The 144179-nt window shown below is 36.7% G+C and overlaps 2 protein-coding genes across 5 annotated transcripts; both read right to left on the reverse strand.

The window, feature by feature from the left end:
• Positions 1–1978: 1978 nt before the first annotated feature.
• Positions 1979–45147, reverse strand: Nadk2 (NAD kinase 2, mitochondrial). 3 transcript variants are annotated; one of them, XM_070041033.1, is made up of 13 exons: positions 44626–45145; positions 33925–34013; positions 32809–32897; positions 31955–32036; positions 26487–26570; positions 24253–24389; positions 16769–16847; positions 14574–14639; positions 13308–13403; positions 9525–9580; positions 9378–9431; positions 6236–6359; positions 1979–4131 (listed from the first exon to the last, which is right to left on the reverse strand). In XM_070041033.1, the coding sequence occupies exons 1-13, from the start codon at positions 44917–44919 to the stop codon at positions 3993–3995; spliced, it is 1389 nt and encodes a 462-aa protein (XP_069897134.1). In that variant the 5' UTR covers positions 44920–45145; the 3' UTR covers positions 1979–3992. The 3 variants fall into 3 exon arrangements, with proteins under 3 accessions (XP_069897134.1, XP_069897135.1, XP_069897136.1); XM_070041034.1 differs by lacking the exon at positions 14574–14639 and having other exon boundaries at positions 44626–45144; XM_070041035.1 differs by lacking the exons at positions 1979–4131; positions 14574–14639 and having other exon boundaries at positions 6232–6359; positions 44626–45147.
• A 4893-nt stretch (positions 45148–50040) lies between these two features.
• On the reverse strand, positions 50041–93628 carry Ranbp3l (RAN binding protein 3 like). 2 transcript variants are annotated; one of them, XM_070041036.1, is made up of 15 exons: positions 93046–93628; positions 74858–74916; positions 73957–73996; positions 73421–73498; positions 72814–72888; positions 71139–71210; positions 67943–68088; positions 64746–64849; positions 62644–62728; positions 60947–61049; positions 60497–60627; positions 58625–58745; positions 56702–56844; positions 53502–53691; positions 50041–51543 (listed from the first exon to the last, which is right to left on the reverse strand). In XM_070041036.1, the coding sequence occupies exons 1-15, from the start codon at positions 93134–93136 to the stop codon at positions 51500–51502; spliced, it is 1482 nt and encodes a 493-aa protein (XP_069897137.1). In that variant the 5' UTR covers positions 93137–93628; the 3' UTR covers positions 50041–51499. The 2 variants fall into 2 exon arrangements, with proteins under 2 accessions (XP_069897137.1, XP_069897138.1); XM_070041037.1 differs by lacking the exon at positions 93046–93628 and adding an exon at positions 88817–89289 and having other exon boundaries at positions 50042–51543; positions 73473–73498.
• Positions 93629–144179: the final 50551 nt, after the last annotated feature.

Consider the following 144179-nt stretch of genomic DNA (forward strand, 5'->3'; position numbering starts at 1 on the left):
TTACTAAATATAATTACCACCTTTTAAAGTGCTTCCAAAAATTATACTCATTTGTTTTTAATCAGGTTCCTAATGTGGTCCACATATGTGTAAGGGATTTACAGATCCCTGACAGTTGTAAATCTTCACTTTTGGTTTCCCTTTTCATTCTCTGCAATCCATTTATTGGTTATTGGTCTTGTATTCCATAGTCTGGGTTTTGCTGGTCTGATTGCTAGACAATGCTTAATGTGTTAATCTGTCACCTCAGGTCATAAACTAGCAGTTAGATAGAACATCCAAAAGCTCTTGGCTGAGGGTAATTTTTGTCCCCCAGCAGAACTTGTAACATTTGAAAAGATCAATAGCATCAGTCTCCTTTCTAGTTTCACTGGTATCATTTTACTGCCTTTGTTCCCTTGATTCTTCACCCTCCTCTATCCTACTTAACAAGTTCCAGAGATGGGATGGACACTAGCCAAATGCCAAACTCTTTTGTTTCTGGATAAGTTCATGGGATTAAGTCTCTTCCATTCCTGTGAGCTGAACTTACTGTCAAACTACTATGATGGGGAAGATACTAACTGAATAATAGCACAGAGCAAGATGGAGATGAGGAAAGCCAAGCAGTCTGGGACTGGGCAAACAAAGAAACCTGTTGTCACTGCGTACCCTAACCCCAGAAAAAGTGGAAAATCAACCTCTTCTCTTACCATTCTCTCCTCCCCATCTAAGTTACACATCCCCAGAAGTCAACGAAGAGACAAACTCCCTCCCTCCCAAGATACAGGTCAGGTCTAGACTAAACTTATTTAGATTCTGTGTCACTTTAATAATTGAGTTTTTCTATTTCACTGAATCCAAATATTAAAATGCTGGTTAATTTTGTATTTCCAAAAATGAATAGCAAAGTATCTTTATAATTTTTAGAATTAAAAAGATCCAAATTAACAAAATATTTTCTATTTATGTTTTGTTTCTTGTCTAGGCAATTGTTTCCTTAATTGCTTAAAACTAGTAACATGAAAATGTGCTAAACTTAATCATCTTTCTGATTTAGGCCCTTTTGACCCTTATAAGTATGTTTAAAATTAAAAAAAAAAACTGCCTTTGAAAAATTAATTGAACATTTTCTGCTGTTTTGAGATAGGATCTCATTACATAGCCTAGACTGCTCTCAAACTCAAGGGCTAGGAGTATAGTGAATTCATACTCTTCAGTTCAGCAGTACATATGCTCTTATCCTTACCACTGTTGTGTCTATATTTCATCATATGATGTCATTCTTGGGATACTTTGCACAACTGTCTTGTTATCTCTGAGGATGGAGATAAATACATATACTTCATATACACACATGTATACATATATGTATGTGCATAGAACAGTGAAGTTCTAAATTTGCATCAACATCTCAGCTGAGCACTATGTATCCTTCAGTTTGTATTTAACACATTCAATAAAGTAAATATTTTACAAGTACTGTCAAAGATTAAAAATGGAATCAATATAATTTGATAATACATTTAGAAAAATAGGAAATATGATTAAATGTACTGAATCCACAAATATATTTAATATGTAACATCAAAGATATAAAACCAGTATTACCTGGAAACATTTTCAGATAAATACTTTTGATCTTTGATAAAATAACAAATCATCAGTCAATGTCAAATATCAGTGACTGGCTGCTGATGGGTCATACTTGACATCCTTGCTACTTAGGAGGCTGAGATCAGAAGGTTTAGAGTTTAGGCCAGCCCAGTCAGAAAAGGCCTTATCGCTAGCAAAAAAAAAAAAAAAAAAAAAATGTTGGAGGCACCAGCCAAGCAAACATGAGGTCTTGATTTCAAACTCCAGTACACACAATGATATCTATAGGGAACAACACATAAATAACCATGGGGAAAAGAATTTCTGAGACACGCATTTCTTAAAAAAAAAAAAAAAAAGATTATCAAACAACGATCCCATAAGAGTTAAGGAAATAAAAATATGTAGTTAAAAAAAGCAATCGTTTAATTTTATTCACAGTTGTCATTGAGGTTAACCCATTCATAAAAGACATTTTTTCTATTGTAACATCCTTTTTGTCTCATCTCTTACAAACAAATCTATACCAGGGAGCAGAAGTTATGTCACAAATAGAGCGTAAGTATTTGTAATACCTTTAAGAATATGGCTTATAACCAATTTCACACAGCAAGCTACCTATTAATAACTTACATATTAACAGATCTATGGTAGCATATGGATAGATTTCCTTAAGATACTGGGGATAGTGTGTAATTTAACTTTTTCACAAAATGATATTATACATCATTTCTTTTAAATCAAGCTACAAATTAAATCCAACCCCGGAAGAAACACTTAATTTTTATTTCCATCTAATGTATAAAAAATTATTTGTTCTGTCTAATGTTAATACTTGTAAGATTCTTCTGGGTAATCTTACATGTATTATTTTTCAAAAACTACAGCAGAAATTAGATCCAGCCCTAGGAAATTAGATCCAGCCCTAGAAAAACACTAATTTTTATTTTGTTTTCATTTCATGCATCATGTAAATTATTTGCTTTAAGGGTCTATGCAAGTACTTAAGAAAAACATTCTTCCAGATATCCATCAAAATCTAGAATACCTTTTCAAATTAATATTTTTTAAATAGTGGTAAGAGAAACATGTTAATGATGAAAAAACTAAGAACACTCAATTTGACTGTGCATCCTAGCGTCACAAAATTTGATTTCTGAGCTCTTTGGCTCACATTCTATGAGGATAGTGTCATTCATTGGTGTACCGAGCACCTGACACAATGATGTATGGCACAGGGTGAGTGTTCAATAAATACTTGTCATGAAAACTAAAACACTCACCAAAAAGTGAATAAACAACTGAATAAATGGCATAAAAATATACAGTTTCATTACTCAGAAATAGAAACTTTTCCTGAAAACTCTAGTTACTTATTGTAAGTCAAGAATTAAATAAAAATAATATCCTCCAAAATCAAAGTTCTCATAATGGAAAAAGAAAAAAAGACAAGCCATGACATTTTATCCTACAAAGCTACTGTGCAAATTTTGGAATATGAGAACTACATTACTGAATAAATCAATTCCAAAATTAATGTTTCATGCATTCCCTAAGAATCCATTCTTTTTGACAGTACTCCTAATAGTAGTGAGAATACTTCTTAAAGATTTTACCACATTCCTAATAGAAAACATTTCATCAATTCATCCTTTTAGTACCTAAATCAATGTTACAGTTGCAAAGATGGAAGGGGCCTCTTAAGTAATTTCTCAAAAAATTGTTCTAAAATAGCTAAGGGATAATACATTTATAAAAGCATCATGATTTGACTCAATAGATGTATTTCATACAGCGTTATTGAAATTAGCCAGAATCAAAGTCTTCATCTATAAATAATTTCAAAAATGATTAAAATGTTTTAATCAATAGTCATCATTATGTCCTGGTATTAGAAAATTTTAGCACATACAAAAACATTTTCCTACTTTAATTAGGTCAATGTCAGAATTTATCAAAACTTGTCATGATAATCAAAAACTTTAAAAACTTTACTTTTAGGTATTATAAAAAATAATGCACTAATCAAATGATAGGTATGTCCCATTCCACTGTCTAGGAAGACAAAAACACTCTTATAGTTAAATCTCAAGTCCTAAACATTTAATCCTTTATTTAAACTCACCTCTCAAAATTTAAAGATATCAATATTCTTGGTTACCAATTACAAATAATACAGAATTTCTCTGACATCAATTCCACTCCATTTAGTCCATCCCATGTTCTCACACAATGAACATCTTTCATCTATCAGAATCCAACAAAAGAGTAATGAAAATCCCACCTTCATCATTGTGAGCCCAGAGGGCAACCAGTCTCAATAATAAAATAATGTAGGCTTAATGACTGGCCTCACGACTATTTCTGCAGTAAAAATCAGTTTCCAATAATCCAAGTTTGTCACTTGAGGAAATCTTTCACTGTTCTAGAAGTACAGTTCGAAGCTCATCTTCTTTGTTGATCATCATGGAAGCAATTGCTCCATCATTGAACTCAAAAGAAGTTCCTCCATCCACAACCATGCAGGCATCCCAACAACGAGAACGAACACAAACCCTAAGCAGAGGAAAATATCTCATTAAATATCAGCAGTTTTCACTGTTCTGAGTGATTACTCCTGCTAGCTCCTTCTGAAGCACACCTGCTATACTAATTTCTAACATCTTAGCATAACTGTATCTACTCTTAAACTTCATACAAATAGGGTTTAGCTTTGCAAGAAGGTATATAGGATAATACAGTTATAGTCTTAATTTTCATTCCACAGATGGCCTATTATATATCCCCTTTGGTAAAGTGTCTAAGACTTTTGGCTTTTATTATGTCAATTGTCTTTTTATTGACATGCAAGATTTTATTTTTTAATTAGCATCTCACTATGTAGTCCAGGCTGACATTCATCTTTCATTCCTCTTACCTCAGCCTCTTTGAGTGCCTAAATTATAGGTGTGCACCACTATAACTGGCTTGCAGGAATTTTTATATACAAGTTAAGAATCCCTCCAAAATGCTTGGTATCAGTAATGTCTTAGACGTCAGATTTTAGAATATTTACATATAAGCAATAAGGTATTGTGGGGGATGGAACAGTCTAAACCCAAAATTAATATGCTAACATATTCATTAGATATATAGCCTGAAAGTAACTTCATAGAATATTTCCTCTGTACCTACATACTGATTGTGACCTATCATATGCATTCACATGTCAAATTTTACCCTTCTGGCATGATACCCATCCTCAAATACCCGGGGATACTGTAAGCATTACAGATTTCATCCAACCTCGCTTATCTCAACTATCTCTCACAGTATCTTTCTTGCTTTGTATCTTGTCTTTTTGTTGTCTTAACATTTTTTTATTACTGGACGTTCTTGATTCTACCAATCTTCTGTTGTTCCTGTTTTAAACATGTTTTGTTTTTTTAAAAAAAAGTCTTTTCAACCACCCAACCATGAAGCCTTTCTATTTCACTTATTAGCAAAAGTTTAAATGTAAGATATACGTATCTTAGAAGGAGTCTTTGTAGTCTTAGTATACATTTATTGATTAATTAAAACTCAAGTAAATTTTAGATAGGTCTCTTTTTTAGTGTCTTAACTGGAAAAAAATCAAATGTATACTTATTTTTTTTAAAAAAATCAATCCTACAGATAGCATTTAATAAGTAAACTATTCTTTGCTGCAAGATACAGGAAATGTTCTCATTATTTTGTAAATTTTCTTCTTAGTTTGGAAAGTTGGCCAGCCTTTATATAAGAAGTCATTTTCAAAGCAAAAGCTGAAGCAAATTAATTCACTTAGAGGGAGAGCAGGCTGCTTTCAGGGAAAAGCTGAAAGAAGTAAACCCTACTCTAACTTAGCTTTCATATGAACATCCTGCATTTAGTCTACATTATGACAAAGAATTTGCTTTCTAATCAATAATTTGCTTTAACAGTAATTAATCTGCTCTTACTGTCACAGGTCCTACTGTTGCAACCAGATTCAGTTTAAATGAATGCATCTAAGCTAGGTGCTGGTAGTTCAAGCCTGTAATCCTAGTCAGGAGGCTGAGATCTGAGGATTACAGTTCAAAGACAGCCTGGGCAGGAATGTCCGTGAGACTCTTAATCTACTCAAAAGAAAAGCTGCAAGTGGCACTATGGCTCAAGTGGAAGAGCACTAGCCTTCAGCACAAAGAAGCTCAGGGACAGGGGCCCAGGCCCCAGATTTCAAGCCCCAAGACCAGAAGAAAAAAAATGCATCTAGTGAAACTAAGTACTCTTAAACCAAGTATGTTCCAGCACTCAGTAGGCTGAGGCAGGAGAGCTATGAGTTCCACATGCCAGCCTGCGCTGCATAGAAAATTTACCTCAACAGCAGTAAAGCTACATAGTAAAAATGTGTCTGTTTTTTAGATTGAAAATTTAAAAAAAAAAAAGCTTGACTAGTAGGGCATATCTGTAATCCCAGCATTCAGGAAGTTGAGGCAGGAGGATCCCAAATTCAAGACCAGCCTGGCTACACAGAGTGTAGCCAGCTAAACTACAGAGTATACACACCTAGACTACAGAGCGAGACCCTATCAGGAAATCCAAAGCTGAATAAGCTAACAAGTGTGGCTTATACTGAGTGAAAGAAATTAAAAACAGTGACAAGTTAGTCCCAGATGCTTACTTGGAAGAGAAACAACGCTGACGACTACTTGAGAAAACTCTGTTTGCTATTGGTTCTCGAATACTGAAAAGTATTTTTGGTTCTTCTGGACTGTAGAGCAGTGATTCATTATATTCATTTGTTACTGTAAGGAAAAAATAGTAATATTGGTACATTCAATATCTCAGAAATACAAATTAAAGACTAACTGCTACCTCCATCATAAAAGCAATCTGTTGCAAAGATCTGCTTGAGAGCGGGTTTCCTGGAACTCTCCATACACAGTCCATTAAAAAAAGTCTTACAAATGAGTATCAGGTTCCACTATTAGCCCACAAAAGCATACATCATCCACAATAGAGCAAAGTACAGTTAGGAAAAGGGGTCAAGGGAGCTTATTATGAAGATGGTCATTAAAAACTACAAGAGCAAGTTAGACAAACAAAAACAGAACTAGAGCTGCCACAGTGTCAAGTGCTTTCCAGAGTATCATGGAAGTGTTCACAAATAGTCTTAATGCAAATGAAGTCTCAAACAGTGTCAGGTAAAATGCTTTATCCCTTGAGTCCATCATTACTCAAGATATTTAGAAATCTTCTCTCATTAAATTAAATTAAAAAAAAAAAGAAATCTCTCAACCAACAGGCATGAACTTTGACATACAAATTATCTTTAACAAAAATTAGTTAAAGACAATTGTGTAAGCTGGACAGGACATGTGCCTGTAGTCCAGCTATTTAGCCTAAGGCAGAAAAAAAATGACATGAGCCTAAAAGTTTGAGCCCAGCATAGTAAACAAAATGAGGTATGTTCTCTTTAAAAATAAGCGGCAGAAATAGTGGCTGTACCTGTAATTCCAGTAGTTGGTGGCAGAGCCTGGAATGATTACAGTTTTAAGGCCAGCACTAATAAAAATCTAGCAAGACCTCATCTCAATCAACAAGTTGGATGTGGTGGTATGTGAACTGTGATACTTACTACCCATACATGAGGCTAAGAAAGTAGGTTGCAGTCCAAGGATGGCCTGGGAAAATTAGCTCAGGTGGTAGAGTACTGATCTAGCAAGCATGGCCCTGAGTTTAAACCATACCAATGAATGAAGAGATGGATGAATGATGAAAAATATTAAAAATTAAATTTAAAAAAAATGACAATTGTACAAAGAAATTCAAAGGTTTAGTTGAGCATCACATGTTTTTAATAACAAGGCTCAGATAATCTGCCATATTACAAAGTATCATTTGAATTATAGATGCTCTGTTTTATGAACTCATCACAAGTTGAAAATATTGTAAGCTGAAAATGTTCCTAATTCACCTAAGTTACTAAACATTATCGCAACACAGAATACAAGAGAGTATCTGTGTTTATGGTTTTAACCTGTGGCTGGCTTAACCTGTGGCTTGCTTACTGCCCCGGTCGTGAGAGAGCACTGTGATGTCATTAGCCCAGAAAAAGACAGTCAGAATCTTACCAGAAGCATATCACTTTTGTACCATCATAAAGTTGTCTTTTTAAAAAATCTAACTTATTTGCAAATATGAAACTTTGCCTCCTTGGGGTATTTTATAAAAAAATATGCTAGCTCTGAAAGACAACTTCAAAGGAGTTTTTTTCTAGAAATGTCTATAATAGTAATTATGCCATTGACTATTGCTTCTGAAAATAGCCAAAGCATCAAGGCAGTATATTCATTACTGTATGTTTCTTAAGATATAAGCCTATTTGTATGATACTAAGAGTTGATTATATAAAGCAGATTTGATACATTTGTAAAAGTCAATCACTATTCTTTATTATTATTATTATTTCTTTTTAGTGCCAGGACTGGCACTGGAACGCAGGAACTCAGGGCCTTGCATTATCCCTTAGCTTTTTCTTTTTTTTTGTTTTTTTTTTTGGTCAGTCGTGGGGCCTGAACTCTGGGCTTGGGTGCTGTCCCTGAGCATTTCAGCTCAAGGCTAGCACTCTACCACTTGAGCCATACCGCCACTTCCGGCTTTTTTCTTTTTGCTTATGTTGTGCTGAGGAATCAAACCCAGGGCCTCATGCATGCAAGGCAAGGGCTCTACTGAGCCACCTTCCCAGCCCCTCCCTTAGCTTTTTCATTCAAGGCTGGTGCTCTACCAGTTAAGCATGCCTCCAATTCCCAATCAGTATATCCTTTTAACATATCTAACATTATCTTATATGTATCAGTTACCTTATATGTATCATGTTTGCCTTTTAATTGATATATATACATATATACACATGTTTATGAAGTACAAAGTAATATTTTAATCATCATATTTTAGACAATAATCACCTTGGTGTAATAGCATATCTACCATCTTAAACCTTTTTTTTTTCCTTTTTAATTGACAGTACTGGGGTTTGAACTCAGGATGTCTAGTTCCCTAAGCAGGCCCTTTACCACTTAAGCTACTAGCCCTTGTTGCTTTGGTTATTTTTGAGATAGGGTCTCACTTTTCTTGCCTGCACCAGCCTGTATTGCAGTTTTCCTCTATGCTTCCTACATAGCAAAGATAGCAAGCATGTATGTGGCCAGCTTTTTCTGTTGAGATGAGGGAGAGTGTCATGAATTATTTGTCTGGGCTGGCCTCAAACCATGATCTTTTCAGTCTCAGCATCCTAAGTAACTAGAATGGTAGATATCAGTCACTATGCCTGGAAACTTAACCATTTCCTATGGTTATGTTTTTTAAGTGAATTTATATAATAAAGAACTGATTATTGCATGGGCCTAATTTTCCTTTTTGATACAATGTAATGCTAATACTAATAATCCAAGACTAATATAACCTTCATCTCAAATTAAAAGAAGAATATCTTAGAAAGCTAAAATGATAAAAGTGAAACCCCAGGTAAGCAGAGACATACTACAATGGCATGCCTTTCTTATCTTCTTTGCAAAATAGCGATTTTTGCAACACAGTCCTATTTCTACGGACATGTTTAAAGTTATAGATGGATTATAATCCATATCAAAATTCACAGTATGACTTCAGCTTTGCTCTTTATATTGCTTACAGTTCAAAACATACAGTATCAAGAACATGTATATGTCCAAAAAAGTTATTTGCTAGTTAAACAACTATAATTGTCAAATTAATATAGAAATAAATTAAACTGTTAATAATTAATATCATTAGTCACTAACCTTTCTCTACCAATTCTTTGTTCAATGGAAGATTCAGATTTCCTTGTCGCTTTGCTATTAAGGAGAAAAGGGAGAAATATCTCCATTAAATATTTTGCTTTGTATAAGTTAATATACAATAACAAATATACATTATATATTACTCACCAATATTTAAAACATCTTCCACAGCCTGAGTTGCAACCCTATTGATATTGAAAGACCTAAAAAAAAAAACACACACACACACAATTTGTTCTTGTTTTAATTCTAAAAACATGCTAAAAATGAAAAATAATCTAAATAGATAAATAGAAAGTAAGAAATTAAGACAGCTACAAATAAATACTGTTAATATCTGATTAATAACACAGAAGCATGAGTAAGGGAAAAGCACAACTTCCTATACTGTTATGAATCTAGAAACTATACTTGGAAAACAATCATATACTAGCAAATTTTTAAATGAATATATTCTCAACCTAGCAATTTATCTTAAAACATACCACTTCCACATAAAATATACAAAGATATAAACAAGAACCTTTATGGAAGCACTGCTGGTAACTGCAGAACAATTCAACTGTAGCCAGAGCAGGCTGGTAATGAAAATACAGCGGGGCACGGGTGGCTCACGCCTGTAATGCTAGCTACTCAGGAGGCTGAGATCTGAGGCTCCAGGTTCAAAGACAGCTCAGGAAGGAAAATCCATGAGACACTTATCTCCAGTAAACCTCTCAGAAAAAGCCAGAAGTGGCACTATAGCTCAAGAGATAGAATGCTAGCCTTGAGTAAAAGAGGCTCAGGGCCTGAGTTCAAGCCCCAGGACTGGCAATAAATGAATGAATGAATAAATAAATAAATAAAATATATTATATATACTATGTATCTAACCATTATAAATGTTTATTATATATTATAAATATAACTATTATACATATTATATATGGCTATTATACACTATGTGTATATAACTATATATATATATCACTATATAACTATATATCACATATGTAATTATATTATGGTGATATATAATATATAACCAAAATGTTAACCTAAAATCAAAAACACATTAATACTATAGATAGGAAATGAAAGGAACACCACTTTTCACTGCCTTTTTTTTTTTTTTTTTTTTTTGGGTCCGGTTGTGGGGCCTGGGGCGCTGTCCCTCAGCTCTTCAGCTCAAGGCTAGCACTCTACCACTTGAGCCACAGCGCCACTTCCGGCTTTTTTCTTTTCGCTTATGTGGTGCTGAGGAATCGAACCCAGGGCCTCAGGCATGCATGGCAAACACTCTACCACTGAGCCACCTTCCCAGCCCTTTACTGCCTTTTTAATATATACATTTCTTTAAATTAAAAAAGTTTCCTTGAAGGTGAAAAATGTAGATATCTGCTACCTCATTCAACTACCTACGAACATTATCCAACCCTAGATTCTTTTCTAGTATTTCAGTTATTGGGTCTATAGTTAACCTAAGAAAAGGTTTAAAAAACAAAAACACAGAATGTGTATTGTTCTCATAAAGTTCACAGTGGGCACTCCTAACTGGGAGGTGGCTCTCCTCCATGTTACATGTTCAGAGAGTTCGGCTCCTCCCATCTTATAAGCCTTCTGTCTTAAACAGAGCTTGTAAGGCTGCTGTGCTCATCTGCATCAAGCTACAGGATGAAAGACCATGGGAGTACCCATGGTAGACTCGTGAGCCAGCCTTGGAAGGCGTGACCATCATGTCCACTCGCATCCCTTCAGCTAGAATTCAATCACCTGGTTCTAACATAAGAGGTACTAGAAAATAAAACCCAACCTGTGGCCAGGGAAAAATGTGCTTAGACAAATCCCGTCTTCACATTTCTAAAAATTGTTCCACAGTAACAGAATATGGGGTTTCACCACATAGCAAGTGTCTCTGAACTGTCTCATTTCTATCTTCTGCCACTGTGAAACAAGGTTTTGCTCCATAAACTGAGAGGTAAGGTTAGTACAAAGAAGAAACAAGAAGGGCCTGATTCGATAACCACTGCTGCGGGTAATGAGTACATGGGAGTCAGTACACTGCTTGGTCTGCTCCTAGAAGTTAAAATTTTTCTACTGTAAAAACCTAAAGAAGCCATGCTGAAAAGGGAGGATATAAAAGTAAACTAACACAGTCAATATCAGTTTGGGGATTTTTGTTTTTCTGAATTCAGGGTTTTGATACATAGTCCAGTCTGGTCTTGAACTTGTCATCTTCCTGCCTCAGCCTCTAAAATGCTGAAATTATAGGTGTGGACCAACATATGCAAATAAAAATACTTCCATAGCAAAGATTTTGCTATTTTTGTGTGCGCACGTGCTCATTTAAGAAAAACATATTAATGGATAGATATTAGGTATTATGTTCTGCACACAAAAAATTAAGCTTGAAAAATATACACTAGTCATAACTTCAAGTTGCTCAAAACTAGTAGGTATCTGCATATTGATAGTTAATAACAGGATGTGTGCTATAATAATATAAGGAAAAATGTTCTGAGGAAAGACAAAAGGAGGGTTAGTTTATTGTATTTATGAAAAAATTGAATGTTAATGACTTTCTAAAGAAAACAACATTTGAAAACTGTTCAGTTTAGTGGGTAGAAAGTATAAAGTGCTCAGACATTCAATGCAGGAAGAAGTTACATTGGAAAAAAAAAAAACAAAAAACAAAAAGCTAGGAGAGACCAGGGATGTGCTTAGAATTGTAAGTAGCCTGTGGTGTTGCTAGAGTGCTGATGGGTAGGGCAAAGGTAGGGAAGGCATAATGCCAGTAAGATATCCACAGCCATAGTTACAGGGCTTTGCATGGTGGACAAAGTTAAACGATCACAGTCAGAGGTCAATGAAAGTTTTAAGGCAGAGGACAGACATAGTCAGATTTATATATACTTTAAGAAGTATTACTCTGTTGGCATGACAAATAATGACAACCAGAATAAAAAGTGAGGCACAAAAAGATTCTAAATATTTAGGGCCTGGACCAAAGCAATAGCAGTAGAAACTCAGAAAGATGGACAAGGAATTGAGAACAATGCACAGAGTTGAGGGACTGAGTTATATGGAAGGAAAATGAAATTGAAAGGTAAGAACAAGGTTTTGAAAAATTGTGTTTTCCCTCTAAAACTTGGAGTAAACAGTGGCAGTGTTAAACAGTTTAGGGAACACAGAAAACAAACAAAAAAACAGTAAATTGAGTTTCAAATGTTTGAATATGATATGCTGTTAATATCCTACTTAGTAGGTAACTTTAGAATGAGTGAGCACTCAGGAAAGAAGATAACTGCAGATCCATCTGGTAGGCATCTGCATTAGATGTCTGTCCTGTGAATCAGAAGAGATTACGTTCAGGGAGGCTACAAGGTATTGTACACAGGATGCCTGCTTGTCTCCATGTGGACATTTAACATGCAAACATCTAATCTCTTTTTTGTATGGTACCTTGTACTTTTTATTTCGTTACTATTTAAAAGATCCCTGTCTGCCTTTCTTTCTTTTTGTGCAAGTACTGGGGCTTGTTTGCTCAAAGCTGAAGCTCTGCAACTTAAATCACAGCTCTACTTCTGATTTCTGCTGATTAATTGGAAATAAGAGTCTTTTGGATTTGTCTGCCCAGGATGGCTTCAAACCAAGATCCTCAGATCTCATTCTCTTGAGTATCTAGGATTACAGGCATGAGCCGACAGTACCCCACTTAAAAATATTCTTAAATTTTAAAGTATATAATCCTCCAAGCCACTTCTTTCCTTTTATTTCTTCGTAAATCTAGTGCAATTGGTTCAATAATGATGAAATAATGTAGACTGAGGCAGAACCTAAGCCACCTATGTAACATCAGAGTGTGGATGCATGCATGAGTATTAGGTATCAAATAGACTGTTATTTAAACTACTTCACAAACTTTAATAAGCACCAACCCAAGTTACTTACCAGGCCTTTGATCCTGTGCCAGTACACAAATTGAGCCCTGAACTCTTCTGTTTTTCCCATGGTCCATCATCAAGTGAAATTTCATAGTAGGATGCCCTATAATTGAGAATATAAAACTCTTATTTGCTAAGCTTATGGTTCATAGTAAATAAAACAGTCTTTTTGCAACAGATTAAATCTAAGTAAGTCAACTTGACCAAGAAATATCTAACTTAGTAGGCACACATATCATGGTGCTATTCTAATGCTGATTAAGTGAAAAAGGAAGAAATATACATTCATGTTTCTGCATGCCTTTTTTGATCTATATGTTCCTTTCTATCTGTACTGGAGTATTTCAAATGCTAACTTGTATATACTTTGCTAGCACTAGTGACTATTCTCTACTTCAGCTTCATTTCAGAATTCAAAAGGAGAAATAACATAATTAGATTAGTTTTATGGTGGGTAGTCCTTCATATATCTAAATCTATAATTCTTTGTAACTAATAGTTTCTTCTAAACTCTTTTTTTAAGTGATAAACTAATCTTTTGAATTGATATTAATAGCAATAAAGTTGTAAAGAATACTTCACAAACATGAAATCAAATGGGTTTTCTGACACTAGCAAAAAAAGATATTATTTTTTAACTCAATGCTTGTAATAAACTATTCAAAGAAGTCTGAAATATGTAAATCTACTTTGTTAATTGTTACTTTACCTTCTTTGTAAAATAGTGTCATTGATCAACACTGGATTTTTTTATCCAGCATATAAAAGGTAACAGTAAAATTTTATTAAAATACAGGTTTTCAAAACAATGATAATTACTTAACATACTTATAAACCTTAACAGTTTGTGGATAATTTATCCTTTTATTCTAGCCCATTTTTCTCTTGAAAGCTCTTAATTTGTCAAGGATTTTTACATGATAAACTCCTTTTCACGTTCTTACAAAAATAAAAGATAGCCTGCCTGATATTCACATTTAATCTATTTCACAGCTTACTAATAGCTTCCTGGGAAATGCATGCGGAGAACCTATCATATACAGACACAGAAATGGTTACTACTCTGCCAAAATCAAGCAAAAAAATAGATTAAAGTTGTGGGGGTAAGAAGAAAACAGAGTGGAAAAGAAGAAAAGTATAATCAAGTGAGAGATATTGAGCCCAAAACTATGAGAAAATTTAGTGTTAATCTCACATGCAGGTTTATTGAGATTAGTCAATTTACAGAATTTTATTTGGGGAAATTATTTTTTAAGGCAGCAATAAAACTCACAGTCCCTTTAGAGTGGGTATACTTCTTCTTAAATTGTCCACTGCTACAGCCCAAGAATAAGACATTCTAGGTTAGAATAAGAGAAAAGAAAAAAATGGGCTTTTAAAAATGTTCTTAAATCTAAGAACATTGTAAGTGAGGTAGGACTAGTATTGCTGCGCTTCATATTTTTTTGAGGAAAGCACTTAAGTTTTTGGAGCATAGTGAAGCCTCACTATACAGTTTAGAATCAGAAATGATAAGCTTTATACAGTTCTGGTGCAACCAAATCAGATGACCTGGGAAAGTTATCTGAACCTTCCAAATACCAATCATTTCACTGGTAAGTACTACTTTTCTCACAGGCTTACTCATTTACAATAACCTGATATACACAGGCATCAATAAATGTTCCCTTTCCTTTCTGCCTAGGATCTTATATCATAAAGTCTTTAAAAAATAACTGACTACTTCCCACATAGTTATATTCAACAGCACCAGAAGCCAACCTATTGCTGGCCATATCTGGTAAAGACACACTGAGACATCAAAGAACAAAAAAGGAAGCAGTATCAGGTATCAACCTCTGGGATCTCAATGGGTCCCCAAAATTTATCCTAGTTTCCCTCTTTTTATGAGTTATTTAATCTTTTAGTACATACAAAGTATAAAGCAATGATAGTAGAAGCTCTCAGCAGTCACAATACCACCCTTGTGATAGGCAAACAGAGTAAAAGAAACCATAAAACGGCTTGCCTAGGATAAACATGAACTCAAAGGGAATTTACTTTTGTCATCTCTTTAATGAACTTTCTCCAAACTCATTTAAAGTTGTTGCTCTCTTGTCTGTCTTATGTCACTGGCAGTAATTATTAGACTCTATCTCTAATTGGTTACATTTTCTCCTCTTCTAATACTTAATAGAACCAATTATTGCTTCAAACTTGATATGCAATAAAACAAAAATGTTTACATATAGCAAAGAAGTCTTACTATGTTAAATACATTTTTCAACAGTAATGTATGTATGAGTTGCCTTTAAAGATTTTATTTCTTTGAGGAACATTTAGTTTTAACCCATTTAAATTATGTATTCCTCTCCAAAATGTGTATCTTACTCATCTTTGCATTTCTAGGGATTCACATTTGTACATAATAGGCACACAATATATTTTACTGAATGAATTTAATATTATATATTTGTTTACTATTAGCTGGTAGTTAAAATGTGAATTATCTTTCAATTATGACAACTTTTTCTCATACAAAGTCCTTATAAAAAAGCCAGGCATTGGTTACACACACCTGTAATCCTAGCTACTCAAGAGGCTGAGTCCTGAGGATTGTGGTTCAAAGCCAGCCTGGACAAGAAAGTCTGTGAGACTCTTATCTCCAATAGACCACCCAAAAACTGGAAGTGATGCTGTGGCTCTAAGTGGTAGAGCACTAGCCTTGAGCAAAAGAGCTCAGGGACAGCACCCAAGCCCTAAGTTCAAGCCCTACAACTGACAAAAAGAAAAAAAGAAACAGAAACAGAAACAGATGCAACAAACAGAATTATTAAGTTTCACAAATTCAAAAACCTAGGGAATCATCTACATGGTTTACAAAGAGCTACAGAGTTCTAGTAGTAGCAGGAAAGTGGGACATAAAACTTAATTCTGAGCTTCTACCTCTACTTTAATTATAATGTAAAGTAGAGGTTCTAAAGCACTACAAAGAATTAAATTAACTTTACCTTATTTTAGTCATTTCATACCTAGTAATTACATCACAAACAGTTTTCCAAGTCAGGTATAGTACTAACTATGCTTGCAATCTTAGCTACTCAAGAGGCTGAGATCTGAAGGGCTGTGGTATGGGGCCAGCCAGGGCAGAAGAGTTCACTAGACTCCATCCCCAAAAACCAGCAAAAGGCTTTTTTGTGTGGCTCAAATGGTAGAATGCCAGCCAAGCAAACACAAGGACCTGACATCAAACTCCCTTAAGAAAAAAAAAAATTGTAGGGTTTCACAAAGTGTTTTTATTACAGAACATTCTTTTCCCTTAATAAGTATTAGCATGTATGATAGCTTAGAAAATATTGCATTAAATAATATCTGCTAATTATACATTATTATTATGCATTTTAGCTAGCAGATTTGTAGAAATTAAATAAATAACTTAAGAATACTAAATCCCATACACAAGACTGTAGACTTAAAAAAAAATAATACCTGGATGATAAACTCTCCCCAATGAAGACTTCATTTAGTGCTCTCACGGGCAAAAGTTGGGGTCCTGAAGCCTCAGACCCTGCAGTAATAGGGGAGGGAGAAATCCAAGACAGCTCCTTGAATTTTGGAAATATTACAATAAAAACTTATTTGACATTAAAGCTTTTATTTTTAATCATATTCCTTAATATAGTTAACATACAAATATCCCTTAACATGCCAACAATATAGCCTTAAAAGTCACCTAGCCTTATCCCATGACACTTGAATCTTTACAAAATAAAACTTAATTCTTTTTGAAACCAATTTTTTCAAGAGTGATACAACAAATGTAACCAATTCACAATATCCTTATCACTAACAACTTAGTTTCTCTGCGAAAGATTCAAAAGTGGACCTGGTCAATTGCTTCTGAAAAAGTGCAATCCTGGTATTAGACAGCAAATGACTTGCATGGCTCATGTTAGGAACCAGCCTAGATACGTTGAAGGATTAAGATTTTTTTCTCAATAGAAAGTTTATGTTTTAGCCATAATAGTGTGATAGAAATGGTCACATTTCCCTTCAATATTTATAACATATGCAACCTTTTCTTTTTATAATCTATAAGATATATATACAGTATAAGTACTTTTCCTTGATGAGTTAAAATCATTTCTACTAAGGCCAGGAATAACATAAGGATTTCCATTCTCCCCATTCCTCAATGGCACCAGTAGCTGATTTATTGCATTCAAACGTCTCCAGTAGGCAAGTATTACATGGAAGTTCACTTGTCTGATTCTTCCACAACTTTTCCTACATCAATATTTAAAAGTCCATCTCACTTGGGACAGGCAGCATATTCATACCCTTATGCGTATATACTCTCCATGCCAGGATTGATGGGTAGATTCCCCCCTTATTTTTTCATTGGCCTACTAATTATTCAAGAGTGTTATTTCTTCCCAGTATCTGCATATGTTCTGAGATTTTTTTTTACTATTGTGGTTAAACAGAATACATAATATTCCTATGATTTCCTACAATATTTTGAAGACTATAGTCCTTACATTAAGATTTTTTAATATATTTGGAGTTGTATTTTTACACATCAAAAGAAACCATTATCAGAACCAAAAGACAACTCACAGAATTGGAGAAAATCCTTACCAGTGCTATAATAGATAAAGGATTAATTCCCATAATATACAAACAGCTCAAAATGAAGTAGAAGTGTGGCTCAAGTGATACAGTCCCAAACAAGAGTAAAAAAGCCAAGCAAGAGTACAAGGCCCATAGCCGGGTGCTGATGGCTCATGCCTGTAATCCTAGAGATTCAGGAAGCTGAGATCTGAGGATGGCGGTTCAAAGCCCGGGCAGGAAAGTCCATGAAACTCTTATCTCCAATAGACCACCAGAAAACTGGAAATGGCGCTATAGCTCAAGTGGTAGAGAGCTAGCCTTGAGCTGAAGAGCTGAGGACAGCACTCAGGCCCAAAGTTCAAGCCCCATGACTGAAAAAAAAAAAAAAAAAAGAGTACAAGGCCCTGAGCTCAAGCCCCAATACTGGCATATACAAAAACATCAAACTGAAAAAAACAACCAACCTAATAAATGAACAAACTGAACAGTTTCAGAAAAAGAATGAAAAGGCTAACAAGTACATCAAGAAATGTTCACATTCCTTATCCATAAAGGAAATGTAAATCAAAACTGCACAATGATTCCATCTCATCCCTGTCAAAATGGTCATCATCAAAACAATAACAAATGCTGATGAGGGAGTAGGGAAAAGGAATCCTTGTATGTCAGTGAGAATAAAAATCATTACAGCTTCTCTGATTCAAAACTTTGGCAAAGTAGCAGGTTATAAAATTAACCCCCCAAAATCAATGGCTTTTCTGTATGCCAACAATGAGAAAAGTTTGGCTGAAATTAGGAAAGCAACTCCATTTGTAATAGCCCCACAAAAAATAAAATACCTAGGAATTAACTTAACTAAAGAAGTGAAGGACCTCTATGATGAAAACTTTAAAATCTTGAAAAAGGAAATCAACACAGAACTAAAAAGATGGCAAAGCCTCCCATGCTCCTGGATTGGAAAGATTAACATCGTGAAAATGGCAATACTTCCCAAGGCTATCTACAAATTCAACGCAATACCTATCAAAATTCCAACCTCATTCTTCAAGGAAATAGAAGAGGCAATCCAAAAATTCATATGGAACAATAAAAGACCCCGAATAGCAAAAACGCTCCTCAACGGAAAGAACACTGCTGGAGGAATATCAATACCAAATTTCAAACTCTACTATAAAGCCATAGTAATCAAAACAGCTTGGTATTGGCATAAGAACAGACCTCAGGACCAATGGAATAGAATTGAAAACCCAGAAATGAACCTACAGACCTATAGCCATCTAATCTTCGATAAGGGAGCTAAAACAATAGAATGGAAGAAAGACAGCCTCTTCAGTAAATGGTGCTGGCAAAATTGGTTAACTACATGTAGAAAACTAAAGCTAGATCCTTATATATCACCCTGCACCAGAATCAACTCCAAATGGATCAAAGACCTTGCTTGAAGTCAAAGCAGACACTCTGAAAACATTACAGGATGGAATAGGAGAAACCCTAGGTCTCCTTGGCTCAGGCCGAAATTTTTTGAATAGAGACCCGGAAACACAACAAATCAAAGAAAGGTTGGACAAATGGGATTGCATAAAGTTGCAGAGCTTCTGCAGAGCAAATGACATAGCTAGCAAGATCAATAGAAAGCCCACGGATTGGGAGAAGATCTTTACTAGCCATACAATGGACAAGGGTCTCATATCTAAAATATACTTGGAACTCAAAAAATTAAACCCCCCAACAACAAATCCTCAAAGAAACAACTGCCCAATAAATAAGTGGGCGAAAGACTTAAAGAGAAACTTCTCTGAAGAAGAAAGAAGGATGGCCAATAGACACATGAAGAAATGTTCAACATCCCTAGCCATAAAAGAAATGCAAATCAAAACAACATTGAGATATCACCTCACTCCAGTTAGAACGGCAAAAATCAAGAACTCTAACAACAACAGATGCTGGAGGGGATGTGGACAGAAAGGAACCTTACTTCATTGTTGGTGGGAATGTAAACTTGTTCAACCACTTTGGAAAGCAGTATGGAGGTTCCTCAAAAGACTTCACATAGAACTCCCCTATGACCCAGCAATCCCACTTTTGGGCATTTACCCAAATGTCTACAAACAAGACCACACTAAAGCTACCAGCACAACTATGTTTATTGCAGCATTATTTACCATAGCTAAGATATGGAACCAACCCAGATGCCCCTCAGTAGATGAATGGATCAAGAAAATGTGGTATATATACACAATGGAATTCTATGCCTCCATCAGAAAGAATGACATTGCCCCATTTGTTAGGAAATGGAAAAACTTGGAAAAAATTATATTAAGTGAAGTTTAAGTGAAGTAAGCCAGGCCCAAAGAAACATAGGTCCCATGGTTTCCCTTATTTGCAATATCTAGTATATGTCTGAGTCAAGCGGAAAAGGTCAGATAATGTGATGTCAGGAAAATGAACGCTTAGATATGTATTTTAATGTTTTTTTATTTCATGCATGTGTTTCTAACGCATTTATAAGATTATCTCTTTGTTGCTCTGTATGTCCCTCCCCCACAGTATAACCCCTGCTTTCACTATATTTGATGTCAGTATAACTTGAGGAGGAAATGGGGAAAAACCAGTTGTTTAAGGATACAGGCGGACCTGTTGCAACAATGAGAAGTACAAGTTGTCATGTCCAAAACGAGCTTTACAACGTCGGTGTGGGGGGGGGGGGAAGGAGAAGGATTGGGATTGGGGGGGGAGGGGGGAGGCTGGGAAGGGATGTGAAGGGTAAACAAAAGGAGGAGGCTGCAATGCTTGGTAAGAAATGTACACATTATCCTGCCCATGTAATTGTAACCCCTCTGTACAGTATGTTCACAAATAAAATTAAAATAAATAAATAAATAAATAAAAATCATTACAGCTTCTATGGAAATCAGTATGGTGGCTACTGAAAAAAACTAAAAATCATCTCACCTAATGACTTCAACATACCACCCTCACACATATATCCAAAGGAGAACAAATCAGTGACACCTATGTTTAATGCAGCTATGTTCACAACAGCTTCACTGTAGAATCAGTCACAGTACAGCCAACAACTGAAGAATGATGGATAAAGAAAATATGGTACTGTATATGCCAATTACTCAGCCACAAAGAAAAATTAACATATATCCCATGAATGAAAATGGGCAGATCTGAAGATCATCATGTTGAATGAAAATATGTTAAACACCAAAGGCCAATTACCACATCTTGTTGTGCATTTGTAGAACACAGACATAAAATGATGATGATATGTTAATGATGATAGTTATGGTAATTGAACATGAATGTAAAATAACTTTAAAATAGGATCAGCAGGATCCTATTTTATCAGCAGGATCCTATTTATATATGAGGAAAAGATCTACTTTAAATCTCATTAATCAACTCAATCCTCTTCTTTCATACTAATTGACTACCAAACCTTATCTAATCACAAAACTGTCAATTTATAACTTGTTTCATCTAATAGAATATGAAATCATAGATTCGATATAAATTAACAGTTTTCTATTCAAGAGAATGGATTACACAACTATTATTTGTAATTTTAGACACAGAACACTTAAACCAGTAAAAGAGACTGCTCCATTATAAAATTCTTGCACATCTTCATATTGCTAGGCATTTTCAGGTCATGTGACTGGTAATGAAAAGTAATGAAAAGGCCTGGCTCCTAGCACAGCTTTAGGACCCTCCATGCTCTGTATTTTTCTCCCAGCAAGGTAGAAAGATCAACCTAAGCCTCAAAGGCCTTAAAATATGATAGGAGCCACTATTTAGAAGAAACCTGGGCTGCTTGAACAGTGAGATAATTAAAATAATTTTTTAATTAAAAAATAAAAATAAACTCCCCTTCCCTTTATAGGGATACTGAGAACACAAATGAATTCTTCATTGTAACATGTACACAAATACAACCTAGGTAAGTATAAGTTACATTATGTAAGAGATGTGATTTCACTTGTTCCATCCCTTTTATAAATTGAAAAGTTTTTAATAATTTTTTTCTTCTTTCTTTATTCTAAATTGAAAGTTAAAGCAGGAAAAAAACTTCAGTAGTTTATGATATGTATTTATAGTTTGAATTTTGAACCCATTTTTGGAAGCTTCCTAGGAAATGTTTCCTGCCAACTTGAAGAAAATTTAAATAGAAAATGTAAGTTGTCATAGTTTACTTACAGACTTATTACATGCAGTTCTGATCAAGCACACTCAGGAACAAAAACAAAACAACATCCTTAACATATACAGCTCCAATTATGCAGAAAGGCTCTCAGTCAGTCCTGAATTATCAGTTTTATTTAAACTCTGCATCCTGAGCATTCACAGTGCCCTCAGTGGTGGGCTCTCTAAAACCTTATACCAATGGATACCATAGGTCTACTGTACCTTGAAATGTCTGTAAATTTTTCCTAAGAAAATGAAGCTATAAAACCTAGTAAGAAGAAGTGAATTGGTTTGATAGCCTTCTAACAAACAAAAAGAAAAAAAAGGTAAATGCAAGAAATGGTAAAACACCATGCAATTATTTATAGCAACAATAATAGCAATATAATCAGTTATAACAGTAATAATGTTCAGTGTTGTTATTATGATCCGAAACTACTCTGGTTCCAGAACCTGGTCCTTCTACTCCCTTCTCTGTGTTTCATCAAAACATACTTTGTTTTGAAACCTGCTACCACTAATTACACTAAACATGAATTCAGTTCATTGCCTAAATTTTGAGAAATATTCTTATTTTGCTTTAATTTGAACATTTTTTTCTAGAACTACCATTAATCAGACTGAACATCTTGCATGTAGTGCCAAGATTAAGAATATATCTTTTGTTTCTTTTATGACTATATCAATATATTTATGACTATACTCTATATAACAATCTCTGCTTTCTAAAATTATATAATATTGATACAAACAACAATTTGGGGTTTTTTTGACACAAATTCTTGCTGTGCAACCCAAGCTGGCTTGAACTCTGGATCCTCCTGCTCAGCCTCCCACATGCTGGGATTTTAGGCACCACTATTCCTGGCAATTCATCATCTTTTCAAGGTAGTAGTAAGTCCTTTCAAGTGTAAGAGAAAATAAAATTTCCAGCTATGATTTTTAAACTAACAAAACATTTATTTCCAAAAACAATAGAAATTAATATGTATATGTAATTCTTTAGTTTTATCTTTTTAAATTACTTTTAAGTGGAAGAGAATCTTTAAAACATGATATACAGATATACTTGATATATTCTATATAAAACTATAAATCGTCATTTAAAAAAGTCCTGGAAAAATGGATGTAAACATCAGGTACCATACCACCGCAGAGATAAAAAGCAGGCATGTAAAAGAGCTTTTCCTGATAAGTTTACTCAGAAAAATGAAGCATCAGGAAAAAATAAAATCTTTTATAGTCCACAAATACCATTCATGGAAAATTTTTGCACCATGAGTCTTAGACTTACTAGAAAAAGTGGTAAAATAGAATTAGTTAATAACCCATAAATTAGATTATAGCTGATTAAAATTCATCTTAAAAGAAGCTACAAACTGCCATTTGCTAATATTATCCCCAAAACACTTTAAACACATCTTAGGACCAGGATACAAAATTTCACAACAAAAACTAAAAAAAAATCTCACAAAGCTTTAATCAGAAATTATAACTCAATATAAGTATATGAAATGTACTATTATCAGATCTTCAAGATTATATCATATTATCTTTACTGCTTTTTTTCTTTTTCTGATTTTATTTTGCAGGGAGGCAGGGGGCGGTTCTTAGAGAAAAGGAAGGTGCCAGTATTATGGATTGAACTCAAGGCTTCATGCTCTGGTTCAGATTCCTTGCTCATGGCTGGAGATCTACCGCTTGAGCCACACCTCCAGTCTGACATTTTACTTGTTAATTGGAGAATAAAGATGGAGTGTTGCAAACTTTCCTGCCCAGGCTAGTTTTGAACCATGATCTTCAGGACTTAAGCTCATAAGTAGCTAGGATTATAGCTGTGAGCTACCAACACCCAATGTTTGTTTTTTGACATTTCAAAGATTAAAATCAAGAATTCTGACCATTAACTACCCTGTCAGGCCTTTATAATCCCTAGCTAATTAACTATTTTCAAAATCCATCCTAGAAAACATATGCAGTATTTCTTACTTTGAATTCTACCAAATTTTACAAAAAAAAAAAAAGCGGTATACTATGCATTCTTAAATGTTGTTAGTGGCATCAAAAATAAATTAACTATTAATTACTGCCTCAAAAAATCAGAGGTCAAAGACACTAGAAGTTAAATATTACCCTCAACTAGTTCTAATTCCCAGTCCACCTACTTTCATCATCAACTCTTTCGATGTTGAAGGCTCTACTATGCTGATTCAAACTTAGTTGCTGTTCATGAAGGTCCACAGGTACAGGGTTTATGCCAGTCCCTTCAAGGTATAACCTGATACGCTGCCTCCACAACCACCTTAGAAAAGTGAAGGAAAAAAAGGTAATGTCAAAACAGAATACACTAAAGATAATACATTATCATAACTTCATCAAATAAAAAGCACATATTACAAAGCTAGTTGTTCTACAAATAATTATATCAGAAAAACTTTAAATCCACAGGTTCTTGCTAAAGACAGATTGGGATATTTCTTCTTCTTTCAGCTATAATGGATATATCCCGTGTTTGTACAAAACTTCCAAAGACACCTGCATGTAAGTTAAACTTTTCATCAATAACCCTTTGTAGTCCAAGATACTGAGCTAGATCTAAGCTTATGTTTTACTCACCAAAAAAATATTATACAAAAAGTATCATGAAAATACAATCATGTTAAGGTGAGTGCATTAAACAAAAATCTCCACAATATTTTATAAAGATGGTGCCTTTAAAATTAATAAAGATATTAAGAAAAAAACATTTTATTATACCTAAATATCTAATTGGTATTTTTATAAAAGTAAATAAAAAGAAGTTGTGTGTAGGTTTAAAAGTAATATCAATAAATCAAAAACTCATGAAACAAATATGCAAAAATATAATCCTACTTAGTGATCATGTTAGTCATTTCTAAAAATGACAAACTTCTGAGGTGAAACTGAAGACACTGGCAGTAAAGTGATTAAAGAAAAGTCAAAATTTTGGAGATCCAACTACAAAGGAAGAAAAACATGTAGTTCTACACTACAGTAAGATAACCATACTGATCAAGATTAAATGAATGTTCCAAAATAGAAGATTTTTGAACATTTCCAAGTGCAAAAACCAGATAAATGTCTGAGACAATAAACACATTAAATTTCCTGAAATGATCATTATACATTGTATACATGTTCTGAAATGTAACACTGTATAAGCATAATTACTATGTATCAAAATAAAACTAAATCCTTAAAATGATGTAATATACTTTCACAAATATCTGGCAAAGGCCTCCTCAAGCTATAAAAAGTAGCTAAATTTGGCTTTCATATTGGCCCAGCTATATCTCACCTTTTGCCTCTACTTTCTCCATTTATGATGAGCTGAAAACAGTGAATCATACCTGTAACTTGGGAGGCAGAAATCAGGAGACCATAGTTCAAGGCCAGCCTAGGCATTAAGAGAGACTCTACCTCAAAAATAACAAAAGCAAAAAGGAATAAGGATCAAGTGGTAGAGCACTTTGCTAGGCAAGTCTGAGGACCTGAATTTATTCTCAATACCACAAAAATAATAATAGTAGTAGTAGTAGTAATAATAATAAATTTTAAAGAATAAACAATCCCATCCATACTGCTTTAGAAAGACTTTATAAGTGCCATGTGCTGGTGGCTCATGCCTGTAATCCTAGCTACTCAGGAGGCTGAGATCTGAGGATCACAGTTCAAAGCCAGACTATCTCCAATAAACTAAGAAAAAGCTAGAAGTGGAGCTCTGGCTCAAGTGGTAGAATGCTAGCCTTGAACACAGACAGGCTCAGGGACAGAGCCCAGGACCCAAAACCAGAAAAAAAAAAAAGACTTTATATATAAGACAGATACCTATCAACCATACTCCTAGTATTGACTTACAGATGTAGGCTATCTTAAGCAGTGGGGATAGAGTGAACAGAGGGTTAGATATAAGAGCCAAGTGTGACTACTTTTTATAGTTTGAAGAGGTTTTTAACCCAGAAATCTGTGAAATTGAATTAAATCTTTTAAAAGATATGTTTTTATTTTTACTATTCTTCCTTCATTAATTACTAGATAAGGGATTGTGTATAAAAGTTATAAGACCTCAGAATATGAACTAGCAACTTTCTACTAAACAGCTAAGGACATACTCCGAAGTTAAGAGAGTAACTCACTGAAGAAAAATCTGTTTGAAACCATAACTCAAATAACATTTGTCCAGGTTTTTTTACCTTATTCCAACTGTACTAGGTGAAGGTAAGGCAGATGGGTTTGGGCCTCAGCTAATGTATCAAATTTTATTGCTTCTGTTGTAACTAAGGAGTAATCCAAATGTCTAGTCATTCTGGCTTTAGCAGCATTAGTGGCAAATGCTTATTAAAAGTATAATTCTTTTTAAATTGCAAGAAATTCCTACCTGAACTCACCACGATAGAACTTCTGTAAGGCTTCTGGGAAGGAATGTGTATACCGAACAGGAAGACACAAATGACCTTCAGACCTTTATTGTAAGAGAAATTTTGGGGTGATGAAAGGAAAAAGGGTACAGGGATATAATATCATTAAAAACTTATCTCTAAATTATAAAAATCAGAGGAAATTTCAAATTTTCTACTCTATACTTCATTTTTTGCCATAAATTTTCTGGGTTTTTCAGTAAGAACAAAAAACAACCGAAGAGAAATAATAGTTTACTTCCAACTGTAATAAGCAATATAAAATAATACTGTTTCCACATTATAGTAAAACTAAAAATAACAATAAGCCTACAGATTATACTGTAAATTTATCTCATTATTAATAACTGGATATAATCTAGTTATAAATTAATTAGCTGTTACCTTTGGACAAGTCCTTTTATTATCAATTTTCTTATTTCTGATTAAATCACCAACCATGAATGGTTATTCTAAGGAATAAAACTATTTATGTGAAGGTATAAGCCCTTCTTACAAGCCCTTTAAGATACCCTTAAATGAAACATGCCATTAAAGGACAAATTAGAATAAATCATTGCAAATTGTAAGATGGTAAGATTCCCTACTTCTATAGGAAGAAAAAACATACTTAATGATATCTAGAAAAGTTAATCATTATAATTTATATAATGCTCTGGTACAAAAGGAAAAATGAGGGTAGATAATAAATGTAGTTACCAGAAACAAAACTTTTACAAAGTTATAACAACTACATTTATCTACAACTTCTACACTATGTGGTCCAGGATGGCCTCAAGCTCTTGATTCACCTGCCTCAGCCTTCTAAGTGCTGGAATTAGAGAAGTGAATCACCATCTCAACCTATTAGGGTTTTGTTGTTTTGTTTTGTTTTTAATATTAACTGTTAGTATTTTACAACAGTAAGACTATGTGGTATCAACAGTCATTTGATAAAAATAGTATCTTCTGAGGCCACTGCAAGTCTAATACACTGTAGAAAATGGTCCCTCATGAAGTTTCTATTGGCTTGAGCTGCAGCAGGCTTCTGAAGGCTTAGCTTGGCTAACAAGGTTGCTCAAGGATGGCAATCTAATGCTGCCTATTGGCAGGAGGCCTCCATTCCTCTCCATGTGAGCCTCTTCAATTGCTGCTTCAGTGACCTCATATCATGTGACAGACAGTCCTTAGAATGAGTAATCCAAAAGGAAAATTCAGAAGCTGCATTATATCATTATGACCTGGCCTTGGAATCTTCACATTGTCACATCACATGTGGTCACACTATGTCCCATGGGGACAGGGGAGGAGCACAGAGCCACATCCATGGATAAATACTACAGGTGACCTTGGAGGCTGGCTTCCACAGAGCTCTATCCAATAATATTGAACAGTAAGCATTCAAATGTCAATTTACCAGCCTCAACAGAGGAGGCATGCAATAGAGAAGAAAAGGACATACAGTGAAATGGCATATTCATTTGGATGAGCCTGTGTGAGTGAGCCATCTGGAAATAGAGGCTCCAGTCCAAGGGAAATCTTCAGATGCCTGCAGCCCAGCTGACTCCTGATGGAAGTTCATGACAGATTCCAAGCCAAAACCATACAGATAAGCTACTACTCAATTCCTGACACAAAGAAATCACAAGAAAGAAATCAGCATTACTATTATTTGAATCCTCAATGTTTTAGAATGGTTCATTACATAACATTTGATAACACTACAGAAGAGGAGGAACCACAGGACTGCTTAAGGAAACACAAAGCACCCTACTAGGAGGCCTAACACACTTAGCTGGATGGAAGAAAGCAAAGAACTTCCAAAATGCTGCTATTCTATGTGGAAAACAGGAAAGATAGAACTGTATCAAGTCTGCTCACCAATTTCTAAATCCCCATAAGTTTGTGAACATGAAGCTGGTTTTTTGTTTTTTTGTTTTTTGTTTTTTTTTTGGGTCCAGTTGTGGGGCCTGAACTCTGGGCCTGGACGCTGTCCCTCAGCTCTTCAGCTCAAGGCTAGCACTCTACCACTTGAGCCACAGCGCCACTTCCGGCTTTTTTCTTTTTGCTTATGTGGTGCTGAGGAATCAAACCCAGGGCCTCAGGCATGCAAGGCAAGCACTCTATCACTGAGCCACCTTCCCAGCCCCTGAAGCTGGTTTTTTAAGGAAAAATATAGCCCAATAAATTATCAAGTATGATCAAAAAAGGATCTCTTCTCTTAATGATATATAGTCTATTAAATTCTAAACTCCAAATTTTGAAGGCAACCAAAAGTTAATTACTGAACCAATGATTGAACAGAATATTTAGCTAAGTCAAAGTCCTAGGCCTGCTCTCTAAAATCATTTAACATTTTTCAAATATTTATTGTCTACCAACTGTATGTAAAACTATGCTAGGGATAGAGAAACTCATATATAAGGTTAGAGCTCAAAACAGAGTTCAACAAGAACACAAAGAAGCAGAAAGGCATAAGAGCTCTGTGCACAGGTAGGTACAGTCAGAGCCCAGGACAGGCAGAGAGGCTCAAATGAACAAGAATTTCTACAGTAAAATTTTACATTCCATCTTAAAGGACCACTGACAGTAGGCTTGGCAGAAGCACATTTTAAAAGCATGCAACAAACATGGGTCTTCTAGAACACTCTCTCTAAACCATGCACTATCTTACATGTCAACAAATCTTCTTGGGGCTGGGAAGATGGCTCAGTGGTAGAGCGCTTGCCTTGCATGCATGAGGCCTTGGGTTCGATTCCTCAGCACCATATAAACAAAAATAAAAGTGGCACTGTGGCTCAAGTGATAGAGTGCTAGCCTTGAGCTGAAGAGCTGAGGGATAGAGCCCAGACCTAGAGTTCAGGCCCCATGACCGGACCCAAAAAAAAAAAAAAAAAATCTTCTCATCAGAGCAAGAGCATCCCCCAGTGCATCTCCAACTATGGTATTAGTAGCCAGCAGATGTTCATACAGTGCAATTCTGCACAAAGCAGAATCCTAGGAAGGATTCTAGGCTACTCTTAAAAGGAAGTGTCTGTGTGTGTATGTGTGCATGCATGCACATGTAGGTATGTGTGTGTGTTCTAGTACAAGGGTAATTTTTCCTGAAGAATGTACAAGACCTGAAGACTCCATGGAAACCAGAAGAACAGATAAGCAGTACATGGTGAAAGATCACATATATTAACTAAGGATTTGCACTGGATTCTAAAGATCTTGGATGAATCATAAAAGACTGTATAGTGCAAATACTTCCTAGAGTACAGATTTATGGAAAGATAAGAATAAAAGATGCGGAGATACTGGGAGGTATGGCAGTAATTCAACCACTAACATTTGTAAAAGCCTTAGCTACATTTATTGACAATGAAGATGGCAAGCAGTGGACTGCATGCAGGTAGAATTCCTGGAACACAGAACTAGTTTCATAACAAGGTGAGGGAAGGAAAGTCACATCAGCAGCACAGGTGAATCATGAAGAATGAGGTGGGTAAAAAAAAAAAGACCAAAAAAGATCATTTATAGGTACGTTGAAATTTCAAGATGTCATGAATGCCAAGGCAGTACAGATACAATAAGGGAGATGTTATCATTAAAAGATTCCCAGAAATCAAGTAATGCAAGAACTACAATGTCCAAACTAAAATGTGGTAACTAAGATAGCACTGGTCTCTAAGGCCACTGAACAGTTCGGTGGAAAATCTTGAAGATACCAAGTGGCAGTAAATGGAAAAAGAGAAAACAGAAATACCAAGTTTGGAGTCAGGAAAAGGGTCAGTAACAGACACAGGGTAAGGCATTAATAAAATATTCTAAAAAGATTACTGTCTTAAAGACTTTACACCAAAAGGAATCACATGTAAAGAAGGTGGAAAGGTAACAAATAATAGAAAAGGAGGTTTTTACCGTGTGGGAAAAGTTAAAGCAAGTTCTAATCGGCTGATTTTCATTTTTTCTGTGAGAAGCAGCCTTATTGAAGGAAGGAGGATAAGGGTGCTAACAGTACTCAAAAGTTGAAGATATACTTAAAAGCAGCAACCACAAGGAATGGAAAAGAGAGATAACCAGGGCTACCAGTATAAGAGCTACTCTAAAGAAATTGTTGCAATTGCTGGAGACTACAAATTAGAAATGCTATCAAACCCAAAATTTCTACTCTATGTTTCCTCAGATGACTTTTTCAAAGCTAATATAATAGTAGAAATCATGACAGACTGATCTGGGATTGACCATATGATATGATTTTGAATATTTAAAAATCAAGGAAGTAAATAAAGGGAAAGAAAGAAGAATTAAGTGAATGCACTCACTCAATTGGCAGACCTACTGGGATGAAAGGAGTAAGACTGCTGTTAAAGTAGGAGGATGTCAGTAAAATTAAGACTGTAGAGATAGAAAAATTCCAGGTGACTATATGGTCCAGATAAAAGTTGTAGCTGTGAATGGCTGGAAAAAAAAAGTAAGGGTAATTATCAACAAATCAAGGAAAGAAACAGTATTTCACTAAGTCTACTCATTAAGTCAATGATGTCATTCTGAAAAACCAGTACAGGTCCAACCAGGCTTTCCTTCTTATGGCAGCCATAAGAATGATCATCATTATTTCTTCCCTCTTCAACGACACCAAAGAGCCCAATACTCATGTGGTTAGGGACTCATCTAGTCTGCCTCAGATCCTATTCCTAAAATGCTTAGACAGCTAAGTGTGAGGGCTGCTCCACACCATGACATAATTTTCTCCCATTGATGCCAGTAGAGGGATGTATATTTTTATGCTTGAACTGGTAAAGTCAAGCTGTCTGTAAAACAATCACGTTGAAGAAAATCCTATTATAGGTAGTGATTAATAATACCTACCAAATTTCCATCACTGAATGGCTTTTGGAACATTCACAACATTCCTGAAACAATAGTGCCTCCACTCAAATGTCATGTACCACAGTTAAAACCCTGTAGCAACAAGTGCCCAGCAATGTACTACTATAGACAAAATAAAAAAATAACTTCCAAATTTTAGGATTTATCATAGATATCATACAAAGCAAAACAGAAATGCCTATATAAATACACACAAATAGAAAATCCAAAACTAGCCAGGCACAGGTGGCTCACACCTGTAATACTAACTGTTCTAAAGACTGAGATCTGAGGGTCACAGTTTGAAGCCAGCCATGAGAGGAAAGTCCATGAGACTCTTATCTCCAATTAACCACAAAAGAGAGCTATCCTCAAGTAGTAGAACCTTAGCCTTGAGCAAAAAAGCTCAGGAACAGTCCGAGTTCTAGCCCAGGACCAGCACAGACACAGACACAGACACACAGACACACAGACACAGACATACAGACACACACACACACACACACACACACACACACACACACACACACACACACACACACACACACACAATATCCACAAATAAAACACAAAATAAGAACAAGCTTCTCACCGATCTGGATCCGTATTTACTCCTATAACTGGTTTAAGTCTGTCCAAGACTTTACTTGCGGCCAGAAGCATAGTGCCATCACCTACAGGACACAGGACAAGAATAACACATAATCAGCCCACTATTATAAAATTAGATTAAACATCATTTTAAAAACTCGTCCTTTTATTTCAACAATCACACTACTTCCTGCTGACTGCCATAGCCTCCGCTCATCTTTTCTATTAACATCATATTATCTCATTATCAGTGTCACTGTTTCACAGAAAAGTATCTTTGTTATGGGGGCTGTTCTGTGAATTGTAGAATGTTTGGCAATCTCTGAACTCTACCCACTAGATGTCAGTAATGCCACCTAATTTAGATCTGATTTTGTAAAGATGAGAACCAATGCGTTAATCCTAAAACCTCTTTCCTTTTTCTATAATATCAGACCAAATCCATAAGCTATTTTAGTAAGAACATATCCAACCACGTCCAGCTTCAGACTGTTCTCCCCAAAAACTAGTTAAAGCTTTACGAAGAAGGGTAACTAACAATAATATAATTCAAAAAAGATACTGGAGATAGACTATATTTATCCAATCATATTAAACTATTATCTTCAGTATGTTTTTCATCCTTTTGTAATTACAACTAATCTCTTGAATTATATTTGAATTTAAAAGCATAGCTTAAATATATACAGACACAGACACATGGAACCTTAACATTTCATTCATTATAAACAAATCTGTTTGAAAACTAATCCTATTTGAAAGCCTCAAAATAGCTAGACACCAGCATAGATGGAAAGACCATGTAATGAACCACATTTCAACATCCCAACATCTTTATCTCTATAAAACAATTACCTCCTGCAGCTATGACAGCATCTGCCCATCGAACAGTCTCTTCATCATAGTCTCTCCTTTTTACTAGACGAACCTCAATTCCTTCATTCCTAAAACAAAAGTTTATATAAAATTTCCACTGAAAACATACATAATAAGGTTATGTTTACTGAAAGATTAGTACAATAGAAATGTAAATCAGATAAAAATGTCAAACAAATTTAAGTATAGCTTTGTAAAGTTAGCTTCATTTTCATTTAATTACAACTGTCAATTAACTGTGACAGGTCAGGAGGCATATGAATAAATGAAAATAAATATCCAAATTTTCATGTGCTTTAAAACAATTTTATAACCACTAACAGCAAAATTGATTGGCTAAAATTTCACTTTTTTCTACTCCTTCTGATTGTAAAATGTATTAACACAAAATGGTTCAGATTAGCACTATATAATTTATATTATAAAATCAAATAGCAGTTATTTCTAACCCAACAAATATTGAGTGGCAGACAATGAACCAGTGAGTTCAACACTTAGTAATTTGTAAATTCTTTTATTGTCTTGAATATACATGTACAATTTATTTGATGACTGCACTTAGTCACAAATCAACTAAAATTTCTTAATAATTCATGTATACTCGATTATAATGGAAATCAATATAATTTTCTATTGTTTTAAAAAATAAGCATAACAAAATAATTAATGAGGGATGGGGTAACAAGTTCAACAAGAAATGTACTCACTACTTTACTTATGTAACTGTAATCCCTATGTATATCACCTTAACAATAAAATTAAAAATTAAAATTAAAAAATACTTTGCACAATAAAATAAATAAATAAAAAGAACAAAAAAAAAGAAAAAAGAAACATACACATACAGTTGAAGGCTGCTGTGTACTGAATTCACTGTTTGCAGAAAAGGTACTTCTATGGTAGACAAAAAATACCGTGAAATTTCCAGAGCACAGTAAAAATTTCCTTAGAAAGTTGTAAAACTAGTCAATTAATTCTGAAAATGATTTAATAATGACAATCTTACTAAACACTAGCTACTAAAACTAAATAAAGTGGAAAGTCTTGAATATGAAAGCCCACCCAAGACACTATCTCACTGTCCCTCAGACTTACCGTAAACTATCTATAATATGTTCCACATTTTTGGTGTGAATATGATGTCGTTCCAGTAGTCCACTGTAGCTAGAACCTTTTAATGCAAGCTAAGGCAAGAAAAGAAACATTGTTTTACTATGTGAAATATATTGTTATACTATGTCATTATAAAAGCTTTATGTATGAAGTAAATTCTAGTGACTACTGGTGATACCTAGAAGTTCATATTAAACTATAAAGTCTGACTTTAGAAAATCGTATTTTAGTTATAATATCAAAGATAGCATTAAGTCTTGAGTCCTGAGTCAGTGGGATATGACTGTTTAAACCTTAATGTTTTAAAGCTTAAAGGTTTGAACCTTTTTCAATTTTTCATGATTTTTTTTTTATACATTGCTACTTCAAAGCTGAAGATCAACTCATAACTAGTATCATTAGCGACAGTTAGATAACCTTTGTTCCACTTGCATTTGCTGTGCTCTGTTTGGAATTTACCTAGGCAATCTAAACAAAGTGCTGGTAAGCTCTCTGAAAAAGGATAACTTTAGATATATAGTCCATGCTATATGAGACTATGATATATATTTTCTTTCAAGAATTATTTTGCCTAATTGATTACAATTACATTATTATCTGACCATGAATATTCTCCTTTTATAAACTATATGCCTTCTAAACTATCCATAAAGTAAAATGTTGAGAGTGAAACTCTGATACAGTATCAGTGAACATTTAATTGCAGGGAATTTATCCACTAGAAGGAAATGTTAGGAGAATTGAAAAAGAAGTTATTTACTTCTTTTCCAAATTTTTTATTTTCCATTTTATGATATGAATCAATTTTTCAAGTACTTGTCCAATATAAAATATTAAATACATTTTTATTTTCAATCACTACTTCTTGAAGTAAAATTAACTTCTAATTTGAATTTTTAATCTGTATTTTACTCCTTACAGGTTAGATAGATAACAAGATAAAAATTTAAAATTAAAATCAAATATAATCAATCTAAGATAGTTAATATTTAAAACCTACCTTCCTAGCCTTTTTTTTTTCCTATGACTAATGGTATAGAAAATCACGTTAGCCTCACTCCAGTCAAGAGCTGAGGAAACATTAAACCACTGTAAAAATTAATAAGGATGTAAAAGTAGATCAGATGGCCCATATAATTTCTTCTTTAAGCCTCATTATATTTAGAGCAAATGTCAAGAATTGTTTAAAAGGAAAGCAGTGACCACTGAATAAGCCTTCATTTATTTTCATCAATGTAACTCAAGTTTGAAAAAGTATTCTTACAGCAGAATTTCTGATTATGAATACATATACCTTTAACATTCAGGTTATTACTATCACTGCTCAGACCCAGTTTAACGGAGGCAGCCCTAACCACCTCTCAAAGAATGTGGGCCATAGAACATCTCTACTCTTCCCCTCTATGATATCTAGCTTCCAAGATTTAAAAGAGCTCTATGAGCAAATGCTGATGATTCCCCAACAACATCCCAGCCCTCTAAGGACTCAGAATGAATTTACCCAACTATCTATTTGATATCTTTCTTTGGATGTCTAGCAAGCTTCTCAAATTAACATCTTAAATATCAAGCTCTTAATTTGCTACTCCAGGACTTCCCCTCATCTATGGCTTAAGCCAAGTCATCTGGACTTAATGCCTACTTTTCCCTTATTCCTACACCTAGTCTCTAAGTCCCGGATCAGAGCTACAAGTGTCTTTCCTTCACAACCACTACATATGACCTCACATTTGGACTACTGCACAAGGTTGTAAATCAGGGATCCCCATTTTTACTCTTGTTCCCTACAAGTGTAACCCCACACAGGGATCCAGAGTATGTTTCTCTCACTTTATCACAGACCTTTCCACCAATTCTCCAGAGGCCTGACTTCAGCTCCCTCTTCCTACACGTCATGTTTAGTCTCGATCCTTACCTCTAGTCTCAAAGTTCTCTTTTCACCAAGCTTCTTCCTGTGCCCTTGCTGGAATGCATCCCCTCTCTCTGCACAACCCTGACTCTTCTCAGCCTTGGGGCAGGATGACCTGACCATGGTAACAGCGCTGGTGATGGACTGGGGCTGTCAAGGTTGCTACAGTCACCACCACCACCACCACTCTACCCCAAATATTGTTCATTTCCTTCATTGCATTTATCATGCCTGAAAACTATCCGTTTTACTTTTTTTTTTAATCTATTTGTGTCACCTAACTAGAATATGAGTACCTAGAGAGCAGTGATCTCACTTTGTTCACCAAGTACTCTCAAGGCCTAGGTACTAGGTAAGTATTTGTTCAAGGAATCCATTCACACAGGGTTCAGTTGTTCTTTTTTTAAGGGTGTTGCTGTGCTAGGGATGTTTCAGAAAAGCAATAACAGTGAATAAGCAGGTTCCAGAGAAGATAACCCAGCTAAGTGACAGTGACAAGCCATCCCTGCCTGATCAAAACTGAACAGAGGCAGACTATTGTTACAGTTACAGTAACTACTTTTCATGACCACACTTTAAGAATGCGCACTTTACAAAGCTAAAGATTAAGACTTATCTTTAGTTATTACAAAAAATCAATACTTGGTTTTCAACAAGCTCTAGGAAATAATGATACTCAGTAGTTAATATTAGGAAACTTTAGTTCTCTAGTATGGTAAAGGGGTTAGAATTTGTGGAGGAATAGATTTAAATTTTAAAATGTCATTTCCTATTATTGTAACATTGAAATTCCTAAAATTCCCAATCTAAACATAAAGTTCACATAGTATCTGAAAATATTCAGCATAAGAAAAGGTCACTTCATAAATTCTTATTCCCACTCAAATTTATTCTAATAACTTATGGCAAACATTTATTTAGAGCATAAAGGTTTTATGTTATTTTGTCAGAGCTCTGGCTTATTGGATGACTGGACTTCATTAACAAAGACTCGCCAGAAAGGTAAGAGATGAAGTTATGTATGAAAATCACTTAAATGGCATCAATTAAAAAGTCCTATACCATTATTTAACTGGTCCTCATGTTTGTATAGTTTACAAAAGCTGGTAAAAATCTGTCCCTGAAAATAACATGACATTAAACATCTAAAAGCATACCTTAATCAAAAAAGCCCACACACATTATATATAGATATGTGCATATATGTCTATATCCGTATATACATGTATACGCACATATGTATTATTTATGTATACACACCTTTTTGGTGCAGTACTAGGGTTTGAATCTACCACTTGAGCCACTCCTACAGCCCACACACAAATTCTTATAAAATGTTTTACAAATTAAAAGTTAGAGAAACTTAGAATGCATTTTCAATTTACAGTGTTCTACATTAAATATTAAGCTTTTTTTCAAAAACGTGTTAATTCTCTTCACTACAAAAATAGATTATTCAATAGAACACAGAGAAAACAGGTGAATCTAAAAAAAAAAAAAATCACCCACAGTATAACCGAAAGTTTCACTTACAAATACTGCCAAAAGCCAACATCTCTCCTTACTACATAGCCCTAAAGTGAAAACAGTATGAAAGGAAGAATGTACTCTCTACTATGAAAGACTTACATTTTAAGATCAGGTGATAGTCTATTCTCTAAATAGTTTACAACATTTATTACATTTTACTTGGCCCACATTGAATTTATTACCATTACAAATTCTTACAACTTGTTTTACCAGTCAGTTGAGTGTTACTATTTCGTACTTTGTAAGATTTCCATGGAAGCTGTCTTCTGAAAATACAACTTGAAAAGAAATGCACAAACATCTGAGATTATGACAGTCTGCTATGTAAACTTACTAGTCATAATTTAAGCATGCTTAAATGGAATAAAGTAAATAAAATATTTCTCAAAATTGCCTTAAAAGAGTTAGTAGTACTGAAGTAACAGCCAGAAAGTCAACTATTCACCAGTCATCTATTCACTTCTCATGATCAGACCTAGAGCACTGACTCCTAGAGATTCCTTCAGATATAGATGATATTTGCCTTGGAGCATTTCTCGTCTACCTACTCCTTCTCGAAGACCTTGCCTTCCTTTCTCCAGTCTTCCATTTCTCTGTATTTTTTGTTGATGTTAATTATTTACTTCCAGCCTTGCACATTGTCATTGCTCAGAGTTCCATCAAGGCCTTTCTTATCTACCAAGCATGAGCAAGTAACTCTGAAACCTATGCTGGCCCTCAAGCCTCGCTTGAGCTTCAACTGAAATATTCAAGTGCCTTACTTTAAATTACCGACAGGTCAGCCTGGTGCCTGTGAGAGGATCTAAACTTGACTGTACTTTCCTCCTTCAAATGTGCTCACCTGATATGTATGTATTTATGTATATATACATAAATATGTATTTTTGCCTGTTAATACTAGCACCAGGGCCTTATTCAACAGGATAAACCCAGTTGTCATCTTTTATTCTTTTTTGTTTTGTTTCGTTTTGTGGGGCTTAAACTCAGAGCCTGGGCAGTGTCCCTGAGTTTTTGCACTTAAGGATAGCACTCTACCACTTTGAGCCACAAAGCACTTGTACGGCCTCAAAATATTTACTCCTGAGTAATGATTTTCAAACTGTCCTTACAATGCCTTGTAAGCTGGTTACAATTACAGCCAGCATTTCTATTAAATGAAAAACACACTATACATATTAAGGCTAAAATGTTCTCCAGTTATCTTTTATTTTAAATATTAAGTACTGAGTCTCGATATTTCTGAGTGTAGATCACAGAAAAATTTGACTTTTTGTCAACTGTAAGATAACCTTCACTTGTCTTCCTTGTATTGTTTCAGATCTCGAGCTACTGAGTAGCTAGGATTACAGGCATGAGATACTGACACCAGGAAAAATTCTTCTGCATTCTGAAACACTTCAAATATCCTAAAAGTAAAGATCTAATTTCATTTCTATTATATTGGCAAAAATGGTAAAATTTACCAACTGCTGACAAAAATATAGAGGTTCAAGCATTTATTCAATGCTAGAGAAAATATATTTTTTCTACGTGCTTTTCCTTTGAACTAGGAAAACAATCTAATTGTCCAAATAGCAGAATGCTACACAAAAGTAAAATGCATTAATATATATGAACCGAAATATATTTCAAGATCAATAATAGTATTCTAAAGGCTATAACAGCACCATAGTGCCCTTAATTTAAAGAAACCATACAGAGTTAAATACACTAAATAGTTATTGTAGTTAATCTTAGTAAAGCAGCCTTTTTTGGCGTGACCAGATGAATATTGTTTCAAGTCTATAATAAAATGGAAATATCTTACAAAGGTTAATCTAATTTCCCACATGATATACATCAAGTCATTTCATTTTTTCCTTAGTGATTATAAAGAAAAAAACATACATGTAATAATTTTCTTAAGATATGAAATAACTGGCACATCTGAAAAATCTTTTGAAACCACACATTTCCATTACATGTTACAAAGTTCACTGATAATAAAACAAAGCAAACATACAACTTACTAGCTAACATACCAACTAGTTTACATCAATAAACTCTTGCACTTTTTTCATATACTTAAAAATTCAAAGAGTAATTACAATAAAAATTATTCTATATATTATTTCATGGTCGACCACATACTGAGTTTTTTAACACCCCCACCCCACCATGGTAAAGCTATACACATCAGAAGGTGAAAAAAAGAGAGTTCTCACTTAACAGTTTTTGTCAATTGTGGCACTTGAACTGCTAGATAATCTTTTCTTTGTAAATCTACTTGTAAGCCTTTGTGGAAGAGACCATAAGGCTCTATTTTCCAAGTTGTGTTCTACAGAATTTAAAATACTTTCTCTCCCCCTCTGACCCACTAAAAGTAAAAGACATGGTCAAATACTAATCATCTTTTGCTTGCATTCATGTTCCTTAAAGATATCTAAACTGAAAGGCCTACTAAGAAACCTGAATTACTGAAACGTTCAGCCTAAGGTCTTCATCTAGAAGAAAGCTAGTCCCTAGGCCAGGGGATCTAAATATCATCTTAAACAATACAGAAACACTGCACCACCTTATTAAGTAGGGCTATGAGTATGGGGAGGATGACAGGGAATATTTGCCTCCAAATCTCTAGTCCACAGAAGAAATAATCATAGGTAAGTATTATGGAATATATACGGAGACTGTAACACAACCTTGACTGGCAGAGGAAGTCAGGGCCACAACAAGGTTATCAAGCAGTCCTAACAGAACAGCTGAGCCCATCTCTAAGGAAGAACAGGAACAAGATGGAGGACTGTCCGCAAAGCAAGAGGACTGCAACTATGAAGATCCTAAGAGATGCAAATTAAATTACCTTGAAATATTATTTCAAATTTTCAAGTTGTCAGGCACTTAAAATTTTTAAATGTTTTGTAAAACCAGGAACTCTCATTCAAGATGGTAAAAGCAAACAAACTCTAAGAGACAACTGGGCAATTCTCTAAGCAATTATGTGTGTCTTTTAGGTCATTTGTCTTATAGATTGATTGACACAGAATTAGTGAATAACTTAAGTGTTAAGATACATACACACATGTAATAAGACACATATACTATTTAAAAAGAATAACAAACACTGTGAAGTGGAAAGAAAAAAAGTACAGAACAGTATGTTATCAATGAACAAAAACAGGATGAGATAAAGACAAAGAATATTTCACTGCTTCAATTTATGAATATGGATTATTCAAGAAACACAAGAAACTGATTTTCATTATACAATTTTTTATTGAATAAATTTCTGAATCATTTACATTTTTAAACTACTTTAATATGCTACTGATAGAAGATTATGAGGAATATTTAGGAAGTTCTAAGTAGAGGAATCAAGAGGCTAGATGTTTGTTTTTAGATAGATCACTCTGGAGCCTGCACCTGGAAGATCTGAAAGGAGCGAAGTTCAGTTAGAAGGGCACAGGAGAGCTCCAGATCACATTCTTTAATTTGATAACTACCCACACTGTGCACAATATACTTACTGCTCAAACCAGGTGGCAGAAAGGTATTACCTGCTTAAGAGCTAAGCCACACCATCTTCATTAGGAAACAAAAGAAAAACAAAACCAAGGTACAACACTTCCCAAATCACTTAAGATGGCAATAGACAGGAATAATGTAAGCCAATAATAGAGGCGTTGTTAGGTATAATTATTTTATCTCATTATGATTTTTAACCCTAAGACAGAAATGGGGAAACCATTACAGAGGGTAGCTTCTGAAGTTAAGAGACTAGGATGGAGTAAAGGAGGGTGGAAAATAAATGTTTTGTATCTAATACATATTAAAAGACAAATAAAAACTCTTCAACAAATAGTGTATTTCTCTGGTATCAAAATCTTTTTCAAATCAAGTTTTGTTTCACATAAAGCCCTAATTTGTGACTGTCATGGATCATGATTAAAGTTCCACCTCTGCCAACATCTGTATCTCCTATGTAAACTGTAATAATAGCTTTATTAGTCTTTGCAAGGTCATGAAACTTGAAGGTAAAATCCTTAGCTAAAAATCCACTATTCAAAAGAAAAATCACGGATCAATGAGGAAAAAGTTAAGAAATAAAAAAGAATTAAGAATAAAGAATTTTAAAAAGTTAAAAATAAAGCAATGTAATTAGTTGAAAGAGTAAGTGAAAGTCAAAACTTTGACCTAGGCTGAAGGACGTAATTCTATTTTGCACATGCTTTATCAACTAAAAGGCTACTCGACTTCCTTACACTTCTACAAAATAATAAAAAAAAAGCATAATATGTCAGAATATAAAACTATACTGGCACTCTGGCCTTCATCTTTATTGGTATCTTAAGACATATCTTAAAAGCGATGTGCTTTGCATCAAAAAGCACCACAAGAAAACAGAATGCTTTGGTGCAAAGCCAGGTTATCACAGCTAAGGTGCAGGAAGGCTCAAGCAATACTTGGCCATTTACTTGTGTGTCGTGTGTGTGTGTGTGTGTGTGTGTGTGTGTGTGTGTGTGTGTGTGTGTGTGTGTGTGTGTGTGTGTGTGTGTGTGTGTGTGTGTGTGTGTGTGTGTGTGTGTGTGTGTGTGTGTGTGTGTGTGTGTGTGTGTGTGTGTCAAGACTAGCACTCTACCACTTGAGCCACAGCTCCATTTCAGGCTTATTTGATGGTTTATTGCAGAAAAGAGTCTAAAGGACTTTCTGGCGCAAGGTGGCTTCAAACTAAGATCCTCAGATCTCAGCCTCCTGAGTAGCTAGGATTCCCTGCTTTAGCCATTTACTTTTATTTCAATGCACATGATAAGACACATTTTAGTATATTCTACCCTAACAATATAACAAACAACATTAATGTTCATGCCATTTCTATTACACAAGGCCCAGTATTCTCTGATGTGTACCTGATCACTAGTCCAGGCAGTATCTTAATACTGTATACATCATTGCAAGTACTGGCTTAACATAATCATAAAACAAAGGCTAGACATGGTGGTTCACACCTGTAATCACAGCTACTCAGGAAAAGCAGAAAAGTTAAAATAAGAAGAGTTAACAATTCTAGTCCAGACCAACAATTTCTAATTCAGGAACTCCATCCCAATTAACAGCCTGAGTAACAGGAAAAATACTGTGGAAGGCCAGCCCTGAGGCAAAAAGGGAAAGGCCCTATCAGTAAAATAACTGAAGCAAAATAGAGCTAGGATATAGCTCAAATGATTTTTAGAAAAAGAAAAAGAATTGCAAAACCCTAAATTCAAATCCCAATACTGCCTGATAATAATAATAATGATAATGATAATAATTCCTATCGATAGTGACCTAATTCAGTACATCTGTAAGATTATCTACAACAAAACCTATTCCACTGCCAGGTAATTGCAAAACTGCCTGCACAGTCTTGCAGGTAAACTTCAAAGCTTTCTTATTCTAAGAACATTAGGGACAAATATTTACCTATTAAGAGATTTCTGTACTCAGGGTACATTAGGTAATTTGACTTTTACACAATTATTGACTTTCCCTACATTTTAAGTTTTTATTAGCTGCAGTCTAGTTCAGAGGTCCAAGAGTTAATTCTCATTCAGATGCCACCGATTTTCCTGAGGCCTTCAAAATTTCAAAATGCCAGTATTAAAAAGGACTTTGGAGACAATCTAATCCAATCCTAACGTTCGCTTACTGAACTAACTGAAAAGCTGACAGTACTATAAAAAAAAGTATTGTCTTCGTTGGCAATGACACCCAGAGAAGTTGAAAACCACATAGGAAATTAACAACACAGAACCACAGCTTAGAGCTCTCCTGACCTCTGATCCCCACTCTGAACACGCCAAACTCAGTGTACTGTTTCATTCGTTTTTTTTTTTCTATTTTCCTGATGTGCTACTTGAAATTGTGGGAGTCTTCAGTGAAACTGTATGAAGAACATTTTCTTTAAATGGCATGTGACAATTTCTAAAAGGTGGGTCTTGAAAAATTAGAGGAGAATAAACCAAAGGACACACCCCTTTCCCAAAATAGAAACCAGTACTTTCATCTGACCTTAACATTCCCTCATTCCCAATTTCACAGTCCAACACAAATTCAACTACTCTAATCTCCAGTCCAAACTGTTGATTTTCTCTAAATCCCACAAATGTTTTTCAAATACTCAGGAAAAGAAAAGGGAAATTGGCACTTGGACTTCTACTTGGGCTCCCTTGAAGCCAAGATTTAAAATTTCATTTTGACATTATCTACAAAACGACTATGCTGAAGTTTACAAAGAATTAAAAAGTAATGGTTACATGCAACTAATTCCACACACTATGAGTACAGTGTCAACAATAAAGTATCCAATGCTGGTTTTTCTAGGTAATACAGTGCCTGGCAACCTCGATTATTCTCCATGTCTTAATGATAGTTGAATAGGGATATGAAATCAAAAAGGTCAATAAAGGAGGAGGAGAGCTGATCAAATTCGGGGTTCCAATCTCCCTTGGATTTATATGCTTCTCTCCAAAATACTAATGAACACACCTAGTCCACAGTGGAGCTGCTGGTCCCGAGGGCGTATTTCACACCTTCTCCAGTCACTTACCGTTATAGGACCTTTCTAGCTTACAAAGATGCAAATCCAACTTCCTCCCTCGCTCTCCCTGGCACCAAAGCCGCACGTGCTTTGACACCAACCGCAAGACCCTCCTAGGGCGCCCACATTCCAGCTGGGCAAAGGCAGACTCAGGAGGGCCCAGGCCTCGGGTCCCGCAGAGTAAAGGGGGGGTGTGTCCGTGGCTGCTACGCTCCATTTTCTGCAGCGCCCTTCCTCCCCCCCCCCCCCCCCGTAGTTCTCTCCGCACGCAGACCTCCCACCACCCACTCGCCTTCCTCCTGCGGGGCTGGACATGCCGGTCCCGACCAGGGGCGAAGGCCCGAGGGAGCCCCCAAGTGCCCCCCCGACAGTCGGTGGGGACCTCCAGGCCACTCTTTTCGCCCATCGAAGGCAGATTCGGGGCGTCCATTACTGGACGGAGACCTGACCTGACGCTGCCCAACGCCACCAAAACCCCCCACGCGCGAGAAGGGGGAGGGTGGTCTGCAGGAGAGGCCAGGGGCAGGGAGGTCAGCAAGTGGGATCCTGGGGGGCCCCGGGAACTGGGGTCGCCCCAGAGGTCGTGCTTTAGGGGGTGCAGGCACCCCAGTCGGGTCCGGGAGCAAATGGGGGCCCAGAGCCTGGACGCCGGGGCGCCCTCCCTCGCCCCCCGGCCCCCGCCGGGACCCACCAGCTGCTTGAGGTCCTCCTCCGAGAGCTCCGCGTAGCGGTAGCGCTGCTGCTCGAACTCGTAGCGGGTGGTCTTGGCCACCACCACCACCCGCGAGGGGCGGAAGCCGCCGTCCGCGCGGCTGCCACAGCCCGCCAGCTCGCGCGGCTGCCCGTGCCCCAGGTGCCGCCGGCCGCCGTCTCCGCCCAGCCGCGGCCGCGAGCCGGGGCCTCCCGCGCCCGAACCCCGCAGCGCCGCCCGGCCGCCCGCCACGCGCCGACAGCTGCCTAGGAGGAAGCCCCGGTAGCAAGTCATACTCGGCCGGGCAGCGGCCGCGGTCTGCAGCGCCGGCCTGGGCTCCGCGCCGCCGGGGGTGGGCGCCGCCTGCACTGCCCGGGCCGCCCGGGCCTTTAACTTCGCGCCTGGCGCACGGAGGTGAGGTGCGGGGACGTGCGTGGCCCGAGCCGCGAAGGGGACGTGCCCAGACGTGGACGCGGCCGGGGAAAGCGGGGGCGCTGGGGAGGCGGGGAGCCCCACGCCAGGAGCAAGGGGGCGGGGAAGAGCGAGAGGCCTCGGGATGGTGGGGTTGGTTTGTTTGTTTATGCGTTTCCATTGGCGCTTGCGCAGTGGCCGCTACGCCAGGGCCCAATCACTCCTTCCACTAGTGGCTTCGTGAGAGCTCTTCGCCCGCCCCCGGGCTAACTCTGTCCACCAATCAGAGGCCGTTGCGATTTCGGAGCCCCAGGAGCTATGGGGATTGGCTATCGCCGGGGCGAGGACTGGAATGCCATTTGGTATTCGAGCTGCCTCCAGAAAACCAGCTGGAACCGGTCTGAGTTGGCCCAGGGGCTGTGGGAGGGGTTTTGAGAGCCTGGCGGGAAAGCTAGTGCCCATTGCTTCTCGCTCCGTGGGTTTCTTTCGATATTTTCCAGGAAACAATCGCGTGCACTTTGTTCGTGCATTTTAACAAGGGCTTGCAGGAATGGCAGGGGCTGAGGAAGTGACTCAAGACCAACTTGTTTAGCTCACTGGGCCTACTACAAAATGAGGATGCCAGGTCTACCTGACAGAAGGCATTAGCAATATTAAGACAACAGATTAAACCAAGCTCAGCGTGGGACCCTCTTACCTGCCTATCTGACCACCAAGAGCCATCATCCCAGAAGGACACAGTTGCAGCCTCTAAGGACCTTGAAAGATAATGGATGCCTAGATGGGGAAAAGTTTAGCAAACTAGATAGGGCAAATAAAGAGTTAATAGTGTCAGTGTTTTGGACTTTATCCTATTGGCAGTCCGGAAAGCGGTGTTTGGCAACTATTGATCTGGCTTTGGAATATCGGTAGACTGGAGGGAAGAAGAGAAAGGGAGATCGTGGGAAGCTGATGGAATAATTACAGTGATAAGGACCTAGGCCAAGAAAAGAGTAATGCGATTAGAAGGAAAAGAAAATAGGAGGAGAAAAATCAAATGGCAATGCACATTCGAGTGTTTAATTCCTCCTGTTCCTAGTCTAGGCATCTCTTTTTTCCCACTCCTGGCATTACTAGTAAGCAGCTTTTGGACTTTTGGGCAGATTACTTCGTCTTGCTCAGATGCCTCTACAAAACAAGGTCGAACTAGAGTGGTAACAAGGTTCCACTAAGCTCAGTTGATTCAGCGAACTTGTCATTTTTATCTAGCAATCGTCACCATCATACATTCATTAATTCACTGTACTTTTGAATGTCTACTGTGTGGCAGGTGGTGCATTAGGTTGGTATACAGTTTTATCTGTTGTTTGTTGTGTTTTTTGTTTTGTTTTGTTTTGTTTTTTGCTTTTGACTAGGACTTGACCACTCTCTCCTGTGGGAGGTAACTTGGACATTCCCAAGGGTCACACTTCATGATTCATTACATATTAGGAAAGTAGACATTACAAATGACACAGATTTGAAACTAGGATAACTGGGAGAATGTTGACCCATTTGACAGAAAAATAAATGAATAGAGAAAACTCTTACCTTGGTGTGTATATAAATTTTAGGCCTCTGCCTAGTTCACAGATAATAACAGTTTTTGGTTCTCTACGATTTCTAGTTACAAATGCAAGACACAATGTATATTACAATATGTATCTCCCCATCTGTAATGGATATCCCTTTGCCTACCCTTACATTGGATCCCTTCTCCACTTACTTGCAAGAATTGCTTCATTAAGTTGTCTTCTCATGTGTACCTTGAATTCTATTTCCAATGTTACCAAATGATCTGATTGAAACTTAGAAGACATTTCTCAACCATTTGATCTGTCTTGAGCACTGGCAATTGCTACCATTCCTTTCTGAAATTTTTACTGCGTTTTCCTGAAACCAATTCCTAACAGTGTTGTTTATAGCTCTTTGCTGCTATTTTGAGTTCTTTCTGAGCCTATCTGCAGTATCTAACTCCTGTCTTTTCTGTCTTTCACTCACTTGCTGCAGCCTTCCCTCCACTCACTCTTCTGCATGATCTCATCCACTGTTGAGTAATGAAAATAACCTGGGCCTTGAAATTAGAAAGACCTTGATTCAAATCCCAGCTTTAGAATTGATTAGCTTTGTGAACCTTGAACAGTTGCTTAACTTTTCTGCACCCACTTCATCTAAATATTGCCTAAAATATTAGCCCTTTCTCTTTTCATGACTTTTCATGACTTCGGGAACCAACAGCTTTATTTTCTGTCTTTCTCCTGCGCTTAAAATTCTTATTTCTAGCTTCCTATCAGATAATGGCTCTTGATCTTTGCACATACAACAAACACATCAGTGAATATCAAGTTGTATTTGGGCCAGGCACCCTGCCAGGTGCTAGAGATAAGTGATAGTCTTTTTATTAGTTCTCTAGCCCTTGAGGAACCTAATGTCTATATGGTTTTATAGGACTTTGAAGGACTTCGAGGCCTTAATTCAGCCTCAGAAGAGTTAAGAAGCTTTCTACAAATGTCCTAAGCTAAGAGTCGACTTTGTAATCAATATCACCAAAACTGGAAAAGGAATTATGCAGAAGAAAATATCATAAGCAAAAGCATAATGGCAACAAAATAACAATTCTGAATTCCTAGAGAATATAGAGAGAGGTAGGCAATGAAAGATAAGAAAGGTAATGAAAGGTAAGACAAAAAAGGTAGATGGGAAAAAATGCCATGGAAATTGCTTTGTCCATATATAGGAACCTGCCTTTTATCCTTTATGAATCAATAAAAGGAGAAAATGGTACAGTTATCTTTGCAGAATCATGAAAATAAATTTCTTAAAAGAAAACAGTAAATAAGTATCTGAAAAGATACTCAACCTTTTTTTTTTTTTTTTTTTTTTTGCTGGTCATAAGGCCTGAACTCTGGGCCTTGGGCACTGTCCCTCAGCTCTTCAGCTCAAGGCTAATGCTCTACCACTTGAGCCACAGCACCACTTCTGGCTTTTTCTGCTTATGTGGTGCTGAGGAACCCAGGGCCTCATGCATGCAAGGCAAGCACTCTACCATTGAGCCACCTTCTCAGTCCATACTCAACCTTCTTGAACATCAGAAAAACACAAATTAAGGTCATAATAAAATAATATTTTATGTCCACTAGATGGGTAGAAATTAAGAAATTTTAGTAATGTACTTGCTAGAAAAGTATCTCATCTAGTAGATTAAAGATTGAACAGTCAGTTCATGAATTCCTCCAGTAGCACAATTTGCATATATCATCTTAGAAATTTAAAACATGTTCATGTATTTCAGTGTTCAAGGTCTGATGTCAAAAGTTAATCTGTGTGGTAGTATTGTAGGTAGAACTTGACCATTGCATAAAAAAAAGGAAAGCAAGCAAAGAAAGAAAAGGAAAGAAATAAAAAGAAGGGAAGGAAAAAAAGGAAGGAAGAAAATATAAATAAAATCATTTCTGGCTTTCATGTACTTAAATTCTCAACTAAATGTAAAAAGTAATGTTTTTGAATTCCTAACTTTATCTATTGTGAAGCTAGTACATTTGCTAGTGAATTAGCTATTATGATCACTACATCTAAAGCAAACTTACTGTTCTCAGCGTTTTATTGGAAATTGTGTGTGACACTATAATATTCACAATTTGAAGATTTACAGAGGCCTGAAAATGCATTCTTCAAAATTTCTAAACCCATGCCCTCTACCTTTTTTTTAAATGACATTCACATATTCTAAGGTTTGTATGTTATATTTTCTCCTGGGAACAAAAGAATCCTACTGCTTTACTAATAATGGATACAAAAAAATTTAAGAGAAAATGTTTTAATAGTCCATAGTTAAGTTAAATAAAATAAGAGTAAAATTCTGTTGAAAAAGAAGAGCTGCAGATTATGTTAGTATGGTATTATTAGGTATATTTAATTAGGTATACTATAGGTATGCATCTAATATATTTGGGGAATTATTAAGTAAACATTAATTTAAAGAAACTTCTATGAAAATCTAAAATACAGGGTTTGAGATCACATAATTCAGTAACTTATGAAAATGAATGTAATTGTACAATTGATCTCTTCTCATGAAAGAGAACATATGAAATATGTTCAGATGAAAGAGAAGGAAATGAGACAAAGGACATAAAAAACCCAAAAGGAAGGCTAGATGAAGAATACAATGAAAAACCATAAAACCTTTCAATTATCAAAATGATTGAAAGAATATTCTCCAAAATCTAGAAATTTTTACTGCTTTCCTGGTATTCTAACCCTATTTAAATTTGTTCTCATAGGCATTTCTACATAGATCATAAATTAGATAATATATTTTATCCTTTGATACATTAAAAATAAGGCCAAAGAAAGTCTTAGAATTAATTCAACTTCGATTTTTTTTAAAAAATGCTTATTTCTACCCAATGGACAAGAATGAGGACAAGAATGGATATGTCAGGAAGATCAAGATCCCTGTCCTCTGTGTCACATAAACAATTACAGTACATTCACAGCCTTCCCACACTGCTAAGATCTCAGAAGAAAACCAGTATTATCGTATCTTCTTCAAATTTCTCCCTGTCTGTGTTGTTTCTAGTGAAAATTTTCCACTGAGATAGACTTCATCAGGATCACTCCTTTGACAAGAGGCATGGGTTGAGAAGAGAGAGAAAAGGGGAAAGAAGACTTTCAGTTTAGGGTAAAAATTATTTGTATCTTCCCCCTCATGATAAAGCTTTTTTCTTTTTCTCTCTGCTATTTCTTTCTTCTTCTCTCACATTAACTTTTCTTCTATCCTCATTTTCTGAGCTAGAATTTATATATAAGCAAAGGATTTTTATGCACTCTATGATTTTTGTGGAAGAATGATTAGACCTTCCTAAGTAGCTAACTTATAGTAAATTTTAACTATTCACTTATATGGAGAAGCAAAACTTTAAACAATACACATATTAACTAAGTCATAGTTTAAAAGAATTAATTTAATTTCATATGCTAAATAAGAATTTCAGATATTAGGTAATGGTTAACTTAATAAATGAATGTATATACTTGCTTTTATTACTAGTAAATATAATAAAAGAATGTATCTTTTAAAATACATATTCATATGTAAGCTTCCAAATGAATATTTTCTTCAAAGTACCACTTTGTGAAGTGATTACCCTGATTCCAACTAAGTTGCCATTGTACAAGAATTTTTCAGAAATCATTTTGGAATAGTGAATCTCTATCTCCTGATTTGTGAAATCTTAGAGATTCAACAAAAAACATTTTGGCCAGGTGATGGTGGCTCATGCCTATAAATCCTAGCTACTGAGATATGAGGAAGCTGAGATATGAGGATTGTGATTCAAATCCAGGCCAGGCAGGAAAGCCTGTGAGATTCTTATCTCCAATCAACCACCAGAAATCTGGAAGTGGTGCTGCAACTCAAGTGGTAGAGTACTTGCCTTGAGCTAAAGAGTTCAGAGACAGCGCCCAGGCCCAGAGTTCAAGCCTCATGACCAAAAAAAACCAAAAAGTCATTTTGAAGCAATAGGATGATTGATCAGATTGAAAGTGAAATTTGTTCATAAGTATGGAGGCTAAATTTTCACATAATTCATAAAGTATCTCTGAAGCAGATCTCAAAAAAGAGCATCAAAATTCTGCTGTAAAATTTACTGTGCATATCACAGTAATGGAATTTAAGAAAAAGACTCTTTTGGCAATATATGATAAACTTATTTTCAAAAGGTCCTTCCATAACCACACCTACTAGAATATTAATGACAAATTAATTACATAAAGCAAAGGAAAAACATATTTGGCTTTTATATACTTAATTTTTCATACATAATGCCATATTTGTCTATTCATTCAACAACTTTTATGTATTAACCAGCAGTCATGAATATATACAATGCAATGGATGCAAATCCAAGAGCAGATACTTTTGTAAAGGCATTCACACTTGAATATGTAAGTACATTTAATAGTATTCAAAAGGCTAAGTGAATATATATAAATTTCTCAGATGATGAACATGATTTAATGAAGTCATGCAATTTAAGTTTAAACAAATGACTGAATATTAACTAAATTACTTGTTTTGACCAATGTATTACAAAAAATATTTTATTTGGTTATTTATCAAATCCAGAAATTTATAATTTTAAGTATTACATCCATCAATGTGATGAAATTCACATTCGTTATAAAATCCTAGTCTGAGGTTTTTATTTTTTCAAGAAATGATGCATTTTGAACTTCTGAGGTCCATTTTTTAAATTCTGTCATAATCAAGATGTAGCACATAAGAGAAAATTTTTATTGCAACAAATTATATTCCTTAAGCTTTACTCTAAAAACTCTCCAAGGAATGAATAGGGTCTTCTCAATTAGTTAGGATCGATTGACATTTCTGTAGGGTAACCAATCTTTGTGTAGACATTGTCATGTGTATCGTAGGCAGTATTCATAAACAGGCAACTGACTGTCTGTGGGTCCATCTAGAAGGATCTGTGACATAAATTTAAAATACTTTGTTACACAATAATATATTTAGAGGAGATTTAATATCAGATACAATGGAACGTGATTGGCTTACTGGTGAGAAAATGAAAGATATTGAATGTATATGCAAATACTGCTAATTGCGTTAAACATGATATTTTCAGATAATTAAAACATTCCTTAGTTCATGGACAACAAAGTCCAAACAATTAGACTTTTATAGCTCCCATAACATGATGGCATTTGCTTGCAAATGGAAAAAGATACTATCTTGAAAAGGGGAAATTGCACGGGAAGAAGTCATATGATTGGACTTTGCTTTGTATCAACTCCATTGCTTTACATTAAGATTGCTGCATATCAATCCATGTCCATTTCCAACAACAGAATAGAACAGAATATAAATTTCAAAAACATGTCTCATTGGTTGCTGAGTATTTTTACATTTAATTCCTATACCTTACTGATATTTTTAATGAGTAACAATTCATTTTCTGATAGACTCTATTTTATTGTTGAAAATATAAGCATAGTATAAAAGACAATTTTATTTTTTCATTGTATATGTTTCAGAGACAAGAAACCATTTTCTGAATAGATTTGTTAAAGGTAGCAAAACAATCATACTTCCTTAGTTCTCTAGCTCACTGAATCAACCATGCTAATGGTTGTTTCTGCATATACTGCAGAATACATTTGCATATATTGCAGAACAGGCCACATTTCATGCAGTTCTTTCTTCTATAGGTGTTGAGAATTGAACTCACTTGATAAGATTCCCTGCCACATGAGCCACAGCACTAGCCATTTCATCCAGTTTTATACATGTTCTTTATAAATTCTTAAATTATGTATTATTAAGATTTTAAAATAATAGCTAGGCATCTGTACATTACACATTTGTAATCCTAGTTATTCAGGAGGCTGAGACCTGGAGGAATATGGTTCAAAGCCAGCCTGGGTAGAAATATCAAGACTCCATCTCCAATTAAAAGTAAAAAGCTTGATTACCAGCCATGAAGAAAAAAGCCAAATGAGAGCTAAGACCCTGAGTTCAAGCCATGGATCCAACACACACACACACACACACACACACACACACACACACACACACACACACACACACACACACACACACACAGAATGATTAAAACTTGAAAAACATATCACTACACCACATTTTTTGTGTTACTGAGTCCTCTGTAGAACATAATTCAGGACTATGAGAAATTATTACTGAAAATACTTGGATAACATTAGAATAGCAACATCTGTATAACAAAGATGAGCTTACTAGCTCTTTGACAGTGTTTCTTTTTTTCCAAAATTAATGATGAATTTTACATTCAAATCCATACATCAGGACAAGAACTGAATCCTAAAAAAATCAATTTGCTACTGACTCTGTTTCAAACAATTGATTTGTAAATTCTGCCACAATAAAAATAAAATATAAAACATGAAAATGATGGTAACAATAACCAATAGTGATTTTTTTCCTGCCCTGAAAGGCAGAATTAATGCAATCTAATTATCTCAATAAGTAGCCAAATTCCAAAAGGGAAATAAGCAAAATTGTCAAAATTTCAAGCCAAATATGCCTAGAGATTCCATTATCTATGTCCAGTTCTTTTCATAGCCAATAAAAGAATGAGAACAAGTAAAGAGAAATATGAATAAATGGTTAGTTTCAGGGTAGCAACGTAATACTTTACATTGTTACTGTAATCTTCTTTGTAGTATATAGGCTAATGTTAAATAGGCACCACAATGAGGTTGAGCTGGTAAAATCCTAATGAAGATCAGTGATTCCAGTCCACGCTAAAGAGCCAAACTTTTGGGTTCTAACCATAACACACTGGAAAGAGATCAGTTTTCATTTTTTAAAATAATTTTAATGTATTGAAATTGTGCTCAAGGTTTCTTTTTTAAACTCCTGACCTAACCAAAAAAAAAAAAATTACCTGATTCGCTTTTAGTAACTTGACTGAAATCGTCTTCTTCTTCATCACAACTCTCTTGGTTGAACTGTTGGAGATCTGTTTCTGATGGGCTATCAGCTTGATTGACATCCTTGTGCTTATGGAAGCTTCGAAGGGCAACCAGACGATGATGTATTGCTGCGTACAGACATCCTGTATCTTTGGCACTGGCCTTCATGAGGCAAGGTAGATTATTAAGAATATAAATCACTTATATGCACTAGCCACATTTCACAGATTTTTTGGGGGGTGGGGGTACTGGGGAGCGAATCCGGGACATTGCACTTCCTGAGCAAGCACTTTACCACTGAGCTACAGCCCAGCCACATTTTACAGATTTTCAGTCTACCACTATTAATAAGGAAAGAGTTATATAGCATTTTACAATTGTACATAATTGTACAATACAACATAATTATAAGTGCTAACAGCCTTACTAATTAATTAATTTTTGGAATAAACCCCATCCTATAGTGGATAAATTTGAAGATGCCTCAATGTGTGCATTTAAGTTGAGAAAGTAAATTTTATAATTTAATATATTTATTTGACTTTAAGCAATTTTAGCATTAAGACCTTTCTTTCTCTACTGTTTTACCCTATAGACAATTGGAAGATTGGAGGAAAAACTTCCTCAATTTCCTTTTCATCACTTTGCTTAGACATTTCTCCAAGACTCATAGCAAACTTCATTAAAGCAATCTATGAGATTTACCATTAACACATAAAATGTTTGTGCTTTACAATACTTTTCTTTGCTATTTTTGTGACTGCTATTAATATAAAAGTGATGGTAGAAATAACCAAAATTGGCATGACATTAACTGTTATATTTTATTCTACCTTTACAACAATGCTGTGATATAATTATTTCATTTATATTAGCAAAAGCAGATAACACAGGTATTCAACATAGACTCATTTTTTTCTTCCCTTTATAAATGAGAAATGGCTAAAAAGGGAAAAGGAAGCCCAATGCATTGGTCCACGTCTGTAATCCCAGCTACTTAGGAAGGAGTGATCCGGTGCAGTTTGAAGCCAGCCTAAGCCAAAAATTAGCAAGACTTTATCTAATAAGATGGATATGGGGACTTATGCCTGAAATCCCAACTATTCAAGAGGCATAAATATGGGATCTCGATCCAAAGCTGAACCTGGGCAAAAATCATAAACCCTATCTGAAAAATAAAACAACGAAGAGCTGTGTGTATTGTCTAAGTGGTAGAGCAGCTATCTACCAAGAAACCTTGAGCTCAAACTCTAGGAAAGAAAGAAAAAGAAAGGAAGGAAGGAGGGAGGGAAGGAAGGAAGGAGGGAGGGAAGGAAGGAAGGAAGGAAGGAAGGAATAAGAAAGAAGGAAGGAATAAGAAAGAAAGAAAGAGAGAGAGAAAGAAAGAAAGAAAGAAAGAAAGAAAGAAAGAAAGAAAGAAAGAAAGAAAGAAAGAAAGAAAGAAAGAAAGAAAGAAAGGCAAGCAGGAAGGCAGGAAGGCAAGAAGGGAGGAAGGGAGGGAGGGAGGGAGAAAGAGAAAAAGAGAGGAAGAAAGAGAGAAAGGAAGGGAGGGAGGGAGGGAGGAAGGAAGGAAGGAAGGAAGGAAGAAGAAAGAGACAGAAAGGAAGGAGGGAAGGAAAGAAAGAGAGAGAGAAAGAAAGGAAAGAAACAAAGAGAGATAAAAACGGAAAGAAGGGTAAAAATGACTTGTCTGTGAGTTACAGCTACTCAGCAAATTGCTAGTATTTGAATCCAGAATTTTGCCCTTCAAGTCAATAGGATTCATTAATTAAATTGTAATGCAAAATAAAATAGAACTATTCATCTATTAAAAGAATTTTTGAGGAATAAGTACTTTGATGGCATAAAACACTCATTCATATTAAGTGTTTGATAATCATTGTAGCTACTTAATCTTAACTGAAAGCTTGAAGCCTGTGTTATCATCACCGTCTTTTTTGCACATGTGTAAATCAGTTAAAAAAAAGTCCAGGTAACTTTCCTGAAGCTTATAAACGCAATATGCCACAAATGTACAAAAATTTACATGTTGTCCAATTTTGGAATATTCCCATATATACAGTGAAGTATCTTTTGGGTATGGAATCTGTGTCTAAACATAAAATTCATTTATATTTCACCTATGCCTTCCATATATAGCCTGAAAATAATGTCGTATTTTTGCCTTTATTTAGATTTATGCCTGTATTTTGTCTGTGATTTGTCACATAAGGGCAGGTGTAAATTTTTCCACTTATGGTGACCTGTTGAGGCTCACAAAGTTTTGAAGTTTGGAGCACTTTGCTTTTTCAAATTTTTAAATCAAGAACGTACAATTTATATAGTATAAGACGAATATGTTGAAAGTAACCATACCCGAGGGGGACATTTTAGTGATAGACAGGGTCACACTTGGCAATATACTTACTTTTATATAATAAAGTATTTGTGGGGTTTTTGTTGTTTGTTTTTTATGACTGGCCACACACCAACAATCAGCTTTCTCCATTACTTTGTGGATGCCTATTTACTTGTGTTGGTACCTTCTGCCTGAATCATTTGGGTACTCAGGCGTCTCCAGTCTTCTGGGTCTCAGCCCATGGGGAAAACCCAGCTTTTACAGGAGGGTAGCTCTGTTCTTGGCAGCTCTCTTGTGTTGGGATCTTGTATTTGAGGTCAAGCATTCCTGCTGCTGGGAACAGCTAAACTGTGCTCCCATCCTGTTACCTTGGAGATATACTCATGCTCAGAATTGGAATTTGCTGTTGGACCAGTTGTTAGAAGTTGCTAGCTCTGGGTTTTTCCATTCCTTGCTGATTGTTTTCTAGTGGTCCGAAAACCTTCTCTGTTTCAATCTGCAGTGTTAGCATCAAGCTTCAAATTCTGCTGACTTCTTCCTAGATTTTATTCCTGACAATATAGTCACTCGGATAACTTAGTAAGGTCATTAATAGAATTTAAATAGTAAAGAAAAGGGTAGATGGCATGGATAAGAAATGACTACTCTAGACTTTGATATTGATTTCAGAATTCCATATATATTTAGGTCTTAGAGGATAAGCATTCAAAGTGAATGACTAATTCCTTTGCCAATGGTCCAGATTATGATAAAAAATAAAAACCAACTAGGAATTGTAGAGCTCTATTAGTGCATTTGTAAGATAATCTTGCATCACCGCAGTTTTTCACTTACTTGAATTAAAAATACTTTGATGTTATAGTCTTCTAAATCTGTAGCTGTTATTTGCAAATTTCTGTGGTTTGCTCTTTGAATCTTCATTTGAGCCCAGAGTTTGCTATTGAGGATTAGCCGCAGACTGCCTTGATTACGCATAACTATAGTAGAAAGCAAACATGTTAGATTACAGCTCCTGATTCCTTTGCCTGCCAAAAATAACGATTTCCTAGTTCTAACAGCAAAGTAAATCTTGTAGTTGTTTTCTAGACTAGATTTTCATTATTAAGTATATTTAGACTAAAATAGAACTTATTTTTCAAATTGTATTTGGGCTTTATAAAGCAGAGTTTTGTTCAGTTTAAGTACTAAAATTAGATTTTTATAATAGTTCTCAATATTTCCAACCTCCTTTTAAGCTCTAGTGGCTTGAAAAATATCTATCTAAGAATTGCTTACAGGGGCAAAAACAGAAGTAAATCCAAAAAATAGAATCAAATAAAGTAGAGCTCTCAAGAGATTATTATGAACACATTAAGAATATTGAAGAAGGCCAGGCACAGTAGCTTACACATGTAATTCTAGCTATTTAGGAGCTAGAGATAAAGATCACAGTTTGAAGCCAGACAGCAAGAATGTTTATGAGATCCCATCTCAACAGAAAAAAAAATGCTAAGCATGATGTTATGTGTTTCTCATCTCAGCTACAGTAGAAAGCATAATAGGAGAGTCACAGTCCAGGCCTGTGAAAAACAAGGCCCTAGCTAAAAATTACCAGAGCAAAAAGAACTAGGAGCATAACTTAAGCAGTAAAGTGTCTTCTTAGCAAGTGCAAATCTCAGTATACACCAAAGGGGGAAAAAAAGAAGAAGAAAGAAAGATACATTGGTATGGAGACATGCTCACGGTATACAAAGTAAATGAAAATGTCAGATTCCAATGCAATGTAACATTGTGTGGCTCATGTATACACATATATGTGCAGAGAACAAAGTCCAACAGAATCATTCTGTTAACAGACACTGTCTCAGGATAATAGCCCTTTAAATGCTTCTATTTCTCCTTTCCAACCACCTATATTTTCTGATTTCTACAATGAAAATATATTGTCTACATAATAAGAAAAACTGTTCTGGAGTTTTAGTTTGCTTTTTTGTTTTGTTTTGTCTTGTTTTCAGATTTTGGCAGGCAGTGTTAAACCCAGAGTAGAGAGTGACTTGTACTGCCTTGTTAATACTTAGACACCTAATTGTCAGTTATATAACTGAAAATATTGTTCCTGTACTTTTGGTCTGCACATATCTCATTTCTTGAGCTTACTCTTGACAAATATTCATGCACTTAAGATTCTACACTTCTGGGCCTGGGAAGGTGGCTCAGTGGTAGAGCGCTTGCCTTGCTTTCATGAGGCTCTAGGTTCGATTCCTCAGTACCACATAAGCAGAAAAAGCCAGAAGTGGCGCTGTGGCTCAAGTGGTAGAGTGCTAGCCTTGAGCTGAAGAGCTGAGGGACAGCGTCCAGGCCCAGAATTCAGGCCCCACAACCGACAAAAAAAATCCACACTTCTACTTGTACTCTCCTCCAAAGAAACTCAAAACTGACTGGCAAAACCAGCCCCACACCCACCTCTCTACCCAGGCTCAGTCTCAATTTGGTCCCCTGAACAAAGAAAGCCCAGCATCTTTTTGGATGCCAAACAGTGAAATCTTTAAGTGAGACTAACTCCAGTTTCTGATTGTCCTCCTGCTTGCAGAGTTCAGAACTGGAATACATGCAGCCTAATGAGTAGACTACCTTGAAATGGAACACTTCCTAGTGTATGTTAGCAATCATATTTCTTGGAGTGTCTTATAACCCAACTTCAAGGAGTGTGTAAGTGTGTGTACTGCTTCAGGTTTAACCCTGACAAATCATGCCTGGCTTTACAAAAGGATTCCTTACTCAGTCTTGACTGCAACGTTCCACAGTCGCTGCTTGCTGTGTCATTCAGCCTCAGGGTTCCTCTGCCCCTTTCCGTCCACGATTGTGTTGTTTTGTTGAATATAAATATCTTGCAGTTGATCTAAATGATAATTTTTTAATGTCAAGCATACATAACTTTTTCAAAATAAACTATTTCCTGTGTTCTAATATCTGATCTAGTATCTGCTCATTTATCAGAATGAGCTATAAAACAGCTTTTGAAATTTAACTTTCAAAAGTAGAGTCTGAGTAGCTCAAATTTCAAAACATATATATGTATATATACATACATTATATGTATATATGTACATTGTATGTGTATATAATGTATATAATGTGTATACACATAGATGTATATTTGTGTATATGTATATAATGTATATGTATATATTTATATATAATGTAGACAGGTTCCTCAGGACTTGTTTCCCACGTGTCAAGTTCTACCTGCAATAACAGATAACTGCATCATTATATTTTGTTTATTCTCCCAGAGACATTTGTAGGCATATGCATGCCAATACCAGCATGTACTCCTTTTCTTTTCTAAAATAGTGTAATACCATGCAAACATGCTGGGATTTTTTTTCCACTTACTATATCTCTATATTCACCAACTTTTGCATTAAGCTTCATACTATTTGAGATGTATAATGGTATTTAAAAATAAAGGATTCAGGAATTATTTGCTTACTTTAAAATTTGCAATGACAACACAAAAACTTGGAGAACTGTGAAATGAGGCCCCAGAGCCCTCTCTTGCATCTAGCAAAGATCAGTGGCTCTCAAACACTCCTACATGTAAGAATCACTGAAGTTGATCTAATCCAAGGATTATACACACTTATTTAGAATAAAAGCATCCTTAGATCTTAGAGGAAATGAGGAGAAATTGAGAGCATTGGACAGAAATGCAGATGGAGAAATGGGCAAGTGCAATTCCCACCTTACAGAAACATGATAAACGTATAGGACCTGATGCGCTTATCTCTCAGCTGTGGTACTGTGGAGTAGATCCATGAAGTTCTTGATTTATGCATTAAAATTTTTACAATTATTTTAAAAAGGAAATGAACAAGTTTACATTCCCACCAACAATGCAGTAAGGTTCCCTTCTGTCCACATCGCCTCCAGTATCTGTTGTTATTAGAGTTCTTGATAATGGCCATTCTAACTGGGGTGAGGTGGTATCTCAATGTTGTTTTGATTTGCATTTTTTATGGCTAGAGAGAATGAATCTCAAACTTTACATTTTAATTTCTTGTCTTACACAGAAATTAAGACATGAACATTTTAAAACCTTCAGTATGAAAAGAACAGCACTGACTATAAAAGCATTCATGGAAAATATATTGGTCTGAAGATGGGATCCTAGTAATCTCAGTACTTGGGAGACTGAGACAGGGGACTAAGAGTTTGAGGGCAGCCTAGGCCACATAGTTGAGACCCTGCCTTATAAAAAGAGAAAGAAATAGAAAGAAAGTAAAGAAGAGAGAAAAGAAGGGAGGAAGGAAAAAAGGAAGAGAGAAGAGGAGGGGAAAAAAAGAAAAACCATGAAAAACAAAAATTGGAAAAAATACAAAAAAGAAAAAGAATAAAACAGACAGGATCTAATGTTGAAGAATGTATACCCAGCAACCTTGGTGTACACACACACACACACACACACACACACACACACACACACACACACACACACACACAAGAAAATAACAAAATGTTGGTTTGAACTTTGGGAGTGGCCAACATTTTTATTGAAGCAACGTAGTCTTCACAAAAGCATTATTTTCTGATGTCCCTGATGATGGTAATTTTATCCCTTGTATATATGACCAGAAATGATGTACAAACCTTTAACACATTATGTTCTGCTTCTTCTCCAGTTATAACATTAACTTTTTCCAGCAAGTATTTTTGTGATAGTCGGGAAGAAAAAGCAGCAGCGGACTCAATTAGGGATGTATTTTTTATAGAATCTTTTCCTAAAAGCAAACGGAGGTAAACACATCAAAGGCCTTATTCTCTAATATGGAAGTTCTTTTTTTGCACTATTAACACACATATCCTTATCTATTAACAATAAAATTACTTGAATTTGGGTCAAATTTCCTTATCAACTTCCCAAAGCATTAACAAGATAAAAGTATAAAGCTTATAATAGCAAATATGTTTAAATCTTAACCAAAAAATGCCCACTGGGTTTTAGAATTATTTTTTTAGTTTTACAGATATCAAATAAGTGGCATGACAAACAGGAGTCGCAAGTAACTAAGTTAAATGTACAAATGAAATAATTCTTACTTGAATTGGGGGAGTTGATAGGAAATTTCACAATGGATTTGAATGTTTTTCCCTTGGTATTTGAGTCACTTTCAAGTTGAGGCTGGGTGAGTTTCTCAGTACCCTAAGTGAGGAAAACATACATTATTTAACGTCATCCCTAGGTATTTGTAGTGATCCATAAGATACTTTTGTTCTTTTATAACATAGCAAACAAATCCAGATGCTATGTTCTTGTTATGGGCTCCTTTTGTACTAAACATGATTGCTAGAAGTCTTTTATTCTCATCTCAAAGACATAATCTTCTTACTGCCAGTTTACTTCAGAGAGGGTCTAGTCCCAGGAACAGTGTGAAAAGTTCTAGTGGCACAGAAGATATAGAGATTTCACATTCCCACTAGACTAGCCTGTTGTCTACAAAGTCAAATTATCATCTCAGCTTTAAGATGTCCAGAGACGCACCCCCAAACACACACACATCTTCAAGAACATATTTATAAAAAGATCCTATTTTTCCCAAGGAAATTTTTACCAGTAATTACTTTTAAGGCTACCTACTATATACCTTATATCATCAAAGCCTCTATGAAGAAAGACAAACTGCCATGCCATTTATGACCATGTATAGGGATTAGAGCACTGGTACTTAAAACTTCATGTTCCTATCATTCTTCTTTTAAATTCAAAATTCTTTCACACTATTTGAACACCAACATATTTCCTGAAAACTTGTAGGGATTGGCATAATTGTTTTCACATTAAAAAAATAAAAACTCAGGCTCAGAAAGTTTAATGACTCACTCTAAAAGTTCACGGTCAACCACAAATCCAAGAATGCACATTGGCTCTCAGATTACAAGGCCACAAGATTACAAGAGGAAAAATACAAGTAATCTCTGTTTTGTCTACCATCCATAGAGATTGCTAACTGAAAGAGATAGGAAGCTCAAGTCTTTTTATCAGCCACATTTTAAATGCCCTTTGGAAATATGCACAAACTAGTTATCTCAGACCAAACCTCTCTAACCAAGACTACAGCTCATTTGAACAGGTATCTCAGTCTCTCCTTATAAATTAGAAGTCTCTCTAGGGTACTATGTCTTTTTCAAATCTTGCTTTGGAGCCATTTTATCCTTGCCCTCACCCATAGGGATTCTGACATTAGCAGCTGAGCTTATGTAAAACAGATAATTTTGATTTTCCTTAGGTACCACTTGTTTAACACAAATCAAAGTATTATTTAATATTTTATATCAGGAATAATATTATAATTATGCATTTTCCTCTCTTCATGGGTTCCCATCCATTAGTCTAACAACTAAGATTGGCTTCCCACAAGAATATTTCCAGGTAAAGAAAGAAAATATAGGGGCTGGGAAGGTGACTCAGTGGTAGAGTGCTTGCCTTGCATGCATGAGGCCCTGGGTTCGATTCCTCAGCACCACATAAGCAAAAAGAAAAAAGCCAGAAGTGGCGTTGTGGCTCAAGTGGTGGAGTGCTAGCCTTGAGCTGAAGAGCTCAGGGACAGTGCCCGGGCCCCACGACCGGATCCAAAAAAAAAAAAAAAAGGAAGAAAAGAAAAGAAAGAAAATGTACCTTTGAAACTAGGAGATAAAAAGTATGTTCCAATTTAACTCAGCTTTTTAATTCATTTGTTTCCATAAATATAAAGTGATTGTCCTTTCTATAAGCATAGAAACTATTACCAAAATCTTACCAAAACCCTTTCTACCATATTTTCTCCAAAAACGAAGTCAGACCTGCAGCTCTTAAAAGAAGACGTATCTTCATTCAGTTGACATCTAAGAAAAAGAATTACGCATTTGCTATTTTGAATGTATAAAGTCATTTTAAATGATAGTTAGATTAAACAATGTTCCAATAGCTTATGTAAGATATAAACATCTGCTAGCACTTGTTTATCTGAAATTATTGAGAGATGAAGGAAACCAAACGTGATATTCAAAGTATTTTCCAACTGTTACAATATTGGCATTAGCTCATCCCAGAGATCTTGTGCCCCATCACTCCTGGTTCTGTGCTCAGTCATAAGGGCGACCCTGGGATTTCCTTTTCCACCACAGCCTCACCGCTCTTCTCTGCCCCAAGTGGCCAGTGTTGCTATTTCTTGTAAGCACTCAGAGACCTTCAGAGCAAAAGCAAAATCTATTTTTCTTGTCAGTTTTACTTGAGCAAGCAGACTTACTTTTCTCCTTCCAGGATTTTATACGTTAAAGGTTTTTTGCATGGAAAATACCCCTCAAGAGCATCTTTGTAGGCCAATGTGTTCAGGAGTCCCCGTTGATTCCCCACTGTGCAGAGTAAGCAAATGATACTATGTAGCAATATACCTATTCAGGTATATTTGTCCACAGAAAGATTTAGTTTGTTGCCAGCAGTGCTAAGAAATATCAATGTTTAATTTTCCTTTTTCTCTATACAAATTATGCCAACAAATAACAGACAATACCAACATTAATTAGAAAGAAAGGGAAATGTCAATGAAAGGGAAAAACTAATAACCAGATAATTAATTCTTAACAAATAAAAATTTAATCAGCCAGAAACCATGGCTTATGCATGTAATCTTAGCTACCCAGGAAGCAGAGATTGTGAGGATTATCATTCAATGTCAACCTGAACAAAAACTTTCACAAGTCCCCATTTTGACCAACAGTGTATGATGGTGCACATCTATTACCCTAGCTACACAAAAGGCTGAAATTAGGAAGACTGTGTTCCAGACAAGCCCAGGACAAAAGATCGTAAGATTCTATCACAACAGAAAAAGTAGTGTGTACCTATTATTTGGGCTACTGTACAAATGAATTCAGAGTATCATAGTTCAGGCCCAACTGAGCCAAAAAGCAAATCCAGGATATAAAAAATAACCATAAGAAAAGGATTGGAGAAATACCTGAAACTGTGGAACACCTGCTTAGCAAGCATAAGGCTCTGAGTTCACCCTTACTACTCTCTCTCTCAAGCACACACACACACACACACACACACACACACACACACACACACACAAACTATTTGAGCAACAGGGGGCCAGGTGGTGGTAGTGCATGCCTGTAATCCTAGCACCTCAGGAGGCTGAGATCTGAGGATCATGGCTCAAAGCCAGCCCAGGCAGGAAAATCTGTGAGACTCTTATGTCCAGTTAATCATAGAAAAGCCAGAAGTGCACTGTGGCTCAAGTGGTAGAATGCTAGCCTTGAGCAAAAGAAGCTCAGGGACAGCACCCGGGCCCCAGAGTTCAAGTCCCAGGAATGGCAATGAATAAATAAATAAATAAATTAATTAATTAAAATAAAAAATAAGAAGGATTTTTGAAAAGCACTTTAAGCTTTTGTTCTTATAAAATGTCCTCTGAAATAGGAATCTTGGCAATTGATTCACACAGTGTAAATGGTTGTGATGATAAAGACAAAATGAAAGGAAGACACTTTTGTTAGCTCATAACATTGAGTGTCCCTAATCCCCAAAATATGAAATCTCAAATTCTCTAAAATATGGAGATTTTGAGCACTGACATTACAATTAGAAGATTTATGATTTCATGTGATGGGTCCAAGTAAAAAAGAACAGTTATTTAAAATATTGTATTAAATTGCCTTTGGAGTATGTGTGTCACACACACAATACAGATGAATTTTGTGCTTAGGCTTGGTTCTCATCTCCAAGATATGTTATATATACATTAAAATATTCCAAAATCTGAAAAAATACATGACTTAAGCTGCTCTAGCCTCAAAAATTTCCAATAACAGATATTCTATATGAATAGAATATAGATAGTCTATATGAACTTACCTTATTGAGGTTGTACCTAAAAAATGCTGGCCAGTAGACAACTGGACTGAAATTCTGGTACTTGGTAAATTTTTACTTAATAGACTTGAGTCCTCTTCAGAGTTCTGAAAGAAAATTATATTCATTATAAGGTTCATTAGAACTGTCTTACTATAGGAGTACCTGACTAGGAAATCGTTACAGATAAATACATTGAAAGTTTACTGTGTTAAAGTATTGCCCTGAGCCCTTTAAGTACATTGTATTATTTCCTCCTCACACCAACTCTACATACTCCGTATTTCTACTATCTATGTTTCAGAGATGAAGAAGCTCAAGAACTTAAATTGCTTGTCCAAGTCACGTATAACAAATGGAGATGAAGTTGAACACAGATCTGTCTGACTATAGAGACTGAACACTTCTTCACAATATTCAGAAATCTCTGGGAGATCTTTGCCAGCTATACATCTGACAAGGACCTAATAACCAATATATAAGGAGGTCAAAAAGCAAAACCCCTGAAAATCAATAACCCAATTTATAAATAGGTAAAGGAACAAATAGACAACTCTCAGAAAAAGTTTAAGAAAAAGATCAATACATTCTTAGAGAAGTACTCTACTTCCCTGGCCTTAATGGGAATGAAAATCTAACAGCCTTGAGATTCCAATTCCATCTCACTCCAGTCAGAATACCCACTATCAATAGTAGTTTTTACTTTTATGTTGCTTAAAATAGTTTTAGACATATATTATTTATACATAGAAATGAACAGCAATTTTTCTGATTTTTCATATCCAAGCTAATAAGAAATATAAAATTATTCTAAAGTTTTCCTACAGATAATTTTATCAGATTTCTGCATTTTATTCATTTATTCAAAACTTTTACATGATATTTTGTAGATATTTTGTCTTTAAACATCATAAAACAGAAAATTCAGTAATGGCCAGGCATATCTAATTGGACTTTTAGTAACTGGGGAAAATATCTACTCTTTTAAATTACTCAAGAAGAAATGTTACAAAGTACTTAAGAAGAAATATTTGCAGACTAGAGCTTGAAATTTTCTTCTTTGTTCTATAGTTTATGTAGAAAATATGATAATAAATCAATTTTGTTTTTCAAATACAATACAATGATTTATAAAGATCACATCAAAAAAAGTATTGACCTGCTTTTCATGTCATGATATAAAATCAAGAGATTCATCTATCTTTTGAGTACATATTGTTCCCAAACCTAATACCATATACCATATAATATTTAAAAATCAGTTAGCTATTCAGCACTGTTCACTATAGCCATTAATCAGCCTAGGTACCCTTCAGTGGATAAATGGATCAAGAAAATATGGTATATATATACACAATGAAATTCTACTCATCCATCAGAAAGACTGATATTGTTTCATTCACAAAGAAGTGGAAGGGCCCAGAAAAAATTTATGTTAAGTGAGGAAAGTCAGGCCTAGAAAGACAAAGGTTACATTTTTTCTCTCATATGTGGACACTGCAACTATAAATATATAAGTAAATACTTTGAATGGCATGGAAGTGTACACAAATGCATTAATTGAAATATAGTAGATTCAGGGGAGAATGCAAATTGTAATTCCTTAAAAATTGAAGTCATAGCTCACCCCCCCACAAAAAAAATAAAAGAAAGAGGAGGAAGAGGAGAAGGAAAGGAGGAGGAGAAGGAGGAGGAGAAGGAGGAAGAGAAGGAAGGGGGTGTAGACAAATGAAGAGAAAAGAGGGGAGAATCAGTACCAAATTCAATGTGCATCCCACAAAATGAAGAAAAGTGAAGGGAGGCATAGTTTGGGAAGCACAGGTGAGAATGATGAAGGGGCATTGCGCCGCACCGTATCCACTCACTGCTTTGTTGAATGCAACTCCTTTGTGCAATTACTTAAGCATAATAACAATATTTTAAAAAAGAAATTAGTTAACTAGTCATACTTCTTACCTATCGAAGACAAATTGAATAACATACACTTCAAAATGTCTACATGTAACATACTGATGATTACTACATTGTAATTTAATGGCAACTTTTAAAATTAAACAAAAATTAAAAGGATGTTTTACTTTGAACCATGTTTTCTCAGAGGCCATGCATAATTGGTGGAATTAGTTTCAGAATTCATAACAGCTTCCACAAACCATATCATACAAAGAAAATGACCTGGAAGCATTAATACACTGGCAAATGCTGACGATTTTTTTTTCTTATGTGGTACTGAGGAATCAAACCCAGAGCCTCATGCATGCTAGGCAAGCACATTACCACTAAGCCACATTTCCAGCCCCATGCTGACCAAATTTACCTCTCACTACTAAAGAAAATGTTGGGTGCTTTTTTGGATAAACAGAAGTAGTAACTGAGGCAGGATTGATTCCATTATGATTTTTTCCCCACTGAGTCATGCTGGCTGCTATGTTTTTCACTTCCTGTTTCTGGCCTTCTATCAATGGGCATACAAAACAGCACAAACCCAAGTTACCAACCTTAGTAGTACAGTTGGGAGTAAATGGCTAATGGTGTCAAATTCCACCTACTTACCTTTGTCCCATTCTTCTATGCCTACATCTACCCATTCTATGGCTACATCCCTAGCCAAAGAATAACCCACAGTCCATATCTGTATAACCTGAGCAAAATGAGCATCTCCAGCAAAGCTTACAGTGACAGACTCAGACACTTCAATTGTTGGAAGAATATTCTTATCTGTCTCAGGAAGCAGCTCAGCCCTTCCAAGACACTGAATGTTGAATTCTTTTGTTTCTGCTATCCATGAAGATGGGTCTGGAGTGGATCCCTGGTGTGACCTAAACTTAGCAAAGCCCCATTATGTTACTTAGCTAAGGACACTGAAATTCCATCCCTTTTTTGATTGCTAATCCCAGCCTGCACCTGCTTCATGACCACATTAGATTCAGTATGAGGGTCAGTGTGCTGGAATATGACCTAGAGATTTCCTCTGCTGGATACAGAGCTTTCCCATCAGGAGCAAGCACAAGATTTGTATTAGGAACAAGTTTAAGAGGACAAGTTTAATCAAATCACCAAGAGCCTTTGTTGTGTATTTTAGATGTCCCTCAAGCCTGGCTGCATCTTCTGCAACAAAACAAGCTTCAAGTCACCTCTATTACTGGATGTGGGCAGCCTCAAATAACCTACAGAAATCCTGCCATACAGGGGTTTCTTACCTTTGTGTTTTGTTTTGCTTTTTCTTTAATTTTGCTGGATTCTAACACATTATGCTCAAATATTTGTTGTATCTTCTCACAGCTTTGAGCTGGAGGTGGTTGCAGAATAGCAGGCCTTAGAACCGGTTCGGGATGTTTCACAGGACCTTAAAAATAGAATTAAAAGATCTATGTATTTTAATGAAATACTCCTCTCACCCTATTTTTCAATTGACTTATTTTCTTTTTTTGGGGGGGATTTTTTTCATAGAATTTATTTTTAATGTTACAATTACTAATTTAGAAAAATAAATATAAACACTGGGTTGTAAATAGATTACTTATTACATGAATACTTTTTCCCCTATTTGCTCTGATAGGGTTTTTTGTTTTGTTTTGTTTTGTTTTTTCTTATTTTATTTGTGAACATACTGTACAGAGGGGTTACAATTACATGGGCAGGATAATGCGTACATTTCTTACCAAGCATTGCAGCCTCCTCCTTTGTTTACCCTTCACATCCCTTCCCAGCCTCCCCCCCAATCCCAATCTTTCTCCTTCCCCCTCTCCCCCCCCCCACCGCACCGACGTTGTAAAGCTCGTTTTGGACATGACAACTTGTATTTCTCATTGTTGCAACAGGTCCACCTGTATCCTTAAACAACTGGTTTTTCCCCATCTCCTCCACAAGTTATACTGACATCAAATATAGTGAAAGCAGGGGTTATACTGTGGGGGAGGGACATACAAAGCAACAAAGAGATAATCTTATAAATGCGTTAGAAACACATGCATGAAAGAAAAAAACATTAAAATACATATCTAAGGGTTCATTTTCCTGACATCACATTATCTGACCTTTTCCGCTTGACTCATACATATACTAGATATTACAAATAAGGGAAACCATGGGACCTATGTTTCTTTGGGCCTGGCTTACTTCACTTAATATAATTTTTTCCAAGTTTTTCCATTTCCTAACAAACTGGGCAATGTCATTCTTTCTGATGGAGGCATAGAATTCCATTGTGTATATATACCACATTTTCTTGATCCATTCATCTACTGAGGGGCATCTAGGTTGGTTCCATATCTTCGCTATGGTTAATAATGCTGCAATAAACATAGTTGTGCTGGTAGCTTTAGTGTGGTCTTGTTTGTAGACATTTGGGTAAATGCCCCAAAGTGGGATTGCTGGGTCATAGGGGAGTTCTATGTGAAGTCTTTTGAGGAACCTCCATACTGCTTTCCAAGTGGTTGAACAAGTTTACACTCCCACCAACAATGAAGTAAGGTTCCTTTCTGTCCACATCCCCTCCAGCATCTGTTGTTGTTAGAGTTCTTGATTTTTGCCGTTCTAACTGGGGTGAGGTGATATCTCAATGTTGTTTTGATTTGCATTTCTTTTATGGCTAGGGATGTTGAACATTTCTTCATGTGTCTATTGGCCATCCTTCTTTCTTCTTCAGAGAAGTTTCTCTTTAAGTCCTTCGCCCACTTATTTATTGGGCAGTTGTTTCTTTGAGGATTTGTTGTTGGGGGGTTTAATTTTTTGAGTTCCAAGTATATTTTAGATATGAGACCCTTGTCCATTGTATGGCTAGTAAAGATCTTCTCCCAATCCGTGGGCTTTCTATTGATCTTGCTAGCTATGTCATTTGCCCTGCAGAAGCTCTGCAACTTTATGCAATCCCATTTGTCCAACCTTTCTTTGATTTGTTGTGTTTCCGGGTCTCTATTCAAAAAATTTCGGCCTGAGCCAAGGAGACCTAGGGTTTCTCCTATTCCATCCTGTAATGTTTTCAGAGTGTCTGCTTTGACTTCAAGCAAGGTCTTTGATCCATTTGGAGTTGATTCTGGTGCAGGGTGATATATAAGGATCTAGCTTTAGTTTTCTACATGTAGTTAACCAATTTTGCCAGCACCATTTACTGAAGAGGCTGTCTTTCTTCCATTCTATTGTTTTAGCTCCCTTATCGAAGATTAGATGGCTATAGGTCTGTAGGTTCATTTCTGGGTTTTCAATTCTATTCCATTGGTCCTGAGGTCTGTTCTTATGCCAATACCAAGCTGTTTTGATTACTATGGCTTTATAGTAGAGTTTGAAATTTGGTATTGATATTCCTCCAGCAGTGTTCTTTCCGTTGAGGAGCGTTTTTGCTATTCGGGGTCTTTTATTGTTCCATATGAATTTTTGGATTGCCTCTTCTATTTCCTTGAAGAATGAGGTTGGAATTTTGATAGGTATTGCGTTGAATTTGTAGATAGCCTTGGGAAGTATTGCCATTTTCACGATGTTATTCTTTCCAATCCAGGAGCATGGGAGGTTTTGCCATTTTTTAAGTTCTGTGTTGATTTCCTTTTTTTAAGATTTTAAAGTTTTCATCATAGAGGTCCTTCACTTCTTTAGTTAAGTTAATTCCTAGGTATTTTATTTTTTGTGGGGCTATTACAAATGGAGTTGCTTTCCTAATTTCAGCCACACTTTTCTCATTGTTGGCATACAGATCAATTGACTTATTTTCTATGTTCTCACAGCATAATTAAATGAGAGGCTAATCAAAGCCAAATAGCTGGTGAAAAACAAATGTTTTCTACTCATTTCCTGCCTACCTTTAGCCTAATCAATATTCCTATTGTCATTGGGATCTAACTTGCCATTTATTTATTTATCTGTTTGTTTGTTTATTTATTTATTTATTTATTTATTTATGTCATGGGGCTTGAACTCTGGGCCTGGACAATATCCTTCAGCTCTTCAGCTCAAGGTAAGCACTCTACCACTTGAGTGACAGTGTCACTTCCAGTTTTCTGTTGGTTAATTGGAGATTAAGAGTCTCACAGACTTTCCTGCCCCAGGCTGGCTTTGAACCACAATTCTCAGATCTCAGCCTCCTGAGGAGCTAGGATTACAGGTATGAGCCACCAGCGCCCAGTTTTGCCAAATATATATTTTTTAATTGTGAAAATACTGTACAGAGTGGTTACAATTACATGGGCAAGATGATGAGTACATTTCTTATCAAGCATTGTAGCCTCCTCCTTTGTTTCCCCTTCCCATCCCTTCCCTTTCTCCCCCTGCTTGCCAAATATTTTTATGCTTCATGTTTTGTCATTCTGTTCTACCTCTACATATGCTCTCCCATATATATGCATATTGAAAATCTACCTGGTTAAATGTAAGTGCTCTGCGATTCTTGAAATACCAAGTACCCACCTTGTTCTGTACTCCTCATACCAACATTCCCTTGCACAAGAGTTGATGTCATGAAGACATTGTTTTTTCTCACTGTAAGAAAAAATGTATTTTATAAAATTTAAGTCATGTTAATTTCTACACTGTTGGGATTTTTAAGTCCTGTTCAGAATACACCAGTAGATGTCACTATTGCCACTAACTGTAGTACTTCATGCTCATTAGAGGATTGGTTCTGCTCAACATGGGCTTGCCAAATGGGTTTTGCTACATATTCTCAGAAATCTAAATGAGAAGTAGGCCACTAACAGAAAAGGCAGTCTTCTTTGCAGTCATGGCATAGTTTTTCTGTGAAAAAGTCTACAGATCATAAAATCTGAACAAAGCCTGTGTGTGCTCTAATGTATAACTTACATGATGTTCTAAAACTGTCAGTAAAGTCTGCCCTCAATCCCCAGGCTTTCATTAGCATATCTGACGGGAGAAGTAAATATGCCCACTGTGCCAGGATATTTTCTATAAATACACTGATGGTGTAAGACTGGCAGTTGCTACAAGTGTAGAATTTCTATACATTTCAAAAGTTGGGAGTCTCTTACTTGAATAATAGAGATGATATGAGAATAAGAATTACTTTTTCAAAATGTCCTGCAAAATAGCATTACCTAAAAAGTTGCTTCTCAACTCAAATTTAGTGATTACTATCTTTATTTTTGAAAATCAACAATGAATGGACCGTGTCAATTGTACTTTTTTTTTTTCATTTCCAACACCATTAACATTCTTTACAACATAAAATAGAATGGATACTGATACCAGTGTCCTTTCTTGGTGTGGGTTTGATTTTTTAAAAATGAATTAAAGTGAATTGAAATAATGTTATAAATATACATACATATATATATATACATATGTAACATTAAAAGCTATTGCTTTGCTTTATGTACAGTGTAGTAGGACAGAACCCTTTGCCTTTGGCATTAGGCCATTTCTCTTAATGTCTGTAATATGTCAGCTGGGTTTAAAAGGGTTCTGTTGGTTTCTGTGGCTTAAAGATGCTCAGTTATTAATGAGAATATTGATTTATTCATTTGAAAACTCTTTAATTCCTATTTACAGAGGAACCAGTTAAAAAGAAGCAAATGCTTTATATTTTTAAAAGTTACTTTAGCAGCAAACTAAACAGGAAAAGGGAGTTTGTCTTCACCAGAACTAAAAATATACAAGAATAGAAACCATCACTTTAATGTAGAGAAAGCACAAATCATTTCAGATTATTTTATGATACAGTAGTCTTACTCAGCAAGGCATTTAAAATTTTAGGTAAAGAGAAGTAATGTTTTAATTATCGAAAATCTCTCATGGACGGACATTCAGAACATTAGAATATGACTCTAAATGTTTGGAGTACTCTAGGGATGTGGATAATACTGGAAGTTGCTTTTATTTTATAAGGCTGCTCTTAGGTAATGCTATCATCAACATGAAGCCCTAAAAACTAAACCATCCAAGTCAAATTTTCTACCAAAAATAAATATTCATGTAAGTGAATTTGTGAGGTTAGTATTCATACAAGTCACACGATATGATTCTTGTATATTTTGCTAAGGCCTGTATTTGGTTTGTTGCTAAAATACTATCCTTTTAGACCAGCTGAGAAGGAAAGCTGATGGTTAATATGAGTGCTCTTTGTTACCTGGCCCGGAAGGTGGGAAGGTCGGAAGGTCAGTGAAGGATGAGGATCTCAGGCGCTTCTGAAACAAGGTTGACACTGAAAGCAGATTGCAAACTCCAGTTATTAAGGTGTTTTGGTAGGGATTTTTGCTGTTTGGGGAAAGCTTTTAGCTCAACAAAGCTTTTAGCTCAACAACTTAGAAAAACCTTTGTACTTTTATCAAATAAAATAAAGTTTTAAAAAAGAATAATGCTGGTGAAGGATTAGAAATTAATTCCCTTTCCATCCAAATTAAGCAAATACTTTTTTTGAGTGCAGACCATGTATAAAACACTCTTTCAGTCTAGAAGATGACATCAGTAAGCTCATAGTAGAAGAGGCAGATGCATATATAAACTGCCAAATTACAAGGCCCAAAGTCAACATGACCCAATAAGAAGGAAATCATTGGAGTGCTTTGATGTAAGTGGCAGGAAATTAAGTTACTGATGGGCTCAAGATTCAGTGTATGACACAGTTCCTCTTCAAATATAGGCACCATTTAATGAATAGATGGTTAATTTTTAAAAAGCTACTTTGAAGGCATCTTAGAAATTTTATATTCAGAACAATCATAGTCTACACTTACCTCCTTGGGATTGAGAATCTACAGTATACAGAGTAAAAGATGAAGACCTTACACGTTTTCTTGAGAAACCATTGCATTCTGCAAGAAATTTAATAGAAAGGGTTATTTGTTATGCTTGTCCTCAGGCCATTATATAGAAGGACAAACATAGGACATCATTTGATACTATGTTAATTCATAAAGCCCAGTTTTAAATCTACTCGCAATTATAAACCTATCAGCATATCATATTAGTATCAAATAAGTAGAAAGGAGAAACCTCAACAGAAATTGTACATGCAGCCTGAGGTTCTACGGAGAATTTCGGGGAAGGCTAAGGACAGGCAGTGGTGAATCACAGACTTGTAATTACTCTCATCAGTGTTCTCAGTGATCTACTTGTCATCTTTCAAAACAAATGCCCATTTACACATATTTTTTTAATTAAGAAAAAAGGAAAACATCGTTTTACAGTCTATGTGCATGCCCAAATGCTGGCACCTGCTTGTTTTCTTTGTATAAAGATTGATTTTGCAATACAGATTGTGAATCATTACCACGTTCTGTCGCTTCACGCAGGATGTCTTCTGCGGGTCTCTGAAAGGACACAAAGCAGCCAGTGAGAGCTGAGTATTTGATTGCATCAGAGTTCCAGACTGTCACTGTTTAAAGGAATTCTTAGAAGCTAAGACTGTTTGTCCCAACTGCACAAAGCAGTTCACTGGGGATGTAATCCACAGAAAGTCAAATTTTGCTCAACCATTTTATATGTCAAGGACTACAGAGTCATTTATAGGAAGATGTCTATAAAACAGAGTTTTGAGGCACCCACTCTAAAGACTCTCAAGTGGTTGATCTGTTGTAAGAATCTGCTTTTTTAAAAAAAAAAATGCTTGGAGGTTTAGTATTTCTTTTGGCTTCTTTGTGGATTATCAGGACTATCTTATTCTACAGGTAAAAGAGCTGTATAATAAGAATAAATACCAAGGAATAACAATAAGTTAAAGTAACAATGCTAGTCATCTTATTATCTTTCACAGCAAGTGGTCTCAGGATGATGCTCAAAAAATGTAATGTCTATCAGTCCCATTGAACAAACATTGCTGTCTAGAGTTTATTTTAGATTCACTTCTATCTAGATCAGGTCATGGGGGGAAGGGGGGAGTGAACTCATGAGAAACCAGCCTCCTTAATCTCTTGCAGTTTCTTCCCCTTTTTAGATCAGTCCCCATAAGCATATTATTTTAGTAAAAATCAGTGTGTTATCTATATCATCCCATTTCAACCAAACTGCTGTCTACATATCTCACCTACATGAGTTCCCAGCAACACTGCTCAGTTACTTAAAATCAAAGGATAAATCTATACAGAAGAAATGTTTTGGAATCACTAGCTAGCTTCTTGAAATAGAATTTTCTTGGTCAGAATAAAGTCAAAGAAAAGGGAATTCATTCTTACCTTAAAAGTCTGTTCCACCTTTTCAAAAACAAATATTGGTTGAGCAATCACAGATTTTTCTGTTGAGAAAATGTGCAGGTAAGAAATCAGAGCATATGTTGACATTCCTGACATCACCTCAAAATATTTGCAGGAACTGGGGAAAAGCAAAGGAAGGGGTGACATTGTCTAAAAAAAGAAATGTATTTATTACCTGACTTACAAAATGGTAACCCCATTGTATAACACTTTAATAATGACAATAATAATTGAGAGAAAAGTATATTTGTTTTTTATTTATTTTATTTAGCAGTACTGGGAATTGAACTCAAGGCCTAATATTTGCTAGGCAAACACTACTTGAAACATTCTTTTAGCCCCTACATTGATATTACAAATGACATATTTATAAATTACTTAAGGACTAATTAGAGAAATAGTACTTAAGGGAGGTGATGGTAGTATGTTAATAAACAGACAATTTTTTTTAAATTTAATGTACTTGAAATAGAGGTGTACTAGAGAACTTGCCTAGTCTGTACAAGGCACTGGGTTTGATCTTTGGCATCACAAAAAGAGTTTTAAAAAGAATCACTTTATGAATTTAATAAAACTCAAATCCAATTACTTGTTTTTAGAATCTCTTTACAAATAAGAGTTTTCATACAACAAACCCATTAAATTTGTTTTAAATGGAGAGGTGATAAAAGAGAGTAAATTTGTTTAAAGTACATTATGCATATGTATGGAGATGTCATAACGAAACCCGTCTGGATGATTAATATGTGCTATTAAAAGAGATGAATGGGTTTAAAAAAGAATAAAACTTTCAGTAGGTAAAAAAATTGAGTTCTGACTACAGTTGTTTTACTTGCATTGGATCTTAAGATCTGTGTTATATGTAGCTTACAATTCCAGCATTCAGGAGGCTGACACAAAAGGATCACAAGATTGAAGCCATACTGGCATACAGTGACATGACCCTAATGAAATGCAGTGCATTTCATCCTTAACTTTGTCCAGACAGAGTTCATATTTCCTTGGCAAGGGTGATTATGTGCTAAACTCTATTTTCAATGTTTACATTAAGTAAAAGTCCACAAAGCCAGTCTTATTGCTCTTTTTTTTTATTTAAATAAGAAAATGGAGAAAAGCTCATTGATTTCAGGGTATACATGAGTAATAATATTTATGTATTAGCATTCCAGAATTCTTTGGAAGAAGTACTATATGGGGACTAAAATTCAGATTCTAAGTTGAATTGGCTATATACTTTGGGAAACTTAATATGTCTGTACCTTGATTTTCTCATCTGAACAAAAATAAAATTAGAACACTACTTATATAGCTTATGTGAAGATTAAATGAAATTTCTAGATAATTACTTTGATTAAAATATGACAAAGAATAACATTAAAGAAAAATATTAATATTTGGTGTACCACCAATACCCATTTGTAAGCTTACAGCTGACATTGCTACCTGGTGACAGTATGTTTCTAATAATTCCAAGTAAGACAATTGCATCCACTGTATGCCCCAAAGGCTTTCATTTTCCTAAAAACCTATGATATGAAAGGGTCATAAATTCTGCTAGACTGCTCTTCATTAATCTCTTTGTGCTATGTGAACTCAAGTTCCTTCTTGGATCCCAGTGAGTAAATAAACTGCTCAGTTCTTATGCACCTTTCCTGACATCTGCCCTGGGAATCTGAGAGGAGGAGAAGAAGGAGGAGGCGGAGGAGGAGTGGGAAGAGAAAGAAGAAGAGGAGGAGGAAGAGGGAAAAAAAGGAGGAGGAGCTCCTAAAGTTATATTTTAAAATGCCATCTGTTTTATTTCAATAATATCATTAATTAATGCATTTTTCAACAGATATGTACTTATGTAAAGCATTGTGGCTAACCAGGGGGAAAAAACACAAGCAATGAACAAACGGAAAAAGGAAAACAGACCATGTCTCTGCTGTCACAGAGCTTGCACTTAGGAGTAGAAGTAAAGTTTTAAGTAAGTACATTAGTTACTTAACTTCAGCTGAGATAAGAGTTACAAAGGAAAGATACTTGATTCTTAGCAAGAGACCAGTGAGGATGTTGCCTGGTTTCTGAAGTCATACTTGAGTTCCCAGGAGAGGTGCTTTTTAGACAGTTAGATATTCCAGAGAGCAAAACAAGTATAAAGTCTACAGTTTGGACAATTCCAATGATGGTAAAACCAATCTGGCAGAACCCTAAGAGAAGGGAGGATGAGTGGAAGAAAAATAGGGTTGGAGATGAGACTGGAGTCTTCCAAGAATTTGGTTTCTTCTGACGAGTTTTCCCAGGAAAAATGGGAAACCATTGTTTTAGTATGGTGTGTGTGTGTGTGTGTGTGTGTGTGTGTGTGTGTGTGTGTGTGTGTGTGTGTGTGTGTGTGTGTGTGTGTGTGTGTGTGTGTGTGTGTGTGTGTGTGTGTGTGTGTGTGTGTGTGTGTCTTTAAAGCCCACTCTGCCTGCTGCATAGAAAATGGTAGGAACTAAGGAATCTAATTAAAAGGATACCCTAAGTTCTAGAAAAGAACTGATGAGGCAAAACTTTATTTCTTTAAATCTTACAGCTAGGGCTGGGAAGGTGGCTCTGTGGTAGAGTACTTGTCTTGCCTGCATGAAGCCCTGAGTTCGATTCCTCATCACCACATAAGCAGAAAAAGCCGCAAGTGGTGCTGTGGCTCAAGTGGTAGAGTGCTAGCCTTAATCTGAAGAGCTGAGGGACAGTGCCCAGGCACAGAATTCAGGCCCCACAACTGACAAAAACAAACAAACAAAACAAAACAAAACAAAAAAACTTCACAGCCAAATGCTGGTGGCTAGTGCCTATAATCCTAAATACTCAGGAGGCTGAGATCTGAGGATCATGGTTTGAAGCCAGCCACAGCAGAAAACTCCTTAAGACTCTTATCTCCAATAAACTACTCAGAAAAAGCTGGAAGTGGCGCTGTGGCTCAAGAGCTAGAGAGCTAGTCTTGAGCAAAAGAAGCTCAGGGACAGTGCCCAGGCCCTGAGTTCAACTCCAGGACTGGCAATATATATATATATATATATATATATATATATATATATATCCATAGTTAAAAAATTAATATACTCTTCTGTTACAGTACAGAAAGTAAAAGGATGAGAAAGGAATATTTGAGCACAAGATAATTTTGATGTTTTGCCTGTTTTAAGATTCATGAAGCATTTATTAAATACCTATATGCCTTACTGTTTTCTGAATATTTTATTAAGTAAAGACATTCCTTAACTGCACAAATATTTTATGGGTACCAAGTATAAGAAAGGCTGAAAATTACTACCTATATAACTCAGTTTTAGTTCATGTATAATTCTGCTCCTTAATTCTGCACATTGTGAGTGAAGTGATTTTATTCATCATCTTGTTTAACTTAATTATTTTGCATATTCTATGTTATTTGTCACTGACAGACAAGAAAACAAAAGTGTAATTGAATTTCTTGTTCAACGTTATAACTCTAATAAGCAGAAAAGCCTTTAATTAAACTCAATTCTTCCTCCTCGAAAAGCATTGAGCTCTCTCATGTCACACTTTTGTTAATCAGATGTGCTACTATTTTTTCAAAAAAAGAAAAACTCAGGTAATTAACTTCTGAGATGAGTGGAAGAGGTTCCTGAGAAACCTCTAGGAGAATTTCTCCAAGAAAATGAAACTAAAGCACGTTGAATACCTCACAGGTTGAATTTTTTAAAAATGATATTTAGATAATTCTTTTCTTGGTTGCTGTTTTGTTTTCTTTTGTCTTGTTTGTTTATATGTCTTTGAGAGAGGAAAGGGGAAAACAGAAATGAGGGACAAAGGATGAATAAATGCAGCAATGATACTCACCAGACACCATGTGGAAAATAAACTATGCAACTTGTGGGTGGGGATGGGAGAGAAAAACTGGGAGAGAACAAGGGAAGGGCTGACATTGTCCAAAAAGAAATATACCCTTTACCTGATTTATGTAACTGTAACGCCTCTGTACATCACCTTTATAATAACAATAAATTACTTTTTAAGGTGTATTTAGAAGATTGGTGGGAAGTTTAGGGAATCAACCAACAATATGTAATTATAAAAAACTAAGAAAACAGTAATACAAATATGACATAATTATTATGAGAAAATATAATTGTGCACAAGAAGAAAAATAATGTATTGAATGAATTACTTGTAATGCCATTTACTTAGTCACAACAATGTCAATAAGAAGTACTAATCTTGTCTAGCACTGGTGGCTCACACCTGTAATCCTACCTACTCAGGAGGCTGATATCTGAGTGCCAGCTAGGGCAGGAAAATCAGGATATCGGTGCCAGCTAGGGCAGGAAAATCCATAAGACTTTTATCTCCAATAAACCACTAAAATTCTGAAAGTGGAGCTATGGGTCAAGTGGTAGCGCTCTAGCTTTGCTCAGGGGCAGTGTTGAAACCTTGAGTTCAAGCCCTAGGACCAGACCTCCTTGACCCCCCCACAAAAAACAAAGTAGTGATCTTATTAAACTTATAAACCAACTTGGAGAAAATAAGTATGTATTTGTGTAGTGATCCTATTCATTAGGTTCAAGGAAATCTGTAAAGGTAAACTACATTTTTTTAATAGCTTGCGCTACATACATGATATATGGAGATGTAGAAGTAAGCATCAAAAGATACAGTTGTGAGGGGTGGATGTTACTGTCTTTAGAGATCAAGAAAAGTTAGCCAGGTGCCAGTGACTCACACATATAATCCTAGCTACTCAGGAGGCTGAGATCTGAAGATCAAGGTTCAAAGCCAGCCCAGGAAGGAAAGGCCATGACCAATTAACCACCAGAAAACCAGAAGTGGTGCTGTGGCTCAAGTGGTAGAGTGCTAGCCTTGAGCTGAAGACCTGAGGGACAGTGCCCAAGCTCAAGTTCAAGCCCTACAACCAACAAAAAACAAAAGAAAAAAAAAAAGAAAGAAAGAAAAGAGAAGAAAAATAAGGACAAAGGAAGAGACCAGGAGCACAACTGCTGATTTTCCTGAAAGGTCTTAATTTCATTTCTTAAACTACATGCATATTATGTCTTTGAAACAATAAAATAATATCTGAAAAGAATTTCTTCTTTATAGTAATGTCAGGCACCATAATTTAAGGACAAATCTCATATATCTTCCCCAAATAGACCTCTTATTGAGGTATATTACTTGACAAGGATGCAATATTTTATTTCTTGGTTTTAACTGTAATTTACATTAAAATTTATGGAAATATGGTAGGGGGCATAGGTAAAAGAATCACAACCTGTGGTTAGCCGTAGACCCCAAAATGAGACCCTATCTAGTAATAAAACATGAAAGTGCTGGGGATGTGGCTCAAATGGTAGTGCTCTTTCCTAGCAATTGCAAGGCCTTGAGTTCAAATCCTTGGTACCCTTGTATGTATAAATATACATATATATATGTATATTTATAAAAAGTGTGACCAGATAGCATCATTAAGTTCCGAACATAATTGCTGAACCAGCATAATTGCACATCTGCTCTTTATAATGAAATCTAAACTCTTGAGAGGCATTTTATATTCTTAGTCGTCATCTTTATTCATTCAACACAGGCATCCAAGTCACCAAACTAAACTTCATCTCAGTATTATGCACATATGTAATAGCTCTGTTCTTTGAGATTTCCCAAGTGCCATCACTGTCAGTGTTTACAACAAATCTGAATGTCCTTTTCCCCTGCTTTAATAGGTAGCATCTACCTACTCCCTCTGTCAGTTTTGGGTGAGTTGTAAGGGGTCGTCCCTAACCTTTTTTGCTATGTACTTAATTGACACCCAGTCTCTGAAAAACTTATTTGAGCTAGACTGTTAACTGAAGAATTTTGCTCATGAATCATTTGAGAAGATGGTGTTTGAAAAGATCTTAGCGATGGCCAGGAAAGGTGGTGGAAAACAAGCTTTGCAGAGAAGAGTATGGCAATAAACCCTCTTCTGAGGAGTAGGGACTGCCAAATGGGTCACTTCTAATTGCTACCAGGCCTGGGATTATCCACTTGGACTGTAGCCCTGGCAGGCTCTGCAAGTTCTTTTCCTTTCTTCTTAGCCTTTCCACGTGTCTCTGCCACATCTTCTCCTCTAATTTCCTCTCCCTGGGTACTGCTCTCTAATGGTTTTCTTTATGCCCCGGTCCAATTCAACTTCTGTCTGATTAACTCACTGATCAAAGAAAGCATGGATTTTGGAGCTTTGAGGCCAGATAGTCCTACTTTACTGTAAAAAAATAAAATTACTCCACTTGTAACTTTCTCATTTCTCTTTCTGTATACATATTGTATATATATATTAAAGGATTATTATGTGGACTGAAGCAATGTATGCATGGGGAAGATCATCTTCAAACCTTTGGGGAAAATACAGAGTATTTCTCTATTCCTGGCTAATGTGGACAAGAAACATCACTGCTTATGCCAAACACAGACATTGCTACCCTTCTAGAAGTAGAACCAAGGCCTTGAAAGTTCTGCATTTATTGCATGGGCTTACATCTCAGCCTCAGCTCCAAGCTGTGCTGCCTTGTTCATAATCCAGTCACGAGTGAGAATAGGCTGTAGCAGATATTAAATTTCATTTGCATTTTAGGACCTAGAGATTTGAAGCAGCAATAACTCAATCAAAGACAAATTGTTTTCATTTCTTAACATCTACTTCACAAATGTCTCTAGAGGGAAGTTTGTAAATCCTTGAAATCCAGGGAATTTGAATTAAATCATTTCACATAGAACGTCTGGCAACATGTCTCTATCATCAAACCCAGTGATAACTAGAGCAATTGAATTTCTGTTTTCCAAGGAGGCTCTGTAATTGATCCCCCAATACATGGTCATCATGTACATGGATTCTAGACTGGGAATGGTCAGGGGCCAGAATGGTTTCATGAAGAGCTTTATATTTTTTTATTTCAATACTCCATTTTCAATACATATCACAACACCACTTCAATTAAATTTCACTATTATCTCAGTGTCAAAACTATTTCTATTTGGATAGTTCTGTGTTCTTCCTCCTCCTCCTTTTCCTCTTCTGCTTCCTCTTCCTCTTCTTCTTCTTCCTTCTTTTTCTTTTTCTTCTTCTTGGCAGCAGATACCACATGCGAGTTATACAAGTCATAAGCCTTTACCCTTTTGCCTTTTGGAATATCTATCCTCATCTGAACTTAGTAAGTCCTTTGAAAAGTTAGACCTAGCTGATCTCCCACAATGCTTCTTTTATATACTCACTGGTAATATAAAACTTAAATTTTATCATACTTTTACCTACTATAAACATAGATATATTAATATTTGGTATATAAATGAGTGACTACAAGGACACAGGGATATGTGAATTTTACAAACCTATACTTGAGGAAAACAGACCTGAGTTCAGGTTCCCCTTCCTTATTTTTCTAAGCCCAGATTTCCATATCTGTGAAATGGGAATCATAAGACCTTCCTCGTATACTTGTAATGATAAACCATGTCACATATATTTAACAAGTAATACAGTGGATGACTTGCAAGAAATACTTAGTAAACTGTTCTTATTACATGATTATATCTGCAGAAGTTAAATTATTAAACATTTTTACTCACAAGAGAAATAAGGGTCTAAAAGTATAAGACATGACAAAGTTTCACACAGATAGTACTTAGGGATCTGGGACTAAAATACATGAGACTCCTCCATCTGGACTTGCACTGACAGCCTCTTCCCTGAAAGCTGTCATGGTTACAGCCTGCTTCCACTGTTCTCTACAGACCCAGTACAGATGTGATCCCATACTGAGTCTTATTTTAATTCTTGCCATTATTTGTTCACCTTCTGATTCCAAAGAAGTTTATTTGAGAATGTCCACAGGGAAATGACCTATTGATAATAACAATTTTAAGTCACTTACCAATATTTACTTCTAGCTACTGGCAAAAATAACAGAAAAGAATGTATTCATCTATGACAAAGTATATCCAGTTTTCTATAATTTTCAGATATTATCTTTGTCTAGGAATAAGTTGGTTATGTGCTTTACTGGGAGAATGCTTGCAATCTTTACTTGAAAATGTTTATCTGAGCAAATGGGGGCTGGGGCTGGGGATCAGTACTGCCAAAAGGTCCAGCTAGTTCTTGTCTACATCATTTCCTTGTTGGGCTCAAAGGCTAATAAAAATGCAGACCATGTCCTAGGACATGCTTGGTCAACTGGCACCATGTGGAAATACATATTTCATTTGATAGGAATTGTAAACTACATATTTTCCCCTCAGAATAACTCACAGTGTGAAAATGCTTCCATTTGTCAGAAATGGGTCTTTCCACTTTGTGGAAGGGGAGGGGAGCTTAGAAATGCGGTCTAGATTTCAAGAAATGTTGAAGATATATATTTTGTAGGTGCATACATGGGTGTTTAAACATGGAATCATTAAAGTTCATTTTAAATAACTCTTCAGTAACATTTACTGTTAACATTTACCATAGTTTTGGACACCAAACATACTCATAAGAATTAAATGATTATTCAGAAGAACTACTGATGATTTAATATATCTTCATGTGTTGAATTTAAAACTCTTTACCAAGGAAAAATTAAACAACTCCTTTGTAAATTCTCAAAGCTCAAACAAGACAGTAACTTCTTCTAGTTTTAAAACTCTTTTCCTTAAAGTTATTTATCATTCTCTTAAACCTTTTAGCAAGTTGGGAAATGTGGGGAGGGAAATCCTATTTCCTTATTCTACAGGAATAAATGGATGTTTTCCCAGTGAGAACAAAGTCTTTGTAAGCCTACCCAGCAAGACAGAAGCCAAAATGGCAGCTTAGGCCTCACAGATCCACAGTTCCTGTGTCCCTTCTCCTGTTGGGAACTCCCAGAAGCCCCAGGGGCCAGCCTTCTTCTCTCCTTGGTGTGAAGGCTCTTCTGCCCTGCTGGTCCTCAAGACCATAACAGGAATGAACTAATGCCTGCCACAAAGGGTTTGGCACAGATATCTCCCTGTGTTTACCAGAACTGTGCACTTACCAGAAATAGTCTGCTCATGATGCTAAATAAAAGTTACAACTAAAAACTTTCACTCAGAAATTTATGTGACTTGAAAAATCCTCAGGAAAACTGAAAGCAGTTCTTTCATGGTATCAATTCTTTCCAGTTTTCATGATCATTGGAGTATGAAGACATCAAGATTAGAGAACTGGAGAAGATACTCTAATTAAATGATGACTTAAAAAATTTTAATGGTGATAAATGAACATAATAGTACACTTGCCACCTTAAACAACTTCCTCTTCTTCTCTTTCTCCTTCTCCTCCTTCTCTCCTCCTCCTCCTTCTCCTCCTCCTTCTCCTCCTCCTTCTCCTCCTTCTCCTTCTCCTCTTCCTTCTCTTCCTCTTCCTCCTCTTCCTCCTCCTGCTTTTTCTCTTCCTCCTCCTCCTCTTTCTTTTTGTACCAGGGTCTGTCTCATTATATATTACTAGCCCTGAACTTGCAGAATAATATATGATACTGGGTTGGTTTGTTCGTAGCTGAATTAGTTCACTTAGCATTTTTTAATGTTTGCAAAGACTTAAACATTTGTGTAAAATTTGATAGGAACATAGAGCTACTACCTCTCCATTCCATGCAGCATTATTCTTCATCACTATGACAGCATATATCAGAATCTCATTACTTTTAGAAGTTGAATAATATTCATGTTTGTATATATATGAATATATCATACTTTAAACATATATGAATATTTATATATCACATGTTTAATTGATTTGTTCATTGATGGATTTTCAAATTAGTATTTCTCCGTTTTCTTTAACTTGCTTCCTTTGGCTCCATACTTCTCCACCCAGATCCCCACATTCACCCACTCCTCACCTTATTTCCCCTGCAGGCTCATCATTTTCTTTTAATATTTAGTGCTAGAATTATTCTAAATCGTTCTAAACTATTGTCTTTTTGTAGTTTAGGGGATTGGACCTAACTCATGATAGGCTATTCGGCCACTGAGCCACACCTCAGCCCCTACATTCTTTTATGAATTATTTTAAGTGACATAAAACTCAAGCTATTTCTTCTTAATTTTCCATATATTTTAGCTACTTTTTAATTATAATAGCTCTTCTATCATATATAATTCTGGTATGTCAATAGAAGTATGGACTCAACTCTTCTGGTTTCAGATCTATGATACATGAAGGCAACTGGACTTAAGTGATCTTTGAAGCCCTAACTTTCAATGATTGATGAATTATTTGGGAATAATTGCCTGTTTTGAGCAAGGGCTAAAAGATTATAAACTTAAGTCTGAAATACCAGCATTGTGGGCTCAAGGATACAAATGTGAGTAAAGGTCACACAAGTAGGGGAAAGTTGGGGGCATCTATTATGATATTTTAGACTTGTTTTATGCTTCTCATCTTTTTTTGTGGCTAAAATTATTTTCTAAAAATCCCCCCAAACTTATTTTGCCTCATCCCACTATCAGAACAATTAGTTTCATTAATGAATTTTGAGCCTATTCTGTTTTTAAAAAGAAAGATGGTTTTAAAACAAAGAAAAGAAAAACCACCTAAACTTTAGTCCATGAAACTCTTTAGTGGGTCTTGTTAAACAAACAGAACCTCATAATCTGTAGCGCTGGTACATGTGCCTAGCCCTAGTTTATAAAAGTAGGCACATGTGCATACACCAATCTTTGTCTGCCACTCCAACGCTCTGCAGATGACAACATCTTAACACAACTAACCCAAGACCAAAACATTCTGATTCCAACATTCTCAGAGCTTTACTTTATTTTACTCTTTCTCTCTAAATGGCAACATCACTTTTCTTACAATTGTATCAGAACAAATGAAAATTTTGTATCCATTGCTCTGTAAGTTACTGTTCAAATACCTTTAGACTGTCATTCTTCATTAAAAATCTAGATCACATTCCTTTGACTTTTTGCTTATTTATTGCTCTCCGTGGTGAGTGGAGTGTCTCATCATTGCTTAGAAGGAATGCATTTTTCTAACTGCATACAGGTACTGAGTGCATTTTTACATCCTAATTTTTGAATATTTTGCAAGATTTGCCTGCAGACTTCATTAAATAGCAACTCAGGTGTAAAACTTACTTTGTTAAAATGTTGATTAAAATTTCAAGTCAAGTTAATGATTTAATATAATAGCTGAGCTAATGTTTGAGACAGCATCCCTAGTTTAAATTTTGCAAGTATATCAGGGACTGTGGATATAGTTCAGGGATAGAACCCTTGCCAACTGTATATGAGGGCCCTGCTCTCAAACCCCAGAACTGAGCCCCAAAGGCTGAATTATAATAATGATCCTTATTTAGACCTCTTTAATTCAAAGTTTTGGATATTGCTCAAAAAATTTAAACTTTTGGGTATTGATTAAAAAACCAATCCATCTCTCCAAGGCCATATCAGCCCAAATGTTAAAACTGTACACTGCTATCTTTTGTGCTTCATGCAGAATGAGAAAAATGCAGCTTCTCAGTGTTAAGCAAACTCTTAGCCTACTCAGCAAGCCACTTGCTCTTGGCTGATAGGTTTATGTAAGTGCATGTGTAAGCACTTCTCACTTGTTTCTTTACAAGCTGAATACTTGTGAGAGTCAGCTAGATGCAATTTATAATTCATACAGACTGTAGCTGGTGATTTACTAAAAACCTATTTCAAACAGCCAAACTAAACCACAAATTGAGTTCATGGGCCAGCTACCACCCTGTTCATGGGTGCTTAGTATTTATTTATTCTGTGACAGCCTAAGAGGTAGTGATCGGGAGCTAAAGTACTGGCTTCTGAATAAGTGTTCTCTGATTAGGAGCTGGTCCAACACCCCAGCCCTAAGGTATTGATTGGACCCATCTCTCAGGGCTTTCATCAAGAAAGAAATTTGCTAAGAAGTAAAAAAAAATGCTTCAAACAGTGCTTGGCATATAAAAACACTCCATAAGTGTGTGTGTGTGTTTTAAATAACATGTAAACTCTGGTACAGCTTAAGTCTAAAACCCATTTTTTGCTGTGAAAATATTTGTACAGCATAACATTTCATTCATGTTGGTGTTGTCTCTTAGTTTTGAAAAGCAATTTATTTGTTTCCTACTAGAAGTTATTCTCTCAGGTGCCAGGGCATCTGTAGTAGACTGTCTTCCATAACAGAATAGCAATAAGGGATAAAATTCTGCTATTGCCAGTACTGAGTAGCTCCTATGTGGCATCACACTGGTATAAAGGCTGTCCATGCACCAATATCTTGACCTTTCATCCCATTAGGTCTGCTTCCTGACTTCATTTCACAAGGCTGTGCATGTTTTCATCCTTTTTTTACATGTACCTTACTGGAGAAAATGTAAAGATGAACTGCCTCTTGTTATGACCATTATAATTTACTTTAGAAGACACCAGGAAGGATAATATATTTTGCATATGAAGGACACCACCTACGAAATCACACCACCTTTGGTTATGTCTGTTTCTCTAACATTCCAGAGTTGGTTGGCAACTAAAAAAAAAAAGAAATCCATTTCCATGAGACTCATTACTAGCTTGCCATTTTCCACCTTGTTCATATCTGTGAGAATTAGCATAGTGAATATCAGAAAGAAATTTTCTTTGGTGAAATTGTTGGCATTCAAGACATTTTATTGTCTAAAATCCTTTGGAAATGCTTCCTAGTCTTGCAGGAACTGGACACAAGAATTTGGCAAGCCCCATAGACTGCATGCTTAAGTATGGCACCCAAAGGTCTATTAATAAGCAAGAGAATTCCTGCTTACTATCTGACTACACAGATTATTGCCTATGCAGTGTTATTTTGTCTGCTTAGACAAAATAAATCTTGCAGGCAAGATGTAATCAGATTACCTAAAATACAGAAAATATGTTAACATCAAATTGTTTCCTTGTTTGTTCACAAATATTTGCTTTATAAGTACCCAAAAAGGTAACTTAAGATTTGCTTTATTTTAAGAAGATAATGAGGTTGTGGAGGAATAGTTCAGTTGTAACCCATCTTTATCTTCCCCAGAGAATCTAGAATTTGGAAATAACCAAATTAGCTCAGAATGGTATGCAATAATAATTCCTGTCTCTCTCATGGTCCAAGCCAAAGAGTTTGCCATAGTTGCTTAGTTGCTAAGATATCTTGTAAGTTCCCCCTTTCTTTCTCATCCCTGTTACCTTTCAACTGTGTTCCAAACACTCTCTTAAGCTAACTCAACCATACTGTCTTCTTTCACCTCCAACACAACAATTTCTACAATGTAATTTCTACTGAGGTGGCAGTATTAGTAACCAAGAACTGGTTAGACATGAAAATGTTTAGTCCCTTCCCTCCACTCCTCTCAGAACTTCTGAATCAAAAAGTCAGGTGCAACCCACACATTCTTAGTACACAAGAAGTTTGGTACCAGGACCCTCCCTGAACCCCCAGTGGATACCAAAGTCCAAGGATTCTCAATTCCCTTGTATAAAATGGCATAGCATTTGCATATCAGTTATATTCACCCTTCTGCATACTTCTGATAACCTCCATATAACTTTTTTCTCTTTTTCTTTTTATGACCTTTATTTACATTACTTATGCCCAAAATAGTAAAATGCTACAAGTTATGTACACAGCCTTGTTTAGGGAATGATGGCAAGGGGATGAATTCTATATATTTAATACAAATGCCATCCATGCTCCCTCCAATTTTTTTGATCAGGATTTGTTGAATCTGTGGATGTACATCCCCTGAATATTCCAGGTGACTGTATAAGGAAAAATAGCACACACACAGTTCCATGCAAATGTAGTTTCAGGCATACACTGAGGTCTTGAACTCTATCCCTGTGGGCACAGCACACAACAGTAGTAATACTGCATTCATCCAGATGAATTAAGAACAATAGCAAAATAGAGTTAATGCTAAGTCTGAATTCCGAACCTCAGATGTTCCATACCTCTTTCGTCTGACTGGGACTGCTCTTCCCTGGCCTTGCACAATGTCCTCTTTCACTTCCTTCAGATTTTTCCTCAAATTTGTTTTGTCTGATGGTTTCTGCTCTGAAAACCTTGCTGAAATTGAAGCTCCTTTATGATAGTCTCTCTTCATTTTTCTTCATTTTTCTCTCTATTCACCATCTCCATTATTGCCACTGACAATATGTTTATTTATCTTTCCATCACTAAGTCAGCCCCTACCAGCGGTAGCAAAGTTCAATAGTTCTTTTATCAGACTCCTGTGTTAATCTCATCAGTTTGGTGATTTTAGGATACTATATTATTTAATGGAGAAATTGTAAGCTTTAAGAATAAATACAGAGATAAAACATTGCTAATTATTAAGGTTGTATGAGCTTCATCTTGAAATCTAGACTTTTTTGAGCTGGACCTGTTCACAAATAGCACACTGTCACATTCTTAGTTCTTCGGCAAACTGTTCAAGCAAATGAATACAATTTGTTGACCAATTTTCCTACTTACGAACATTTAGCTGTTCATATATTAGGACTCACATGAGTAAAAATCTTATATGAACACTCTTGTTCAAGGTCTTTATGAATGTATGTTCATTTCTTTGTGGAAAATGTGTTCAAAGGGAACTGATGTTTCATAGTGTCAATATAGTTTCCCTACATAAGAAATTGCTAGTCCATTTTCCAATGTTTATACCATGTCACAGCAATGAATGAGAGCTATAGTTACTCTACATCTTCCCCCAAACATCATATTTTCAAATTTTTAAAATTCAGGGGCTGGGAATGTGGCTTAGCAGGAGAGTGTTTGCCTAGAATGCATGAAGCCCTGGGTTCATTTCCTCAGTCCCACATAAAATAAAAAGCCAGAAGTAGTGCTGTGGATCACGTAGTAGAACACTAGCCTTGGGCACAAAGAGGCTCAAAAACAGTGCCCAGGCCCTGAGTTCAAGCTCCAGGACTGGCATATAAATAAATAAGTAAATAAATAAATAAATAAATAAATTTAAATTCAGCCACTCTATATATGTTAGTCAGCTTTCATTATTATAACAAAATACCTCAAGTAATCATCTTATAAAGAGGAAAGGTTACCAGATACTGGTGGCTCATGCTTACAATTCCAATTACTCAGGAGACTAAAATTTAGAAGATCAAATTCAAAGCCAACTAGAGGGAAAGTCCATGAGAGGTTATCTCCAATTAACCAGCAAAGTATTGGGCAAGAGGCATGAAAAAAATTGGTAGAATATCAGCTAAGTGAATGCAAGGCCTTGAGACTCTGAGTTCAAACTTGAGAGCCACAAAAAAAGAGAGTGAGTTTTATTCTGACAATTTTAGATGTTTGTCTGTTTACTACAGGTAATGTGTCATGAGTCATGTTGTAGCTTTATAAGCATATATGTTAACATTTACAAATATGGTCATAAGGTTAATATTATAAATGAATGAATAAAAATATCATAGAAGAAGTTATAAGGCAGCAGCCAGTAGGGCGAAGATTATCCTGGACTCTCTTCTTGACAAATAACAGCATCTGTGACCAAAGAATGAAAATTCCATATAGACAGGAAATCATGACTAAATTGGCTCAGTTCACTTGGTATTCCCACAATACTAGTACCTAGTTGTTGCCCAAATAATTACCAAAGGTAAATGCCTCATCTATGTTATCCATGCAAACTACTATTTCGAGTACATAGATAGATAGATTCAAATAGTTCAGAATTAACATAAACACTTTAGCATTTAGAATAAAGAATTAGGAAACAGGCCCTGTATGTCAAAGCTAGTCATATTCTCAGAAGAGGTTAATGCAACTTAATTAGTTTATGTGGTAAATAAGAGAGGTTGAGGACTGCTCTGCCTGGAGTGAGGCCAAATCCCTGAACTCAGAATGCTTCAGTGAACAGATCCACAGCCAGACTAATGGCTTTGCCTTTTCTTTGCTGAACTTTACATACTAGCAAGGAACAAATACAGCTTTGAAAAAAATCAGAACCACTACTTGGATTGAATACTTTAAAATTCCAGGACTGGAGCAAGTGTAAACTTTTAGATTCCAGTAACTGGCATGCAATTAAATAGTCTAGTAAACACTACCCAGTGTCATTTGTCAACTGAGACCTCTAGATGACATTTCTTGTGGTAATCAATGGCCAATTTGGACTGCATTCTCAGGCTTCACAGCTCTGTGGGCTGTGGTTTCTGTGGGCACATGTTTTGAGACTCAGCCATGAAAGAATCTAGTTGCTTTCAAAATACAGTAGGCAAAAGGCTGAAGTCTGAGTAAGAGACCAGACTTCTAGTCTTGTTGGTATTTTCAGAAGTATGTCATCATAATGATATTCCCAGACTTCTGTGGATATGGCCTGTAAAGAAGAGACCATTAAGTCAGCCTGCCTTAAATTAAAATAACAGTGACACATTATTTTTCGCTTACAAAATTAGAAAAGAATTTTTAAATAATGTCTAGTATTGCTGAGTATATCCCTTGGCTCTTGAGAGCCAATTGACAAGAGAAAGAAGTTTTTTTAAAAAAAAATACTCATTTAAACACAAAAATCTACCTCTAAGAATTTTTCTAAGAAAAGAATCCTATATCTGTGCTTAAATCTATCCATTAGTTTAGGTTTAACACGGCATGAATGAAAATGATGAAAAGTTAGAAAGAAATAAAATATTTAAAAGTAGGGAAAGACCTGGGGGAATTTTGCTATAGTGACATGAAAAGAAGACATGCAACTACTAAAAATAGTCATAGAAGAAAACATATAATGACATGAAAATTTGGTTATCATGTGTCATATGTTATTAAATTAAACAGCAGTTTACAAAACATTATGTACATAATCAGTACTTTTATTATAAAAATCAAGAGGAAAAACTATATATGAACATAGAAAGAAAGTCTAGACTGCCTATTAAGAAGTTAATTGCAACTATGTTTGGGTGGTGAGTGAATTACTGATGATACCATGTATTGTTTCCTCACTACATTTTCTATAAGAAATATTACATCAGCAGTTGGGACAGAGAGTAGTTTTTAAACATTTTGAGTAGAAAAAAAAGAGCAAACTAAACTACATAATGTGCTATTAAGAAATGGAAACATTTGTCAGCACTGTGCCTACCCTCTGGTGTGTTCTAGGGTTTCTCATTTTGAGGCTGTTGTTTGAAAATGATTTATTTTAGCCTTAATGGTCTAGTAGAGTCTAAGAAGTTTACAGTGCTTTCATTGCACACAAAGCATTTTCAACCCATACCATGCTAAGCTTGTGCAGAATGAAGTCACCCCAGGACTCACAGGGACATGGCTTCACACATTCATGGAAACATTAGCATACCCTTGCTGCCTACAAAAGGGAATCTTTAGCCCATTCCAGACAACTCTCCTGCCACTGATGTCTGAAACTGAGTCTACAGAAAATTAATGAAAACCTCATATTCCCAATCCCTTGTATTGAAATTGAGCCATGGCAGGTTCCAGATGAGAAGTTAGAAATGTCTGGCAGATCCTTAACCTCTGAGAAGTGATGATGTCATTCATGAGGACACCTAGCCTTTCCCACAGTGTCCTTTGCTGTTCTTGATAGAGTGATTTGGAGGAATCATCTATTCCTGTCAACCATCTGCCACTACTTAATACAGCTGATTGGGAAATAGCCGTGATACAGGGTGGTTTTGTTCTGAAACCATCATCAAGTGAAATGTTCCTCTAGCAAAATACACTTTTCAAGCATCAAGAATATATATATATATATATATATATATATATATATATCCTATAAATAAATGTACCAGAGATCTAGACAAAACATAGCCCCGCCTATGGTAGGACAGTCCCAAGCTAACTGAAGCTACTTGCAGCTAAGTTCCTCCAGTAGCTGAGTCAACCTTGCCTGAATGGGGATTTGGAGTTACACAACATCTGCTGTTCTCTAAGCAAATGACAGTGGCTAGAAGTTTAAGCACAAACACTTCCAAGGAATCTGCATTCTTGGTAGACTTCTAATTCTTGATAATCCTTTAAAAAATAAGCAACCACTTAAAGTTAACCCACCCTCAGTGCCTAGTCTTTGAAAAATAGTCTTTTAACAATAAGAAATTACAAAGGATTTCACAGCAAGTACTTCACCAGCCCACGGTGCTTCCAGAAATCCCAGCAGACAGAAAATCACAGAACATGGGAGTCATTAGCCCACCTGACTCACCTTGCTGTTGCTGGTCTTCCTGCAGCTTTGGCTGACACATGCTCAAACAGGTGGACAGGTGGCTGTTGTCTTTCTCTGATGTGGTAGACATGGTACTACAAGTCTAGCGGTGACCAGAAAACCACTAAGGCATTTTATTTCCTTGATCAATCACCCAAAAGGCACTCAGAAAGAACCAGGAAAGGACACCCTGGTCCTGCCTACAAGCAAAACACTCCCCTAATAAAATACCAAATTTCTCTTGGTCATGATTCTGGAAAAAAAAATATGACTTCTTCTGTACATCAAGATGCCACTTTATTTGGCTAAAATCAAGGTAATTCTCATTTCATTTCAAACCACATGGAAACTTTCCTCTCCTTTTATATAAAAACTTTTGTAACTATTTCTAACAGATTTAAATCTTTGGCATTTTGGGGGGTGGTCCTTTTGCTGATTAAATCCAATTGCTCCAGTATTTTGTGAGGACTGCTAGAATAAAACATACACAAAGAAAAAAAAGAAAGAAAGAAAGTACTGCTGCCAGGGAATTAAGTGGAAAGATTTCTCTTGCTTGGTGAGTCAACCGCAGTGACAGCTGGTTGTGTACAGTTCTTAAGGGAGGCTGGAAGGAGGAGGAGCCAGTGGGCTATCTGATTAGCATAAAGAGGCCGGCTAGAAATGGCACCGGGGTTGTTTTAAACAACAGTCATCAAAGCAGTGATTCTAACGATACCCTGCTGTTACAGTAATCAACTATCTGACTTCCTTACTATGGTTTGTAATTAAAATACAAGCTGAAAGCCCAAAGGTTATCCTGCCTGCCTGCCTTTCACTTTTGCGAAATCTAACAGCTATGAAGGAAGCTGGTACTGAGCTCATGGAAATGTACTGCTAGAACTTTTGATTTTTGTAAACACTTTCAAGGCTCGGGGAAAAAGCAGCTACAGGGCAGCGTCCTTGCCAAGGCAACTATTTGGAGTTCTGGAAGAAAAATAAATGCATGAAACACGATCTTTTCCAGAAACTTAGCTCTGTTTCCTCCTTAGAGTCTCCACTGGGGCTTCTACATTTTAGGATAAGGCGATTTTTCTTGTGTTTTCTTGTTGTTTCATTACTGTTGAAAACAACAACAACAACAACAAAACAGAGGCACCTCCTCCCCACCCCCATCCTTTAATTTTACTGAAGTCATAATGCAGGCTGATGGAAACTGCTCTTGGAGCTTCACAGTTCTCTGTAGTGCAGGCCAGACAAAAATAGGAAAGAGCTTTTTAACCTCAAAGTTTGGACTTTGGAAACTAACTTGACAAACTAATGGAGATTCTCTCCTAGTCCTATCTGAGTGGGTGCCTCATTTTATTTTGATACAATTACCAATTCCCCAAGCATGCTCTGATGTCTAGAGATATATGAAATGTGTGATTGCTCTTCACTAGTGTCCTGTTAAAGACCTATTATTGTTTTCTAATAGTCTATTTCTGTGTTGGGTCATAGTAGTGTAACAGGTTGTAGAAGTGTTTTGCTACTTTGAAAGAGTCTGGTTATTAGAGCAGCATGATTTTTTTTATGTGACTGGTATAGATCTCATTTTCTGCAAAAGCCATAGCAGGAATAATACAAAGCTGTGAATAAGCCAACAAGTTGTGGAATTCAGAAATAAGCATATATTGCAGAGATGAACTCAATAGCTCACAAAACTCTAAACCAGCCTTGAAATAAGTGGATCTTTAAAACATTCTGTTTGATAATGAAACAAATTTAAATGTACAAAGAAGTAGAGACAGTAGTATAAAAAGCCCAGTGCAATCATCAATCTGATTCAGTAATTACCAACTCCCAGTCCCCTCAAATCTGTGGCAAGCCCAGCTACTCTCCTGAAACCACAGACTGGAAGCATCCACAATATCCATAAGTATTTCTACATGTATTTCTAAAATGGGAGCCCTTAAAAAATGTAATTATAACAATAGCACCACACTCTTAACAGTTAAATGTGAGTCCTTCCTGTAATTAACTATTCAAGCAATGTTTTGGATTTCCTGATTTATGACTGTCTCATAAACTTTTTGTTTCTACAATTGAGACCCAAATACTCAAATAATGCAGCTGATTGATACATTTCTTGAGTCTTTCCTTTCTTTCCTTCCTTCCTTCCTTCCTTTCTTCCTTCCTTCCTTTCTTCCTTGCTAAGTTTAGTTGAAAGTGAAAAAAAAGCACAAAAGGAAAGTGATAAGACTGAGTTCAGAGAGGGGCCCCAAGAGGAGTCCTGACTTTTTAAATTTAGGTTCCCCATTAAAGAAAATATTCTAATCTGGCACTGGTGGCTCATGCCTGCAATCCTGAGTACCGCAGGTTGAGGATTCAATACAGTAGGATCCCAGTTCAAAGCCAGCCTAGGCAGGAAAGCCCATGCATCTCTTATTTCCTATTAACCACTAGAAACCTGGACATTGAGCTGTGGCTCAAAGTGGTAGAATGCTAGCTTGAACAAAAGAGAACAAGGACAGTGCCCAGGCCCTGAGTTCAAGCTCCATGACCAACAGAAAAAAAAGGAAGGAAAGAAGGAAGAAAGGAAGGAAGGAAGAAAGAAAGAGGGAGGGAGGGAGGGAGAAAAAAGGAAAGAAAGAAAGAAAGAAAGAAAGAAAGAAAGAAAGAAAGAAAGAAAGAAAGAAAGAAAGAAAGAAAGAAAGAAAGAGTTCTTGGGGACTATATATTGTAATTTGGATCTTTTTTTTTCAAGGAAGCTCCTAGATGTCTACAGTTTTCTCAATGGTAGGTGAATGTAAAGATAACGATGGAAAATGAGAAAAAGGAAAAGGAGTGTTCAGCTCTATTGCCTGACTCTCTTGCCATTAGTACTCTGTGCAACCTTGAGTCAGGCATTTAAGATCTCTGAGTTTGTGCCTTCATCTGTAAAAACAGGCAATGAAGGAAATTAGTCCACCCTCATTCTATAAATAGAAAGGCCCAAGAAAGGAAAGACAGGAAAGACCTGTTCTGTCTCTGTGTAGGGCCTGAGAATTAGAATGAAACATAAGATCTAGGTAGGATTTGGGCTTGTGCTTTAACAAAGTCCCTCAGGCTCAATTACCCCAGAATTATTATGAAGATACATATTACTGAGTCCCATCCAAAGAGTGTGAGGTCTGGGGTAGAGTCTAGAATCTATATGTATTTCAAATCCTGTGCTCCAGGTAAAGAAATATAACCTGCTTGCACAGAGCTGCTTTGCTTTACACACTCATTCATTACAGCTTGCCTACAGGCTGGTGAAATCACACAAGTACTCCTCGAATATAATGGTTTCCAGTGCCATAGGATAAAAGTATAGCACTCATATGAAAGCATGCTCTCTGGTCTGTTTAGTGCACCATTAGACAGCTTTGGACAGTGGCTTGATCACCTGAGTCCAGGTGACTCAGGTTTTTGAGTTACATTTCTGCTCTGGAAGAGGGTTAATTGCAAATTCCACTGGATTACAATATAACTGAATTCTGTGTTACAGCAGTAGGTAAAGCAACATCAAACAAATGTCTTCCATGTGGTGGCCACTCTGCATCTCTCTTTCCTCTACTTGCTATACAGAAACACTACCCAGTTCATTGCCAATGAGCAGACCATACTGGACTTTTTGCTTGTTAAGAAAAGTAAGGAGTCAGAGCCAGGCATAGTAGCTTGTGCTGAGGACAGGAAGATTGCAATTCTAGGCCAGACAGACAGAAAAGTTCATCACACCCCTTCAAAATGGAGAGTTGTATACAGTGGTGTACCCCTATAATCCTAGCTATAACTGAAAGTCTCATGTAGGCAGCTCACACCCAGCGGTGTGTCTGGGCAGGAAGTAATAACAGGACTCAGGAGTAAGACTACAGGCCTAGCAAGTACAAGATCCAGAACTCAAGATCTCAATACTACCAAAAAAAAAGGGAAAAAAGGAAAAGAGGAAGAAAGGAAGAAAGGAAGGGAGGAAGGAGGGAGGGAGGGAAGAAAAAGAAAAGAACTCTAGTTAAGCCAAGAAACAGGTGAGGGCCAGGCATGGTACCCTTGCCTGTAATCCCAGCTATTCTGGAGATGGAGGTAGGAGACTGTGATCAGAAGTAAGTCTTAGCAGAAATGTGAGACTCTACCTGAAAAATAAACTAAAAGCAAATAGGTCTTGGGGCATGGCTCAAGCACTTAGCAAGCAACAAGGCCCTGAGTTCAAAGATCAGTACTACAGGGAAGGGAGAGAGAGAGAGACAAAGAGAGAGAGAGAGAGAGAGAGAGAGAGAGAGAGAGAGAGAGAGAGAGAGAGAGAGAGAGAGAGAGAGAGAGAGAGAGAGAGAGAGAGAGGAGAGAGAGAGTTTACTTGGAATATTATTTTAAATGGTTCAGAATCCTTTAAAGTCAAGCTTCTTTCAGTTAACTCTCTGTGACACACCACATCCCCAGGGATACCATTGGTTTCCTTTGTCTGGGATCTTCCCTCTTTATCATATCCTCTCTGCCTAACCTATCTATGTCTTCTCACTCCCAGAAGAGTGGGAAGAGTGGGCCACTCTACTCTATTAATTATTATGTACAGGATAAATATTTGAGATTTCATTATGTTATGATTACAATTTATAACTCGGAAAGCATAGCATTTGTTTGAATAACCTAAACAGTATTGAATTTATTGAGGGTTTCTATTTTCAGTTGAATCTATTTACAGATTAAGACCACAGTCATTTGATGCTGGCCTACTAGTGAGATATTTATTCAATAACTTACTTTGTTTCAAATGTATTTACCATATCTAGTCTATGATTATATGTACTCTGAAGTTCTTTGGATTTCTTTGAATGCCAAGTATTATTGGAATAAAAAGCAGTAGTATTGGATTTATCATTTTATCTGCAAAGAGTAGGATATAAACACTTGAAAACAAGCTCTGGATAAGCCACACTGTGATTCCCAAATCACTGTAGTAGTTATTAGTTGATCACTGTAGTTGAAAGTTAACAAAGTCATATTAAGACTTTAGATTTTATGTTGGTTTTTAAGTAACAGATTCCTTATTCCTTTATATTAACCAATTATAATTCATTTTCCAGATAACTCTTCCTTAATATATAAATAAAATATATTATGGATATAAATATTAAGTTTCTGGATCTCACAATGGCATATGTAAAATAAAAGTCTCCCTAAGGGTGGTTTTGTGTATTGTCCAGAATTGTGTTACTGTATGTTTTTAATTCACAGAGTTTCTCAGGTAACACTATTGCCTTGATTTCCATTGTTGCCATCTGTAAAAAGATGGGAGATACACAAGGTATTATTATATATTGTATAGCTTAAATATTTGCTCTCTTTCATGGATGTAGGCTGCTACACTGATCAAAAGTGCTCACTACTCTGAAATTGTTACTATTCATCTTTAAACCACTGAACATTTGGATCTTAATCTGTCAAATATATTGCCTCACTTCATAAATACTATGTTGGTGGTTCAAACTGATTATTTTGATCCTTTTGCTGATGAGTACTACATTTGGCCGTTGTAAGTCTCTGGAGGTCAGCAGGGTCCAAAGTCAGTTAGCAACATAGCCTTGGCCCCAGCCCTTCCATGGCTACAAAAATGATGGAGTCCTGGGGCTGGGAAGGTGGCTCAGTGGTACATGCATGAATGTACCTCGCATGCATGAGGCCTTGGGTTTGATTCCTCAGCACCACATAAACAGAAAAATCCAGAAGCGGCACTGTGGCTCAAGTGGTAGTGCACTAGCCTTGAGCTGAAGAGCTGAGTCACAGAGCCCAGGCCCAGAGTTCAGGCCCCACGACCGACAAAACTAATTAATTAATTAATTAATATAATTAAATAAAATGGAGTCCCATATTTGTGAGCTTAGGAAAGGTTTATAGTCTATAACTGAATACCTTCCTATGGATGGAATTTGATTTTGAGTGTGGTAAGATTTAATCTTCCATAGCTTTATATTTTGTTTATCTTTATTAAAGTCTTTCAACCAGAGTGAAAACAAAACAAAACCTCTTTTGATTATCTTAGATTAAATCTTACTTTAAAATGTAGGAAAAACAGTTGGCATTATACATGTTTACCCTTACTGTTCTTCAAATTGTCTTAAAATGCATTCCAATTTTATATTGCTGCAACAAATTTTATTTTTAATTCATTCTGTTATAAGAATATAACAAATAAGTAAAGAATATGTAAGAATATATAAGAATATGTAAGAATAGGAGAGTTCCAGAAAGATGGCGGGGGGGGGGGGGGGGGGGGGGAGAAGCTGGAGGCTAAACAAGCTCTCACATAGAAAGCAGTTTTAGTGTTCCAGTGAACAGTCCTAAGCCAGAGAATTACACCAAGTGTGCCATCACAGTACAGAGAGTTAGGCCAGAGAGGTAAAATCCAGGCAAGGAGACAGATCTGAGCACTTGCCGGCAAACATGGCTGTGGCTGCAGTGGCAGCAGCCGTGGCCATAGCTGCCATATTTGCAACACAGAGAGTCCGGGACAAAGGCACCAGACACAGTGGGCAAGCAGATTCTACTCAACAACAGGAAGAACTGACAAGGAGCAGACATCTTCATACTGCAGATCCAAGACCAGAGACAACCCAGGAACCAAGACTATGGTATGAGTAGAAGCCTGACATCCTCACTCCTTCTCAGGGAGCAGAGGAGGGAAAGCCACTCCTCCTCCCCCCACTACCAGAGATCTCCATCTTTGATACTAACAAAGCCCTGGCTGAGAGGCTAGCTCCAATTCAGGCCTTGGAAGAAAACAAACGAGTCATTTAGCAGGTTACAGGAACCTAACCTGACCCGCCAGGCTCATCTCCACCCAGGGAAAAGTCACCCAACAGAGAAAGCTCCGCCCCCCCCAAGAGTGGCTTCCTTCACTGAGTAAACAGCAAGAGGCTGCCCCTCTCTACCACAGCCTTGACAATCAATTGAAATTCAGTAAACATAAACCCTGAAAATGGCTCCAGGCTGGGCTCTGTGAGTGTCTCAGAAGCTAGCCCCTCACGGAAAAGCTACTGTTTGTGAAAGGCCTCAACTCTACCCAGAACCTAGCCCCATCACAGGATCTCCAAACTAGAGGCAACAGCCATCTCCCTCTTTTGTGATACTCAAAGCAGATCTCCCTCCCATTGAACTAGCCTGGGAGGAGGCTTACAAAATCCTGACTACAGCAGAGCATTTTTCTGCCTGCTCAAACAAACTGACTGAAGAAACCAATCAAGCCACAGGAAAATCAAACACCACAAGCAGACCAGAGACTCCAACAAGAGACTGGTTATGGACACAAGGGAGATACAGGATCTTCCCATCCACCTCCCCCAAAAAATAAAAGAACTTTTTTTGTACCTTTTTAAAAAAAATTAAACTTTTTTTAATTTTTAATTTTTAACTTAAAAAAATTGTTTTCTATTAACCTTTTTTTTCCTTCCTCTTATAATTTTTATTTTAGGGGTGTGTGTGTGGGGGGGTTAGCTCTACAGGCCTTTTGATCTTTTTTTTCTTTCTTTCTCATTCTTTTCACTTTTTCTTCTCTTTCATTCTTTTTTGCATGACTTAATTGCTGTTCTGCTCATCCTCAGATATACCCGTAGTCGATTATTAGACCTTATCCCCCATTGTGTATACACTTAATCCAGAAATTTATTACTCAATTCAAAACCTCTTAGACTTAAATTCCTTAATAGTAGTACTACCCCTTTATAATTATATAATATTTAAAGCATTTTTATTTTTTATTTTTTCATGTCTCCTTTCTATCCCTCCCCTTCTCTCATCCTATCCCCATTCTTCTCTGAATATTGCATAATTTTTAAGTGCTTCACTTTTTAATTTTTAATTTTTGTTTTTCTATTTTTTCTTGTCTCTTTTTTCTTTCTTCTTCTTTTTTCTCTCTCCACTATCATTTTATCCAATCCATTTCCCTCTTTAAGATTAGAACTTGGTTAATTTCACTCTCCCTTTATGTTTCCACATCCCACTGTTCCTATTTTTACCCACATCTCTCCCTAAACCTAATAATTTCTGGTTTGCCAAATTCTTCTGTGTTGTTCGTGGCCCATTAATACATACTTGTTTGATGTGGAATAGATGTATCTGTTGAACTAGATTGTATCTGCAGACTTTTGACTGTGCAACTATAGATTTTGGTGATGCCTTAAGATAGTGTTCTAGCACAAAACTGGTGTTACTTTCATCCCAAATTGGCAGAACAAGCCAGAAAAACACAAGAAAAATGGCAAGTCCATGTATCTCAATTCCCACTCATGATAATCCAGAGGAGAGCTCCCAAAAAGCACTACTGGTAACATGGTAAATGAAAAGATTGAAAACCTGCAAAGGACTCAGTGTGAGCATGATAGAGAGCAAGAGGAGGCAAACCAAAGGTCAATACAGGAATCTCATGAGCTTGAGGAAGCTACTCTAAGAGTTATACAGGAATTGAGTGAGTAGATTGAGAACACTCAAAGAGAAATAAAGGAATTGCATGAGCAGGCTGAGATCAGTCAAAAAAATAGACAGGAATTTCATGAGCTGGCTGAGAACAGACAAAGAGAAAGTCAGGAATGGCTTGAGCAGGCTGAGAACACTCAAAGAGAACTACAGGAATTGTGTGAACATGAGGAAGCTAATCAAAGAGTAATACAGGAATTTTGAGAGCAGGATGAGAATAGACAAAGATCAATAGAGGCATTCATGGAATCCATAAGGAGAGAGCTGAAAAAAGTCAGGAAACCACAAAGGTAATGCTGAATGGAACCCAACAGAAGGAATGGGAGTCCAAGGAAACCATAACCAATCAACTAAGTGATTTGAGAATAAACACTGAACACCAAATTAAGGAAGTAAAGAAGTTCATACAAGATCTAAAGCAAGATGGGAAGGGGAAACAAAGGAGGAGGCTACAATGCTTGATAAGAAATGTACTCATTATCTTGCCCGTGTAATTGTAACCCCTCTGTACAGTATTTTCACAATAAAAAAATATCTAAAACAAAGCTCCAACAAAGAATTTGAAGCCATCAAAGCCGACCAATTAAAAGGAAAAGAAATAAAAAACAAAGTAGAAAGTCTTGACAGTAGGTTAGACCATGCACAAGATTGAATCTCAGGGATTGAAGACAGCTTAGATATTGTAGAGAAAGAACATACAACCATCCAAGACAAATCCAACAAATATGATATATCTATTCAACATTTGGAAGACACCATCAGAAGGCCTAATCTGAGGATAATGGGTGTAGAGGAGCACCTAGAGACAGAAGTTAATGGTCTAGGAAAATTGTTTAACAGAATCCTAGCAGAGAACTTCCCAAACATGCAAAAAGATAGGCCTATTCAGATATAAGAAGCTTTTAGAACTCCAAATAGACCAGACCAACAGGACATCCCACCGTCACATTATAATCCACACAGGAACAATTCAGACCAAGGAAAAGATCCTTAAAGCTGTCAAGGAGAAAAGATCAATCACATATAAAGGGAGAACAATTAGAATCACCTCAGATTTCTCAGCAGAGACAATCAAAGCAAGAAAAGTCTGGAATGATGTATGCCATGCCCTAAAGACAAACAACTATCAACCAAGAATACTGTACCCAGCTAAACTCTCCTTCATAATGAAAGGTCAAATAAAAAACTTCCATAGCAAAGAAAAACTGAAACAATATATCTCCACCAAACCAGCCCTACAAAAGATTCTTAAAGATGTCCTACACATAGAAAACCAACAAGGCCACAATAAAGGCCAAGAAATCACACCCAAACTGAGAATTCAAGAACAATAGGAAGAACCCAGTTTTCCCAGCCTCCAAGAAGGTGGATAAAATGGCAGGAACTCCCAAATACCTCTCAGTCCTGCCTCTCAACATTAACGGACTTAACTCTCCAATTAAGCAACATAGATTGTCTAGTTGGATTAAAAAGCGAGATCCTTCTATCTGCTGTCTTCAGGAGTTACATCTTATCCATAAAAACAAATACATTTTGAATGTAAAAGGCTGGAACAAAATCTACCAAGCAAATGGCCCCTATAAACAGACAAGAGTTGCAATCCTAATATCAGATAAAATAGACTTCAAATTAAAATTAATGAGAAGAGATTAAGAAAGTCGCTACATACTAATTAAGGGATCTCTCCTTCAGGAGGATATTACAAATCTAAATTTCTATTTGCCAAAAAAACAGAGCACCGAAATTTATCCAAGAAACACTACTTTCCCTCAAATCTCACTTGGATCCAAAGACATGGGAACTTTAACACACCACTCTCCCAACTAGATACATCAACTCAGCAAAAACTCAACAGAGAAACCACAGATCTAAACAACTGCATAGATCAACTAGATTTAACAGACATCTACCGAATATTTCACCCAGCAGCAGCAAAATATACATTTTTCTCAGCAGCACATGGAACGTTTTCCAAAATAGACCACATTTTAGGTCACAAAGCAAACTTGTTGAAATTGAGAAACATTGAAGTTATACCTTGCATTCTCCCAGACCACAAGGGAATAAAATTAGAACTCAACACCAAAAGCCACCAAAGAAAATCCTGTAACACATGGAGGCTGAACAACACATTGCTGAATCACGAGTGGGTCATGGAAGAGATTAGAAAGGAAATTCAAATGTCCATGATATTCAACAAAAATGAACACACAACTTACCAGCTCCTCTGGGACACAGCAGAGGCAGTACTCAGGGGCAAGTTTATAGCTCTGAATTCCTACATCAACAAATTAGAGAGATCTGAAACCAACAATTTAATGAGACATCGAGCCTCCTTGAAAAAGAGCAGCAAGATAAACCCCAATCCAGTAGACAGAAATAAATAATTAAAATTAAATCATAATTAAATGAATTAGAATCCAAAAAACAATAGAAGGAATCAACAAAACAAAGACTGGTTCTTCGAAAAACTTAACAAACTTGACAGACCCTTAGCAAATCTTATCAGAAAAAGAAGAGAACCCACCCAAAAAAACTCAGAGATAAGAATGGAAATATCACTACAGAAACAACCAAGATTCAGAACAGTATAAGGGAATACGTCTCAAAACTTTATGCTAATAATTTTGAGAACTTGGCAGAAATGGACCTTTTCCTAGCAAATATTGACATGCCGAAACTAAACCAAGATGAGTTAAACCTTTTTAACAGGCCCATCTCAAGCACTGAAATAGAAACAGCAATAAGAGACCTCCTATCTAAAAAAAGCCCAGGACCAGATGGATTTACAGCGGAATTCTACAAGGCCTTCAAAGTAGAGCTCACACCAATACTCCTCCAACTCTTCAATGAAATTGAAAGAGAAAGTTCACTACCGAACTCATTCTATGAAGCCATCGTAACCCTCATCCCAAAACCAGGAAGGGACTCATCAAAGAAAGAGAACTATTGACCCATTTCTTTGATGAACATTGATGCAAAACTTCTCAACAAAATTTGGCCAATCGACTTCAACAATTCATCCAAAAAAAAGCATACCCCAAACAGGATTCATTTCAGGGATGCAAAACTGATTCAATATCTGCAAATCAATTAATATAATTCATCACATTAACAAGAGCAAAGATAAGAACCACATGGTTATCTCAATAGATGCAGAAAACGCATTTGACAAGATTCAACACCCATTTATCATGAAGGTTCTGGAAAAATTAGGAATCCATGGAACCTTCCTCAATACAATAAAGGCTGTATATGACAAAGCTACCGCCAGCATTATACTTAATGGTGAAAAACTAAAGCCATTGCCTCTTAACTCAGGAACGAGACAAGGATGTCTACTCTCTCCACTTCTTTTCAATCTAGTATTAGAGTGCCTAGCTACAGCAATAAGAAAAGATGCAAACATAAAGAGCATCCAAATAAGAAAAGAACTAAAACTCTCCCTCTTTGCAAATGGCATGATCTTGTATTTAAAGAATCCCACAGACTCCACTCCCAAATTACTCAAGCTGATTCAAAACTTTGGCAAAGTATCAGAGTATAAAATTAACCCTCAAAAACCAATGGCTTTTCTGTAGGCCAACAATGAGAAAAGCGTGGCTGAAATTAGGAAAGCAACTCCATTTGAAATAGCCCCACAAAAAATAAAATACCTAGGAATTAACAAAAGAAGTGAAGGACCTCTATGTTGAAAACTTTGAAAACCTGAAAAAGGACATCAAAACAGAACTTAGAAAGTGGCAAAAACTCCCATGCTCCTGGATTGGAAAGATCAACATCGTGAAAATGGTAATACTTCCCAAGGCTATCTACAAATTCAATGCAATACCTATCAATATTCCAACCTCATTCTTCAAGGAAATAGAAGAGGCAATCCAAAAATTCATATGGAACAATAAAAGACCCCGAATAGCAAAAACGATCCTCAACAGAAAGAACAGTGCTGGAGGAATATCAATACCAAATTTCAAACTCTACTACAAAGCCATAGTAATCAAAACAGCTTGGTACTGGCACAAAAACAGACTTCAGGACCAATGGAATAGAATTGAAAACCCAGAAATGAACCTAAAGACCTATAGCCATCTAATCTTCGATAAGGGAGCTAAAAAAAATAGAATGGAAGAAAGACAGCCTCTTCAGTAAAAGGTGCTGCCAAAATTGGTTAAGTACTTGTAGAAAACTAAAGCTAGATCTTTATATATCACTCTGCACCAGAATCAACTCCAAATGGATCATAGACCTTGGAGTCAAAGCAGACACTGAGAAAACATTACAGGATGGAATAGGAGAAACCCTAGGTCTCCTTGGCACAGGCTGAAATTTTCTTAATAGAGACCCATAAACACAACAAATCAAAGAAAGGTTGGACAAATGGGAATGCATGAAATTGCAGAGCTTCTGCATGGCAAAGGACATAGCTAGAAAGATCAATAGAAAGCCCACAGACTGGGAGATCTTCAGTAGCCATACAACGGACAATGGTCTTATATCTAAAATATACCTGGAGCTCAAAAAATTTTAAAAAATTAAGTCTTCCAACAACAAATCTTCAAAGAAACAACTGCCCAATAAATAAGTGGTTTAAAGACTTACAGAGAAACTTCTCTGAAGAGGAAAGAAGGATGGCCAATAGACACATGAAGACGCATGAAGAAGTGCTCAACCTCTCTAGCCATAGAAGAAATGCAAATCAAAACAACATTGAGATACCAAGTCACCCCAGTTAGAATGGCTAGAATCAATAACTCTAATAACAACAGATGCTGGAGGGGATGTGGACAGAAGGGAACCCTACTGCATTGTTGGAGGGAGTGCAAACTTGTTCAACCTCTTTAGAAAGCAGTATGGAGGTTCCTCAAAAGACTCCACATAGAGCTCCCCTGTAACCCAGCAATCCCACTTGTGGGCATTTACCCAAATGTTCACAAACAAGACCACACTAAAGCTACCAGCACGACTATGTTTATTGCAGCATTGTTTACCGCAGCTAAGATATGGAACCAACCCACATGCCCCTCAGTAGACGAATGGATCAAGAAAATGTGGTATATATACACAATGGAATTCTATGCCTCCATCAGAAAGAATGACATTGCCCCATTTGTTAGGAAATGGAAAGGCTTAGAAAAAATTATATTAAGTGAAGTAAGCCAGCCTCAAAGAAACATAGGTTCCATGGTTTCCCTTATTTGCAATAACTAGTATATGTCTGAGACAAGCAGAAAAGGTCAGATAAGTTGATGTTAGGGAAATGAACCCTAAGATATGTATTCAAATGTTTTTTTTTTCTTTCAGGCGATTGTTTCTAACTTATTTATAAGATGATTTCTTTGTTGCTTTGTATGTCCCTCCCCATGGTATAAGCCCTGCTTTCACTGTATTTGATGTTGGTATAATTTGTGGTGTGGAAGGGCAAAAACAAATCATTTAAATAGGGATACAGGTGGACCCATTGCAACAATGAGATGTACAAGTCATTATGTAGAAAAACCAACTACAACTTTGGGGGGGAGGGGGGAAGGATTGGAGGGGTGGGGCAGGAAGGGATGGGAAGGGGAAACAAAGGAGGAGGCTACAATGCTTGATAAGAAATGTACTCATTATCTTGCCCATGTAATTGTAACCCCTCTCTACAGTATTTTCACAATAATAAAAAAAGAATATGTAAGAATATAACAAATATGTAAAAAGCTTGATTATGTCAACATGGAGACTTTTCTTGAAATAAGTTCCAATATGCAAATACATGCCAATTTTTATATTATTATCCATCTAAACCTTGACAAACCATTAAGAGAATGCCTAAACACATTCAATATAAACTAACTTCAATAGCCATTAACATTTTGTTAGTACTTGATTGTATATATCTTTCTCTAAGTATTTTTCTGAAGGTAAATCTGACAAATTAAATTTGATTAAGACTTAAGGTATGTGACCTCTATATGCAATGGCCTTATAAAGTTTGGGTAAGCATGGAGGAATCCTCTAGCATGGGCCCAGAGTATACCTCTGCCCTGGGATGAATGAAGCAGGAGTGAATCTTAGGATACCAGAAGCATTAAGAATTATTGAAGCAGAAAGGTGCCATCCACTGACCAAACTAGGTTAGGTGAGTGACACTGGCTGCTGGATCGGCAGAGAAGTGACTGAAACCAGCTTCTCTTCTTCCTTCTAACCACTGGCCAACTACAGTCAGCTCCTTCTTTCTGATTTTTCCCCTCCGTGACTTTTGTGAAAGTCAGGTACAAAATCCCTTTCCTACACATTCAGAGTTGCGAAAGACAGGACTTTGAACTGAATAGTGGTTCAAGTCGTATTTGAATTTGACTAAAGATACATTAAATCACATCAATGCCTACTAAATTTCACTTTTGCATTTGTTCATTAGGAAACAGGAATTGGGGATGTAAAAAGAAAATGGGCACTGATGCCAAAAGAAAGATATATGTCAATATCTGGATTTTTCTTATTTGTAGTACCTTACTAGAAAACAGGACACATTTTGAATCAGAAAGATCAGCAAAGGAGAAAGTCAGATTATTAATTTGTAAGTTTAGTATTGTGGTATGTGATTTCTGCATAACATAATTACCTAAGATCTCTTGAAATAGTTTCCTTGCCTCATCTGAACTAATTGACTCTGAAGCTCTCTAGGTAGGACTTAGTATCCACATGTTTTAAAAGAACTTGGGTGAGTCTAATGAGCAGCCTGGATGTAACTCATAGGAGAGATGTCTGCTGGATCAGGTCTTTGCCAATTTCGTGTCTGGTACTCAGACTTCAGCAGAATCACCAGCTTGTTCTATATTTTTCTTCTTCCCTCTCTAGTTGTATAGCTCTGGACCCTGACAACTGATTAGGACCTCAGATGCCTTGTATTTGATGTTGTTGCGGAGGGTTAGGTGACAGCCACCTCAATCGTCTGGGAAAACAACCTGTTTTCAAAGCCAATTAATTGTATGATTTCTAGTTCAACTAAGCAGGTCACTTAACAGAGGAGTCCTGCCTGCACTGGAAAATTCTGGGTTGGCATATCAGTAGTATTATGTAGTAAGACACAAAAATCATTCATTCAACAAATATATATTGGGTACTCTGTGCTAGACACGGGAAGTATATGCAATGCCAGACTTCATAGAGTTCCCAGTTTTTTTCTCACCTCAAAAATCAATCATTTTTTTGCCACCTGTAGTTTACCATTTCTTAATGGCAAAATGTCAGCCACTATTGTTCAGACTTTGGTATTTGATAGAGCAGTAATTATTTTAGTGGACAAATTGCCAAATTTTATTTTTTCCATATTAAAAAATGGGAATTCTCTTAACATAAAACATAGCAGATAGATCATCTCAATAGAAGGAAATTCCATTTAAGTGAAATAAATTTAGTTTCATAAAAATCTACAATTTTTTTCTCATTTTCCTGCTTCCCTATAAGCCTTTATTTAAAACAAAATATTTACCTTCTTTTCTTTTCTTCCTTTTTTCCTTTCTTCCTCCTCTCTCCATGTCCATCCTTTCTAATGAACAGTGCTTTCTACTATTCTCCAAATATATATTCTATGACCCAATTATACTTCAAGCCATGAGAGAATAACAGGACCAAATTTATCTTTGTCTCCAGGCTTCTCAAAGCAACCCATAACTCCTTTGAACAACTAATTATATTTAACAAAATGAATACTAGGAAGATCAAACGTGCTTGGTGAGAGGGATGTGAGGTCAAGGAGAGGAAGAGAGGGTGGGTGGGTGATTCCAATCATAATATTCAATGGAAAGAGGGGAAGTGGGACCAGGTAACTTGAGAGGATAGGTGAGGTTGGGACAAATGGGGAAAGTCATGGAAAGGGTGACTGATCAAAAGAAACTGTACTCATAAATGGAAACCCCCTTGTACAAACCACAATAATTTTAACAATGGAAGAACTAATTAATAAATGAAGAAAATATACTAAACAATGGTTTTTGATGTCTGAAGACAGATTCAAGTCCACAGTGAATGTCAGGAAGACCAGAAGGAGTCTAGAGCAATCCAGGGCTGAGATAAAACTAGAAGTTCACATGGCAATAAATAACTGTCCAGACAGACACATTTGTGGAGTTTCTCCTTGATTTTCATCTGAATGCTGACAAGCACAGGCATGTGAGGAAATTGTAAGACAAAGAACAAAATCACCCAGAAGGGGAAGATTTAAGAATGCCCAGTCCTTTTCTAAAGAAAGGAATAGTGCATCAGTGAGCTATCAGCTAACTTCAAGTGGATTTATATATGTTTGATTGGCTCCACCGAAACAATGAGATGGCAGAAAAAAGTATTTGAGGAAATGAAAGCCAAAAATTTTAAAGTTTGACCAAAAAAATAAAAACTACAAATTTGAGCACAAGATGCATAAAGAAAACTATACCAAGGCAAGTTATAATGAAATGTTCAAAACCAATGATAAAGGGATAATCTTAGAAGCAGAGATAAGAAAACATCTATACTATACCTTGAACAGAGGAACAAAGATCAGAATGATAGTAGATTTCACATAAAATGTAGGTGAGAAGAAAACAACTTTCCTTCATGATAATTTAAAGTCCTCAACTCATCTGAAATAGAAGACACTTCCTCAATTTTATAAAGGCATTCAATGAAAAAAATCTAATCTACCCATACTTAATATTTAAAAAAACAAATAATTTCCCCTGAAAGACCAGAAACACAAAGTGGATGCCTGGTCTCAACAGTTCCATTCAACACTGTATTTGACATTGTCTCCTCTATACAATAAGATAAGAAAAAAATGAAATATGTTACTTTTTTCCAATGGTATGACCACCTATGTAGAAAATATGATGGAATCTATGAAAAAATCTATTTGAATAACTTAGTAAGGAGACAGAAAACAATTTATATTGAATTTTAGAGAGTAGCAACAAAACTCATAAATTGTTATTGCAATAACATCAAGAAATATGGGGCTGGGAAGATGGCTCAGTGGTAGAGTGCTTGCCTTGCATGCCTGAGGCCCTGGGGTCATTCCTCAGCACCACATAAGCAAAAAGAAAAAAGCCAGAAGTGGGGCTGTGGCTCAAGTGGTAGAGCTCTAGCCTTGAGCTGAAGAGCTGAGGGACAGTGCCCAGACCCAGAGTTCAGGCCCTACGACCCGACCAAAAAAAAAAAAAGAAAAGAAATATGATATATTCACAGATAGATCTGTCAAAATATGTGAAAGACCTGTAGAATGAAAACTACAAAATGTTGTTCAGAAAAATTAAAGAAATAAATTATGGTAGTACATACTATGTTTGTGAATTGGAAGATTCAATATCTCATAATGATATCAATTCTGTTCAAACTGAAATACAGATTCAACACAATCTCAATCAAAATGTCAGCAGGCATATTAACGGCAGTAGATAAATAGACATAGACAGGTAAATAGACAGTTATACATGACATTCTCATGGTCAAAGACAGTAAGAAGAAAATTCCTAAGGCAATGAAAACCTACAACGAATTAAGGAGGTAAGGTCTTTTCTTTCTCCAGTCACATAAAGCATTTACGATGAGTAGTAATCTTCAGTGGATAAACTGTCATCTTGGTCCTGTTCCTCCTATGCTCCTCAATGATGCAATACTCTTTAACATTTACTCTTAACAATACACCTAACATTTAATTGACAAAGCTTCTGGAGATTTATATACATTATGCTTATGGATCTCATCAGGAACTATATGGGTCTTACTTTCTTTTGGATTTAGATTTGAAGAATTATTGGCTAATCCCAGGCAATAAGTTCTCCCACAAGAAAGGGAAATTTTCAGTGGCTCAGAAGCAACATCTATGACAACTTTTAGATAGCTATTTTGTATGAAAAAATAATAGTAAACCCAACTATATTGTTGATTCTACTGTAAAGAATATTTTGAAAAATAGTTACATTCTTTAACCTTTCTGGAAAAAAAACACACCAATAGTATGTGTTTACATTGTAATGTTACCTTCAAAATTTTGTTAACCAAATGTTTTTATTTTATTTTATTACATCTTTTAACACGTTTGAATATACTTTCACTACAGACTTTTGTTTCCTGGAAAAATAAGTACATTGTTGTCCTTGGTCTCATTTCATGTGCTAACAAGCCTGACTAACACACCAGAGATGCTGTTTACCAGGAAACGTGCAATAAACTGGATTTTAAATAAAAATTAAGACTACAAGGCAAAGCATGAATTTTTCAATTCACTGTTCTCTGATTGGGTTGAGGAAAGGATATTTCTCCATTTTTATATGGCTACTAATCAGAACCAAGAAATACAGAAATACACAAAAATAAAGTGATAATAATGATATTTTTTTCTAATGGTCAAAGGAAAGGCCACACTATGGTCATCTTCAGACCTTAAACATTTCTTTTTTTTTTTTTTTTTAAATTGTATTTTATTTTATTTGACAACATACTGTACAGAGGGGCTACAATTACATGGGCAGAATAATGCATACATTTCTTACCAAGCATTGCAGCCTCCTCCTTTGTTTACCCTTCACTTCCCTTCCCTGCCTCCCCACTCCCCCCACCCAATTTTACCCCCCTCCCCCCACCCAATTATACCCCCCTCCCCCCCCCCACACCGAAATTGTAAAGCTGGTTTTGACATGACATTTTGTACTTCTCATTGTTGCAACAGGTCCACCTGAATCCTTAAACGATTTGTTTGTCCCCATCTCCTCCACATGATATACTGATATCAAATATAGTGAAAGCGGGGGTTACACTGTGGGGGAGGGACATACAAAGCAATAAAGGAATAATCTTATAAATGCATTAGAAATACATGCATGAAAGAAACGAAAACATTAAAATACATATTTAAGGGTTCATTTTCCTAACATCACATTATCTGGCCTTTTCCGCTTGACTCATACCTATACTAGATATTGCAAATAAGGGAAACCATGGGACCTATGCTTCTTTGGGCCTGGCTTACTTCACTTAATATAATTTTTTCCAAACCTTTCCATTTCCTAACAAATGGGGAAATGTCATTCTTTCTGATGGAGGCATAGAATTCCATTGTGTATATATACCACATTTTCTTGATCCATTCATCTACTGAGGGGCATCTGGGTTGGTTCCATATCTTAGCTATGGTAAATAATGCTGCAATAAACATAGTTGTGCTGGTAGCTTTAGTGTGGTCTTGTTTGTAAACATTTGGGTAAATGCCCAAAAGTGGGATTGCTGGATCATAGGGGAGATCTATGTGAAGTCTTTTGAGGAACCTCCATACTGCTTTCCAAAGTGGTTGAACAAGTTTACATTCCCACCAACAATGAAGTAAGGTTCCTTTCTGTCCACATCCCCTCCAGCATCTGTTGTTATTAGAGTTCTTGATTTTTGCTGTTCTAACTGGAGTGAGGTGATATCTCAATGTTGTTTTGATTTGCATTTCTTTTATGGCTAGGGATGTTGAACATTTCTTCATGTGTCTATTGGCCATCCTTCTTTCTTCTTCAGAGAAGCTTCTCTTTAAGTCTTTCGCCCACTTATTTATTGGGCAGTTGTTTCTTTGAGGATTTGTTGTTGGGTGGTTTAATTTTTTGAGTTCCAAGTATATTTTTGATATGAGACCTTTGTCCGTTGTATGGCTAGTAAAGATCTTCTCCCAATCGGTGGGCTTTCTATTGATCTTGCCAGCTATGTCATTTGCCCTGCAGAAGCTCTGCAATCTTATGCAATCCCATTTGTCCAACCTTTCTTTGATTTGTTGTGCTTCCGGGTCTCTATTCAGAAAATTTCGACCTGAGCCAAGGAGACCTAGGGTTTCTCCTATTCCATCCTGTAATGTTTTCAGAGTGTCTGCTTTGAGTTCAAGGTCTTTGATCCATTTGGAGTTGATTCTGGTGCAGGGTGATATATAAGGATCTAGCTTTAGTTTTCTACATGTAGTTAACCAATTTTGCCAGCACCATTTACTGAAGAGGCTGTCTTTCTTCCATTCTATTGTTTTAGCTTCCTTATCGAAGATTAGATGGCTATAGGTCTGTAGGTTCATTTCTGGGTTTTCAATTCTATTCCATTGGTCCTGAGGTCTGTTCTTATGCCAATACCAAGCTGTTTTGATTACTATGGCTTTATAGTAGAGTTTGAAATTTGGTATTGATATTCCTCCAGCAGTGTTCTTTCCGTTGAGGAGCGTTTTTGCTATTCGGGGTCTTTTATTGTTCCATATGAATTTTTGGATTGCCTCCTCTATTTCCTTGAAGAATGAGGGTGGAATTTTGATAGGTATCGCGTTGAATTTGTAGATAGCCTTGGGAAGTATTGCCATTTTCACGATGTTAATCTTGCCAATCCAGGAGCATGGGAGGTTTTGCCATTTTTTAAGTTCTGTGTTGATTTCCTTTTTCAAGATTTTAAAGTTTTCATCATAGAGGTCCTTCACTTCTTTGGTTAAGTTAATTCCTAGGTATTTTATTTTTTGTGGGGCTATTACAAATGGAGTTGCTTTCCTAATTTCAGCCACACTTTTCTCATTGTTGGCATATAGAAAAGCCATTGATTTTTGGGGGTTAATTTTATAACCTGCTACTTTGCCAAAGTTTTGAATCAGCTTGAGTAATTTGGGAGTGGAGTCTATGGGATTCTTTAAATACAAGATCATGTCATCTGCAAAGAGGGAAAGTTTCTTAAACATTTCTTAACAAAAGAAATTCTCAGTTCATGTGAAGAGAGTTCTCACACATCTTCTCAAAGAAGTCTCAAATATATATTCTAGAGAGGTAAGGAAAACATTACTCAATTATAAATAATTTCTAAAAATTAAGTATTTGGGTGAATCATTGCTTCTGATGTGTGTTTTATGAAGTTCACTTTTCAAAAGCCACAATTACTTTCATGTTCACCTTGTCCAAAGTCAAGGTCAGGATGACATTCTAATGAAGCTATTTGCTAGTTTCCTTTGCCCTTGCTGTATGTATATGAACACATATGTGTTCATATAACTTAACTACCATTATGAGAATTTTTTATCAAGTGTAGTTACATATATTCTAGAAATGAGGAAATGAAGCTTACCAAAGACCATGATTTTTTAAATATTTTTCCAGCTGTCTCTCAGAATTCGCCACCTGTTGCTTAGAACAACATCTTTCCCCCACCCCCCTGGCAGGCAGATGCTGAGTTGTTTGAATTGGTGTTTGTTTATATAATTTTCTGTTCCAAATAGTGTGAAATACATTTTTAAGCAATTAGGAAAACTGAGGATCTGTTAAGTGAGTAGTACAAAGAACAACCTTGCTCTTTGGAGGCTATCAAGGGTAATGAGTATGAAGTGAAAGTTCAAATAATGAATTACAGGTTACTGGTGCGTGTGGATTCCATTCTATCTTATGAGCTGCATCAGTCAGGGTTAGTAGCTGTAACAAATATACCATAGTAAGGATACCTGAAATAATACTTATTTCTTACAAGTCTGGAGGCAGAGAAATCTAGTATCAATGTGTTAGCAGATCTGATGTCTTGTAAGACTACTTATTTGAGTTGCACATAGCTGTCTTCTCCCTGAATCTTCACAGAATGAACAGAGAGAAAGAGAGAGCAATCTTTGAAAGTCTCTTCTTATAAGGGCACTGGTGTTATTAATGAGAGATCCACCTTCATGTCCCAATGTCTCTGTCTTCAAATGTCATCCAGTGTAGATTAGGTTTCAGTATATGAATTCTGGAGAGATGTACACTTTCTGTCCATAACAAAGAAACTTGTAAAGTGACAGCAGGATCCATATTTCTTAGGAATTTGGCAGATAAACTTTTAGTGAATTGGAGTTTGGCTGATGTCAAAGTCAATGTTTGACACAACCACATTTCTACATGGTGAGGCAGAGACCAGCACATGGACAATCTAGGCTTCTGCTTTCATAAATTATTGTAGGTAGACTCTCTTCAAGTCTGTCCCACTGTTCTGTGTACCAGCCTTTGCCTTGGGAAAAAATAATCAGAGAAGAGGTCGCTTCCATGTACATATCAGCAAGCCTGAACTGAGAAATGCCCAGTAATAAGGAAGTTGCTGGTTTAGAATAAACCATAAGACTATCTAATAACATGGCAAATTTCAAATTATTTTCTGTTTTGTGCCAAACTGAAATTTCTTTTTAATTGTTTTTAGTCCACAAATATCCAGCAAATTTTATTGCATGGCAAAAAATGGAATTGTATTCTCTCCAACCTGATCCTGCTGGTGAAGCCATTTAGCACTGCAGTGACCACAGCGAAATGAACAAAGGTCCAAGAATACCCTAGGAATTATAGGTAGGACCTTGAGCTCAACGGAGAAGCCTGTCTTACTTGAGTTACTTAGGCATGCTCTGCTTTTCCCAGACTCCACCTGAAAGCAATCACTGTGGAGAAGAGGTGGGTAGACCAAAAGGAAAAATCAATGGCACTAAATTATGTTTCATGGGAGTCAGAAAGCAGGAAACAAACAAACCAACAACCACCACCATCACCATTCATCCAGATGCTCTGGGCTCTCCTTTTGCTTTCTGACTCTGAACTGCCCCCAGTGATCAAAGTAAGAGTACCTAGGAACTTAAGGGTCAGACAAGAGGAAGGGTGGACAGGGAGTACTGAACTAGATGAAAACATAATGGTAGCAATATAGTAATAACCATATTTAATATCTGTTGGAAAATTACTGTGTTTCAGTTAAAAAAGCTCTAAAATATTAGTGTTGATGTGTGCTGTCTAAATTACCCTGCCTTCAGTTTCCCTATTCTGGGTGGATACGGGGGCTAGATTAAAACAGAATGAGATTCATATGATTGCATATGACTGGTGACTTCCTCCTTCATATAGTCCACATGCTTTCTGTAGTATGTCCTGTGAAATCACTGAGCTGAGTACTCAGCTGAGAGACTGAACTGCACACAGGGGCTCTCGCAACTCTAAGAATCAACAGTCCTGTTGCAGAAAACAAGAAGGGCAACTTTTATTCTTCCAACATGCCAGGAACATTTCAGAAACTGTTCTGGACTCACTGCTACCTTAAGGCCTTTGCACTGACCTGCTCCAACTCCCACAGCCCCAATGTACTCTCCAGCCCTGAGCTAAACTTCTCCAACCAACGTCATGTCTTTTCAAAGAGAATTACCTGATTACCCTATTTAAAATTCAGCTTTGTCACCCCTGCCAGAGTCTCAATTCCTCTGCTTTAACCTTCCATTTTCACATTTAGTGCCACTTCCACTACTGTGAAAAATAATTTCAAATTTATTCATTGTTTATTAAATCTCTTCCTCTGTTAGCTCCATGGGGTCACTGGTTCTTTGGGGTATATTTTCTTAGCTTCTAGACTACTTTCAGACATATTCTAGGATCAAAAAATATTTATCAACAGATTGATGGAACAGGGTTGGACAGTCTGAGCTCAGAATCTCAAAGACCCAGATGAGCAACTTTGGGTAAATCGCCTCAGTGTTTTGAGCTCTCAAGTTCCTCTCAGAGTCTCTAATGTCTTAAAAAACAGTCATAAGATTTTTTTTTTTTTTTTTTGCCAGTCATGGTACCTGAACTCTGGGCCTGGGCACTGTCCCTCAGCTCTTCAGCTCAAGGCTAGCGCTCTACCACTTGAGCCACAGCACCACTTCCAGCTTTTTCTGCTTATGTGGTGCTGAGGAATCGAACCCAGGGCCTCATGCATGCAAGGGCAAGCACTCTACCACTGAGCTACCTTCCTAGCCCCAGTCATAAGATTTTTAAATCCAGTGGAATGGTTTGCCATTTGTCTCTTTAAAGAATGCCAAGTCATTCACACAGAGACCAAAGAGGATATTCTTAGGAGAGGATCACAAAGGCACAATAGCTATGTGCATCTGATCAGATAAAATAGTATTTATCGAAATGAACTCCAGGAAATGGAAATAGAAGGTGTTTTTTCTTTGTTGCTGTTTTTGTTTTCTTTTCCTTTTTGTCTTATTTGTTCATTTACCTGTCTCTGGGAGGGCAAGGGGGACACAGAAATGGAGGGAGAATGGATGAACAAATGCATCAATGGGACTCACTGGACACTATATTGAAAATGAACTATACAACTGGTGGGTGGGGACAGGAGGAAAAAACTGCGAGAGAGTGAGGGAAGGGTGACATTGTTCAAAAAAGAAATGTACTCTTTATCTCATTTATGTAACTGCAACCTCTCTGCACATCAGCTTTACAACAACAACAAAGTTCTAAACAATTTCATGTAAATATCAATGTAAGAAAAAAACACCAATTATTTCTTGTGAAGCATACTTCCTTTTTCATGTAGCTGGGCTTCTAACTTGTATCTTTTCACACATAGTTTCTTCACTGTCCTGAGAGTCATTTATTACTGTAAAGACATCATGGAAGAGTAAATCTGGTGATCAGCACATGTTTACCACGCTTCCTCTAGAACCTTCATGCTAGGAATTTTCCACTGCTTTGTTACTGCTTAGGGGAAAATTTTAGAGCAGCAGGAAAAAAAGATTGATGGTTTTCTTGTATTAATCAGGCTGATTGAGATCTCCCAGCACACTGGGCGTATGTAAGCTCATATGATGGCTTAATTTTTTTTAGTGTGGATTTTGTTAAGTTCCTCACATGGTTTCTCATGACAATGGGGAAACTATGTTATATGTGCTATGTGAAAGTACACAGTTATTAATTAGTTATCACTTAATATCAGATAATCTGCAATATTACTGAAACACAAACATAATCAACTGACATAGAATTAACAGAACACTTCAAGAGACTGTAAAAATAACTACAAAATAAGCAGAAAGAAGGAATTAACTTAAAAATAGAAATCAATAAAATTGAAAGCAGATAAACAATAGAGAAAAATATCTGAATCAAAAAGTTGAAGTTCTGAAATGATCAATGTGACAAACAATAGCAGGACATACCAAGAAAAGACCAGACTCCAGTTACTAATAAGGGGCGGACCATTGCTACACACCCTGTAGACTTTAAAAGTAAAACTGAGTACTACTATAAACAATTCCACTCACAAAATTTGATAAATTAGATGAAATGAGTCAGTTCCTTAAATAACAAAAGTGACAGTATCTATGTAACATGAATGAAATAACCTGAATAGTTGTAGAACTATTAAAGAAGTTGAATTCACTATTTCAAAATTCATGAGAAAGAAATTTCCATGGCCAGATGGTTTCAGTGAAGAATTCTACCAGATGTTTTTAGAAAAGAATTAATAGCATTCCCATCCAATCTTGTCCAGAAAATAGAAGAGAAGGAACATTTCCCTGATGTTTAACGCGAGGTATACTCTAAAATTGGTTATTATTGAAACTATAAAGGGGATCAAAATCCAATCTTTTCTCAGAAACTGGTACGAGATTCTTCCACCCTTAGTCATCCTGACACCCACCACAGGCACTTTGTAAATACCTATTGAGTTAATTTTGCCTGCATATTTCTTATCTGGCCGTAATTACAAAATAAGTGGAACAAGGTCCTCTCTTTAGACTTCACTACTCTCCAATCTTAAGGATTTTTCAGTGCTGGAAATCATGCTTACTAGCAAGCACTCTACCACTTGAGCTATGCCCTCAGCCTTCTTTTTTTGTTTATGACATAGGGTCTTGCTAACTTTGCCTGGCTGGACTTTGAATTCTCCTGCCTTCACCTCACAAGTGACTGGGATTATAGGTGTGCACTACCACACCTGGCTTCTCTCATTTATTTATTCTCAAAACTCCTGGGGTTCTTTTTGTTAATGTTGCCTTAAGATGCAGAGGGGGGAGGAAATAAAATCTGTGAATATAAGACAACTGGATTAAATGGCTTCTCAGCTAAGATTCTGGGTGGGAATTCTTCTGTAAATCTGATATCCTGTTATCCATTTCTATAAAAACGGACTTCCTCAAACCTTTAAAACAACCATAATTATTTCTCATAACTTTGTGGACCAAATAAATAAATCTTCAATTTTTTTTTTCTGGGACCAGTCTTATAATTGCATTCACTTGGCAACCAGTCTGCAGCCATAACCTGCACCCGCTTCCGCTGGCCCCTCAGTGTGACCAGCTCGAGTCTCCTTATAGCAGGATGATCTCAAGGAAATACTCCAAGATGATGTCATTATATGTGTGCCTCTACATCTGGGGCACTTATGTGCTGCACGCTCCCTCCAGCAAGACAGATGAGTTTCCTTAGACTCCAATTAAGGAAAGGCTACCAATTTAGCCTGAACTACCTAGGCTAGCATCACAGTGGATGGAAAAAAAAATCTCAATATCAGCCCAAGTCGATTTTATCAGGCTTAGTGTTTTTGATTTTTGTTTGTATGTTTGTTTTTTAATGCAGATCCTCTGGCTTGAACTCAGGGCCTGGGCAATGCCCCTAACTTTTTTGTTCAAGGCTAGCACTCTACCACTTGAGCTGCAGATTTACTTCTGTTGTTTTTTCCTGGTAGTTAATTGGAGCTAAGAGTTTTGTAAACTTTCCTGTCTGAGTTAGCTTTGAACCCCAAATCCTCACATCTCAGCCTCCTGAGATGCTAGGATTACCTGGGTGAACCATTGATGCCCAGGGTACTCTATCTTTGGGGAAAAAAAAAACAGGATTTTGCTCAAATGCAGAATCTAGTCCTTAAAAATGAAATAATAATGATAACATTACATCATTAGGCAAAGGGTACTGTTTGGTGGAGTTTGTCTCATACATTCATGTGTACAAATATACAAATAGGAAAATAACATAATGAAACCCACTAAAAGCTATTTTAAAATTTAGAAGAGAAGAGGAGCCAAAGCACATTATATACATTAATTAAAATATCACAACAAAACCCCTTTCTGCTACCTCACGGGGGGGGGTTGATTTCTCCAGCTTCTAATAGCAAGTTCTTCACTGCTTTTTGCCACATCTGAGACCCCCTTGCCATCTTTCAGCTTCTGCTCACTGCCTGACCCCAAGCCAACGCCACATTTTTAGGTTTTGTGGTGGCATCACTATACTTCTATTCATTATTTTCTGTACCAGTTATATTTTCTGCATAACAAAGCACCTCAAACTTACTAAAACAAAAGCTATGTACTGCTTCTGCTTCTCATGATTCTGGGATTGACTGAATGTTTCCTCTACTGGTCTACCTCACCCAGTTCTGGGTCTGGATTCATCTGGCAGCTCACGTGGTGCTATTGGACAGGATTCCTTAGCTCTCTCATTGCTATTCTGCATGACCAACTTGAGCTTTGTCTCATAATGCTTCCTGGGTACATTTCAAGATGACATCAGTCATATTTATGGCACTATTTAGGATGTCTGGAACTGCCACACAGCTTATTCTTCCTGTGTTTCCTCCAGAAAGATATCTAAACCACTTTAAAGGACTGAAGCCTAAAGAAACCAGATGAGCTTCTTAAAACCTAGGCCTTCAACTAGAACAGTAGCACCTCCACTACATTTAGATGTCAAAGATAGTAACAAGGCTGGCCCAACTTCCAAGGGAAAGGAAAATGTATACCATTTTCTAATTAAAAGACTGACTACGATTCATGGGTGCTTTCAATCCATCCAAGTGACAGTGACCACAAGGCAGTGAAAGAGCCTTGCCTATTTTTTGACTCATATTTCATTTTATATCACATACAGGTAGGTAGATAAAGAGATTTAATAACCAATGGCAATGTTTCCCCTAATTGTTGGGCTGGAAATTATTTTGCTATAAACAGGATCTTCTTCAGTAAAATGGACATTTTTGTAAATAATGTCTCTAGGCCAGCAGTTCTTAACCTTGCTCTATGGTAGGGTCAGTTGGGATGCTTTAAAAAATATATATGTAATGTCAGAGCCCTTCCCTCAAAATTAATGAAACCAGAATCCCTATATGTCATAGAATTTTTTCCTAGGTGATTCTGTGTACACCAGATCATGTGCCACTTTTCTACTCCACATGACCATTTGAAGCTATCTTTTCCATCACATCATGGCTATAGTTGACTCTCCCTGCCTAGCTTTAACCACAGGGATCCACTTTTATTTTTATAAATCTGATCTATCTATCATACTGGCTATGAAGGCTGTGGACAATTTAGTTGACAAACAGAATTAATGCTAAGAAAATGTTTTAAAGTGCTAGGGTATTCCGATCACCTAGGACTCTTGGCTTTGTGGATAGAACAAATAATCATGAAAATATTTTTCTTGGCATTTTTATGGCTGATCTGCACAAACAACTAGAAGGTTGTGATTGTTTAATAAGAGGCAAGATCTGCCTTCTAGCTTCTCCTGGGTGTTTTCTGTTTGTATAAAGCCATCTGTCCACCTTGCAGATTTGAAACTTGTTGATTATCTTCTCTATTCACACAACGGGCAATAGTGTTGGTGTTTGGCAAATCCAAAGGCTCCCTACCTTTATGATGAGTATGTTGCAAGGCTCAATATCTAGCCTCCAAAGCTAGTTTTCAAAGGAACTAATTTTCTTTAAACTATATGGAACTAATTCTTAAGGGAAAGCATTGCTATGGAAAAAGTTCTCCAGAAACTTTTCTCTAAGGACTATCCAATGATTTTAATATCCAAAGAAGACTCAAATTTAGGATGCTTTTAATTTTGAATACTTTCTCAGATCAAAAGGTCAAGTTTGATTAGTACAGGTAGGTTGGCTCAGAAAATAAACTACAATTTAGTGGGCTGGGTTCTTTGGGAATAAAAGTTTATACCTTCTCCAAAGATCCTCATTTTAGGGGTCCAGCAATTGTTGATCCCACTCACATTTTCTCACCTTTGTGTCCCTCCTTGGTCTTTAGAAATCTAGGTTCTGCTCACTAAAATGTTGTCCAAACAATGAACAGCTGAAGGCTTTTCTCTAAACTCTATACTTCCTTACTTCTTTATGAAGTCTAACAATACACTCCACTGGTTCTCTGAGCATTTATTCTGTCCTGCCCTTAAATTGTGGGGATATGCAAGTCTCACATTTGTCTCAACACTTCTCATGTTAACACTTTCCCATGGATTCCTGTCACATTCTCTTAATGACTAACAATTACTGTAGATTCTAAGTCTCTTTCCTGAGCCAAAGGGTGCCCTGTATTTGAGTTTAATGGTATATTCTCTTGTACTCAACATATATATTCTAAAACACAGCCAGTGAACCATAATGGATGGGTCTGAAGGAACCTGGAGCAAAATCCAAATGTTGTACTAATCCCTTCCCCCACTTTTGCTCACACTAATCATCATTTGACCCATCTCTTTCTCAGATAGTATCATTTCAGGAGCATGGTGGCCTTCCTGTGCCTTCCTTGTCTTCCTGGCCTCTGCACCTTGAGCAGGCATCACATTATCTCAGCACATTGCAAGCTTTCACTATAAAAAAGAAGAGTTACAGTAAGATTTACTAGTCTATGTTTTCCAGAAACTAGACACACTTTGGCAGGGCATCATTCTGAGTGTTTTGCTTAGAACTAGTAACCACTTACTTCTCACTCTCTTTATCTGTAAGAATAGACTTTAAGAAGACATCATCTACCTTTGCTTTTTCTTTTGTTTCCAACTTTTTTTTTGCCAGACCTGGGCTTGAACTCAGAGTGTAGGCACTGTCCCTGAGCTTCTTTTGCTCAAGGCTAGCACTCTATCACTGGAGTCACAGCACCACTTCTGGCTTTTTCTGTTTATGTGGTACTGAGGAGCCAAATCCAGGGCTTCATGCATGCTAGGCAAACACTCTACACTAAGCCACATTCCCAGCCCATTCTTTGGTTTCCTTATCCTCCACCCCCACCTTCCATTCTCCACGTTGTTTCTAGAAACTTTAGTCTTACTCATTTAAGAGAACTTGTCCTTCATTATAAACTTAGATCAACATTTTGTTAGAGCTTCCTTCCCTGTGCCATGTTAACCTAAGGTACTTGGAGAAAAGTTTTGAATCAGGGACATGTCTTGACAGTTTACATACTTGGTATGGTTTGCATAGGATTTGTTGCCAGGGCTCATGTGCTAGCATTTTGGTCCCCAGTGTGGTGATGTTCAAATGATGGAAATTTTAAGAAGTGGTTGTTTTAGCAAGGTGGAGAGGTGAGGAAAGTCTGGGAGTGGAATCCAGAACCATGTCCTGGTTAGGCAGGTGTTCTACCACTTGAGCCACACTCACACAACTTCATGCTTTGGTTAATTTCCAGCCAATTTCCTCTGAGGTAGCCTCAGACTTTGGTCTTCGTACTTACAAATTCCTCTGTACCTGGAATACAAACCACTAAACCTGATGATTTAGACAGAGTTTAACTAACATTTTCCTGGGCTAGCCTTGAACAATGATCCCCCTCATCCTGCATAGCTGAGGTTATAGGCATGACCGACTGTGCCCCACTCCAGTAAAATCTTGAGGGTTATTACAAATGACCTGGCTCTCCTCTGAAGGTCTGCTTTCTCGCTTACACACTGCCCCTTCCTCATACAGTCAGTTCCTTTTCTGCTTTCTCACCATCTTCTGGTGTAATCAGGGGTGAGTCTTCACCAGGGCACGGTGCTGTGCTGTTCAGATCCGCTATGCCCTAGTGAACCAAATAAACTTCTTTTTTCCCCCATATAAGACATAGTAACTAAGACAACACTGTTCACATAGTGATTAATGTTACCTACAAGATAGCTGCTTCAGAAGAATTTGTTTCTTTACTTTGTACACTCCTATGGCATTTAAAGTTTGTTTTGTTTTGGCAATATCAGAGTTGAACTCAGTGCCTTGCAATTACTAGGCAGGTTTTCTACCATTTGAGCCTCCCCAAGGGATTCTCTTGAGAAGCTCAAAGAAATGAAGGGCAGAGGGAAAGAAAACAAGTTATTTTCTCTAAAATCTTTTCTGCTTTAGACATTGAACAAGGAATTTATCTTTACTAGAGACAATCTTGGACTTCTATCTATAAAAAAAGATCTTCAAGTGACAGCTCATGTACCCTGTACATGATTAGTACTCACTCAACATTTGTTTTAAAATCCACAAGTGATATATCCTTTTACTTCCCACCTACCAATATATGTTTCCTTTGTTCATGATGTCTGTAGTCTAGGCCACTAAGAATGTGACTTGAGGATTCATCTTCATACCTGCTAAATTCTGACAACTATAGAGCAAGTACAGCTGATCATTTCTTGCTCCATTTTGTGTTAAAGTTCACTTAGTCTCTAACTCTTTCAAGGAACAGCCTAGCTCGTATTAAGCATGAACTCCTGAGCTGGTTGAATAACATATTTGCTTTAGCATTAAGTTATCCTACAATTCATCAGAAGGAAGTCATCCAAGAAAGTATCCTAAAAGTCTTTTAATGGGAATGGGAATGAGGGAAATAGAGAATCAGATTTTAGGTATGCTATGGAAATTTCCTGTGGGAACATGAATCTTAAGCATGACCCCCAAATACTGACCATCATGGCAAGCACCTTTGCCAGTCTTTTCACTGTCCAAGCTTAGTTATTGGCGTCCCTAGCTATAAAAACACATTCTTCTTGTAGATCTGCCTCCCAAAGGCCCTGATAGGCATAGCAAGGTCTTCTCAAAGTGAAGAATCAATACCACTGCACTCAGATCCTAAGGAACCCTAACACTTGCTCTTTTCAAATTGTTATTGGTAATACCTTTTATATCCAAATGTTTCAAGCCTACACATTCCACAACAGCATTTTCCAATGGAATTTTTTAATAACTAATAGAAATGTTCTACTCTAGGCTGTCCTTGATTTTAAGGAGCTTATGTTCTAGTGAGAATGAATATAAAAAGCAAGTTAAGTTTTCAGAGAAATTGTTGAAGATTTAGTGGTGTCCTTGAAATGGCTGCAGGCATTCTGTAGGCAGATGAAGACAGAGTATTGGTCTAACTGCAAACCCTGGTGTATATCAGCCCTCTTAGAAAGAGCCTTCATCTGGCTCCACTTTGTCCAAATATTTCTCTGCACACTGTTTACTTGTTTCCTGATGAGCATGGTGTTCTTTCCAGGTAAATCAATTACCATGTTGTCTAGCGATATTTTGGGGCATGCTGCTAAGCGCGGTCACTCATTTACAGCCCAGTTCAGATTAGCACTGGCCCAGCAAAGTGTCAAGTGTTTAGTGGCAGGTTGAATCATGGGTACACCCAGAAGGAATGTCACCTGCTTAAGTTGCCAGAAAAACACAGCCAAAATTCAACCAGTCTGAAATTTGCTTTTAATAGATTTCTTGTAGACAAGCTTTAGCAATTCACTGGATGTGATCCCAGTCCAGCCATAGACTAGCAACACACTCTCATTCTTGTGCCAGCTATTACCACACCTGAGAACACAGGTTTTAACCTGACTTTCCAAGAAAAAGAACAGGATAAGCCAGGTGCCAATGGCTCACATCTGTGATCCTAGATACTCAGGAGGCTGAGATCTGAGGATCATGGTTCAAAGCCAGCCTAGGCTGGAAAGTCCTTAAGACTCTTATCTCCAATTAACCACCAGAAAACTGGAAGTGGAGCTGTGGCTCAAGTGGTAGAGCTCTAGCCTTGAGCTGAATAGCTCAGGGACAGTGCCCAGGCCCTGAGTTCAAAACCCAGGACTGAAAAAAAAAAGGACAAGACACCTTGTTTATTTCCCTTTTTAGATGTAATTCCTAGATAGGCAAATGGAGTGTCTTATCTTTAATTTTCCTTATCATTTGGCAATGATCTAGAGCATAAAGTGTAAGTGTGCAAAAGACATCCTCGGGAATCAAGATAAATACTATCTTATATAATGCAGGCTCATTCCTGTAATCCTAGCTCTGAAGGAGGCCGAGATCTGAGGATCACGGTTCAAAGCCAGCCCAGGCAGCAAAGTCTGTAAGACTCTTATCTACAGTTAACCACCAGAAAACTGGAAGTAGAACCTTGAGCAAAAGAGTTCTGGGATAGCACCCAGGTCCCGAGTTCAAGCCTCACAACTGACCAAACAAACAAAAACGATTGTCCAGTAATTCTCATGTGTGACTTGGTTAAGAACAATGCCAAGAAAGGATGACTTGTGTCTAGATAAAGTACATCGGCTAAATTCAGTGGCATTTAGAAGAAAATGCAGTGGAAATCCAACATGAGGAAAGAATTACTGTTTTAAGGGCAATACAATATCAGAGCAGGTTTATAGGAAAAGATAAAACTATATTTATTGAACTCCTACTTCCTCCCTGTGATCACATTAGAGGTGTTTCCTTGAATAAATTCTAATCTTCTTTAGATGAGGTCAATATAGTTACATGCATTAAAGAGGGGAGGGTGCTATTAGACAGAGAGACCTCCATCCAAATGAAGCATTGATCAGCACTTTATTTTCTCAGTACTTAGCTTGTTTGGAGCTTTAACTCTATGGCAAGCACTGAATGTCCTTTGCATAGTATATTATTTTTAATGTTCCTATTCCTATGTGGGATTTCTTACATTTACTTTATTGATGAACCCACATTTTAATGGTGCCAGGTAATTACTGACTTCTCACAAGTTGGTAAGTAGCAGAGGTAAGATTCAGAATCAGATGTTCTGACTCCAGTGCCTGAACTCTAAAGCATGATCTACACTGCATCTACAAACCATTCCATCTGGAGCAATTATTTGAAAAATGGTGGACTGAACACCCTTTGTAGCTAGAAAGTTGGACCAGAAATACCAGCTTATGGTTGGTAAATAACATAAAATTTCCACCATCTGAGTACTTTTCCACTTAAGGAGACCACAGATTTTACCTAGGTCAAATGGTGGTTTGCTCATAGCCTAGGGAAATGCTAGAAATGAACTCTCTATAGTTTATCTGACCTCAGCTCATAATTATGGAAGCTTATTTCTAAGCACACCAGTAACTTTCCACTGTAGTCTGCATTGGAAATATCCCCCCCACCTCCCCAAATTAGGTGCATATTATTTTTGCAGCATTAGTTAGAGGAGGCAAAACAATAGCAATGTAGCACTTAGAGTTTTGCCTCTCTCCTTGTACTAACTTCAAATGAACCCTTTATTTTTGACCCTTATTTCCCAGAGAATTTGGGACCCAGAGAAGATGCTTGAGCCTAAGGAATACAATTAATCCATCTTTATTATCCAGCACCTAATACAGTGACTGACAAACTAGAGGCATCCAGAAAATATTGGTGATTCCTCCTCATTTCTGAGTGACACAGGTTATAGCTCCAGACTTCTGGGTTGCTTCTTCTCTCCCCATTACCCTTCCACACACCTGTCTCTGTTCAACTAGAGCCAGGCCATGAACTTCCTCTCTTCCCTGAAGGTTTCTCTCTTAACAACCTCCCCCCCCACCCCCCGCTCAGTCCCTCTTGCCATTACCACTTTCATCTTTTATCTATGGATTTGAATCTGCTATAATTAGTGAGCTGCTTGGCCTCTGGCTTTCACCCATGGGTGACATCTTACCCAAAGCCCTCTCACTCCCAAGCTGGATTTGCTTGAATGTGAGATTGTCTGTGTCATATCTAAACTTGTCCAGGGGGTGAACCAGAGCCTGTTACTGCAGTCAGGTTACTTTCAGTACCAGGAGTCAGAAAAAGAGACTCAAATTTCCTGCATTCACCAAATTCCAGTACGCTTGGCATTTGGCTCATTTCCAGGCTGGATTGTGACATTCCCAGAGTTGAAAGGAAGCGTTTTCATTTTCTTCTCTCATATCAGCTGATCATCCAGGGCCACCCAGTGCTAACGGCTGGAGAGAGCATCACAGGAGGTAAGATTTGGGGAAAACAGAGGCATGTAATCATCCTCCACACTAGCTGAGAAATGGAAACCCAAAAAGATGGATACAACTTTTGGGTGGGGCTTTGCCTCCTCATATTGAATCCAAGCCAAGTGTCCAATAAGGAAATGTTGGAGTGAGCTACCTGCCTGAGAACAGATGGTGGAATTTTTCCTGGAGTACTTTCCCAGCCTCCCTCATTAATACACAAGGCATCTGATGACTGAGAAGGCTAAGAAAGATTGTGAGGGACTTTGGGGAGGATTTTCGTATTTGAGTCAGAAGAACGTCTGGGTAGAAAACTGAGAAGACATAGCTTCAGGTGAGTCAAGTACAAGTGATTGAATGGAAAGAAGGTTAGACATTACTAATTTCAGGGCACAAGAAGTCCAGAGCAATGAAGGGAACTATTTAAGGATATTCATGGTTAGGTGAGATCCAGACCAGTAATGATTGCTAATGTCCATTGAGCATGTATCATGGGCCAGTGTTAGACCTTTGCCTGAATCAACCTGCTTAACCCTCACAGTCCTGAGAGTTTAGTTCCAAAATCCTCCAGTCATATCCAAAAATTCTTGAAGCCAACTGTGTTTCTAATACTCAAATTTTCATGTTCTGATTGTGGTGCATATTTCATGTTATATAATGATTTCTGGAGGGTAAAGAGCAACACCCAGAAACAAACACACTGACTCTTCAGCAATCAGTAGCCATGATAAAGACCATCAAAATTTCCACTTTGATGTTGCTAGAAGTGATGTTTGAACACTCCACTTGTGAAAATGTTTGGTTTGCTGAGCTTTCAGGATTTTAGAGCTTTTTAAAAGTCATCTTTAATTAGTTGTACAGAGGAGGTGCCATATAATAAAAGAATGCATCTCAATCAGTGTCACCCTTTAACGGTCTCATCCTCCTTTGACCACTTCCTTCCCTTACTTTTCTTAATTTTGTGGCATATACAATGAATTCTTGATTTTACTCTACCTCATTTCTCTCATTCATTCACCTACCCCTCTCCTCTTGGCCCCACAACCTCCTCCTTCTTAGATGTACTCATTTTGTTGGGTTTTGACCTAGTCTTCCTAAAAGATTGTACTACTTGAGCTCTTCATAGTATCTTTTATACTTCAGACAATCCATTTGGAACCACTTGCAAAAGGCCCATCCAATGTGTTTACTTCAAGATTTTTAGGTACATTCCATTTCTCACAAATGAAGGAAACCATGTGACCATTGTTTCTCTGGGTCTGGCTTCCTTCACTTAATACAATTTTTTCAAGACTTTCCATTTCCTTAAAAGTGGCAAAATATCTTTTTTTCTAATGATGAGCCAAATTCTGTTATGCATATATACCACATTTTCTTGATCCATTTGTCTCTTGAGGGGCATCTGAGCTGATTCTATATCTTGGCAATGGTGAACAGTGCTACAATGAATATGCTCATGCTGATGGCTTTACCGTAACCTTGTTTGTGTTCTATCAGATACATGTGAAGAAATGCTTAACATCTCTAGCCTAAAGGAAATGCAAATCAAAACAAGACTGAGATTTCACCTCACCCTAGTTAGAATGCCCATCATCAAGAAAGCAAGCAACACATGCTGGTGAGGATGCAGCCAAAAGGGACTCTGTTACACTGTTGGTGGGAATGTAAACTTGTTCAGCCACTCTGGAGAGCAGTATGAAGGTCCCTCAAAAAAACTGAATAAAGAGTTCCCCTGTGACCCAGCAATCCCACTCCTGGGCATTTGCCCAACAGAACACAAACAAGATTTCAGAGCTTTCAATCTGTATTCCACCCTCATTTCCCCAAGGAGAAAACTGATGGTCTTGCTCTGGTATCTGTTGGGTCCTGCCACCTATGATAATACACTTCTCATAGTTTATCCATCCCACATCACTATAATATATGTTAATTCATTGGTTTATTATAGGAATCTTAGGAAGGAGAAGCAGAGTAGAATACACCTCTTTAACAAACAGAGAAAGTAAAGGTCAGAAAAGCAGTATTATATTCAATGGTACATTGACTATTGTAGATACATAGAAGCACAGTCCAAACCAAGAGGCACATCATTGGAATCATAGCTTTCCTGACTTTCTTATACCTTTTAGGTACATTTCTTAGGAATTATTCAAAAGGAAATAAAGAGGAAAAGAGTGACAGTATTTCTGATGATTGGAAGAAGAGACTTAAATTGGTAACTGAATGAAGTAGAAATATGAAAACTGTACTATTGGGGGGAATCAATTGTAGAAGAGGACATGGGAAACTTTGGTTTCTCCAAATACCACAAAGCAAGGTTCTAACTCATGGAGCAAGGGAAGGTGATCAGAAGTGCATTGGTAGCCAGCCCATCCTACTTGCAGTTTGAGCATTTGATCTCTGAGACTGGGTAAATCCCTCTCAACAGAGTTATCTGGAATCCCTTGTCTGTCTACAAAGGCTTTTGGAAATCAGGCAAGCAAACATCTTCTGGACCATGGAAGATTGTGAACAAGAAGCCTAATAGTCATGCTCCAGAGGCCTCAAGCTGATATTACAAAGTCTCAGGCACAGGGAATTACGAAAGCCTTGTCTATGCTCTTCAGAAAGAGAAGCACAAAGCTTAGGTTACCTTCTCTTCCTGGACTCAGAGTGCACTTAGCCTCAACAGAAAATAGACAGATTTAAAAAGGATGCTGTCCAGCTTTGTGCTCAGAACCATAGTGCTGGGGCTTGGCCAGGAGAACAGGCAGAGGGGAGGAAAAGAGAGACATTCAGGTGGGTCTCTGGAAAACCCTGCAAATCATGGAGAGATGAGCCACACGGAAAGAACTTCAGTTCCTCTCCATGTATCATGTCACATTCCTTCCAGCAGGAGTCTCTGGAAATGTTTCCACTCTGGCTATAGCGAGAAGTTTTTCTAAGATATTAAATTTGCAGATAGCTGTATTATTTAGAAATGTTAAAAAGTATCCATCATACCACAGGTATCTTCCCAATAGAGGACTCCTTCATACTGATGGATTATCCAAAAAACATCACTTGAAAGGATCTTGCAATAGAATCATCTGTGTCTCCCCATCTGTCTGCAATGTTCTCTGGCTTTTTACAAATCTATGCCTCTTTTCTGAATATTCTTCAAAGCTTCTTTTTATTATACACATCTTCCAGTGCTGTATTCATTCAGTAGTAGCATTTAATGTTCACAGGTTGGTCTCCTTTGAGGGTGAGTGCAACAGTATAACTCTCTGAGGCAATACTTGGCACAAAGTAGGCATTGAGCAAATGTTAGTATCTTTCTTCTCTTGCTTTCTTTAGGTTCTTCAACTGCAGTATTCATTGATTTCCCTCTTGTTCTCTTAACACTACCCTAAATGATTCTGCGACTCTACTAGCTTCATAACTGCTCTCCATACCTTCAATATCTTAAATTTTAATATGACCTATAGGTTACTGGCCAATAAATTTCCCTAAGCTGTTTCAATCTTTGAGATCTTGTGCTATTTAAGAACCACAGTAGTTCATGGTGGACCAAGCCCACAGCTATATTCAGCAACCCTCCTCCCAGACTAAACCCTTATCAGTGCTTTTCAAGTGAGCAAGTCCCCATACACCAAGCAAACTGAGCTCAGAGCTCACTGTGGGAAATCTGCTTTCATGTCATCTCCTAAACCACAATATTCTCCTAATTCCACACAACCTTTCACATATTCTCTTCTGGGTGTAGCTAATTGGCTATCTTCCATTAAAAAAATTCTAATGTGTAGTTAAAACACATGTCTCATGGAAGGTGATTATAAAGTAGGGTCTCTTGAGTTCTAGGGAGTTGGAAATCCAGATGGAGATTTGATGCTCATATCCCATATCATGACAGCTACTATGCATGACCTATGTTTGGTTGGCTTTCTCCATGACTCTCCCTAGGACCCTAGTTTCCTAGAAAGTTTCTCAACACATTTCTGAAAGTCAGTGTGTTCTGTGTTTTTTGTGAATGCAGCCCCTGGCAACATCTTAATCAATTACTGATGCTTTTGCCTATAATAATAGAGCATTTGTCTGTCTTATGCAACAAATTAGTTTCACAGCATCAAGAAAACAGGGAAAGTTTAGTGTGGGTTCAGAAAATGACTGAAAAATAGCAAGGTTGACCACATTTGGGTTCCTGAGCTATAGGATCCTTAAACGCTTCCTGACTACTGTTCAGTGGCTGAAGGTAGGCATATATATGAGAACAACTATGGAAAATAAAGGGATCTAGTGCTCAATTGTTGATGACTTGTGTCTCGTTGTCTTAGTACATTTTTAACAAGCCATCTCTTTACCTAGAGACACTCTTCCTGAAGATTCAGCCATGAATTCTGGTAATGGAGTTGGCCCAGAAGACAAACATGAATGGCAGACATTACAAGATCCCCATCTGTACCTTGCACTCTGGAGCCTATGATTTGGCCCAGCTTGCCTGCCTTCCTCAACTCTAACTTGGCCATGTCTTTATGGGGTAGAGTAGGAGGCACTTACACCTTCTTACCTTGGGCAATGTGCTTCCACCTCCTGCAAATAGACCTACTTGCCCCTCTCCAAAGACAAATGAAAATTGTAGAAGGAGACACATCTTATAAATGTGACATAAACCCTGTGATCGAGAAGATACCTAAAAATGTCTTCACTGCTTGAGGTGGTGATATTAGAACTTACCTTGGTTCTATGAGGAAGGGCCTGAACAGATCAGAAGGCAAGAAATCAAATGGAAATAAATGTGTTTTCAGGAGACAGTGAAGAAATCAAGGCTAGAGGTAAAAATGCTTGGTATGTCATCATGGGAAATGAATTGAAAAATTCAGACCAGATGAAGGAAGACACTGATTACAAATAAGAACAATAGTTTGACTTCATCGGAAATAAAGTCCAGTTAAATGTGAATAGAAAGAAATATTTCTCATCCTCAACTGAGGCTCATTTCTACATTTCCCTTTCATTACTGTAAAAATTTAGTCACTTAGAAAAGCTCAGCGCATTTTATTGAAGGTACACTCACTCCTGCAAGTTAGAAGGTCTGAATCATTTTTTAAAATTCACTATTTCGCACACAACTATTTCATTCCTGGACTAATGATGAGATTGTTTAGGATCTGAGTCAAGGCTCATATTTTATTCTTCGATACTCAACTCAGGTGATTTGGATCATTTCAAATTCTCTGGTAGTCACTTCCTTCCTCCTAGGCCAGGAACTTAATTGCAGGAAATGTTGTGGGGTGTGTAGCCTTTCACCCATTCCAGTCTTCCAATAACACAGCCCAGGCTTTTACTCAATAACCCCTCAGAGCACATAGGATTTTCTTGTCCAATTGCCCAAAGAATTGGCTATTTTCTAGTTATACAATTCTGAGAACAATACAACTGATCTACCCCAGGTAAATCTTCTCCCCTTTTGTACATTGCCTTTCCTGGGGGCCCCTTTCCCACCCAGGCCCTTCCATTCTGCTTTAAACTCAATCTGAAAAGCATCTGTTCAACTTTCTTTTAGAGACAGCTAAGTGGGGGTGGAGGGAAAGCCTAGAAAACTGAGAGGCAAAAGAATGCAATGTAACCTGTTTCCTAGGCCTTTCCTCCTCCCGTAAATACACACATTCAAAAACTCAGGAGAGGGCTAGGGATGTGGCTTAAAGGTAGAGTGCTTGCCTAGCATGAGGGAAACTCTGGGTTCAATTCCTCAGTACCACAAGAGCAGAAAAAGCCAGAAGTGGCATTCTGGCTCAATAGTAGAGCTCTATCCTTGTGCACAGAGGGGCTTAGGGACAGTGCCCAGGCCCTTAGTTCAAGCCCCAGGACCTGGAAAACAAAACAAAACAAAACTCAGAGATGGGCTGGGATGAGGTAGAGAAATTCTTTGTTACTTACTTCTGTTTTCCGTGAAATGTTTCATTGTAGTATTTACGTGTTTTCTAGGTTGTAATGGTCACCAAAAGTGATCCTTTCTAAAATTACAGGAAGGGAACTCTTTTTAAACTAAATTAAGGTGAAATTATAGGGACTTAGACAGCAACCAATAGGAGGAAACACTGCCTTCAAGTACAGACCTGGGAGGACCTTTTAGTATGATTTTTTTTTGGGGGGGTCCAGTTATGGGGCCTGAACTCTGGGCCTGGGTGCTGTCCCTCAGCTCTTCAGCTCAAGGCTAGCGCTCTACCACTTGAGCCACAGCGCCACTTCCCAGCCCCATGATTTTTTTTTTTTTTTGAAGAGAGATTGCTAGAGGTCTGGGTACACTCCTGGTATCTTTGCTCCCAACCTCTACTTCAGTCATCAGAAGGTTTATTATGAATTAGGGTAATTGTTATTATTGAATTCACTCATTTATGAGCAGATAATAGGTGTATGGAGCACAGAATTAAAATATTCAACACCCTATTAAACAAGAAGTACATGTCTTTCCTTCCCTACTTTCTGGCCACCTGTTCCTCCCTGAAGGTGAGTTCTATGACCTCTTTCTTAATTGTCCTCCTTTCAGAGATATCACTCTCATGGAAGTAAAAAAAAATGGTAAAACTTGTATTAGCATCAACGAGTTGCACAAGGGGGTTTTATTTTAACTTTTAAAATGTATGCATACAATGCATGTTGATCATATTCACCCCTCTATCATTCTCTCTCCTCACCCTTCCCAAACCAGTCTCAACAAACCTCCTTGTTCCATTTTTGTGCATGTTCATGCACATTTACAATACTTTGACTGTATTGCCTCCCAATTTACCTGCTCCTACCACTGGAAAGTAAATCAGGGTATAGTAATTTTACAAATTTAAAAGATAACCAGTGAAATGTCACATTCTCAGTTCTATTCCCTGCCTTCTCTCCAGCTTTCACATTCCCCTCTAGCAACCACCCCCATGGTTACCCACCAGGTAACCATTTTGGTACACTTTGTGGATTATTTTTAAGACACAATTAAATACAATTCCTATTATCTCCTCCAATATGGTTCTTTAATTTAGGATTCTATTGAAAAAATAATAAAAACAATTATTTGAAAACTCAAAAATAACATCAATGGAATTAACTAAATATAAATTTATGAAGGAATCAACTTGGTTTTTGTAGTTTGTAGTTCTATACAACAGACAGCAAATAATAAACAATTTGGGTATCCCCTGTTTTCAGAATAATATGATCACCTTAAAGGAGGTCAATATCATCTGAGCCTTTACCAATCAGAACAGGATACGATCCATTCAGAAGAGCACAGGGATACCTTGTGTACCATACAGATCCTCCTCTGTGATCTGTCACCTTGAGTCAGCCTATGAAATGCTGGGACCAAGATGATTTAAAAATCTCAGATTTTTGCCTACTGCACTTAAGGGTGGTGGTTGTAGACAACTGTAGCTTTTGATGGAAAGACAGAATTTCTTCCCTGAGCCCTACCATTTCTTTTTCTTTTTTTTTTTTTTTTTAGCCCTACCATTTCTGAAGTCACTTTTATTTAGGAAGTGCCCTGGTACTTCTTAAGCTCCACCAGCCTGGATTTTATATAATTATTGCATTTTCTCTGCTGAGTGGGTATGCCAGCCTCTCACATGTGCTTTGTTACTGCCTGGCTTACCTAGTAGGAAAGCTATTCTGGAGGAGAATGATCCCATTGCAATCTCTCCAGCTGTCTCCCAGCTACATTTGTTCCTCTTATTTTTCCTTCTTCATTCACTATCCTGTCTAATCTGAAATTTCAAAATCCCAGCCAGCTCTTAAAACCCACATGAAATACCCCCTGAAAAAGACCATATCCCCAATTTTAATGTGTTTCCTCCTCTCTGGAACAACTTATTGTTATTCTGTGATACCATCACATTCTATTTACAATTCTGTTCTATCTATAAATAGACTTTCCCCACCTAAGATAATTTGTGACCTTGGCTACTTCTCTCTGCACTTCTAGGGCACAGCTTAGCAGTCTACCAAGCATAAAGTACGATCTCAATAAACACAGAGAGAATTGATTATTTAGCTTCGTCCTCATCCTTAACACAGTTGGTGATATGAATATAGGAGAAGATGAAGAGTCATTTTTTAAAAATCTCTTATTTGCTAAGTCCCTTCTCCCCTTAAGCTTTCTATATGGACTTGACCAAATCCATACACTTACATTACTTTTTATATTACATAAATCTATACACTTTTATTACTTTGAATTTAGGCAGCCTATGTGAACTCTCCTAACTCCAGTGATCCCAAATGCAAAATAAATTAAATAAATAAAATAAAGTCATAGCACCTGCCTTAAAAAGAACTTAGCACAGTGGCTGACAGATAGTAAAAAACACTGTTTTATATATACATATACATACATATCTGCATATATATGTATGTATGTATGTACGTATATACGTATGTGTGTATGTATTATCATCCATGTGGTCAGAAAGCTGGACAACAGCAACTGAAACCAGAAGCTCTGTATATCAAAGTTCAGACAACTTCCATTTCTAAGCTGCTATCTACTTGAAAGGAAGGGAATAAAAACAGCCATTAATGAAACCAGTGAGCCTTCATTTCTCACCAGGGAAACAATCTGAATAATAATTGTGAGAGTTATTGGTTCAAAAACAAGCTATTTTGTTTTCTAAATTAGCATCAACACTAACAGACATAAGACACAGTTTTTATTTTGTTATTTGGTACCATACATTAATGTTTTGCAAATGCAATTTTTTAGTCTATCTGATTATCTAAGTATGGTTTCAATAATACAACTGAGCTTAAATATTAGGAAAGGAAGTTTTTCCAATATGAAGCAAATAGAAAGTAATGCTCAGAGAACAGAAGGAATGGAAAATTTACAATTTCTAAAGCAAAGTTTGTAAGTAGGCTGCACATGCCATAAAGCATTGCCAAAGTTCAGAAAGCAGAGAGTTAACAACTGGAAATTGCTTGTCAGCAGCGCTGGAAATTTCCACTGCTTGCTCTGCTGTGGAAGAGACGGTACAGTGGGGAAGTGCTGGCTTCATGTGCATGCATGTGCGCATGTGCACACCCTGCCTCTGTGTCAGCCTTTGCAGTGCTGGGTCATGTTCCCTTTTCCTCCCAGCTCTATCTTCCAGCAGTCTCTAGAATCACCAGGGGGCCCTCTTCTGGCTTGTGTGCTATATAATCAGCATCCTGCTGTACAGAGCCCTGTTCCCATTATCTGACCTAGTCATCTCCCTATTGCAGAAGCATTGTTAGTGATAATTACTAAGGAAATTGCTGTTTACAAAAGTCTAATAAAATACATGTTGACTTATATAAATAAAAGAAATATTAATCTACCTCATTTGACAGTTTATGAGGAAAGATGAAAGTTCAAACCCTGAGGGACTCAAGGGAGAAGTTGAGTCAACCTTCCTTTTTTCATTATAAATGATGGAATTGAGGCAAAAAGAAGACATAACACTCCCAAAGTCACAAAGCTATTAGTCACAAAGCTAATTAGAAAGTTTGGCTATCGGACTCAAAATGTGTGGCAAACCACAATAAAGAATAGAAACAGTGGTTACTCACTGTTGTCATGGCCTGTAAAATTCGAAGTAGCAGGCCTTTTTCCAGAGAGAATCATGTTTTGGAAACAAAAAGAACAATATGGTATGCTTAAATTCTATTTGTAAACAGCATCTCTAAAACAAATCTTGTCACATTTAAAAATCAGCATACATGTGGATAAAAGAAGTGAACATGATCCCCTTTATATGTATCTTTTCTTCAGGTCCTGGCATGTATATGTATCTTTTCTTCAGGTCCTGGCAGCCGATGGGAGAATCTCAGCTGCATCACAGGTCTGTAGGTATGGATGAGGGTGGATCCTACATGGCCTGTAGGATTTGTCATGGCCTGTAAAATTCGAAGTAGCAGGCCTTTTTCCAGAGAGAATCATGTTTTGGAAACAAAAAGAACAATATGGTATGCTTAAATTCTATTTGTAAACAGCATCTCTAAAACAAATCTTGTCACATTTAAAAATCAGCATACATGTGGATAAAAGAAGTGAACATGATCCCCTTTATATGTATCTTTTCTTCAGGTCCTGGCATGTATATGTATCTTTTCTTCAGGTCCTGGCAGCCGATGGGAGAATCTCAGCTGCATCACAGGTCTGTAGGTATGGATGAGGGTGGATCCTACAAGACCAATGCCAGGGTGAGGCAGAACCATGAAAGGGGAATGTTTAGTTAACAAGAAAAAACGAAACAGGAAAAAGAGATAAGAAGATAAAAAACACCAGCTTGTTCCAGCTCCAGAGTGTGTCCAGAGAGTTTCTATGTTACTCTCTAGCCAGTTATATGACCCCTTTTCTGGAGCTTTCCATGTTACCCTGGTATCAGAGCTCCCTGCAGCTGGAAAAGAAGCCAGAAGTTTTTAGAGGGAAAACATGGGAGACTTCCCAGGGTCCATCTTGTAGCTCATTCAGGACAGTCATTTCAGGATGAGTGGCCTTCAGCCAGTGATGAGCTACCTCTGTGTAGCAATGGGCCCCAGTGAATAGTCTCAATCTGTCTGCAATGATCAGTTTTCATGCTCTCCTACAAATCAATTTAGTCACAATTATTATTATTATTTATTTTTGTTATGGTTTCCTTAAAAATTGCTCCTCCTCAAACCAAAGGCTCGTGTTTTGAAAGCTTTGGTCCCCAACAAGCATCACTACAGAGAGTAATGGATCATGAAGGTGATGGTATCAATGGATTTGCCCACTGATGAGTTCATAGCTCACTCGGCTGTCAGGAGGTAGGCTCGGGAGTTTATGGGATTTGCTTGTGAACAGGCTATCACGGGGCATCTCTCTGTTGTCCTGAAGTGAGCAGCTTCCCTCTGGGATGCCCTTCCTCCATGAAATGTCTGACTCACCATAGGCCCACAGCTGTGGGAGCTAACTAACATAGTTTGTCTGGACTTGTAAGCGGGTCCTTTAAAGACCTTCCCAAATCTCTTTATCATAGAAAAGTAAAGAACATTCTACCACTTCCACCAGCACCCTCCAAATAACTTAAAGTTCTCTACTATAGACTCATTTCCTAGGATTACATTTATCTCAAGCATCAAGAAGAAAAACCTGAAGCTCAGCGAGGTTAGGCACACAGTGGAACCAACAGTATTTGAATATGAATTTCCAACCTGCACGCCAGTGGTTTTTTGTTTTATTCTGTTTCTGTTCATCAAGGCAGCACTTATCACTTCCTGTGTGAAAGTCTATAGAGTGGGCCCTTCTGGTTGAGGGGAGGAGAAAAGAGAAGTGATATTGAGAAGTTCAACCTAATTCTTGTCTTTTACAAGCACCCAAAGTGTGCCTAAGAGCCATAACCAGGCAGAAATTCCTGGATTGGAAAACCTGACTCTGTTAACAATACTGTCCTTGTCAGAGCTCACTACAGTCTCTCTCTATTTCATATTCACCCACCCACAGGCAATTCTTCTCTGGATATTGTCATTTGCTCTTGTCCTCCCTTTAAAATGGCAGCCATTCTAGAAATTTATATTAAAATCAATGATTAATAAAAATCTGGTGATAAGACACTTTTAACTCTAGGTAAGTTTTCCAGTCATTTAATTAACAGTCATTTAATCTTCATGTATCTTTTTTTATCTTATTCTTGTCAAATAACTATGAAGTTAAACAATGAAGTAATCTTGTTTGAGTGCAGGTGGAATGGTACAGTTAAAATAATAGTAATAATGGCCTGGTTTGGGCATCAGCTCTACCCTCAAAAATCTATGTAACATCAAGAGCTGGCACCAATTTCTCTGGGTCCTGATTCTCTTTACTACTAATTGAAGTGCCCAAGTGGCTTTCTAGCCTAAGTGCTGTTGATATTTGGTGAAACATATTCTTTGTTATGGGTAAGAGGACTCTTCTAATCCATCGTTTGGTGTTCAGTAGCATTCCTGACCACAAGATGCCAGTGGCATTTTCCACCCTCTCTCCCCCAACAGTGACAACTAGAATTATCTCCACACATTCCATATATTCCCTGGAGGACAAAAACCACACCTTCTCTATTGGTTGAAGAGCAGTGGGACAGATGGTTTCTGCCCCAATTGAGATGTAGGCTTAGTTCCATGTTTCAAAGACTAAAAAGAACAGGACTAAATGAAGATAGACGTGCATTTTTCTCTTAGATCAAAGTCAAGACTGGTAAGGCTGTTATTCTCTGCCAAGTTGTCAAGGTCTAAGACTGGTTTTATCTTGCTTTGTCATCCATAGAGTATTTCCTTTGTAGTTCTGCCATCATATCCACAATCTAATAAGCAAAACAGAAGAAAGGAAAGAGAGATGAGGAGGCCATGTTACTTCCTTTTAAGAACACGGCCTGGTAGCTTGCATTATAACTACTCTTATCTCTGTGGCCAGAGTTTTGTCACCTGGACATAAAAGCAGAGGCTGGGAAATACAGTCTTTCCTGTGGATTGCAATGGATGCAACAGAGTTGATTTAAAATTGCATGTCTAATTGTTGCCTTCCTATTTTCACATACATTTTTGGTTGTTAGGAAAAAGAGCTTGGGAAATGTGTACTTGGCTGATTTGGGTTGGGGGGAGAAAAATCCAGTTTCCTCTCTTTCCTTGCCTCTGACCATCAGAGCTCTCAAAGCAGCTAGCTCTCTGTTACAGAATTCCACAGCTTTGCAGACTTCAAAAAACTTCAGAGATAAGATTGAGTCTATATTGAGAAAGAATTCTAAGAGTCAGCTATCACTTTCTAAGAGCTTATAGAAAAACATCTCATTGCTGAGGGCTAAGCCTGAAGCTGTACTTAAAAGGACTTGTGTGAAAAGAGTTTGAAGATGAAAGGAAGCCCTAAGGGTTAGATTTTACCCCAAACTCAGACAACTTCTGAGAGCAATGGAAGGAAAGCCAAAGGCAAGAAGAGAGTCCAAAACTTGTGTGTACTTTATTGTGGCATAATTGGCTTTCCTCCTGGAGTGGTTCACTGGTTAATCTGTTTAATAATTTTATTAGCAAATTATTTGATTGCTTTTCTCTTCAAGATTAGAGAGTTGTACTGGTAGACTGTTGTCTCTCTGTGAGTGATAACAGCTTAATAATCTTACACTTCAGAGTACTTACACAGCTGCAGCCCTTTGTACAATTGCCCGGCCATGTAATGCACAATTACCTATTTTAATGTGCAATTACCTATTTATATAATTACCATGATAATGTCATTTTCCAGGTAAGCTGTATATATAATGACTAAAAATAAAACAGGAGGAAACAAGAGCTGAATTGAACTGTGTTTCTATCTCAAAAATATCTGAAGAAGGATGAGGTAGCGTCTTCTAAAAATGAAAGTTTGTTAATTCCCAAACTGTTAATTTTGTGTGTGTAGACTATGGCTACAGTGAGCATTAGCTTTGTAAGCTCCTCTTTTTACTTGAAAGTATCATATACCTATAGAGAAGCATACAAATATACTAATAAAAAATGAATAGATTATTATAAAGTGAATACCCACCTGTTTCTCTGGGAAAGGAAATAGACACCAGCATTATTCACGACCCTGTGGTGTATCTACCAGTCATCACAAAAGTGTCCTTCAAAAGAGACAATACAGGGCTGACTAGGCAGTAGAGTTGTCTATTATCAAACTTAATATAAGTAGACACATACTTATTCATAAGATGACTGTTTAGAAGCAATAATTGGCTAGTTGAGTAGACAGTCAATAATAGAGAATATATGGAAAAAATAATTATCTCAAAATCTAACCCTTAAAGAGCAATCCTGATCAAAGACATGCCGATTTTTAAAAAGCATTTAAAGTGTTTTTAAATGTGTTGCATCAATTACTTAATTCACCATCTCTCAACCTTAGTTCCTTTAATTGTAGTAGTATTTCTTTACACTTACATAATTTTTTCTAGTTTTTCATTTTTAATCTTTTGTTTTCCTTTTTTGTTTTTCTTTCTCTTTCTTCTTCTTTCTTTCTCTCTTTTTCCTCTCTCTGAATTTATGTCTTAGTTATCTTCCCTCTCTCCCCTTTCCTCCCTACATTACTCATTCATATATAAGCAGAGATTTGGTACTCAATGAAATGTTAGTAATCCATACAAATGTTTTATGCAATAAATTTTAAGTAATACAATTCTACTATAACTTTATATTCTAGAAGTCAGACTCTATGTAAGAGTCATATGCCCTTCCTATAAAATCTTTGAATTTGTATTGCTGTGACCTCACTAAAGCACCTGAATCCAAATGATAAATTAAAAAAAATAGTGAACTTATCAGAAATGACTCACTAAAAAAGCATAAAAGACTGAGGGTGTGGCTCAAGTGATTGAGTACCTGCCTAGCAAATACAAGGTCCTGAGTTCAATCTCAGAACTATAAAAATAATTATGCATGATATTTATTTTTAAAGGATATATCATTTATAAAGCAGAGGAAAGAGAAAAAGAAGATAGCAGAACCACTCATTGGTGAGTGAACTTTCTGCTTGTACCTGATACATGTCACTTTAGGCTTACATTCTACAAGCAAAATCAATCTTAGCCACACTTAATCTTAGTTCTTCCTAAGAATGGCAAATAATGAGGAACAATAATGAAACTAGCACAGGGATCACTTTCAAATAAAGATCAGTTGAAATTATACTATGAATATTATGAGGAAAGAGAAGTAGTTCTGTAAAATTCAATACACACCATGAAGATCTATTTTACTTGTAAATTGATCAATCATAAAAGAAAACCCACTGACAATCAAACATCCATGACTTAGATATGTTAGATATGATGAATATGCAATCCACATAAGAACAGTAACTTCTATAGGAAACATCTTTTACTCAGTGGATAAGAACTCCAATACATTCTTTACCAAGAGAGTTCAAGAAATTCTAAGGGTACAACTGAGATGAAAGGAAGAGCCATGGTTTAATCCCTGCTTTGCACTAGGAATCTTGCTTGTAGCCTGGATTTTCCCCTATCTCCTGTGTTCTCTAATCCCCTTTATGTGAGGATATAAATTATCCACCTCCCACTGCACATAAATCATCTGTGTTGCAGTTTCTGAAATTTCATGGAGTCTAATTCTTACTGACAGCTTAAGCCTGCTTTCAACCCAAGAAGACAGAATAACGATTCCATTTCTCCATGTGCTTCTTGGTCATAACATTTCTTCATTTCTTTATGCAGCACTTTCCGAGTCCTTATTATGGCTTCATTGAAGTACCTTGTTCTTCTTTGTAACCATGTTTCACACTGTAATTTTCAATGGCTCAGCCTTTTTGGAGACTTTGGTCAGCAAACCCATAGCAAATGGATTTGAATCTTGAGAAATGCAAGGCTGACACCTCCTGGAAATCCTGTAACCACTACACTCACTAAGATAGTTTCCTGGTGCTAAATAAATCAAAGGCTAGATACTTGCTGGAGTCATGGGAGTGAGTGGGGAATCTTAGAAACCTCATTCCAGAAGAAAAGTCCCTGGGTAGAATTCAGAAGTCAGATGAAAAAAAAAAGATCTTACTCTTTCATTTATATTATTGCTATTGAGCTCTTCACTGTGAATATAGACAATTTCCCATAGTAGTGATGTTGGTGGTGTTGTCAGCAAGAGAAATTACAGATTTTTAAGGCACATTATAGTTAAGAAGATACTGCAAAGTATTATTGACACTTGCCATTGCTCCACATTCTGATAGACCAGCCATTGATTAATAAATAAGCACTTTTATTCAGTATTTTTACATTTACTGCTGTAGTTATTTTATTCTTAATAAATAAATCAATTAATTAATTTTCAATTAACTAATTAATTGAGTTCTTTTAGAGTTTGTTGTATATTATTTTACAAGTAAGTTATTTCAGGAAGGTGTTTATAGTTTTCAACAAGACAGTAAAAGGTTCATAGTACAAAGATTAAGAATGCATAGGGCTGGGAAGGTGGCTCCGTGGTATCGTGCTTGCCTTGCATGCATGAGGCCCTGAGTTCAATTCCTCAGCACCACAGAAGCAGAAA

This window comes from Dipodomys merriami, unplaced genomic scaffold, assembly GCF_024711535.1.
Source record: "Dipodomys merriami isolate MVZ:Mamm:240054 unplaced genomic scaffold, mDipMer1.0.p SCAF_30, whole genome shotgun sequence".
Taxonomy (NCBI): Eukaryota; Metazoa; Chordata; class Mammalia; order Rodentia; family Heteromyidae; genus Dipodomys; species Dipodomys merriami.

Excerpts from the sequence above, each read along its gene's own strand:
- Nadk2 (XM_070041033.1), bottom strand. The coding sequence starts at position 44,919 with ATGACTTGCTACCGGGGCTTCCTCCTAGGCAGCTGTCGGCGCGTGGCG. Across the intron at positions 32,898-33,924 it reads CATATTATAGATAGTTTACG|GAATGAAGGAATTGAGGTTC; the intron begins GTAAGTCTGAGG and ends CTTTTGTTTTAG. Across the intron at positions 16,848-24,252 it reads CGAAAGAGTTGATGATGAAA|GGTCTGAGGCTTCAGGACCC; the intron begins GTAGGTGGACTG and ends CTATTACTGCAG.
- Ranbp3l (XM_070041036.1), bottom strand. The coding sequence starts at position 93,136 with ATGTCTACCACATCAGAGAAAGACAACAGCCACCTGTCCACCTGTTTG. Across the intron at positions 60,628-60,946 it reads TATCAACTCCCCCAATTCAA|GAAAAGATTCTATAAAAAAT; the intron begins GTAAGAATTATT and ends GTTTGCTTTTAG. Across the intron at positions 56,845-58,624 it reads AACGTTGCAGTCAAGACTGA|TTATGCGTAATCAAGGCAGT; the intron begins GTAAGGAATCCT and ends TTTCTACTATAG.